This window comes from Pseudorasbora parva, chromosome 21 (assembly GCF_024679245.1).
Source record: "Pseudorasbora parva isolate DD20220531a chromosome 21, ASM2467924v1, whole genome shotgun sequence".
Classification (NCBI taxonomy): Eukaryota; Metazoa; Chordata; class Actinopteri; order Cypriniformes; family Gobionidae; genus Pseudorasbora; species Pseudorasbora parva.
The window spans coordinates 9,621,624-9,765,802 of record NC_090192.1 but is presented as its reverse complement, the minus strand read 5'-3'; the positions used below and the strand labels follow the sequence as shown (position 1 = coordinate 9,765,802).

The 144,179-nt window shown below is 37.7% G+C and overlaps 6 protein-coding genes across 11 annotated transcripts; all 6 read right to left on the bottom strand.

Moving 5' to 3' along the window:
• Nucleotides 1-3,984: 3,984 nt before the first annotated feature.
• On the bottom strand, nucleotides 3,985-6,764 carry LOC137056351 (serine/threonine-protein kinase pim-2-like). 2 transcript variants are annotated; one of them, XM_067430403.1, is made up of 6 exons: nucleotides 6,582-6,764; nucleotides 6,333-6,427; nucleotides 6,200-6,250; nucleotides 5,563-5,944; nucleotides 5,287-5,466; nucleotides 3,985-4,098 (listed from the first exon to the last, which is right to left on the bottom strand). In XM_067430403.1, exons 1-6 carry the CDS (start codon nucleotides 6,700-6,702, stop codon nucleotides 4,049-4,051), a joined length of 879 nt encoding a protein of 292 aa, XP_067286504.1. In that variant the 5' UTR covers nucleotides 6,703-6,764; the 3' UTR covers nucleotides 3,985-4,048. The 2 variants fall into 2 exon arrangements, with proteins under 2 accessions (XP_067286504.1, XP_067286503.1); XM_067430402.1 differs by having other exon boundaries at nucleotides 4,017-4,467.
• A 12,334-nt stretch (nucleotides 6,765-19,098) lies between these two features.
• Nucleotides 19,099-24,266, bottom strand: LOC137055983 (serine/threonine-protein kinase pim-2-like). Of its 2 annotated transcripts, none has more exons than XM_067429911.1 (7): nucleotides 24,018-24,266; nucleotides 23,078-23,263; nucleotides 22,828-22,922; nucleotides 22,695-22,745; nucleotides 22,057-22,438; nucleotides 21,781-21,960; nucleotides 19,099-20,962 (listed from the first exon to the last, which is right to left on the bottom strand). In XM_067429911.1, the coding sequence occupies exons 1-7, from the start codon at nucleotides 24,235-24,237 to the stop codon at nucleotides 20,871-20,873; spliced, it is 1,206 nt and encodes a 401-aa protein (XP_067286012.1). In that variant the 5' UTR covers nucleotides 24,238-24,266; the 3' UTR covers nucleotides 19,099-20,870. The 2 variants fall into 2 exon arrangements, with proteins under 2 accessions (XP_067286012.1, XP_067286013.1); XM_067429912.1 differs by having other exon boundaries at nucleotides 19,099-20,593.
• An 11,397-nt stretch (nucleotides 24,267-35,663) lies between these two features.
• Nucleotides 35,664-40,862, bottom strand: LOC137055985 (serine/threonine-protein kinase pim-2-like). Of its 2 annotated transcripts, none has more exons than XM_067429914.1 (7): nucleotides 40,614-40,862; nucleotides 39,674-39,859; nucleotides 39,424-39,518; nucleotides 39,291-39,341; nucleotides 38,653-39,034; nucleotides 38,378-38,557; nucleotides 35,664-37,536 (listed from the first exon to the last, which is right to left on the bottom strand). In XM_067429914.1, exons 1-7 carry the CDS (start codon nucleotides 40,831-40,833, stop codon nucleotides 37,445-37,447), a joined length of 1,206 nt encoding a protein of 401 aa, XP_067286015.1. In that variant the 5' UTR covers nucleotides 40,834-40,862; the 3' UTR covers nucleotides 35,664-37,444. The 2 variants fall into 2 exon arrangements, with proteins under 2 accessions (XP_067286015.1, XP_067286016.1); XM_067429915.1 differs by having other exon boundaries at nucleotides 35,664-37,167.
• Nucleotides 40,863-57,620: 16,758 nt separating this feature from the next.
• Nucleotides 57,621-62,664, bottom strand: LOC137056033 (serine/threonine-protein kinase pim-2-like). 2 transcript variants are annotated; one of them, XM_067429981.1, is made up of 7 exons: nucleotides 62,581-62,664; nucleotides 61,641-61,826; nucleotides 61,391-61,485; nucleotides 61,258-61,308; nucleotides 60,620-61,001; nucleotides 60,344-60,523; nucleotides 57,621-59,493 (listed from the first exon to the last, which is right to left on the bottom strand). In XM_067429981.1, the coding sequence occupies exons 1-7, from the start codon at nucleotides 62,612-62,614 to the stop codon at nucleotides 59,402-59,404; spliced, it is 1,020 nt and encodes a 339-aa protein (XP_067286082.1). In that variant the 5' UTR covers nucleotides 62,615-62,664; the 3' UTR covers nucleotides 57,621-59,401. The 2 variants fall into 2 exon arrangements, with proteins under 2 accessions (XP_067286082.1, XP_067286083.1); XM_067429982.1 differs by having other exon boundaries at nucleotides 57,977-59,124; nucleotides 62,581-62,663.
• A 23,849-nt stretch (nucleotides 62,665-86,513) lies between these two features.
• On the bottom strand, nucleotides 86,514-123,112 carry myof (myoferlin). The gene is made up of 55 exons (XM_067429631.1): nucleotides 122,947-123,112; nucleotides 122,786-122,841; nucleotides 122,429-122,520; nucleotides 117,189-117,297; nucleotides 115,414-115,507; nucleotides 115,001-115,125; nucleotides 114,771-114,899; nucleotides 112,893-112,955; nucleotides 112,713-112,763; nucleotides 112,598-112,628; nucleotides 112,401-112,516; nucleotides 111,566-111,692; nucleotides 111,038-111,141; nucleotides 110,891-110,959; nucleotides 110,750-110,793; nucleotides 110,353-110,435; nucleotides 110,196-110,231; nucleotides 109,023-109,151; nucleotides 108,812-108,921; nucleotides 108,553-108,730; nucleotides 108,350-108,474; nucleotides 107,116-107,225; nucleotides 106,765-106,957; nucleotides 105,266-105,421; nucleotides 105,029-105,160; nucleotides 104,775-104,938; nucleotides 103,533-103,647; nucleotides 103,292-103,394; nucleotides 102,958-103,103; nucleotides 102,708-102,878; nucleotides 102,513-102,615; nucleotides 102,307-102,384; nucleotides 102,019-102,200; nucleotides 101,592-101,750; nucleotides 101,129-101,230; nucleotides 100,703-100,864; nucleotides 100,357-100,522; nucleotides 99,891-99,967; nucleotides 99,706-99,762; nucleotides 98,582-98,590; nucleotides 98,352-98,450; nucleotides 96,463-96,588; nucleotides 96,051-96,206; nucleotides 95,881-95,972; nucleotides 95,616-95,786; nucleotides 95,366-95,514; nucleotides 95,067-95,206; nucleotides 94,882-94,970; nucleotides 94,715-94,810; nucleotides 93,299-93,440; nucleotides 93,120-93,219; nucleotides 92,832-93,019; nucleotides 87,207-87,316; nucleotides 86,970-87,117; nucleotides 86,514-86,879 (listed from the first exon to the last, which is right to left on the bottom strand). The coding sequence occupies exons 1-55, from the start codon at nucleotides 123,032-123,034 to the stop codon at nucleotides 86,841-86,843; spliced, it is 6,189 nt and encodes a 2,062-aa protein (XP_067285732.1). The 5' UTR covers nucleotides 123,035-123,112; the 3' UTR covers nucleotides 86,514-86,840.
• Nucleotides 123,113-124,094: 982 nt separating this feature from the next.
• Nucleotides 124,095-139,137, bottom strand: tubgcp2 (tubulin gamma complex component 2). 2 transcript variants are annotated; one of them, XM_067430028.1, is made up of 18 exons: nucleotides 139,004-139,137; nucleotides 138,667-138,824; nucleotides 138,469-138,597; nucleotides 137,600-137,776; nucleotides 137,352-137,511; nucleotides 134,831-135,038; nucleotides 134,486-134,685; nucleotides 133,511-133,700; nucleotides 131,119-131,264; nucleotides 130,679-130,859; nucleotides 129,070-129,250; nucleotides 127,953-128,125; nucleotides 127,335-127,463; nucleotides 127,133-127,253; nucleotides 126,181-126,324; nucleotides 125,578-125,661; nucleotides 125,258-125,421; nucleotides 124,095-124,376 (listed from the first exon to the last, which is right to left on the bottom strand). In XM_067430028.1, exons 2-18 carry the CDS (start codon nucleotides 138,814-138,816, stop codon nucleotides 124,301-124,303), a joined length of 2,613 nt encoding a protein of 870 aa, XP_067286129.1. In that variant the 5' UTR covers nucleotides 138,817-138,824; nucleotides 139,004-139,137; the 3' UTR covers nucleotides 124,095-124,300. The 2 variants fall into 2 exon arrangements, with proteins under 2 accessions (XP_067286129.1, XP_067286130.1); XM_067430029.1 differs by having other exon boundaries at nucleotides 139,031-139,123.
• Between the last annotated feature and the right edge of the window lie 5,042 nt (nucleotides 139,138-144,179).

The window sequence follows — 144,179 nt, the reverse complement described above, 5'->3', positions numbered from 1 at the left end:
CTCAACACCCATAATGCACTGGGCATGGTGCAGTCCAAAGCCACTCCCAATGTGCTTCTACTGAGTCAAATACTGTCTTGCTTGAGAAGGAAATACTTTTTAGAAAACTTTTAGTCACAAAAGTGTTCAGTTGTTCACAGTACATGTTTAGCCGGACTGAGTTATTTCTGGTATTCAGTGAAGGATCCAGAGTATTAAAGGCTGCAAAGAATATGGAGAGAAAGCTGCGATGGAAAATCTGAAAAGCATCTGTGTGTGTCTCAATATCAAACAGGATGACTATGAACAGGGTTCTCAATTAACACCCGCCAACCAACCCGCCAAATGCGGGTTCAAATTACCGGAAAGGTAAATACCGGAAAGGTATTTATTTTCAATAAAAAAAATAGAAAATATTAGAAAAGGGGAAATAAAGCGTTTAACATGTGTTTAATAATAAGTTTCTTAATAAGTTTCTCGGTTAAAGGGTAGTCAATGTAAGCAGACATGTGCTGAATTAGAGATGATAAAAGTGAGTGGGTCCAATATCATTGGTCTTAAAAAGTGGGTGGGTCTTGTCCCACCCACACACAATGGTTCCGACGCCCATGTATGTATATATATATATATATATATATATACACACACACACACACACACACACAAACACTACCAACATGACAACAAATCAGGACAGGTTGAAAATTGATTAACACATTTTTATAAGAGAAACATTTTTTATCAGGATTTAAAGGGGTCATATAATTGTACATGGACTTTTAAAAGCTGATTGTATGGAAATGTGTGTTGGCAGTGCATGTACACAACCGTCCTATAATGATGAAAAAATCCATCCAGTGTTTTTTTTAATCTCCTTATATGTGTTCCTGTCTCAAATCAAGCCAACGTCACACAGTCGGACACCCCTCCCATGACTGTTGATTGACAAGCAGCGTTTCATCTAGTGATCGACCAATATTGTTTGTTTTTTTGTTTTTTTACCGATACCGATTATTTGTATGCTTATGTGTCGATAACCGATAATATAGAGCCGATATTTACTTATTGCGCTATTTCTGTTTTTTACAATTACAGCAACAGCACTGAACTGAGCTTTTTTTTTCAGAGTCATTTTTGCAGTTTCACTCGCTTACACAGAACAAGACATTTACATCATTAAATAGTCTGATTTTTTTTAATACAGTGCAAAGTCTTTTTAACATTAATGCTGTTTTACCTTTTTATTTATAAATAAGGCCATATTAACAACAGGCAACAGGCATTTATATAGTCTAATGTTTTCAAATGGAGAACATAAATGAGAGTTGAGTCTATCAACTCCACATAACTATGAGCATAAATATAATAATTCATTTTAAACTACAGTTTTAAAATGTTTATGTGTTTAATAGACTAAAGAGTGAATATTCTCTGGAATATGCAAACATTGTAAAAGCTATGCTGTATTCGCTGGTTTGTTTACTTTTCTTAAAGTGTCAATCTCATCTACGGTATCAAAATGAATGTTTGTGCCAGTCTATGAAATGCTGATGACAGAGCGCTGTTTTCATCTCTGCGTTTAACTTAACGTTACACGTCTTGCGGAGATAGGCATAATAATTAATTTTCAGGGAGCTGTAATTAATTCGATGTTATATAGCAGACGTTTATATAATTTAAGGAGTTTTAAACGAGTCGGTCTTGTTTACATACAGTGACTAGCCTATATGCGGGAGCAATGCGACTGAGAATTAACACAGAGAGAGAAATAAGTTTGGCGCTTTTATTTTCAACATGCTCTCATTCATGGCTGTTTTATTTCATTCATGTGAAGTTACATCTTTATTGTGACATGATGACGGATTATCTGACTGACTCCGTCAGTGAGTTCGCCTCTACCTAGCGCCAACTACATAACTATACCATCATCTCATTACATCCTATTTGAGGTTATCTCAATTGTGCATTACTGTTATGTTAAACAAAGTTGATTAATTGAGGGATTCAGGTTATTTTACCTTTGAACACCGCTGTTGACTCATCATCTCCCTTCACGCTGTCCTTTAATGGCGCGCGTATGGAATTCTCAAAATGTCCACAAGATGGCGCCGATATATCGGTCGATCACTAATTTCATCCAGGTTTCATCTCAGACCAGAATGAACAGAAAAGTCACTTTATTAAAAAGCATTGTTGTTAAATATTGTAGACATCGCTCCGATTAAAATCCACGTGAAAACTGCCGTGAAAGCTTATATTTAACGAAAGAAAATCACGTGTATGGGTAGCGCGGCTAACTTACGGTTCTGTGGACGACGTGGTTCTGAAACTGTTGCGTGCTGCAGCGCGTTCTTCATCGCGTCACTCAGCTCGCTCTAATCCTGTTATCTATATCTCTGTATGTGTATTTTAAACTACAGTATTAAAAAACACCACTCTGCCTCATTTCATTTTCATTTAAAACAATCTTAAACATATTAATAACCACACAAATGTGGTTCAGGTAATGCGTACCTTTATTATCTTCACTGCATGTATATTTATGACAAAACAAAATATAAAAAACAACCCTGCCGCTTTTTGTTTACTTTTTTTTATTAAAAAATATATAAAACAATATGTGGTTCAGACAATAAGTGTGCATATATATTTATCAGTGTAATAAATTAAATATAACAAAAAAGTCTCTTTTTGTTAAATGCCAGTTTATGTAAGATCAAATAGCCATTATAAGGGTATAAGAAGCTATACAAGAAATAAAGCAAACAATCCAGTCAAACATACAAAGTCAGTGCTAGTAGGCTACAACTATTAAACCAGCCTAAAAATACAAAGTTATGAAACTTCACTTTGCTCAAGCTCAGCCAAAATGATTTGCCAGTTAGACAAATTATATCTCATGTTTAACCACTACAGAGACATCAGAGTCAGCGGCAAACATCAGAAGAACCAGCTGAAGAAAGGCTGCTCTCAGCGGGGTTAAAGAGCGCTGAGCGCCCGGTGATCGACTGGATCTCACAACTCTGAAAACGGCAGATCAAATTCAAATAGGCGATCTCTTTATGAATAAACCACAGGTTTGAACTTTAAACAAGTACATTTAGTGAAACATTAACAGTAGTATTTTTAAATGACACTGGGTTTCTCCTCTGCTAATGACACTTGTTGTTTGGCACGAGATGCATTCTGGGATACCTGTCTGTCTCAAGTCGGCTAAAGTCACCTCTTGATGCATCCTTGATAAAAGGACACATCCGGGGATTTAAACTATTCTTGGCTAGATGTAAACTTTGAAATGGAACAGTATTGGGCAGCGACTGATGACGTTTAACAGAAGTAGAAGCGTTCAGAATACTGTACGGTAGTAAAGCAAAAATTAACTATATGAATAAAATAATACTTGGAAAATTTGACTTCACTTTTCCGATGGATTATTTTAAATCAAATAACAGAATAAAAGAAACACATCTGAATTAAACGCCTATATTTTTTTAACTGAAGGGGTGTCAATAAACTGAATGAATTGATTGTAGCTACTCAGTTAGCTTAGGGGCTATGATGAATAATTAAAGCTTTGCAAATTAACAATTCCACGAATTATAAAAACATGAATTTAAAGGTGAAGTATCTAAAAACAATTCCATTAAATTTATGAGAAAAAATTAAATTTTCCCCGCAAAACTGTTCTCAATTTGTTCTCAAAATATCAGTATTGCGTGAGCGTGTTTTAGCGTTTCCTGCAGGTTTCAATTTCTGTACAGACGAATCTTTTGCTTTTGACTACGAGTGAATCTCCAGTTGTCACTGATGATTGTCGTTTGGACCTTTCTGGATTACAATCCGCCATCAAAATGACCAGTTTAAATATTCCAGCTGCTGTGAGTAAAGATCGGTCGTATATAAGGCGCTATATAAATAAAGATGACTTGTCTTGACGTTTAAAATCAAAGCAAATGTGGCTGTGATGACTGATGACGTCTTCCCAGTCTTGCAGTCTCTCGTGTTCTTGCTCAGACGTGGACAGGCTCTGAGTTCTCAGTCAGGTTGGGGTTGGACATCAGGCTTCGGCTCAAGTCTCGAGCTCAAGCCCTCCACCAAGGACAGCAAGTATGTTGTTTCCTATTCAATACAAAGATTATATGAACAAGTCAACTCATGAATCATGATTTTTAGAGTTTATTACACTGTATATTTCCCTGTTTATTACAGTAAAGCCGCTTTGAAATGATCTGTATTGTATGAAGCACTTCATAAATGAAGGTGACTTGACTATAACAAGAACGCAAATTTGAAATAAGACAAATGATAATAATCCTACTCTGTCTGTTACACTTCCTCACACCTGCTGAAATCACTGATCGAGTGAATCTCCTGAACTTCTCCAATCTACAGAAGGTCATCTCATCCATCTATGTCGTGACATCTGCTCTAACGTTGGCCGTTTAGTTGGATCCCGGGCTAGGCACTGGCTAATCAGATCCCTGTATTCTGTACAAATTTTAATAAGGAGTTAGTCATTCATCTATGAAAACAGCATCTAAAACATGATTATTATACTGTAAAATGTTCTTCAGCTTTACTTTAAAAGTGAAGTATGTAGTTTCTGTCACACTAGTGGCACAGGCCGGAATTACAAAATAAATAATATTTTCAAAAAACCTTGCAACGGCCCCTTTTGTTCATTACGTCTTCCCCAACATCACAAACACAGCTCTTGTTTAAGGTTCAACATATTAGGAATACTTTCAGCGGTGTTGCATTTGTCTTTATGAAAATGTATCTTTCTGAACGGGAGCATGACTATGATATATCATTAGCTCTGTTTTCTGTTCACCATCAGCTCTGTTTCTGTTCAGTTTTCTGTGTTGGTTGATTGTTTGTATTGTTCTGTATTTTTACTTGTTATTAATTTTTTGTTATTTTTTCCCTTTGTTGCACTTTGGGATTCTTCGGAATGAAAATTGCATTATAAATGAAATCTATTATTATTATTATTATTATTATTGAAGCGTGCTTTGTATCACAATGCTTTGTTCACTTTGACATGTTCATGACTTGTGTAAGGTATAAATGCAGCGAATTTTGTTTTTCACTTCTTTAGCTAAATTTCTTTTCCCATGGCTCCACCTGCTACAGTAGCCACGCCCCAAACTCTCGCTATACGTTGAGCTATATATAATCTTACATACTTCATCTTTAACTGTTTCTGTTCAGAGCCTTTGCTTTGTGTGTGTGTGTGTGTGTGTGTGTGTGTGTGTGTGTGTGTGTGTGTGTGTGTTATCAATGTTGTCAATATGATTCACTCACTTTTGGATAAGTTGTGGTACATTAATGGAATTTTGGCTTCTCTGATTTGTTTCCAATTGGGAAAGGGATGAAATACGTGCACCATAGTGAACAACAGCACTCCTAGAGCCCACACATTTGCTGGTACGGCGTGGAAACGAGGCTCTGTTAAGACTTCAGGTGGGCAGTAATACGGTAGTCCTGTAAACAAGACATTTGCACATTGATGAGCTTTTTTTTTAAAGCATTTAATAATAAGTCACTACATTCAGGTTTTCACACTCTCAAAATGCTCACCAGCGTATGTTCTGCTCTCGTAGCCATCACTGCTAAATAGCTGACCGCAGCCAAAGTCTATCAGCTTGAGCTCCAACGTCCTTTCATTCAACAGGAAATTCTCCGCATGAATGTCATTATGAAAAACACCATGCTCGATGCAGACCTGTACTGCCAGCAGAGCCTGTCGCATGATGAACCGTGCTGTGGGTTCATACAGGATGGGTTTACGAACGATGTAGTCCCGCAAGCTCATGCAAGGCTCCGGGAACTCCATAACAAGAGTGAATTTTCCAGGATGTTCAAACCACTCGTATAGCTGTATGATGAGCGGGCTTATGGGTTTTCGCCTCATCATCAGCAGCAGCGCCACTTCTGTAACGAGAGGTTTGGGATGCCCAGGCTAGAGAAAAATATTAATCAGAAGGTTAGCTGAGTAAAAATATGAAGAAAATATATCACAGTATCTTTGAAAAAGTCCTTTTTTTTAAAGTATCTTTTTAGATACATTCAAAAGAGCCTTTTCAGCTCAAAGTTATTTGGTGCCTCTAGGCTTATTTGTCAATCACATTTACAGTTAATGCTTTCTACGGGTGTATTAACTACAGTAATCTGCACTGAAACGACTAAATACATATTCAGGTTTTGGCCAACTTACAATATAGAGATAACGATTGTTTTCAGTCTTGCTTAACTGCTTGATGGCAACCTGCAACAAAAAAGAAAGTTAGTTTGAAATATGTTTTGATGCATTCAAGAGCAAAATGTTTGAACAATTCAGTCAGATTTACCTTTTTGCCATCAAATTTGCGTGTTCCCTTGTACACGCTGCCAAATCCTCCGGATCCAAGCATCTCTCCCACATTATAGAGAGACTCAAAAGACTCTGAAAAACAAACAGAAAAATATGAGAAATATATGACCTAAAAATTTTTTTTTCAATATTTCCTCGAAACAAGCCATAAGCATTATTTTCAGTGAAAAACAAGATGACAATACTGTTTAAAACGATGTTGGAGAAATAATGATCAGCGATTTACCATCATTTAGCTTGACGCCGGAGGGATCTGACGCAGATGATGATGGCTCAGGATCAGGGGAAAAAGGCTCCACAACATCCACAGCACTACTGAGACAACAGCAGCAGACAGAACTCTTCATAGCCTTCCATACCCTCTTGAAGAAAGAACGAATTCTTTTCCCTTTCCCACATTCTGTAGGATTTTCTGAAATGAAGATTTTCATTTGAATGACGTCAAATTAAGCAACGATATAATGACATAACTTACATTTAACTTTGACATTTTCATCTGTAATGTTATAAATCCAAAGTAATGGAAATACTTCCAGGCTATCCTCCTGATTTCTAGATAATGCCTGCATAAATGTCCCAAAATCTTATTTTACAAATATTAGTGGTCACAATATAGTTATTTTTCTTGCTTTATCTGATCTTTTTGGCTTCATTTGACCAAATCAGTTCTGGTAATGGCAAATATAATATATTTATGTTATATTAAATACAATATATTTAAATAAACGTTAATTTTTAAATGCATAGCTATGTGTTATTTATGCCATAACCGACTCTGTAATATGACAGCCAGTTTGACAATTTTCTGTGTATTTGACAATTCAAAAGCAAAAAGTCTTGAAATAGAATTCTATTCTGGATTGTTTGCCGTCTGAGAAGCGGCTTTCTGTGCGCAAGTTTCGGGTGTGTGTCAGACAGCACAAGTACCACTGAGTTCATGGCTTATTGAGAATTAGATTTTGAATTCTCTCTGAATGTTCTGAAAATGTTCTGACGAATGTCCAATTAAAATATTTCTAAAACAAAAAAAAATGTCAGCGAAGTTGTGCTGAGCAACAGTAACTGTGAACGGACATTACCATGATAAAAACTTGAAGCAGTTATGCATGAAATAGCAAAATCTCTGTCTGTACACTTTACACTGGCCAGCCTTATTTCAGTCTCACCTGTTGAGATCTTGTTCAGGGGAGAAGCCTCCACGGCACCCTGAACATTTCGGCCATTAGAAGTCCCTGTTGGCTCGACAGGAACTTGACTTGGCAGCGGAGGGCACGACCAATCAGAGCTGTCAGACCTGCCCTGTTCCCTTCGGCTGTCCGATCCATCGCCACTCCACCTCCAAAGGACGTTGAATGAGCCTCTGCTGCTCAGGGACAAGGATGACATGATGCCCAGCGAAGAATCTGTGGAAGCAGTTCTTCTGGATCCGAAATGGCCTGAGTCGGGAAAATTTCAGACATCAAATCAGCCATTGAAAACAGAAATAGAAACGGAGCCATAACTTCTTTATTAAAAGCCTATTCTTACCAATGCAAGAGCATTTAGATGAAGATGAAGATGAAGATGAAGAGAATGGATGTTCATCCTCATCTGAGCTCTGTTGGCTGTCGCTCTGCAGCGTCCTGTCAGCCTGACCTGTGGACACAGAAACAGAAAACTCAGACAGAGACAGAGGTGCTAAATGTCTACAACTGAATTCTCACTGGTAAAAATGCCATTATGACTAGCAACACTGGGAACAATTTAAGATTGCTAATATTAAAATTGCTAATTATTTAAGTTATTAACAGTTTAACTAATCTGTCATGGGCCGATCCGGACTGAAATATTACGGAGGTAGAGGTGTTAGGAATATTGTATGGTAATAAAACAAAATTATCCAAATAAAATTATCTTTAGGCTATATGAATAAAATAAAACTTCAAAACGTTGCCTTCACTTTTCCGATGGATTCTTTTAAAACAAATCTATGAAATACATCTGAATTAAGGACTACGAGTGAATCTCCAGTTGTCACTGATGATTGTCGTTTGGACCTTTCTGGATTACAATCCGCCATCAAAATGACAAGTTTAATTATTTCAGCTGCTGTGAGTAAAGGCTATAAATGATCCGCCACCTGCAGCATCCTCAGATGCGATACTACTACTAGCCGGACTCCTTCTTTATACAGATGTGACGTAAAGACGCAAAGACATGCTCGAATTTCCAGCAGAAACCCACCAGTACCACTCAAATTATAAAACATTATTACAAGCTTACCGCTGTGAATCGGACTAAGGTAAGAAGATCATTTTGAACACTGGCTGGTTATGAACTTGCTCAAAAATTGATTTTGTCTTATTGAGATGTTTTGCTAACATTACCATTAAATTAAGAAAGCGTTATTTCTAAATGTTCCCTGAATGTTCAAAACGTCCAGTTTTTTTCAATGTTTCAAAAATGCTTTTCTCTTGGTTAAAGGAACATTCTATTTTATAATTTTGCATTATGGGAAAAATTACTTTTGAATTTTCTCTGAATGTTCTGACGAATATCCAATAAAAATATTTCACACAAAAAAAAGAGAACATTTCAGCATAGTTGTGCTGAGCAACAGTAAATGTGAACGGACATTACCATGATAAAAACTTGAAGCAGTTATGCATGAAATAGCAAAATCTCTGTCTGTACACTTTACACTGGCCAGCCTTATTTCAGTCTCACCTGTTGAGATCTTGTTCAGGGGAGAAGCCTCCACGGCACCCTGAACATTTCGGCCATTAGAAGTCCCTGTTGGCTCGACAGGAACTTGACCTGGCAGCGGAGGGCACGACCAATCAAAGCTGTCAGACCTGCCCTGTTCGCTTCGGCTGTCCGATTCATCGCCACTCCACCTCCAAAGGACGTTGACTGAGCCTCTGCTGCTCAGGGACAAGGATGACATGATGCCCAGCGAAGATTCTGTGGAAGCAGTTCTTCTGGATCCGAAATGGCCTGAGTCGGGAAAATTTCAGACATCAAATCAGCCATTGAAAACAGAAATAGAAACGGAGCCATAACTTCTTTATTAAAAGCCTATTCTTACCAATGCAAGAGCATTTAGATGAAGTTGAAGATGAAGATGAAGAGAATGGATGTTCATCCTCATCTGAGCTCTGTTGGCTGTCGCTCTGCAGCGTCCTGTCAGCCTGACCTGTGGACACAGAAACAGAAAACTCAGACAGAGACAGAGGTGCTAAATGTCTACAACTGAATTCCCACTGGTAAAAAATGCCATTATGACTAGTAACACTGAGAACAATTTAAGATTGCTAATATTAAAATTGCTAATTTAATCATAAGAAATATTTGTACTCAAAACACATTTAACAGATTATTTAAGTTATTAACAGTTTAACTAATCTGTCATGGGCCGATCCGGACTGAAATATTACAGAGGTAGAGGTGTTAGGAATATTGTATGGTAATAAAACAAAATTATCCAAATAAAATTATCTTTAGGCTATATGAATAAAATAAAACTTCAAAACGTTGTCTTCACTTTTCCGATGGATTCTTTTAAATCAAATCAATGAAACACATCTGAATTAAACGCCTATATTTTTTTAACGGAAGGGGTGTCAATAAACTGAATGAATTGATTGTAGCTACTCAGTTAGCTTAGGGGCTATGATGAATAATTAAGGATTTGCAAATTAACAATTCCACGAATTATAAAAACATGAATTTAAAGGTGAAGTATCTAAAAACAATTCCATTAAATTTATGACAAAAAAAAAATTCCCTGCAAAACTTTGTTCTCAAATTGTTCATGCTAAAAACATCAGTATTGCGTGACTACATGTATTTAGCGTGTTTTAGCGTTTCCTGCAGGTTTCAATTTCTGTACAGACGAATCTTTTGCTTTTGACTACGAGTGAATCTCCAGTTGTCACTGATGATTGTCGTTTGGACCTTTCTGGATTACAATCCGCCATCAAAATGACAAGTTTAATTATTTCAGCTGCTGTGAGTAAAGGCTATAAATGATCCGCCACCTGCAGCATCCTCAGATGCGATACTACTACTAGCCGGACTCCTTCTTTATACAGATGTGACGTAAAGACGCAAAGACATGCTCGAATTTCCAGCAGAAACCCACCAGTACCACTCAAATTACAAAACATTATTACAAGCTTACCGCTGTGAATCGGACTAAGGTAAGAAGATCATTTTGAACACTGGCTGGTTATGAACTTGCTCAAAAATTGATTTTGGCTTATTGAGAACATTTTGCTAATGTTAATATTAAATTAAGAAAGCGTTATTTCTAAATTTTCCCTGAATGTTCAAAACCTCCAGTTTTTTCAGTGTTTCAATTTTTTTTAAAATTTGGTTAAAGGAACATTCTATTTTATAATTTTGCCTTATGGTAACGTTACTTTTGAATGTTCTGAAGAATGTCCAATTAAAGTATTTCTAAACAAAAATAATAATAATAATTTTAGCAAAAAATTTCTGAGCAACAGTAAATGTGAACGGACATTACCATGATAAAAACTTGAAGAAGTTATGCATGAAATAGCAAAATCTCTGTCTGTACACTTTACACTGGCCAGCCTTATTTCAGTCTCACCTGTTGAGATCTTGTTCAGGGGAGAAGCCTCCACGGCACCCTGAACATTTCGGCCATTAGAAGTCCCTGTTGGCTCGACAGGAACTTGACCTGGCAGCGGAGGGCACGACCAATCAAAGCTGTCAGACCTGCCCTGTTCCCTTCGGCTGTCCGATTCATCGCCACTCCACCTCCAAATGACGTTGACTGAGCCTCTGCTGCTCAGGGACAAGGATGACATGATGCCCAGCGAAGAATCTGTGGAAGCAGTTCTTCTGGATCCGAAATGGCCTGAGTCGGGAAAATGTCAGACATCAAATCAGCCATTGAAAACAGAAATAGAAACGGAGCCATAACTTCTTTATTAAAAGCCTATTCTTACCAATGCAAGAGCATTTAGATGAAGTTGAAGATGAAGATGAAGAGAATGGATGTTCATCCTCATCTGAGCTCTGTTGGCTGTCGCTCTGCAGCGTCCTGTCAGCCTGACCTGTGGACACAGAAACAGAAAACTCAGACAGAGACAGAGGTGCTAAATGTCTACAACTGAATTCTCACTGGTAAAAATGCCATTATGACTAGCAACACTGGGAACAATTTAAGATTGCTAATATTAAAATTAAATGTTCCCTAAATGTTTAAAACATATTTTTTCTTGGTTAAAGGAACGTTCTAGTTTATACTTTTTCATTATGGTAACTTTACTTTTGAATGTTCTCTAGATGTTCTGAAAATGTTAGACGAATGTCCAATTCAAATCTTTTCCAAAAAAATTAAGAAACTTTCAGCGAAATTGTTCTGAGCAACAGTAAATGTGAACGGACATTACCATGATAAAAACTTGAAGCAGTTATGCATGAAATAGCAAAATCTCTGTCTGTACACTTTACACTGGCCAGCCTTATTTCAGTCTCACCTGTTGAGATCTTGTTCAGGATAGACGCCTCCACGGCACCCTGAACATTTCGGCCATTATAAGTCCCTGTTGGCTCGACAGGAACTTGACCTGGCAGCGGAGGGCACGACCAATCAAAGCTGTCCGATCCACTCCTGGATCTGGAGTGGCCTGAGTCTGGAAAATTTTAGACATCAAATCAGCCATTGAAATTAGAAATAGAAATGGAGCCATAACTTCTTTATTAAAATACTATTCTGACCCATGCAAGAGCATTTAGATGAAGATGAAGTGAGCGGATGTTCATCATCATCTGAGCTCTGTCGGCTGTCGCTCTGCCGCGTCCTCTTCCTGTCAGCCTGACCTGTGGACACAAAAACAGAAAACTCAGACAGAGACGAAGGTGCTAAATATCTGGGAAGGGCCTGGATCTGGATCGGGTCTGGCAGCGGATCGCGGTCATCAGAACTGGGTCCCCAAATCTCCTGACCAGCCATCTGAGAGAAAGCAGCTCTTCTGGATCTGGAACGCCCTGAGTCTGGAATATTTCACATATCACATAATGTTAGTTGGTCATTTTTCAATAATAATCAATAAACAATGTCAGCGATCAATGTCAGTGAACAAATATTGTTACTATAGTTACGTTACTCAAATTGAAAAGTTTTATTTCATATGCAAGGAATCAAATACATGTGATCACTAAGCAGAGAACATTGGGGAATTTTTAACCTTACACAATTTTCTTCACATTAATGTAGTCAATCATTGTACAACATCAAACCATAAACAAGTGAAAACCAAAAGCACACTCACCTCCTCTTTCACCCATCATGTGAGCCATCGACATCCTTCGAGTGCAAACTGCAATAAAAAACAACACAACACAAAACACAATACAATACAAAATACAATAATCTACAACTCTCCTTAGAAATACTGCCTCCCAAAATAAAAAAATTAAACAAAAAAATTTAATAAAACTCCAAACTCCTTCTAAAATAATAAAAGAATAATAAATTAAAAGTATCTTCAAAGATAAAATGAACAAAAATATAACTTTTTAAAGGATATTATCTTCCGATGTTCTTCAAGAATAAAAGTCTCTCCGAAATTTGCTTCAAAATCGCAAAATCAGCAGCACAGAAAATATTCTGCAAGTGCGTGAATTGGTCAATTGAACCAACAGATAGCGATCGGTTCGCGTGTGTATATTTTTATTCAGAATTCATATCACGCGTCGCTATAGCAACTAAAATGCATGCGCATGTCTATGGTATATGCGTTCAGAATTCATAACACACGTCGCTGTAGCAACAAAAATTGCACGTGCATGAGCAGAGCACGTGATCACACATCCAATCTGAATACTTTATTAAATAGCTACAAACTTAACTTTGACGTTTTTTAAAAATAAGATGTATGGTTTCTGAACAGTCATTATTATTATTATTATTATTAGACTATTATTTTCGGTGGAATTATTTTTCCACCGAAAATAATACAAAAAATGAATCATTGCACAAACGCCTACAGTCTAATGGATTGAGTCGTTGCTTCTGTCCAAAATGCGCAAAACGGCACAAGGGAGGACAAATGTGGACATAATCTTATTATAAAGTCTATTCATTTAATTCGCCCTTTACTTTGGCAAGCCAGTTTATCTTTAATTGTTACATTTTTCCCAGCGCTACTCGTAGGCTAATTGCATTTTTACTGGTAAGAACTGAATTAGAGAGCTCAACAACTGAATTCTTACTAGTAAAAATGCAATTACGACTAACACTGGGAACAATATAAGATTGCTAATATTATATGAGAGAAAAGTTGTTTAATGCAGCTTCCATGACGCTTGAAAGTTTGAAAAATGTAAAAATCACATGAAAGCAAAAAAAAAGTAAGTTCTTAAAAATCAAACTAATAATCCAGAAACAAACAGAATCCCCCTTTAAACTTTTTTCAACCAACTCATTTAAAAAAACAAACAAACGTTAAACCTCCTGTAGAGTATGACTGTATTGAAGATTTCCTGCTGTTCCAATTCTTTTTTCCATATCAATTTAAAATGAAGAGAGTCAATAGATTTAGACTCTTCTATACCTGTGGTTCTTTACAGCTAGCATTCTACATTATGGAAAGTAACCCCATTTTGAGCACTGCAAATCCAGATGAGCAGTGCTCCAGCACAAAGATAAGAAAGATTACCTGATTCTGGATAGCAAAACACGGCTTTTCCAAATCTAGACCAAACTTTTGAACAACTGGGTCCTGGACAGGTTTGAGAAGGATTGTTCTGGGGTACTGTGCTCTGTCAAAAGCTTTTCTTGGTGCATTCAGTTCATTTTTCCTCATTGAAATGCAAGTTTTATACTTTTTAAAGTATACTTTAGACATGTAAAATCATCATGTGCAGTACATGAGATCATGTAAAATATAATGCCTAACATCTATCTAAAATATAAGTCACTTAATATTCACTTTTTTATTGAACAAACTCAACATTACATTTTCAATCATGCAGATGTTCAGAAAGAGCTTGAACAAGGACATAAATAATATAAAACGTATTTGAAATTTTTTTCACTGCTAAAATATACCATGTTTATGTGCCATTTTTTGTATCTGTCTTGCAATAGTTTTACAATAACACGACAGTGGGACAGGTATCTCACAGTAACTGTGACATACAATGGTGAACAATCTGAAGGTATAATGAGCGACAGGACCAGAATGAACAGATATCAAGAGATAAAGGCATTCAACATACATTCCTAAGTTCTAGGAGAACAAATATGCAAGAAAGCATTAGACTTTAGGTGAAAATCATAAACGCAGAGAAATTGCAGCTTGACAGTTCAAAAGATACTCAGAGAAAGGGCAAAAGATTGACCAATAATCTTCTGAATCTCCATCCAGTAAACTCTGATCATATCACAATCCCAGAATACTTGCATTTGTGTGCCATTAGATAATGTAAATTGAACATGGCAGTTTTTATTGTTAAAATGACAAAATGAAATCTAATTCAAGACAAATTGACACAATTAAAACACATATGTCTTTATTTAACAATTTTAAACATTTAACCAAATGTAATAATGGTGCAAAGAGTGATTAATGGTAAAAACCTAAACAACCACAACAAAACAAACACTGCATGAATGGTCTGATTGTCATAAAGAAAATTAACCATTTCCAAAAACACATTACATGGATAAAATGCTGAACTCCTCCAGCACTCAATTGAAGGGTTTGACGATTTTCATGGAGATGTAGTTCTGAAAATACTGAAGTCTAAACATCACCTTTGTGAAAGGATTGATGAAGTGTGTCCTTACTGGTAATGAATACAACAAGATCCCACTGAATGATAGCACTAAAGATGCCTTTACACAGCCGAGTTAAGGCGGCTCTAAAGCGGGTCTGTGTCTGCTCAAAATTCTGTGTAAAGACGCAAAGCCGCATTAAAGCAGACTTAAAACATGCCGTGTCTGACCCACCACGGCCCCTGGTATCAAAGGCGACATATAAACGGTTTTGATTCAGTGTAAATGAACGCGAACTTGTGCCCTCTTAAACTACATTGTTGTCGTGACAACCACCTGTCAGCCAGAGCTGCGTTTCCCAAAAGCATCGTAAGCCTAAGTTGATCATAAAAACAATCGTACGAGTGATCTTAATATTAAGGTCTGTTTCCCAAAAGCATCCTAACTTAAGTAGCACTAGACAAATGATCGAGTGCTCTGGAGTAATTGTGAAGTGTATCGTAAGAAGAGAGAGTTATGAGGTCACCTACAGGACAACCGGCAGATTACACCTTTAACTTTATTCAAGTGCAAGAAAAAAAAAAGAATAAAATAAGTAATGTATAAAACATACTTCAAAGACTGGGAAAAATAGGATAGGATAGAATAGGATATTGATTTCGTCGTGATTGATTTTGTCTTTTTGAAAGGTATCTTTTTTTTTCCAGCCATTTTGTCAGTGCCTCAGCCTTTAGGTAGTTGCTTTATATAGACGTGTTTTGATTGCTAATTCACATCAGATGACAATTATTAGGTGAACCGTTCAGAGGAAACGATTCCATATAAGGTTATATGTATATAATAATAAGGTTATATTATATATAGAGTTTCGGATTCATATTGGGCTCATCTCTGCCTTTTCCAGCAGGTCTCCCATCTGCTTCCTTCTCAATCTCCAAAGTCAGCTCCATCTTTCCCTGAAAAAAATAAAACGATAAAAAAGGCCCCATTAAATAAAGCTCAACATGAAATGACATCCACAACCCATATGATCAAACCAAGTGACGTGTACTCAAAGGGGTAATTCACTGCTGGCAAAATGGGATTTAAATAAAAGTTGGCTGCCTATGCAGTAGAAAGGTAGCCTGACGTGGTCATACTCAATTCTAGTATGAATATGAGTCTGAAACTGCTCCATTGGGCTGTGATTATGAGGCGTGTTTTGTTCGGGGATAATTACTCCTCTATGGAGCAAGGGCAGACCGAACTGCCCAACCTAAAAATATTGTGGGCGGGGCTAAGTTCGGCTGGCATCCAGGCTAGTAGAAAGGCTTTTAGGCAAACAAGTCAGAAAACCTCAACACCCATAATGCACTGGGCATGGTGCAGTCCAAAGCCACTCCCAATGTGCTTCTACTGAGTCAAATACTGTCTTGCTTGAGAAGGAAATACTTTTTAGAAAACTTTTAGTCACAAAAGTGTTCAGTTGTTCACAGTACATGTTTAGCCGGACTGAGTTATTTCTGGTATTCAGTGAAGGATCCAGAGTATTAAAGGCTGCAAAGAATATGGAGAGAAAGCTGCGATGGAAAATCTGAAAAGCATCTGTGTGTGTCTCAATATCAAACAGGATGACTATGAACAGGGTTCTCAATTAACACCCGCCAACCAACCCGCCAAATGCGGGTTCAAATTACCGGAAAGGTAAATACCGGAAAGGTATTTATTTTCAATAAAAAAAATAGAAAATATTAGAAAAGGGGAAATAAAGCGTTTAACATGTGTTTAATAATAAGTTTCTTAATAAGTTTCTCGGTTAAAGGGTAGTCAATGTAAGCAGACATGTGCTGAATTAGAGATGATAAAAGTGAGTGGGTCCAATATCATTGGTCTTAAAAAGTGGGTGGGTCTTGTCCCACCCACACACAATGGTTCCGACGCCCATGTATGTATATATATATATATATATATATATATATATATATATATATATATATATATATATATATATATATATATATATATATATATATACACACACACACACACACACAAACACTACCAACATGACAACAAATCAGGACAGGTTGAAAATTGATTAACACATTTTTATAAGAGAAACATTTTTTATCAGGATTTAAAGGGGTCATATAATTGTACATGGACTTTTAAAAGCTGATTGTATGGAAATGTGTGTTGGCAGTGCATGTACACAACCGTCCTATAATGATGAAAAAATCCATCCAGTGGTTTTTTTAATCTCCTTATATGTGTTCCTGTCTCAAATCAAGCCAACGCCACACAGTCGGACACCCCTCCCATGACTGTTGATTGACAAGCAGCGTTTCATCTAGTGATCGACCAATATTGTTTTTTTTTTTGTTTTTTTACCGATACCGATTATTTGTATGCTTATGTGTCGATAACCGATAATATAGAGCCGATATTTACTTATTGCGCTATTTCTGTTTTTTACAATTACAGCAACAGCACTGAACTGAGCTTTTTTTTTCAGAGTCATTTTTGCAGTTTCACTCGCTTACACAGAACAAGACATTTACATCATTAAATAGTCTGGTTTTTTTTAATACAGTGCAAAGTCTTTTTAACATTAATGCTGTTTTACCTTTTTATTTATAAATAAGGCCATATTAACAACAGGCAACAGGCATTTATATAGTCTAATGTTTTCAAATGGAGAACATAAATGAGAGTTGAGTCTATCAACTCCACATAACTATGAGCATAAATATAATAATTCATTTTAAACTACAGTTTTAAAATGTTTATGTGTTTAATAGACTAAAGAGTGAATATTCTCTGGAATATGCAAACATTGTAAAAGCTATGCTGTATTCGCTGGTTTGTTTACTTTTCTTAAAGTGTCAATCTCATCTACGGTATCAAAATGAATGTTTGTGCCAGTCTATGAAATGCTGATGACAGAGCGCTGTTTTCATCTCTGCGTTTAACTTAACGTTACACGTCTTGCGGAGATAGGCATAATAATTAATTTTCAGGGAGCTGTAATTAATTCGAAGTTATATAGCAGACGTTAATATAATTTAAGGAGTTTTAAACGAGTCGGTCTTGTTTACATACAGTGACTAGCCTATATGCGGGAGCAATGCGACTGAGAATTAACACAGAGAGAGAAATAAGTTTGGCGCTTTTATTTTCAACATGCTCTCATTCATGGCTGTTTTATTTCATTCATGTGAAGTTACATCTTTATTGTGACATGATGACGGATTATCTGACTGACTCCGTCAGTGAGTTCGCCTCTAACGTTACCTAGCGTCAACTACATAACTATACCATCATCTCATTACATCCTATTTGAGGTTATCTCAATTGTGCATTACTGTTATGTTAAACAAAGTTGATTAATTGAGGGATTCAGGTTATTTTACCTTTGAACACCGCTGTTGACTCATCATCTCCCTTCACGCTGTCCTTTAATGGCGCGCGTATGGAATTCTAAAAACGTCCACAAGATGGCGCCGATATATGGGTCGATCACTAGTTTCATCCAGGTTTCATCTCAGACCAGAATGAACAGAAAAGTGACTTTATTAAAAAGTATTGTTGTTAAATATTGTAGACATCGCTCCGATTAAAATCCACGTGAAAACTGCCGTGAAAGCTTATATTTAACGAAAGAAAATCACGTGAATGGGTAGCGCGGCTAACTTACGGTTCTGTGGACGACGTGGTTCTGAAACTGTTGCGTGCTGCAGCGCGTTCTTCATCGCGTCACTCAGCTCGCTCTAATCCTGTTATCTATATCTCTGTATGTGTATTTTAAACTACAGTATTAAAAAACACCACTCTGCCTCATTTCATTTTCATTTAAAACAATCTTAAACATATTAATAACCACACACATGTGGTTCAGGTAATGCGTACCTTTATTATCTTCACTGCATGTAGCTATATTATGACAAAACAAAATATAAAAAACAACCCTGCCGCTTTTTGTTTACTTTTTTTATTAAAAAATATATAAAACAATATGTGGTTCAGACAATAAGTGTGCATATATATTTATCAGTGTAAAAAATTAAATATAACAAAAAAGTCTCTTTTTGTTAAATGCCAGTTTATGTAAGATCAAATAGCCATTATAAGGGTATAAGAAGCTATACAAGAAATAAAGCAAACAATCCAGTCAAACATACAAAGTCAGTGCTAGTAGGCTACAACTATTAAACAAGCCTAAAAATACAAAGTTATGAAACTTCACTTTGCTCAAGCTCAGCCAAAATGATTTGCCAGTTAGACAAATTATATCTCATGTTTAACCACTACAGAGACATCAGAGTCAGCGGCAAACATCAGAAGAACCAGCTGAAGAAAGGCTGCTCTCAGAGGGGTTAAAGAGCGCTGAGCGCCCGGTGATCAACTGGATCTCACAACTCTGAAAACGGCAGATCAAATTCAAATAGGCGATCTCTTTATGAATAAACCACAGGTTTGAACTTTAAACAAGTACATTTAGTGAAACATTAACAGTAGTATTTTTAAATTACACTGGGTTTCTCCTCTGCTAATGACACTTGTTGTTTGGCACGAGATGCATTCTGGGATACCTGTCTGTCTCAAGTCGGCTAAAGTCACCTCTTGATGCATCCTTGATAAAAGGACACATCCGGGGATTTAAACTATTCTTGGCTAGATGTAAACTTTGAAATGGAACAGTATTGGGCAGCGACTGATGACGTTTAACAGAAGTAGAAGCGTTCAGAATACTGTACGGTAGTAAAGCAAAAATTAACTATCTGAATAAAATAATACTTGGAAAATTTGACTTCACTTTTCCGATGGATTATTTTAAATCAAATAACAGAATAAAAGAAACACATCTGAATTAAATGCCTATATTTTTTTAACTGAAGGGGTGTCAATAAACTGAATGAATTGATTGTAGCAACTCAGTTAGCTTAGGGGCTATGATGAATAATTAAAGCTTTGCAAATTAACAATTCCACGAATTATAAAAACATGAATTTAAAGGTGAAGTATCTAAAAACAATTCCATTAAATTTATGAGAAAAAATAAAATTTTCCCCGCAAAACTTTGTTCTCAATTTGTTCATGCTAAAAATATCAGTATTGCGTGAGCGTGTTTTAGCGTTTCCTGCAGGTTTCAATTTCTGTACAGACGAATCTTTTGCTTTTGACTACGAGTGAATCTCCAGTTATCACTGATGATTGTCGTTTGGACCTTTCTGGATTACAATCCGCCATCAAAATGACCAGTTTAAATATTCCAGCTGCTGTGAGTAAAGATCGGTCGTATATAAGGCGCTATATAAATAAAGATGACTTGTCTTGACGTTTAAAATCAAAGCAAATGTGGCTGTGATGACTGATGACTTCTTCCCAGTCTTGCAGTCTCTCGTGTTCTTGCTCAGACGTGGACAGGCTCTGAGTTCTCAGTCAGGTTGGGGTTGGACATCAGGCTTCGGCTCAAGTCTCGAGCTCAAGCCCTCCACCAAGGACAGCAAGTATGTTGTTTCCTATTCAATACAAAGATTATATGAACAAGTCAACTCATGAATCATGATTTTTAGAGTTTATTACACTGTATATTTCCCTGTTTATTACAGTAAAGCCGCTTTGAAATGATCTGTATTGTATGAAGCACTTCATAAATGAAGGTGACTTGACTATAACAAGAACGCAAATTTGAAATAAGACAAATGATAATAATCCTACTCTGTCTGTTACACTTCCTCACACCTGCTGAAATCACTGATCGAGTGAATCTCCTGAACTTCTCCAATCTACAGAAGGTCATCTCATCCATCTATGTCGTGACATCTGCTCTAACGTTGGCCGTTTAGTTGGATCCCGGGCTAGGCACTGGCTAATCAGATCCCTGTATTCTGTACAAATTTTAATAAGGAGTTAGTCATTCATCTATGAAAACAGCATCTAAAACATGATTATTATACTGTAAAATGTTCTTCAGCTTTACTTTAAAAGTGAAGTATGTAGTTTCTGTCACACTAGTGGCACAGGCCGGAATTACAAAATAAATAATATTTTCAAAAAACCTTGCAACGGCCCCTTTTGTGCATTACGTCTTCCCCAACATCACAAACACAGCTCTTGTTTAAGGTTCAACATATTAGGAATACTTTCAGCGGTGTTGCATTTGTCTTTATGAAAATGTATCTTTCTGAACGGGAGCATGACTATGATATATCATTAGCTCTGTTTTCTGTTCACCATCAGCTCAGTTTCTGTTCAGTTTTCTGTGTTGGTTGATTGTTTGTATTGTTCTGTATTTTTACTTGTTATTAATTTTTTGTTATTTTTTCCCTTTGTTGCACTTTGGGATTCTTCGGAATGAAAATTGCATTATAAATGAAATCTATTATTATTATTATTATTATTATTATTATTATTATTATTATTATTATTGAAGCGTGCTTTGTATCACAATGCTTTGTTCACTTTGACATGTTCATGACCTGTGTAAGGTATAAATGCAGCGAATTTTGTTTTTCACTTCTTTAGCTAAATTTCTTTTCCCATTGCTCCGCCTGCTACAGTAGCCACGCCCCAAACTCTCGCTATACGTTGAGCTATATATAAAAAAATCTTACATACTTCATCTTTAACTGTTTCTGTTCAGAGCCTTTGCTTTGTGTGTGTGTGTGTGTGTGTGTTATCAATGTTGTCAATATGATTCACTCACTTTTGGATAAGTTGTGGTACATTAATGGAATTTTGGCTTCTGTGATTTGTTTCCAATTGGGAAAGGGATGAAATACGTGCACCATAGTGAACAACAGCACTCCTAGAGCCCAGACATTTGCTGGTACGGCGTGGAAACGAGGTTCTGTTAAGACTTCAGGTGGGCAGTAATACGGTAGTCCTGTAAACAAGACATTTGCACATTGATGAGCTTTTTTTTTAAAGCATTTAATAATAAGTCACTACATTCAGGTTTTCACACTCTCAAAATGCTCACCAGCGTATGTTCTGCTCTCGTAGCCATCACTGCTAAATAGCTGACCGCAGCCAAAGTCTATCAGCTTGAGCTCCAACGTCCTTTCATTCAACAGGAAATTCTCCGCATGAATGTCATTATGAAAAACACCATGCTCGATGCAGACCTGTACTGCCAGCAGAGCCTGTCGCATGATGAACCGTGCTGTGGGTTCATACAGGATGGGTTTACGAACGATGTAGTCCCGCAAGCTCATGCAAGGCTCCGGGAACTCCATAACAAGAGTGAATTTTCCAGGATGTTCAAACCACTCGTATAGCTGTATGATGAGCGGGCTTATGGGTTTTCGCCTCATCATCAGCAGCAGCGCCACTTCTGTAACGAGAGGTTTGGGATGCCCAGGCTAGAGAAAAATATTAATCAGAAGGTTAGCTGAGTAAAAATATGAAGAAAATATATCACAGTATCTTTGAAAAAGTCCTTTTTTTTTAAAGTATCTTTTTAGATACATTCAAAAGAGCCTTTTCAGCTCAAAGTTATTTGGTGCCTCTAGGCTTATTTGTCAATCACATTTACACTTAATGCTTTCTACGGGTGTATTAACTACAGTAATCTGCACTGAAACGACTAAATACATATTCAGGTTTTGGCCAACTTACAATATAGAGATAACGATTGTTTTCAGTCTTGCTTAACTGCTTGATGGCAACCTGCAACAAAAAAGAAAGTTAGTTTGAAATATGTTTTGATGCATTCAAGAGCAAAATGTTTGAACAATTCAGTCAGATTTACCTTTTTGCCATCAAATTTGCGTGTTCCCTTGTACACGCTGCCAAATCCTCCGGATCCAAGCATCTCTCCCACATTATAGAGAGACTCAAAAGACTCTGAAAAACAAACAGAAAAATATGAGAAATATATGACCTACAAATTTTTTTTTTTAATATTTCCTCAAAACAAGCCATAAGCATTATTTTCAGTGAAAAACAAGATGACAATACTGTTTAAAACGATGTTGGAGAAATAATGATCAGCGATTTACCATCATTTAGCTTGACGCCGGAGGGATCTGACGCAGATGATGATGGCTCAGGATCAGGGGAAAAAGGCTCCACAACATCCACAGCACTACTGAGACAACAGCAGCAGACAGAACTCTTCATAGCCTTCCATACCCTCTTGAAGAAAGAACGAATTCTTTTCCCTTTCCCACATTCTGTAGGATTTTCTGAAATGAAGATTTTCATTTGAATGACGTCAAATTAAGCAACGATATAATGACATAACTTACATTTAACTTTGACATTTTCATCTGTAATGTTATAAATCCAAAGTAATGGAAATACTTCCAGGCTATCCTCCTGATTTCTAGATAATGCCTGCATAAATGTCCCAAAATCTTATTTTACAAATATTAGTGGTCACAATATAGTTATTTTTCTTGCTTTATCTGATCTTTTTGGCTTCATTTGACCAAATCAGTTCTGGTAATGGCAAATATAATATATTTATGTTATATTAAATACAATATATTTAAATAAACGTTAATTTTTAAATGCATAGCTATGTGTTATTTATGCCATAACCGACTCTGTAATATGACAGCCAGTTTGACAATTTTCTGTGTATTTGACAATTCAAAAGCAAAAAGTCTTGAAATAGAATTCTATTCTGGATTGTTTGCCGTCTGAGAAGCGGCTTTCTGTGCGCAAGTTTCGGGTGTGTGTCAGACAGCACAAGTACCACTGAGTTCATGGCTTATTGAGAATTAGATTTTGAATTCTCTCTGAATGTTCTGAAAATGTTCTGACGAATGTCCAATTAAAATATTTCTAAAACAAAAAAAAATGTCAGCGAAGTTGTGCTGAGCAACAGTAAATGTGAACGGACATTACCATGATAAAAACTTGAAGCAGTTATGCATGAAATAGCAAAATCTCTGTCTGTACACTTTACACTGGCCAGCCTTATTTCAGTCTCACCTGTTGAGATCTTGTTCAAGGGAGAAGCCTCCATGGCACCCTGAACATTTCGGCCATTAGAAGTCCCTGTTGGCTCGACAGGAACTTGACTTGGCAGCGGAGGGCACGACCAATCAGAGCTGTCAGACCTGCCCTGTTCCCTTCGGCTGTCCGATCCATCGCCACTCCACCTCCAAAGGACGTTGAATGAGCCTCTGCTGCTCAGGGACAAGGATGACATGATGCCCAGCGAAGAATCTGTGGAAGCAGTTCTTCTGGATCCGAAATGGCCTGAGTCGGGAAAATTTCAGACATCAAATCAGCCATTGAAAACAGAAATAGAAACGGAGCCATAACTTCTTTATTAAAAGCCTATTCTTACCAATGCAAGAGCATTTAGATGAAGATGAAGATGAAGATGAAGAGAATGGATGTTCATCCTCATCTGAGCTCTGTTGGCTGTCGCTCTGCAGCGTCCTGTCAGCCTGACCTGTGGACACAGAAACAGAAAACTCAGACAGAGACAGAGGTGCTAAATGTCTACAACTGAATTCTCACTGGTAAAAATGCCATTATGACTACACTGGGAACAATTTAAGATTGCTAATATTAAAATTGCTAATTATTTAAGTTATTAACAGTTTAACTAATCTGTCATGGGCCGATCCGGACTGAAATATTACGGAGGTAGAGGTGTTAGGAATATTGTATGGTAATAAAACAAAATTATCCAAATAAAATTATCTTTAGGCTATATGAATAAAATAAAACTTAAAAACGTTGCCTTCACTTTTCCGATGGATTCTTTTAAATCAAATCTATGAAATACATCTGAATTAAAGACTACGAGTGAATCTCCAGTTGTCACTGATGATTGTCGTTTGGACCTTTCTGGATTACAATCCGCCATCAAAATGACAAGTTTAATTATTTCAGCTGCTGTGAGTAAAGGCTATAAATGATCCGCCACCTGCAGCATCCTCAGATGCGATACTACTACTAGCCGGACTCCTTCTTTATACAGATGTGACGTAAAGACGCAAAGACATGCTCGAATTTCCAGCAGAAACCCACCAGTACCACTCAAATTATAAAACATTATTACAAGCTTACCGCTGTGAATCGGACTAAGGTAAGAAGATCATTTTGAACACTGGCTGGTTATGAACTTGCTCAAAAATTGATTTTGTCTTATTGAGATGTTTTGCTAACATTACCATTAAATTAAGAAAGCGTTATTTCTAAATGTTCCCTGAATGTTCAAAACGTCCAGTTTTTTTCAATGTTTCAAAAATGCTTTTCTCTTGGTTAAAGAAACATTCTATTTTATAATTTTGCATTATGGGAAAAATTACTTTTGAATTTTCTCTGAATGTTCTGACGAATATCCAATAAAAATATTTCACACACAAAAAAAGAGAAAATTTCAGCATAGTTGTTCTGAGCAACAGTAAATGTGAACGGACATTACCATGATAAAAACTTGAAGCAGTTATGCATGAAATAGCAAAATCTCTGTCTGTACACTTTACACTGGCCAGCCTTATTTCAGTCTCACCTGTTGAGATCTTGTTCAGGGGAGAAGCCTCCACGGCACCCTGAACATTTCGGCCATTAGAAGTCCCTGTTGGCTCGACAGGAACTTGACCTGGCAGCGGAGGGCACGACCAATCAAAGCTGTCAGACCTGCCCTGTTCGCTTCGGCTGTCCGATTCATCGCCACTCCACCTCCAAAGGACGTTGACTGAGCCTCTGCTGCTCTGGGACAAGGATGACATGATGCCCAGCGAAGAATCTGTGGAAGCAGTTCTTCTGGATCCGAAATGGCCTGAGTCGGGAAAATTTCAGACATCAAATCAGCCATTGAAAACAGAAATAGAAACGGAGCCATAACTTCTTTATTAAAAGCCTATTCTTACCAATGCAAGAGCATTTAGATGAAGTTGAAGATGAAGATGAAGAGAATGGATGTTCATCCTCATCTGAGCTCTGTTGGCTGTCGCTCTGCAGCGTCCTGTCAGCCTGACCTGTGGACACAGAAACAGAAAACTCAGACAGAGACAGAGGTGCTAAATGTCTACAACTGAATTCTCACTGGTAAAAAATGCCATTATGACTAGCAACACTGGGAACAATTTAAGATTGCTAATATTAAAATTGCTAATTTAATCATAAGAAATATTTGTACTCAAAACACATTTAACAGATTATTTAAGTTATTAACAGTTTAACTAATCTGTCATGGGCCGATCCGGACTGAAATATTACAGAGGTAGAAGTGTTAGGAATATTGTATGGTAATAAAACAAAATTATCCAAATAAAATTATCTTTAGGCTATATGAATAAAATAAAACTTCAAAACGTTGTCTTCACTTTTCCGATGGATTCTTTTAAATCAAATCAATGAAATAGATCTGAATTAAACGCCTATATTTTTTTAACGGAAGGGGTGTCAATAAACTGAATGAATTGATTGTAGCTACTCAGTTAGCTTAGGGGCTATGATGAATAATTAAGGATTTGCAAATTAACAATTCCACGAATTATAAAAACATGAATTTAAAGGTGAAGTATCTAAAAACAATTCCATTAAATTTATGACAAAAAAAAAAAATTCCCTGCAAAACTTTGTTCTCAAATTGTTCATGCTAAAAACATCAGTATTGCGTGACTACATGTATTTAGCGTGTTTTAGCGTTTCCTGCAGGTTTCAATTTCTGTACAGACGAATCTTTTGCTTTTGACTACGAGTGAATCTCCAGTTGTCACTGGTGATTGTCGTTTGGACCTTTCTGGATTACAATCCGCCATCAAAATGACAAGTTTAATTATTTCAGCTGCTGTGAGTAAAGGCTATAAATGATCCGCCACCTGCAGCATCCTCAGATGCGATACTACTACTAGCCGGACTCCTTCTTTATACAGATGTGACGTAAAGACACAAAGACATCCTCGAATTTCCAGCAGAAACCCACCAGTACCACTCAAATTATAAAACATTATTACAAGCTTACCGCTGTGAATCGGACTAAGGTAAGAAGATCATTTTGAACACTGGCTGGTTATGAACTTGCTCAAAAATTGATTTTGGCTTATTGAGAACATTTTGCTAATGTTAATATTAAATTAAGAAAGCGTTATTTCTAAATTTTCCCTGAATGTTCAAAACGTCCAGTTTTTTCAGTGTTTCAATTTTTTTTTAAATTTGGTTAAAGGAACATTCTATTTTATAATTTTGCCTTATGGTAACGTTACTTTTGAATGTTCTGAAGAATGTCCAATTAAAGTATTTCTAAACAAAAATAATAATAATAATTTTAGCAAAAAATTTCTGAGCAACAGTAAATGTGAACGGACATTACCATGATAAAAACTTGAAGAAGTTATGCATGAAATAGCAAAATCTCTGTCTGTACACTTTACACTGGCCAGCCTTATTTCAGTCTCACCTGTTGAGATCTTGTTCAGGGGAGAAGCCTCCACGGCACCCTGAACATTTCGGCCATTAGAAGTCCCTGTTGGCTCGACAGGAACTTGACCTGGCAGCGGAGGGCACGACCAATCAAAGCTGTCAGACCTGCCCTGTTCCCTTCGGCTGTCCGATTCATCGCCACTCCACCTCCAAATGACGTTGTACGAGCCTCTGCTGCTCAGGGACAAGGATGACATGATGCCCAGCGAAGAATCTGTGGAAGCAGTTCTTCTGGATCCGAAATGGCCTGAGTCGGGAAAATGTCAGACATCAAATCAGCCATTGAAAACAGAAATAGAAACGGAGCCATAACTTCTTTATTAAAAGCCTATTCTTACCAATGCAAGAGCATTTAGATGAAGTTGAAGATGAAGATGAAGAGAATGGATGTTCATCCTCATCTGAGCTCTGTTGGCTGTCGCTCTGCAGCGTCCTGTCAGCCTGACCTGTGGACACAGAAACAGAAAACTCAGACAGAGACAGAGGTGCTAAATGTCTACAACTGAATTCTCACTGGTAAAAATGCCATTATGACTAGCAACACTGGGAACAATTTAAGATTGCTAATATTAAAATTAAATGTTCCCTAAATGTTTAAAACATATTTTTTCTTGGTTAAAGGAACGTTCTAGTTTATACTTTTTCATTATGGTAACTTTACTTTTGAATGTTCTCTAGATGTTCTGAAAATGTTAGACGAATGTCCAATTCAAATCTTTTCCAAAAAAATTAAGAAACTTTCAGCGAAATTGTTCTGAGCAACAGTAAATGTGAACGGACATTACCATGATAAAAACTTGAAGCAGTTATGCATGAAATAGCAAAATCTCTGTCTGTACACTTTACACTGGCCAGCCTTATTTCAGTCTCACCTGTTGAGATCTTGTTCAGGATAGACGCCTCCACGGCACCCTGAACATTTCGGCCATTATAAGTCCCTGTTGGCTCGACAGGAACTTGACCTGGCAGCGGAGGGCACGACCAATCAAAGCTGTCCGATCCACTCCTGGATCTGGAGTGGCCTGAGTCTGGAAAATTTTAGACATCAAATCAGCCATTGAAATTAGAAATAGAAATGGAGCCATAACTTCTTTATTAAAATACTATTCTGACCCATGCAAGAGCATTTAGATGAAGATGAAGTGAGCGGATGTTCATCATCATCTGAGCTCTGTCGGCTGTCGCTCTGCCGCGTCCTCTTCCTGTCAGCCTGACCTGTGGACACAAAAACAGAAAACTCAGACAGAGACGGAGGTGCTAAATTTCTGGGAAGGGCCTGGATCTGGGTCGGGTCTGGCAGCGGATCGCGGTCATCAGAACTGGGTCCCCAAATCTCCTGACCAGCCATCTGAGAGAAAGCAGCTCTTCTGGATCTGGAACGCCCTGAGTCTGGAATATTTCACATATCACATAATGTTAGTTGGTCATTTTTCAATAATAATCAATACACAATGTCAGTGATCAATGTCAGTGAACAAATATTGTTACTATAGTTACGTTACTCAAATTGAAAAGTTTTATTTCATATGCAAGGAATCAAATACATGTGATCACTAAGCAGAGAACATTGGGGAATTTTTAACCTTACACAATTTTCTTCACATTAATGTAGTCAATCATTGTACAACATCAAACCATAAACAAGTGAAAACCAAAAGCACACTCACCTCCTCTTTCACCCATCATGTGAGCCATCGACATCCTTCGAGTGCAAACTGCAATAAAAAACAACACAACACAAAACACAATACAATACAAAATACAATAATCTACAACTCTCCTTAGAAATACTGCCTCCCAAAATAAAAAAATTAAACAAAATTTTTTAATAAAACTCCAAACTCCTTCTAAAATAATAAAAGAATAATAAATTAAAAGTATCTTCAAAGATAAAATGAACAAAAATATAACTTTTTAAAGGATATTATCTTCCGATGTTCTTCAAGAATAAAAGTCTCTCCGAAATTTGCTTCAAAATCACAAAATCAGCAGCACAGAAAATATTCTGCAAGTGCGTGAATTGGTCAATTGAACCAACAGATAGCGATCGGTTCGCGTGTGTATATTTGTATTCAGAATTCATATCACGCGTCGCTATAGCAACTAAAATGCACGCGCATGTCTATGGTATATGCGTTCAGAATTCATAACACACGTCGCTGTAGCAACAAAAATTGCACGTGCATGAGCAGAGCACGTGATCACACATCCAATCTGAATACTTTATTAAATAGCTACAAACTTAACTTTGACGTTTTTTAAAAATAAGATGTATGGTTTCTGAACAGTCATTATTATTATTATTATTATTAGACTATTATTTTCGGTGGAATTATTTTTCCACCGAAAATAATACAAAAAATGAATCATTGCACAAACGCCTACAGTCTAATGGATTGAGTCGTTGCTTCTGTCCAAAATGCGCAAAACGGCACAAGGGAGGACAAATGTGGACATAATCTTATTATAAAGTCTATTCATTTAATTCGCCCTTTACTTTGGCAAGCCAGTTTATCTTTAATTGTTACATTTTTCCCAGCGCTACTCGTAGGCTAATTGCATTTTTACTGGTAAGAACTGAATTAGAGAGCTCAACAACTGAATTCTTACTAGTAAAAATGCAATTACGACTAACACTGGGAACAATATAAGATTGCTAATATTATATGAGAGAAAAGTTGTTTAATGCAGCTTCCATGACGCTTGAAAGTTTGAAAAATGTAAAAATCACATGAAAGCAAAAAAAAAGTAAGTTCTTAAAAATCAAACTAATAATCCAGAAACAAACAGAATTCCCCTTTAAACTTTTTTCAACCAACTCATTTAAAAAAACAAACAAACGTTAAACCTCCTGTAGAGTATGACTGCATTGAAGATTTCCTGCTGTTCCAATTCTTTTTTCCATATCAATTTAAAATGAAGAGAGTCAATAGATTTAGACTCTTCTATACCTGTGGTTCTTTACAGCTAGCATTCTACATTATGGAAAGTAACCCCATTTTGAGCACTGCAAATCCAGATGAGCAGTGCTCCAGCACAAAGATAAGAAAGATTACCTGATTCTGGATAGCAAAACACGGCTTTTCCAAATCTAGACCAAACTTTTGAACAACTGGGTCCTGGACAGGTTTGAGAAGGATTGTTCTGGGGTACTGTGCTCTGTCAAAAGCTTTTCTTGGTGCATTCAGTTCATTTTTCCTCATTGGAATGCAAGTTTTATACTTTTTAAAGTATACTTTAGACATGTAAAATCATCATGTGCAGTACATGAGATCATGTAAAATATAATGCCTAACATCTATCTAAAATATAAGTCACTTAATATTCACTTTTTTATTGAACAAACTCAACATTACATTTTCAATCATGCAGATGTTCAGAAAGAGCTTGAACAAGGACATAAATAATATAAAACGTATTTGAAATTTTTTTCACTGCTAAAATATACCATGTTTATGTGCCATTTTTTGTATCTGTCTTGCAATAGTTTTACAATAACACGACAGTGGGACAGGTATCTCACAGTAACTGTGACATACAATGGTGAACAATCTGAAGGTATAATGAGCGACAGGACCAGAATGAACAGATATCAAGAGATAAAGGCATTCAACATACATTCCTAAGTTCTAGGAGAACAAATATGCAAGAAAGCATTAGACTTTAGGTGAAAATCATAAACGCAGAGAAATTGCAGCTTGACAGTTCAAAAGATACTCAGAGAAAGGGCAAAAGATTGACCAATAATCTTCTGAATCTCCATCCAGTAAACTCTGATCATATCACAATCCCAGAATACTTGCATTTGTGTGCCATTAGATAATGTAAATTGAACATGGCAGTTTTTATTGTTAAAATGACAAAATGAAATCTAATTCAAGACAAATTGACACAATTAAAACACATATGTCTTTATTTAACAATTTTAAACATTTAACCAATAAACTTTAAAATGATCTGAGAATATAACACAATAAAAGACTTTCACAATAGAAAACACTTCATGGTTTGTGTACAAATGTCTCCAAACATCAGTGAAACCTGAACCAAAAAGTGAAAATTCATGATGAAATGTAATAATGGTGCAAAGAGTGATTAATGGTAAAAACCTAAACAACCACAACAAAACAAACACTGCATGAATGGTCTGATTGTCATAAAGAAAATTAACCATTTCCAAAAACACATTACATGGATAAAATGCTGAACTCCTCCAGCACTCAATTGAAGGGTTTGACGATTTTCATGGAGATGTAGTTCTGAAAATACTGAAGTCTAAACATCACCTTTGTGAAAGGATTGATGAAGTGTGTCCTTACTGGTAATGAATACAACAAGATCCCACTGAATGATAGCACTAAAGATGCCTTTACACAGCCGAGTTAAGGCGGCTCTAAAGCGGGTCTGTGTCTGCTCAAAATTCTGTGTAAAGACGCAAAGCCGCATTAAAGCAGACTTAAAACATGCCGTGTCTGACCCACCACGGCCCCTGGTATCAAAGGCGACATAGAAACGGTTTTGATTCAGTGTAAATGAACGCGAACTTGTGCCCTCTTAAACTACATTGTTGTCGTGACAACCACCTGTCAGCCAGAGCTGCGTTTCCCAAAAGCATCGTAAGCCTAAGTTGATCATAAAAACAATCGTACGAGTGATCTTAATATTAAGATCTGTTTCCCAAAAGCATCCTAACTTAAGTAGCACTAGACAAATGATCGAGTGCTCTGGAGTAATTGTGAAGTGTATCGTAAGAAGAGAGAGTTATGAGGTCACCTACAGGACAACCGGCAGATTACACCTTTAACTTTATTCAAGTGCAAGAAAAAAAAAAGAATAAAATAAGTAATGTATAAAACATACTTCAAAGACTGGGAAAAATAGGATAGGATAGAATAGGATATTGATTTCGTCGTGATTGATTTTGTCTTTTTGAAAGGTATCTTTTTTTTTCCAGCCATTTTGTCAGTGCCTCAGCCTTTAGGTAGTTGCTTTATATAGACGTGTTTTGATTGCTAATTCACATCAGATGACAATTATTAGGTGAACCGTTCAGAGGAAACGATTCCATATAAGGTTATATGTATATAATAATAAGGTTATATTATATATAGAGTTTCGGATTCATATTGGGCTCATCTCTGCCTTTTCCAGCAGGTCTCCCATCTGCTTCCTTCTCAATCTCCAAAGTCAGCTCCATCTTTCCCTGAAAAAAATAAAACGATAAAAAAGGCCCCATTAAATAAAGCTCAACATGAAATGACATCCACAACCCATATGATCAAACCAAGTGACGTGTACTCAAAGGGGTAATTCACTGCTGGCAAAATGGGATTTAAATAAAAGTTGGCTGCCTATGCAGTAGAAAGGTAGCCTGACGTGGTCATACTCAATTCTAGTATGAATATGAGTCTGAAACTGCTCCATTGGGCTGTGATTATGAGGCGTGTTTTGTTCGGGGATAATTACTCCTCTATGGAGCAAGGGCAGACCGAACTGCCCAACCTAAAAATATTGTGGGCGGGGCTAAGTTCGGCTGGCATCCAGGCTAGTAGAAAGGCTTTTAGGCAAACAAGTCAGAAAACCTCAACACCCATAATGCACTGGGCATGGTGCAGTCCAAAGCCACTCCCAATGTGCTTCTACTGAGTCAAATACTGTCTTGCTTGAGAAGGAAATACTTTTTAGAAAACTTTTAGTCACAAAAGTGTTCAGTTGTTCACAGTACATGTTTAGCCGGACTGAGTTATTTCTGGTATTCAGTGAAGGATCCAGAGTATTAAAGGCTGCAAAGAATATGGAGAGAAAGCTGCGATGGAAAATCTGAAAAGCATCTGTGTGTGTCTCAATATCAAACAGGATGACTATGAACAGGGTTCTCAATTAACACCCGCCAACCAACCCGCCAAATGCGGGTTCAAATTACCGGAAAGGTAAATACCGGAAAGGTATTTATTTTCAATAAAAAAAATAGAAAATATTAGAAAAGGGGAAATAAAGCGTTTAACATGTGTTTAATAATAAGTTTCTTAATAAGTTTCTCGGTTAAAGGGTAGTCAATGTAAGCAGACATGTGCTGAATTAGAGATGATAAAAGTGAGTGGGTCCAATATCATTGGTCTTAAAAAGTGGGTGGGTCTTGTCCCACCCACACACAATGGTTCCGACGCCCATGTATGTATATATATATATATATATATATATATATATATACACACACACACACACACACAAACACTACCAACATGACAACAAATCAGGACAGGTTGAAAATTGATTAACACATTTTTATAAGAGAAACATTTTTTATCAGGATTTAAAGGGGTCATATAATTGTACATGGACTTTTAAAAGCTGATTGTATGGAAATGTGTGTTGGCAGTGCATGTACACAACCGTCCTATAATGATGAAAAAATCCATCCAGTGTTTTTTTTAATCTCCTTATATGTGTTCCTGTCTCAAATCAAGCCAACGCCACACAGTCGGACACCCCTCCCATGACTGTTGATTGACAAGCAGCGTTTCATCTAGTGATCGACCAATATTGTTTTTTTTTTTGTTTTTTTACCGATACCGATTATTTGTATGCTTATGTGTCGATAACCGATAATATAGAGCCGATATTTACTTATTGCGCTATTTCTGTTTTTTACAATTACAGCAACAGCACTGAACTGAGCTTTTTTTTTCAGAGTCATTTTTGCAGTTTCACTCGCTTACACAGAACAAGACATTTACATCATTAAATAGTCTGATTTTTTTTAATACAGTGCAAAGTCTTTTTAACATTAATGCTGTTTTACCTTTTTATTTATAAATAAGGCCATATTAACAACAGGCAACAGGCATTTATATAGTCTAATGTTTTCAAATGGAGAACATAAATGAGATTTGAGTCTATCAACTCCACATAACTATGAGCATAAATATAATAATTCATTTTAAACTACAGTTTTAAAATGTTTATGTGTTTAATAGACTAAAGAGTGAATATTCTCTGGAATATGCAAACATTGTAAAAGCTATGCTGTATTCGCTGGTTTGTTTACTTTTCTTAAAGTGTCAATCTCATCTACGGTATCAAAATGAATGTTTGTGCCAGTCTATGAAATGCTGATGACAGAGCGCTGTTTTCATCTCTGCGTTTAACTTAACGTTACACGTCTTGCGGAGATAGGCATAATAATTAATTTTCAGGGAGCTGTAATTAATTCGAAGTTATATAGCAGACGTTAATATAATTTAAGGAGTTTTAAACGAGTCGGTCTTGTTTACATACAGTGACTAGCCTATATGCGGGAGCAATGCGACTGAGAATTAACACAGAGAGAGAAATAAGTTTGGCGCTTTTATTTTCAACATGCTCTCATTCATGGCTGTTTTATTTCATTCATGTGAAGTTACATCTTTATTGTGACATGATGACGGATTATCTGACTGACTCCGTCAGTGAGTTCGCCTCTAACGTTACCTAGCGCCAACTACATAACTATACCATCATCTCATTACATCCTATTTGAGGTTATCTCAATTGTGCATTACTGTTATGTTAAACAAAGTTGATTAATTGAGGGATTCAGGTTATTTTACCTTTGAACACCGCTGTTGACTCATCATCTCCCTTCACGCTGTCCTTTAATGGCGCGCGTATGGAATTCTAAAAACGTCCACAAGATGGCGCCGATATATGGGTCGATCACTAGTTTCATCCAGGTTTCATCTCAGACCAGAATGAACAGAAAAGTGACTTTATTAAAAAGTATTGTTGTTAAATATTGTAGACATCGCTCCGATTAAAATCCACGTGAAAACTGCCGTGAAAGCTTATATTTAACGAAAGAAAATCACGTGAATGGGTAGCGCGGCTAACTTACGGTTCTGTGGACGACGTGGTTCTGAAACTGTTGCGTGCTGCAGCGCGTTCTTCATCGCGTCACTCAGCTCGCTCTAATCCTGTTATCTATATCTCTGTATGTGTATTTTAAACTACAGTATTAAAAAACACCACTCTGCCTCATTTCATTTTCATTTAAAACAATCTTAAACATATTAATAACCACACAAATGTGGTTCAGGTAATGCGTACCTTTATTATCTTCACTGCATGTATATTTATGACAAAACAAAATATAAAAAACAACCCTGCCGCTTTTTGTTTACTTTTTTTATTAAAAAATATATAAAACAATATGTGGTTCAGACAATAAGTGTGCATATATATTTATCAGTGTAAAAAATTAAATATAACAAAAAAGTCTCTTTTTGTTAAATGCCAGTTTATGTAAGATCAAATAGCCATTATAAGGGTATAAGAAGCTATACAAGAAATAAAGCAAACAATCCAGTCAAACATACAAAGTCAGTGCTAGTAGGCTACAACTATTAAACCAGCCTAAAAATACAAAGTTATGAAACTTCACTTTGCTCAAGCTCAGCCAAAATGATTTGCCAGTTAGACAAATTATATCTCATGTTTAACCACTACAGAGACATCAGAGTCAGGCGGCAAACATCAGAAGAACTAGCTGAAGAAAGGCTGCTCTCAGAGGGGTTAAAGAGCGCTGAGCGCCCGGTGATCAACTGGATCTCACAACTCTGAAAACGGCAGATCAAATTCAAATAGGCGATCTCTTTATGAATAAACCACAGGTTTGAACTTTAAACAAGTACATTTAGTGAAACATTAACAGTAGTATTTTTAAATTACACTGGGTTTCTCCTCTGCTAATGACACTTGTTGTTTGGCACGAGATGCATTCTGGGATACCTGTCTGTCTCAAGTCGGCTAAAGTCACCTCTTGATGCATCCTTGATAAAAGGACACATCCGGGGATTTAAACTATTCTTGGCTAGATGTAAACTTTGAAATGGAACAGTATTGGGCAGCGACTGATGACGTTTAACAGAAGTAGAAGCGTTCAGAATACTGTACGGTAGTAAAGCAAAAATTAACTATCTGAATAAAATAATACTTGGAAAATTTGACTTCACTTTTCCGATGGATTATTTTAAATCAAATAACAGAATAAAAGAAACACATCTGAATTAAATGCCTATATTTTTTTAACTGAAGGGGTGTCAATAAACTGAATGAATTGATTGTAGCAACTCAGTTAGCTTAGGGGCTATGATGAATAATTAAAGCTTTGCAAATTAACAATTCCACGAATTATAAAAACATGAATTTAAAGGTGAAGTATCTAAAAACAATTCCATTAAATTTATGAGAAAAAAATAAAATTTTCCCCGCAAAACTTTGTTCTCAATTTGTTCATGCTAAAAATATCAGTATTGCGTGAGCGTGTTTTAGCGTTTCCTGCAGGTTTCAATTTCTGTACAGACGAATCTTTTGCTTTTGACTACGAGTGAATCTCCAGTTATCACTGATGATTGTCGTTTGGACCTTTCTGGATTACAATCCGCCATCAAAATGACCAGTTTAAATATTCCAGCTGCTGTGAGTAAAGATCGGTCGTATATAAGGCGCTATATAAATAAAGATGACTTGTCTTGACGTTTAAAATCAAAGCAAATGTGGCTGTGATGACTGATGACTTCTTCCCAGTCTTGCAGTCTCTCGTGTTCTTGCTCAGACGTGGACAGGCTCTGAGTTCTCAGTCAGGTTGGGGTTGGACATCAGGCTTCGGCTCAAGTCTCGAGCTCAAGCCCTCCACCAAGGACAGCAAGTATGTTGTTTCCTATTCAATACAAAGATTATATGAACAAGTCAACTCATGAATCATGATTTTTAGAGTTTATTACACTGTATATTTCCCTGTTTATTACAGTAAAGCCGCTTTGAAATGATCTGTATTGTATGAAGCACTTCATAAATGAAGGTGACTTGACTATAACAAGAACGCAAATTTGAAATAAGACAAATGATAATAATCCTACTCTGTCTGTTACACTTCCTCACACCTGCTGAAATCACTGATCGAGTGAATCTCCTGAACTTCTCCAATCTACAGAAGGTCATCTCATCCATCTATGTCGTGACATCTGCTCTAACGTTGGCCGTTTAGTTGGATCCCGGGCTAGGCACTGGCTAATCAGATCCCTGTATTCTGTACAAATTTTAATAAGGAGTTAGTCATTCATCTATGAAAACAGCATCTAAAACATGATTATTATACTGTAAAATGTTCTTCAGCTTTACTTTAAAAGTGAAGTATGTAGTTTCTGTCACACTAGTGGCACAGGCCGGAATTACAAAATAAATAATATTTTCAAAAAACCTTGCAACGGCCCCTTTTGTGCATTACGTCTTCCCCAACATCACAAACACAGCTCTTGTTTAAGGTTCAACATATTAGGAATACTTTCAGCGGTGTTGCATTTGTCTTTATGAAAATGTATCTTTCTGAACGGGAGCATGACTATGATATATCATTAGCTCTGTTTTCTGTTCACCATCAGCTCAGTTTCTGTTCAGTTTTCTCTGTTGGTTGATTGTTTGTATTGTTCTGTATTTTTACTTGTTATTAATTTTTTGTTATTTTTTCCCTTTGTTGCACTTTGGGATTCTTCGGAATAAAAATTGCATTATAAATGAAATCTATTATTATTATTATTATTATTATTATTATTATTATTATTATTATTATTATTATTATTATTATTATTATTGAAGCGTGCTTTGTATCACAATGCTTTGTTCACTTTGACATGTTCATGACCTGTGTAAGGTATAAATGCAGCGAATTTTGTTTTTCACTTCTTTAGCTAAATTTCTTTTCCCATTGCTCCGCCTGCTACAGTAGCCACGCCCCAAACTCTCGCTATACGTTGAGCTATATATAAAAAAATCTTACATACTTCATCTTTAACTGTTTCTGTTCAGAGCCTTTGCTTTGTGTGTGTGTGTGTGTGTGTGTGTTATCAATGTTGTCAATATGATTCACTCACTTTTGGATAAGTTGTGGTACATTAATGGAATTTTGGCTTCTGTGATTTGTTTCCAATTGGGAAAGGGATGAAATACGTGCACCATAGTGAACAACAGCACTCCTAGAGCCCACACATTTGCTGGTACGGCGTGGAAACGAGGTTCTGTTAAGACTTCAGGTGGGCAGTAATACGGTAGTCCTGTAAACAAGACATTTGCACATTGATGAGCTTTTTTTTAAAGCATTTAATAATAAGTCACTACATTCAGGTTTTCACACTCTCAAAATGCTCACCAGCGTATGTTCTGCTCTCGTAGCCATCACTGCTAAATAGCTGACCGCAGCCAAAGTCTATCAGCTTGAGCTCCAACGTCCTTTCATTCAACAGGAAATTCTCCGCATGAATGTCATTATGAAAAACACCATGCTCGATGCAGACCTGTACTGCCAGCAGAGCCTGTCGCATGATGAACCGTGCTGTGGGTTCATACAGGATGGGTTTACGAACGATGTAGTCCCGCAAGCTCATGCAAGGCTCCGGGAACTCCATAACAAGAGTGAATTTTCCAGGATGTTCAAACCACTCGTATAGCTGTATGATGAGCGGGCTTATGGGTTTTCGCCTCATCATCAGCAGCAGCGCCACTTCTGTAACGAGAGGTTTGGGATGCCCAGGCTAGAGAAAAATATTAATCAGAAGGTTAGCTGAGTAAAAATATGAAGAAAATATATCACAGTATCTTTGAAAAAGTCCTTTTTTTTTAAAGTATCTTTTTAGATACATTCAAAAGAGCCTTTTCAGCTCAAAGTTATTTGGTGCCTCTAGGCTTATTTGTCAATCACATTTACACTTAATGCTTTCTACGGGTGTATTAACTACAGTAATCTGCACAGAAACGACTAAATACATATTCAGGTTTTGGCCAACTTACAATATAGAGATAACGATTGTTTTCAGTCTTGCTTAACTGCTTGATGGCAACCTGCAACAAAAAAGAAAGTTAGTTTGAAATATGTTTTGATGCATTCAAGAGCAAAATGTTTGAACAATTCAGTCAGATTTACCTTTTTGCCATCAAATTTGCGTGTTCCCTTGTACACGCTGCCAAATCCTCCGGATCCAAGCATCTCTCCCACATTATAGAGAGACTCAAAAGACTCTGAAAAACAAACAGAAAAATATGAGAAATATATGACCTACAAATTTTTTTTTTGAATATTTCCTCAAAACAAGCCATAAGCATTATTTTCAGTGAAAAACAAGATGACAATACTGTTTAAAACGATGTTGGAGAAATAATGATCAGCGATTTACCATCATTTAGCTTGACGCCGGAGGGATCTGACGCAGATGATGATGGCTCAGGATCAGGGGAAAAAGGCTCCACAACATCCACAGCACTACTGAGACAACAGCAGCAGACAGAACTCTTCATAGCCTTCCATACCCTCTTGAAGAAAGAACGAATTCTTTTCCCTTTCCCACATTCTGTAGGATTTTCTGAAATGAAGATTTTCATTTGAATGACGTCAAATTAAGCAACGATATAATGACATAACTTACATTTAACTTTGACATTTTCATCTGTAATGTTATAAATCCAAAGTAATGGAAATACTTCCAGGCTATCCTCCTGATTTCTAGATAATGCCTGCATAAATGTCCCAAAATCTTATTTTACAAATATTAGTGGTCACAATATAGTTATTTTTCTTGCTTTATCTGATCTTTTTGGCTTCATTTGACCAAATCAGTTCTGGTAATGGCAAATATAATATATTTATGTTATATTAAATACAATATATTTAAATAAACGTTAATTTTTAAATGCATAGCTATGTGTTATTTATGCCATAACCGACTCTGTAATATGACAGCCAGTTTGACAATTTTCTGTGTATTTGACAATTCAAAAGCAAAAAGTCTTGAAATAGAATTCTATTCTGGATTGTTTGCCGTCTGAGAAGCGGCTTTCTGTGCGCAAGTTTCGGGTGTGTGTCAGACAGCACAAGTACCACTGAGTTCATGGCTTATTGAGAATTAGATTTTGAATTCTCTCTGAATGTTCTGAAAATGTTCTGACGAATGTCCAATTAAAATATTTCTAAAACAAAAAAAAATGTCAGCGAAGTTGTGCTGAGCAACAGTAAATGTGAACGGACATTACCATGATAAAAACTTGAAGCAGTTATGCATGAAATAGCAAAATCTCTGTCTGTACACTTTACACTGGCCAGCCTTATTTCAGTCTCACCTGTTGAGATCTTGTTCAAGGGAGAAGCCTCCATGGCACCCTGAACATTTCGGCCATTAGAAGTCCCTGTTGGCTCGACAGGAACTTGACTTGGCAGCGGAGGGCACGACCAATCAGAGCTGTCAGACCTGCCCTGTTCCCTTCGGCTGTCCGATCCATCGCCACTCCACCTCCAAAGGACGTTGAATGAGCCTCTGCTGCTCAGGGACAAGGATGACATGATGCCCAGCGAAGAATCTGTGGAAGCAGTTCTTCTGGATCCGAAATGGCCTGAGTCGGGAAAATTTCAGACATCAAATCAGCCATTGAAAACAGAAATAGAAACGGAGCCATAACTTCTTTATTAAAAGCCTATTCTTACCAATGCAAGAGCATTTAGATGAAGATGAAGATGAAGAGAATGGATGTTCATCCTCATCTGAGCTCTGTTGGCTGTCGCTCTGCAGCGTCCTGTCAGCCTGACCTGTGGACACAGAAACAGAAAACTCAGACAGAGACAGAGGTGCTAAATGTCTACAACTGAATTCTCACTGGTAAAAATGCCATTATGACTAGCAACACTGGGAACAATTTAAGATTGCTAATATTAAAATTGCTAATTATTTAAGTTATTAACAGTTTAACTAATCTGTCATGGGCCGATCCGGACTGAAATATTACGGAGGTAGAGGTGTTAGGAATATTGTATGGTAATAAAACAAAATTATCCAAATAAAATTATCTTTAGGCTATATGAATAAAATAAAACTTAAAAACGTTGCCTTCACTTTTCCGATGGATTCTTTTAAATCAAATCTATGAAATACATCTGAATTAAAGACTACGAGTGAATCTCCAGTTGTCACTGATGATTGTCGTTTGGACCTTTCTGGATTACAATCCGCCATCAAAATGACAAGTTTAATTATTTCAGCTGCTGTGAGTAAAGGCTATAAATGATCCGCCACCTGCAGCATCCTCAGATGCGATACTACTACTAGCCGGACTCCTTCTTTATACAGATGTGACGTAAAGACGCAAAGACATGCTCGAATTTCCAGCAGAAACCCACCAGTACCACTCAAATTATAAAACATTATTACAAGCTTACCGCTGTGAATCGGACTAAGGTAAGAAGATCATTTTGAACACTGGCTGGTTATGAACTTGCTCAAAAATTTATTTTGTCTTATTGAGATGTTTTGCTAACATTACCATTAAATTAAGAAAGCGTTATTTCTAAATGTTCCCTGAATGTTCAAAACGTCCAGTTTTTTTCAATGTTTCAAAAATGCTTTTCTCTTGGTTAAAGGAACATTCTATTTTATAATTTTGCATTATGGGAAAAATTACTTTTGAATTTTCTCTGAATGTTCTGACGAATATCCAATAAAAATATTTCACACAAAAAAAAAGAGAAAATTTCAGCATAGTTGTTCTGAGCAACAGTAAATGTGAACGGACATTACCATGATAAAAACTTGAAGCAGTTATGCATGAAATAGCAAAATCTCTGTCTGTACACTTTACACTGGCCAGCCTTATTTCAGTCTCACCTGTTGAGATCTTGTTCAGGGGAGAAGCCTCCACGGCACCCTGAACATTTCGGCCATTAGAAGTCCCTGTTGGCTCGACAGGAACTTGACCTGGCAGCGGAGGGCACGACCAATCAAAGCTGTCAGACCTGCCCTGTTCGCTTCGGCTGTCCGATTCATCGCCACTCCACCTCCAAAGGACGTTGACTGAGCCTCTGCTGCTCAGGGACAAGGATGACATGATGCCCAGCGAAGAATCTGTGGAAGCAGTTCTTCTGGATCCGAAATGGCCTGAGTCGGGAAAATGTCAGACATCAAATCAGCCATTGAAAACAGAAATAGAAACGGAGCCATAACTTCTTTATTAAAAGCCTATTCTTACCAATGCAAGAGCATTTAGATGAAGTTGAAGATGAAGATGAAGAGAATGGATGTTCATCCTCATCTGAGCTCTGTTGGCTGTCGCTCTGCAGCGTCCTGTCAGCCTGACCTGTGGACACAGAAACAGAAAACTCAGACAGAGACAGAGGTGCTAAATGTCTACAACTGAATTCTCACTGGTAAAAAATGCCATTATGACTAGCAAAACTGAGAACAATTTAAGATTGCTAATATTAAAATTGCTAATTTAATCATAAGAAATATTTGTACTCAAAACACATTAAAAAGATTATTTAAGTTATTAACAGTTTAACTAATCTGTCATGGGCCGATCCGGACTGAAATATTACAGAGGTAGAAGTGTTAGGAATATTGTATGGTAATAAAACAAAATTATCCAAATAAAATTATCTTTAGGCTATATGAATAAAATAAAACTTCAAAACGTTGTCTTCACTTTTCCGATGGATTCTTTTAAATCAAATCAATGAAATACATCTGAATTAAACGCCTATATTTTTTTAACTGAAGGGGTGTCAATAAACTGAATGAATTGATTGTAGCTACTCAGTTAGCTTAGGGGCTATGATGAATAATTAAGGATTTGCAAATTAACAATTCCACGAATTATAAAAACATGAATTTAAAGGTGAAGTATCTAAAAACAATTCCATTAAATTTATGACAAAAAAAAAAAAATCCCTGCAAAACTTTGTTCTCAATTTGTTCATGCTAAAAACATCAGTATTGCGGTACTACATGTATTTAGCGTGTTTTAGCGTTTCCTGCAGGTTTCAATTTCTGTACAGACGAATCTTTTGCTTTTGACTACGAGTGAATCTCCAGTTGTCACTGATGATTGTCGTTTGGACCTTTCTGGATTACAATCCGCCATCAAAATGACAAGTTTAATTATTTCAGCTGCTGTGAGTAAAGGCTATAAATGATCCGCCACCTGCAGCATCCTCAGATGCGATACTACTACTAGCCGGACTCCTTCTTTATACAGATGTGACGTAAAGACACAAAGACATCCTCGAATTTCCAGCAGAAACCCACCAGTACCACTCAAATTATAAAACATTATTACAAGCTTACCGCTGTGAATCGGACTAAGGTAAGAAGATCATTTTGAACACTGGCTGGTTATGAACTTGCTCAAAAATTGATTTTGGCTTATTGAGAACATTTTGCTAATGTTAATATTAAATTAAGAAAGCGTTATTTCTAAATTTTCCCTGAATGTTCAAAACGTCCAGTTCCCTTATCGAGGGAACTTCCCACTGCGTCGAAACGCTTTGGGGATGCTCCCTAAGCATCAGCGAATCTGAAGCCTGAATAAACACTAGTCCAATCCGATTGGTCGTGCGTGATGACGTCATTGTGACGGCGTACCCGGAAGTATAAAAGGGGAGCCGGCGCATAATGGCGGCAGTTATTGCTCTTCAGCATAGCGCTCTCTGTTTGGTCTGTCTATTTACTGTTGTCTGTCCAGTTGCGAGTGTGTGTGTGAGTGAAAACTTTATAGTAAAAGTATGGAAGGAAAGAGCGGATTTAGACAGTGTGTGCATCCGTGTCCCCGCTTCATCTCGGGATCGGATACACACCTGTTATGTGTGCAGTGTCTGGGTGTGCAGCACGCTCGGGCGGCTCTCGAGGGAGCCGCCTGTGAGCACTGTGAGCGGCTGACACTCAGGCTGCTCCGCTCTAGGCTGGCCGTGTTCGATGAGACCGGCCAGCCTCGTGAGCCCCAGGGTTCTGGACCCGCGGTCGCTGAGGCGTCGCGGCGTCGCAGATCATGGGGCTCACAGCGGGATCTGTCCGAGGGCTTTGGGACTGCTGCGGCACTTTCCCAATCCTCCTCGGACAGTTCCGATGATCTTCCTCCCCGTGTGGAAGCCCGCTTTGCGGCTTCTTCCCCCGGGGCGGAGGGTCCGATGCTCGTTCTCTCCGGTTCTGAGGAGCCGGAGGGCGCGGGCATCGGGGCGGGGGATGAGGTTTTTCCATCGCCTCATCCGCCCGCCCAGGAGGAATTGGTCGAGGTGTTGACCCGGGCTGTGGCTAAACTCAACATTGAGTGGCCACAGGAGGAACAGGAAGTTCGGCCACCCAGTAGGCTGGATGACCGGTTCCTCGCACACCGGGTCCAAACACCGCGCCGGGGTTTGCCTTTTTTCCCCGATCTGCACACCGAGGTGTGTAGATCGTGGAGGAAGCCCTATTCCTCGCGTGTCTCTAATCCCCCACTGTTGGACTATTCCAACGTTCTGGGGGCACGCGAGGCGGGCTATGGGGCGATGCCGCGGGTGGAGGATGCTCTCGCGAGCTATCTTTCGCCCGAATCGGCATCGTCCCTTAAAACCCCGGTGCTGCCCACCAAACCCTGTCGGGACACCTCAGGGCTGGTGGGCAAGGCTTATATGGCGGCTGGGCGGGCTGGTAGTGCGCTGCACACTCTGTCGATCTTGCAGGCCTACCAGGCTGACCTTCTAAAAGAGCTGGATGAGGGCGAGGGTCCCTCTCCGGAGGACGTACTGGAACTCAGGAAGGTCGCGGATTTGTCTCTCCGTGTTACCAAGGAGACGGCCCGTGCCATCGGCCGCTCCATGGCAGCTATGGTGACAACGGAGAGACATCTCTGGCTGAATCTGTCGGGGATAAAGGAGAAGGACAGATCCTTCCTCCTGGACTCCCCGATCTCGCCTTCTGGTCTGTTTGGGGACGCGGTTAACTCCGTCGTCTCCAGACACCAGGAGGCGAAGAGACAGTCAGCGGCCTTCCAGCAGTACCTCCCTCGCCGCTCTAAGCCCGGGAAGGCTGGCCCTAGCGGGCAGCCTCAGCCGCCGACCAGCTCCTCCTCGCATCGTCAGATGCAAAAAGAGAGCGTCGCCTCTAGAGCCCCTCCTCCGGGAGCTTGGCAACAGAGGCGGCGCGCTCAACAGCAGCCTTCCGCTCCGAAGGGCGATCTGAGGAACGTCCTTCAGGCGCGAAAGGCTGCCGCAAAGAAGTCCTAGCCTCGGCAGGACTTCTCAGGGCGGTCCCTCCCGCGAGGGGGCAACCGAGGTTGCTTCCTTCGCGGCGCCCTGGGGAAATCGATGTGGTAATCCCGCCGTCTACGACGCTTCGGGCCACATCGATTTCCCGCGAACGCACGCTGCTCCAGCCGCCTCTGGAAAGACCTGCGGCTGGGCAGCTGGCGCGTCCGCACACAGAGACTCGTCCCCAACCACTTCCTGCCGGGCAACCGCTTCAGGGGGTCGGGGACGAGGCTCGTGTAACACCCGACGCCAGCCTCGAGAGGCTGGTTCCCTTAGTAGATTATCTCGGCGCATGGAAATGCCTTCCGAGTGTATCCACATGGGTCCTGCGCATTGTAGAAAATGGGTACAGACTGCAGTTCGGTCGGCCTCCCCCTGGGTTCAGGGGGGTGACCTGGACTACAGTGGTACCAGAGCGGGGTCGGGTAATGGAACTAGAAGTAAAGACCTTACTGGCAAAGGGGGCCATAGAACATGTTCCTCCGCCAGAGAGGGAGTCCGGCTTCTACAGCCGGTACTTTATAGTTCCCAAAAAGGATGGAGGGTTGCGTCCGATTATAGATCTAAGGGATTTGAATCGGTCTCTAAGGAGGTTCAGATTCAAAATGCTCACTATCCCCATGATCGTGAGTCAGATCCAGTCCCAGGACTGGTTCGTCACGATAGATCTGAAGGACGCATACTTTCATATCTCCATCCTTCCATGTCACAGGAAGTTCCTGAGGTTCGCTTTCGGGGGCGAAGCGTACCAATATCGAGTTCTTCCCTTCGGCCTAGCCCTCTCCCCACGCACATTCACAAAGTGCATGGATGCAGCCCTGGCTCCTATGAGGCTTCAGGGCATCCGTGTACTGAATTATATCGACGACTGGCTCATACTGGCCCAGTCGTACGATATGGCGGTTCGGCATCGAGATGTCGTTCTAGCCCACATAAAGTGCTTGGGGCTGAGACTCAACACGAACAAGAGTGTGTTGACGCCGTCCCAGAGGACTACGTTCCTAGGGGTAGTATGGGATTCGACGACGATGCGGGCACAATTGTCTCCCGCGCGCGTCGAGACCATACTGGCGATGGTCTCAGGAATAAGGCTAGGCCACACCATCACTGTGAAGCACTTTCAGAGAGTGCTGGGGCACATGGCAGCAGCGTCCAACGTGATACCGTTCGGCCTGCTACACATGAGACCCCTCCAGTGGTGGTTGAAAACCAAGGGGTTTTCCCCCAGAGGGAATCCTTTTCGTATGATCAGGGTAACGCGCAGATGCCTTCGTTCCCTAGTCATATGGAAGAAACCTTGGTTTCTGTCCCAGGGACCAGTGTTGGGAGCGTCCTGTTGCCGGAAATCCGTTTCAACAGACGCCTCCCTCACTGGTTGGGGCGCGGTCATGGACGGCCGCTTTGCGAGGGGCCCATGGGAGGGCCGTCATTCCTCCTGGCACATAAATTGCCTGGAGATGATGGCGGTCTACAAAGCTCTCAGGAGTTTTTTCCCGGACCTCCGCGGCCAACATGTCCTGGTGCGGACAGACAATACGGCTGTCGTAGCGTACCTCAATCGCCAGGGAGGGGTAAGATCGCGCCCTCTGTGCAGATTGGCGCATCTAATCCTCCTGTGGTCCCAGGGGAAACTGTTGTCCATCAGGGCAATGTATGTCCCGGGGGTTCAAAATCAGGGAGCAGACATCCTGTCGAGGCAGGGGCTGAGGCCCGGGGAGTGGCGGCTCCACCCCGAAGTGGTGGAGGCCATATGCGAGAGGTTCGGCCCAGTGGAAGTGGATCTGTTTGCGTCTCAAGAGACGTCCCACTGTCCACTGTGGTTCTCCCTCACGCATCCAGCCCCGTTGGGGTTGGATGCCATGGTGCAGACGTGGCCGAGGCTGCGTCTGTACGCATTTCCCCCGATTGCTCTGCTCCCGGGAGTCCTGGAGAGGGTCCGTCGGCAGGGGGTCAGTCTACTTCTGGTAGCACCCCGTTGGCCGACGCGAGTTTGGTTCTCGGATATCATAGCCCTGCTGGCAGGTCATCCATGGCAGATTCCTCTGAGGAGGGATCTCCTGTCTCAGGCGGCGGGGTCGATTTTCCACCCCCGGCCGGAGATATGGAACCTTTGGGTTTGGCCCCTGAGGGGGCCAGGTACCTAGAGGCTGGCCTGTCGGCAGAGGTGGTAGAGACCTTACTCAGCTCCAGGGCTCCGTCCACAAGGAGACTGTACAGCCTCAAGTGGAATGTATTTTCCACTTGGTGCAGGAGGCGTGAGGAGGACCCAGTTAACTGCCCAGTGGCTTCAGTGCTGGAGTTCCTCCAAGATCGCTTCTCTGCGGGCCTAACCCCGTCCACACTCAAGGTGTACGTGGCTGCCATTGCGGCTTTCCACACTCCTCTGGGTGATGGGCCTTTGGGTAGGCACCAGCTGGTTGTACAGTTCCTCCGTGGGGCTCGGAGGATGAGGCCTGTGGCTCAGTCCAGAGTTCCAACCTGGGACCTGGCAGTGGTTCTCGAGGGATTGGCTGAGGCCCCCTTCGAGCCACTAGAGTCAGCAGAACCTAAGAATCTGACCCTTAAGGTGGCCTTTCTACTCGCCATTACCTCTCTAAGGAGAGTAGGGGATCTCCAGGCCTTGGCAGTAACGCCGACTTGCCTGGAGTTTGCCCCGGGTGGAGTAAAGGCCATCTTGCACCCTAGGCCGGGCTATGTGCCCAAGGTCCCATCAAGGGTGGTCAGGTCTTTGGTTCTGCAGGCATTTCATCCTCCGCCTCACGTGACGGCGGAAGAGGGGAGGCTTCACCTACTCTGCCCGGTCAGGGCACTCAGGGTGTATCTGGCGAAGTCCGCACAGTGGAGGAGATCGCAACAATTGTTGGTGTGTTTTGGCTCACCCAAGAAGGGGTTGCCTGCGTCTACCCAGACTATCAGTAACTGGATAGTCCAGGCAATAACCATGGCTTACCAGGTGCGCAGTTTGCCTTCACCTGTAGCCGTGAGGGCACATTCCACCAGAGGCATGGCCTCTTCGGTGGCCCTCCTTTCTGGGGTCCCCCTGCAGGATATCTGCGAGGCGGCGGGGTGGGCTACTCCACACACTTTTATCAGGTTTTATAGCCTGGATCTCCCTGCGACGCCTGGCGCGAGGGTGCTCCAACCCTAGTTGTGCCCGGTTTCCGGCTTCACACTAGGACAGGCGCTACCCTCGGTGTGGCCTAGTGGGTACTCGTTCCCCAAAGCGTTTCGACGCAGTGGGAAGTTCCCTCGATAAGGGAACGGCTCGGGTTATGTATATAACCCTTGTTCCCTGAGAGGGAACGAGCACTGCGTCGTACCGCCACACCTCGGCACGCCTGGAGCGCATGCTTCAGAGCAAGAACTGCCGCCATTATGCGCCGGCTCCCCTTTTATACTTCCGGGTACGCCGTCACAATGACGTCATCACGCACGACCAATCGGATTGGACTAGTGTTTATTCAGGCTTCAGATTCGCTGATGCTTAGGGAGCATCCCCAAAGCGTTTCGACGCAGTGCTCGTTCCCTCTCAGGGAACAAGGGTTATATACATAACCCGAGCCGGTTTTTCAGTGTTTCAATTTTTTTTAAAATTTGGTTAAAGGAACATTCTATTTTATAATTTTGCCTTATGGTAACGTTACTTTTGAATGTTCTGAAGAATGTCCAATTAAAGTATTTCTAAACAAAAATAATAATAATAATTTTAGCAAAAAATTTCTAAGCAACAGTAAATGTGAACGGACATTACCATGATAAAAACTTGAAGAAGTTATGCATGAAATAGCAAAATCTCTGTCTGTACACTTTACACTGGCCAGCCTTATTTCAGTCTCACCTGTTGAGATCTTGTTCAGGGGAGAAGCCTCCACGGCACCCTGAACATTTCGGCCATTAGAAGTCCCTGTTGGCTCGACAGGAACTTGACCTGGCAGCGGAGGGCACGACCAATCAAAGCTGTCAGACCTGCCCTGTTCCCTTCGGCTGTCCGATTCATCGCCACTCCACCTCCAAATGACGTTGTACGAGCCTCTGCTGCTCAGGGACAAGGATGACATGATGCCCAGCGAAGAATCTGTGGAAGCAGTTCTTCTGGATCCGAAATGGCCTGAGTCGGGAAAATGTCAGACATCAAATCAGCCATTGAAAACAGAAATAGAAACGGAGCCATAACTTCTTTATTAAAAGCCTATTCTTACCAATGCAAGAGCATTTAGATGAAGTTGAAGATGAAGATGAAGAGAATGGATGTTCATCCTCATCTGAGCTCTGTTGGCTGTCGCTCTGCAGCGTCCTGTCAGCCTGACCTGTGGACACAGAAACAGAAAACTCAGACAGAGACAGAGGTGCTAAATGTCTACAACTGAATTCTCACTGGTAAAAATGCCATTATGACTAGCAACACTGGGAACAATTTAAGATTGCTAATATTAAAATTAAATGTTCCCTAAATGTTTAAAACATATTTTTTCTTGGTTAAAGGAACGTTCTAGTTTATACTTTTTCATTATGGTAACTTTACTTTTGAATGTTCTCTAGATGTTCTGAAAATGTTAGACGAATGTCCAATTCAAATCTTTTCCAAAAAAATTAAGAAACTTTCAGCGAAATTGTTCTGAGCAACAGTAAATGTGAACGGACATTACCATGATAAAAACTTGAAGCAGTTATGCATGAAATAGCAAAATCTCTGTCTGTACACTTTACACTGGCCAGCCTTATTTCAGTCTCACCTGTTGAGATCTTGTTCAGGATAGACGCCTCCACGGCACCCTGAACATTTCGGCCATTATAAGTCCCTGTTGGCTCGACAGGAACTTGACCTGGCAGCGGAGGGCACGACCAATCAAAGCTGTCCGATCCACTCCTGGATCTGGAGTGGCCTGAGTCTGGAAAATTTTAGACATCAAATCAGCCATTGAAATTAGAAATAGAAATGGAGCCATAACTTCTTTATTAAAATACTATTCTGACCCATGCAAGAGCATTTAGATGAAGATGAAGTGAGCGGATGTTCATCATCATCTGAGCTCTGTCGGCTGTCGCTCTGCCGCGTCCTCTTCCTGTCAGCCTGACCTGTGGACACAAAAACAGAAAACTCAGACAGAGACGAAGGTGCTAAATATCTGGGAAGGGCCTGGATCTGGATCGGGTCTGGCAGCGGATCGCGGTCATCAGAACTGGGTCCCCAAATCTCCTGACCAGCCATCTGAGAGAAAGCAGCTCTTCTGGATCTGGAACGCCCTGAGTCTGGAATATTTCACATATCACATAATGTTAGTTGGTCATTTTTCAATAATAATCAATAAACAATGTCAGCGATCAATGTCAGTGAACAAATATTGTTACTATAGTTACGTTACTCAAATTGAAAAGTTTTATTTCATATGCAAGGAATCAAATACATGTGATCACTAAGCAGAGAACATTGGGGAATTTTTAAACTTACACAATTTTCTTCACATTAATGTAGTCAATCATTGTACAACATCAAACCATAAACAAGTGAAAACCAAAAGCACACTCACCTCCTCTTTCACCCATCATGTGAGCCATCGACATCCTTCGAGTGCAAACTGCAATAAAAAACAACACAACACAAAACACAATACAATACAAAATACAATAATCTACAACTCTCCTTAGAAATACTGCCTCCCAAAATAAAAAAAATAAACAAAAAAATTTAATAAAACTCCAAACTCCTTCTAAAATAATAAAAGAATAATAAATTAAAAGTATCTTCAAAGATAAAATGAACAAAAATATAACTTTTTAAAGGATATTATCTTCCGATGTTCTTCAAGAATAAAAGTCTCTCCGAAATTTGCTTCAAAATCACAAAATCAGCAGCACAGAAAATATTCTGCAAGTGCGTGAATTGGTCAATTGAACCAACAGATAGCGATCGGTTCGCGTGTGTATATTTGTATTCAGAATTCATATCACGCGTCGCTATAGCAACTAAAATGCACGCGCATGTCTATGGTATATGCGTTCAGAATTCATAACAGACGTCGCTGTAGCAACAAAAATTGCACGTGCATGAGCAGAGCACGTGATCACACATCCAATCTGAATACTTTATTAAATAGCTACAAACTTAACTTTGACGTTTTTTAAAAATAAGATGTATGGTTTCTGAACAGTCATTATTATTATTATTATTATTAGACTATTATTTTCGGTGGAATTATTTTTCCACCGAAAATAATACAAAAAATGAATCATTGCACAAACGCCTACAGTCTAATGGATTGAGTCGTTGCTTCTGTCCAAAATGCGCAAAACGGCACAAGGGAGGACAAATGTGGACATAATCTTATTATAAAGTCTATTCATTTAATTCGCCCTTTACTTTGGCAAGCCAGTTTATCTTTAATTGTTACATTTTTCCCAGCGCTACTCGTAGGCTAATTGCATTTTTACTGGTAAGAACTGAATTAGAGAGCTCAACAACTGAATTCTTACTAGTAAAAATGCAATTACGACTAACACTGGGAACAATATAAGATTGCTAATATTATATGAGAGAAAAGTTGTTTAATGCAGCTTCCATGACGCTTGAAAGTTTGAAAAATGTAAAAATCACATGAAAGCAAAAAAAAAGTAAGTTCTTAAAAATCAAACTAATAATCCAGAAACAAACAGAATCCCCCTTTAAACTTTTTTCAACCAACTCATTTAAAAAAACAAACAAACGTTAAACCTCCTGTAGAGTATGACTGTATTGAAGATTTCCTGCTGTTCCAATTCTTTTTTCCATATCAATTTAAAATGAAGAGAGCCAATAGATTTAGACTCTTCTATACCTGTGGTTCTTTACAGCTAGCATTCTACATTATGGAAAGTAACCCCATTTTGAGCACTGCAAATCCAGATGAGCAGTGCTCCAGCACAAAGATAAGAAAGATTACCTGATTCTGGATAGCAAAACACGGCTTTTCCAAATCTAGACCAAACTTTTGAACAACTGGGTCCTGGACAGGTTTGAGAAGGATTGTTCTGGGGTACTGTGCTCTGTCAAAAGCTTTTCTTGGTGCATTCAGTTCATTTTTCCTCATTGAAATGCAAGTTTTATACTTTTTAAAGTATACTTTAGACATGTAAAATCATCATGTGCAGTACATGAGATCATGTAAAATATAATGCCTAACATCTATCTAAAATATAAGTCACTTAATATTCACTTTTTTATTGAACAAACTCAACATTACATTTTCAATCATGCAGATGTTCAGAAAGAGCTTGAACAAGGACATAAATAATATAAAACGTATTTGAAATTTTTTTCACTGCTAAAATATACCATGTTTATGTGCCATTTTTTGTATCTGTCTTGCAATAGTTTTACAATAACACGACAGTGGGACAGGTATCTCACAGTAACTGTGACATACAATGGTGAACAATCTGAAGGTATAATGAGCGACAGGACCAGAATGAACAGATATCAAGAGATAAAGGCATTCAACATACATTCCTAAGTTCTAGGAGAACAAATATGCAAGAAAGCATTAGACTTTAGGTGAAAATCATAAACGCAGAGAAATTGCAGCTTGACAGTTCAAAAGATACTCAGAGAAAGGGCAAAAGATTGACCAATAATCTTCTGAATCTCCATCCAGTAAACTCTGATCATATCACAATCCCAGAATACTTGCATTTGTGTGCCATTAGATAATGTAAATTGAACATGGCAGTTTTTATTGTTAAAATGACAAAATGAAATCTAATTCAAGACAAATTGACACAATTAAAACACATATGTCTTTATTTAACAATTTTAAACATTTAACCAATAAACTTTAAAATGATCTGAGAATATAACACAATAAAAGACTTTCACAATAGAAAACACTTCATGGTTTGTGTACAAATGTCTCCAAACATCAGTGAAACCTGAACCAAAAAGTGAAAATTCATGATGAAATGTAATAATGGTGCAAAGAGTGATTAATGGTAAAAACCTAAACAACCACAACAAAACAAACACTGCATGAATGGTCTGATTGTCATAAAGAAAATTAACCATTTCCAAAAACACATTACATGGATAAAATGCTGAACTCCTCCAGCACTCAATTGAAGGGTTTGACGATTTTCATGGAGATGTAGTTCTGAAAATACTGAAGTCTAAACATCACCTTTGTGAAAGGATTGATGAAGTGTGTCCTTACTGGTAATGAATACAACAAGATCCCACTGAATGATAGCACTAAAGATGCCTTTACACAGCCGAGTTAAGGCGGCTCTAAAGCGGGTCTGTGTCTGCTCAAAATTCTGTGTAAAGACGCAAAGCCGCATTAAAGCAGACTTAAAACATGCCGTGTCTGACCCACCACGGCCCCTGGTATCAAAGGCGACATAGAAACGGTTTTGATTCAGTGTAAATGAACGCGAACTTGTGCCCTCTTAAACTACATTGTTGTCGTGACAACCACCTGTCAGCCAGAGCTGCGTTTCCCAAAAGCATCGTAAGCCTAAGTTGATCATAAAAACAATCGTACGAGTGATCTTAATATTAAGATCTGTTTCCCAAAAGCATCCTAACTTAAGTAGCACTAGACAAATGATCGAGTGCTCTGGAGTAATTGTGAAGTGTATCGTAAGAAGAGAGAGTTATGAGGTCACCTACAGGACAACCGGCAGATTACACCTTTAACTTTATTCAAGTGCAAGAAAAAAAAAAGAATAAAATAAGTAATGTATAAAACATACTTCAAAGACTGGGAAAAATAGGATAGGATAGAATAGGATATTGATTTCGTCGTGATTGATTTTGTCTTTTTGAAAGGTATCTTTTTTTTTCCAGCCATTTTGTCAGTGCCTCAGCCTTTAGGTAGTTGCTTTATATAGACGTGTTTTGATTGCTAATTCACATCAGATGACAATTATTAGGTGAACCGTTCAGAGGAAACGATTCCATATAAGGTTATATGTATATAATAATAAGGTTATATTATATATAGAGTTTCGGATTCATATTGGGCTCATCTCTGCCTTTTCCAGCAGGTCTCCCATCTGCTTCCTTCTCAATCTCCAAAGTCAGCTCCATCTTTCCCTGAAAAAAATAAAACGATAAAAAAGGCCCCATTAAATAAAGCTCAACATGAAATGACATCCACAACCCATATGATCAAACCAAGTGACGTGTACTCAAAGGGGTAATTCACTGCTGGCAAAATGGGATTTAAATAAAAGTTGGCTGCCTATGCAGTAGAAAGGTAGCCTGACGTGGTCATACTCAATTCTAGTATGAATATGAGTCTGAAACTGCTCCATTGGGCTGTGATTATGAGGCGTGTTTTGTTCGGGGATAATTACTCCTCTATGGAGCAAGGGCAGACCGAACTGCCCAACCTAAAAATATTGTGGGCGGGGCTAAGTTCGGCTGGCATCCAGGCTAGTAGAAAGGCTTTTAGGCAAACAAGTCAGAAAACCTCAACACCCATAATGCACTGGGCATGGTGCAGTCCAAAGCCACTCCCAATGTGCTTCTACTGAGTCAAATACTGTCTTGCTTGAGAAGGAAATACTTTTTAGAAAACTTTTAGTCACAAAAGTGTTCAGTTGTTCACAGTACATGTTTAGCCGGACTGAGTTATTTCTGGTATTCAGTGAAGGATCCAGAGTATTAAAGGCTGCAAAGAATATGGAGAGAAAGCTGCGATGGAAAATCTGAAAAGCATCTGTGTGTGTCTCAATATCAAACAGGATGACTATGAACAGGGTTCTCAATTAACACCCGCCAACCAACCCGCCAAATGCGGGTTCAAATTACCGGAAAGGTAAATACCGGAAAGGTATTTATTTTCAATAAAAAAAATAGAAAATATTAGAAAAGGGGAAATAAAGCGTTTAACATGTGTTTAATAATAAGTTTCTTAATAAGTTTCTCGGTTAAAGGGTAGTCAATGTAAGCAGACATGTGCTGAATTAGAGATGATAAAAGTGAGTGGGTCCAATATCATTGGTCTTAAAAAGTGGGTGGGTCTTGTCCCACCCACACACAATGGTTCCGACGCCCATGTATGTATATATATATATATATATATATATATATATATATATATATATATATATATATACACACACACACACACACACAAACACTACCAACATGACAACAAATCAGGACAGGTTGAAAATTGATTAACACATTTTTATAAGAGAAACATTTTTTATCAGGATTTAAAGGGGTCATATAATTGTACATGGACTTTTAAAAGCTGATTGTATGGAAATGTGTGTTGGCAGTGCATGTACACAACCGTCCTATAATGATGAAAAAATCCATCCAGTGTTTTTTTTAATCTCCTTATATGTGTTCCTGTCTCAAATCAAGCCAACGCCACACAGTCGGACACCCCTCCCATGACTGTTGATTGACAAGCAGCGTTTCATCTAGTGATCGACCAATATTGTTTTTTTTTTTGTTTTTTTACCGATACCGATTATTTGTATGCTTATGTGTCGATAACCGATAATATAGAGCCGATATTTACTTATTGCGCTATTTCTGTTTTTTACAATTACAGCAACAGCACTGAACTGAGCTTTTTTTTTCAGAGTCATTTTTGCAGTTTCACTCGCTTACACAGAACAAGACATTTACATCATTAAATAGTCTGATTTTTTTTAATACAGTGCAAAGTCTTTTTAACATTAATGCTGTTTTACCTTTTTATTTATAAATAAGGCCATATTAACAACAGGCAACAGGCATTTATATAGTCTAATGTTTTCAAATGGAGAACATAAATGAGAGTTGAGTCTATCAACTCCACATAACTATGAGCATAAATATAATAATTCATTTTAAACTACAGTTTTAAAATGTTTATGTGTTTAATAGACTAAAGAGTGAATATTCTCTGGAATATGCAAACATTGTAAAAGCTATGCTGTATTCGCTGGTTTGTTTACTTTTCTTAAAGTGTCAATCTCATCTACGGTATCAAAATGAATGTTTGTGCCAGTCTATGAAATGCTGATGACAGAGCGCTGTTTTCATCTCTGCGTTTAACTTAACGTTACACGTCTTGCGGAGATAGGCATAATAATTAATTTTCAGGGAGCTGTAATTAATTCGAAGTTATATAGCAGACGTTAATATAATTTAAGGAGTTTTAAACGAGTCGGTCTTGTTTACATACAGTGACTAGCCTATATGCGGGAGCAATGCGACTGAGAATTAACACAGAGAGAGAAATAAGTTTGGCGCTTTTATTTTCAACATGCTCTCATTCATGGCTGTTTTATTTCATTCATGTGAAGTTACATCTTTATTGTGACATGATGACGGATTATCTGACTGACTCCGTCAGTGAGTTCGCCTCTAACGTTACCTAGCGCCAACTACATAACTATACCATCATCTCATTACATCCTATTTGAGGTTATCTCAATTGTGCATTACTGTTATGTTAAACAAAGTTGATTAATTGAGGGATTCAGGTTATTTTACCTTTGAACACCGCTGTTGACTCATCATCTCCCTTCACGCTGTCCTTTAATGGCGCGCGTATGGAATTCTAAAAACGTCCACAAGATGGCGCCGATATATGGGTCGATCACTAGTTTCATCCAGGTTTCATCTCAGACCAGAATGAACAGAAAAGTGACTTTATTAAAAAGTATTGTTGTTAAATATTGTAGACATCGCTCCGATTAAAATCCACGTGAAAACTGCCGTGAAAGCTTATATTTAACGAAAGAAAATCACGTGAATGGGTAGCGCGGCTAACTTACGGTTCTGTGGACGACGTGGTTCTGAAACTGTTGCGTGCTGCAGCGCGTTCTTCATCGCGTCACTCAGCTCGCTCTAATCCTGTTATCTATATCTCTGTATGTGTATTTTAAACTACAGTATTAAAAAACACCACTCTGCCTCATTTCATTTTCATTTAAAACAATCTTAAACATATTAATAACCACACAAATGTGGTTCAGGTAATGCGTACCTTTATTATCTTCACTGCATGTATATTTATGACAAAACAAAATATAAAAAACAACCCTGCCGCTTTTTGTTTACTTTTTTTATTAAAAAATATATAAAACAATATGTGGTTCAGACAATAAGTGTGCATATATATTTATCAGTGTAAAAAATTAAATATAACAAAAAAGTCTCTTTTTGTTAAATGCCAGTTTATGTAAGATCAAATAGCCATTATAAGGGTATAAGAAGCTATACAAGAAATAAAGCAAACAATCCAGTCAAACATACAAAGTCAGTGCTAGTAGGCTACAACTATTAAACAAGCCTAAAAATACAAAGTTATGAAACTTCACTTTGCTCAAGCTCAGCCAAAATGATTTGCCAGTTAGACAAATTATATCTCATGTTTAACCACTACAGAGACATCAGAGTCAGGCGGCAAACATCAGAAGAACTAGCTGAAGAAAGGCTGCTCTCAGAGGGATTAAAGAGCGCTGAGCGCCCGGTGATCAACTGGATCTCACAACTCTGAAAACGGCAGATCAAATTCAAATAGGCGATCTCTTTATGAATAAACCACAGGTTTGAACTTTAAACAAGTACATTTAGTGAAACATTAACAGTAGTATTTTTAAATTACACTGGGTTTCTCCTCTGCTAATGACACTTGTTGTTTGGCACGAGATGCATTCTGGGATACCTGTCTGTCTCAAGTCGGCTAAAGTCACCTCTTGATGCATCCTTGATAAAAGGACACATCCGGGGATTTAAACTATTCTTGGCTAGATGTAAACTTTGAAATGGAACAGTATTGGGCAGCGACTGATGACGTTTAACAGAAGTAGAAGCGTTCAGAATACTGTACGGTAGTAAAGCAAAAATTAACTATCTGAATAAAATAATACTTGGAAAATTTGACTTCACTTTTCCGATGGATTATTTTAAATCAAATAACAGAATAAAAGAAACACATCTGAATTAAATGCCTATATTTTTTTAACTGAAGGGGTGTCAATAAACTGAATGAATTGATTGTAGCAACTCAGTTAGCTTAGGGGCTATGATGAATAATTAAAGCTTTGCAAATTAACAATTCCACGAATTATAAAAACATGAATTTAAAGGTGAAGTATCTAAAAACAATTCCATTAAATTTATGAGAAAAAAATAAAATTTTCCCCGCAAAACTTTGTTCTCAATTTGTTCATGCTAAAAATATCAGTATTGCGTGAGCGTGTTTTAGCGTTTCCTGCAGGTTTCAATTTCTGTACAGACGAATCTTTTGCTTTTGACTACGAGTGAATCTCCAGTTATCACTGATGATTGTCGTTTGGACCTTTCTGGATTACAATCCGCCATCAAAATGACCAGTTTAAATATTCCAGCTGCTGTGAGTAAAGATCGGTCGTATATAAGGCGCTATATAAATAAAGATGACTTGTCTTGACGTTTAAAATCAAAGCAAATGTGGCTGTGATGACTGATGACTTCTTCCCAGTCTTGCAGTCTCTCGTGTTCTTGCTCAGACGTGGACAGGCTCTGAGTTCTCAGTCAGGTTGGGGTTGGACATCAGGCTTCGGCTCAAGTCTCGAGCTCAAGCCCTCCACCAAGGACAGCAAGTATGTTGTTTCCTATTCAATACAAAGATTATATGAACAAGTCAACTCATGAATCATGATTTTTAGAGTTTATTACACTGTATATTTCCCTGTTTATTACAGTAAAGCCGCTTTGAAATGATCTGTATTGTATGAAGCACTTCATAAATGAAGGTGACTTGACTATAACAAGAACGCAAATTTGAAATAAGACAAATGATAATAATCCTACTCTGTCTGTTACACTTCCTCACACCTGCTGAAATCACTGATCGAGTGAATCTCCTGAACTTCTCCAATCTACAGAAGGTCATCTCATCCATCTATGTCGTGACATCTGCTCTAACGTTGGCCGTTTAGTTGGATCCCGGGCTAGGCACTGGCTAATCAGATCCCTGTATTCTGTACAAATTTTAATAAGGAGTTAGTCATTCATCTATGAAAACAGCATCTAAAACATGATTATTATACTGTAAAATGTTCTTCAGCTTTACTTTAAAAGTGAAGTATGTAGTTTCTGTCACACTAGTGGCACAGGCCGGAATTACAAAATAAATAATATTTTCAAAAAACCTTGCAACGGCCCCTTTTGTGCATTACGTCTTCCCCAACATCACAAACACAGCTCTTGTTTAAGGTTCAACATATTAGGAATACTTTCAGCGGTGTTGCATTTGTCTTTATGAAAATGTATCTTTCTGAACGGGAGCATGACTATGATATATCATTAGCTCTGTTTTCTGTTCACCATCAGCTCAGTTTCTGTTCAGTTTTCTCTGTTGGTTGATTGTTTGTATTGTTCTGTATTTTTACTTGTTATTAATTTTTTGTTATTTTTTCCCTTTGTTGCACTTTGGGATTCTTCGGAATAAAAATTGCATTATAAATGAAATCTATTATTATTATTATTATTATTATTATTATTATTATTATTATTATTATTATTATTATTATTATTATTATTATTATTATTGAAGCGTGCTTTGTATCACAATGCTTTGTTCACTTTGACATGTTCATGACCTGTGTAAGGTATAAATGCAGCGAATTTTGTTTTTCACTTCTTTAGCTAAATTTCTTTTCCCATTGCTCCGCCTGCTACAGTAGCCACGCCCCAAACTCTCGCTATACGTTGAGCTATATATAAAAAAATCTTACATACTTCATCTTTAACTGTTTCTGTTCAGAGCCTTTGCTTTGTGTGTGTGTGTGTGTGTGTGTGTTATCAATGTTGTCAATATGATTCACTCACTTTTGGATAAGTTGTGGTACATTAATGGAATTTTGGCTTCTGTGATTTGTTTCCAATTGGGAAAGGGATGAAATACGTGCACCATAGTGAACAACAGCACTCCTAGAGCCCACACATTTGCTGGTACGGCGTGGAAACGAGGTTCTGTTAAGACTTCAGGTGGGCAGTAATACGGTAGTCCTGTAAACAAGACATTTGCACATTGATGAGCTTTTTTTTTAAAGCATTTAATAATAAGTCACTACATTCAGGTTTTCACACTCTCAAAATGCTCACCAGCGTATGTTCTGCTCTCGTAGCCATCACTGCTAAATAGCTGACCGCAGCCAAAGTCTATCAGCTTGAGCTCCAACGTCCTTTCATTCAACAGGAAATTCTCCGCATGAATGTCATTATGAAAAACACCATGCTCGATGCAGACCTGTACTGCCAGCAGAGCCTGTCGCATGATGAACCGTGCTGTGGGTTCATACAGGATGGGTTTACGAACGATGTAGTCCCGCAAGCTCATGCAAGGCTCCGGGAACTCCATAACAAGAGTGAATTTTCCAGGATGTTCAAACCACTCGTATAGCTGTATGATGAGCGGGCTTATGGGTTTTCGCCTCATCATCAGCAGCAGCGCCACTTCTGTAACGAGAGGTTTGGGATGCCCAGGCTAGAGAAAAATATTAATCAGAAGGTTAGCTGAGTAAAAATATGAAGAAAATATATCACAGTATCTTTGAAAAAGTCCTTTTTTTTTAAAGTATCTTTTTAGATACATTCAAAAGAGCCTTTTCAGCTCAAAGTTATTTGGTGCCTCTAGGCTTATTTGTCAATCACATTTACACTTAATGCTTTCTACGGGTGTATTAACTACAGTAATCTGCACTGAAACGACTAAATACATATTCAGGTTTTGGCCAACTTACAATATAGAGATAACGATTGTTTTCAGTCTTGCTTAACTGCTTGATGGCAACCTGCAACAAAAAAGAAAGTTAGTTTGAAATATGTTTTGATGCATTCAAGAGCAAAATGTTTGAACAATTCAGTCAGATTTACCTTTTTGCCATCAAATTTGCGTGTTCCCTTGTACACGCTGCCAAATCCTCCGGATCCAAGCATCTCTCCCACATTATAGAGAGACTCAAAAGACTCTGAAAAACAAACAGAAAAATATGAGAAATATATGACCTACAAATTTTTTTTTTGAATATTTCCTCAAAACAAGCCATAAGCATTATTTTCAGTGAAAAACAAGATGACAATACTGTTTAAAACGATGTTGGAGAAATAATGATCAGCGATTTACCATCATTTAGCTTGACGCCGGAGGGATCTGACGCAGATGATGATGGCTCAGGATCAGGGGAAAAAGGCTCCACAACATCCACAGCACTACTGAGACAACAGCAGCAGACAGAACTCTTCATAGCCTTCCATACCCTCTTGAAGAAAGAACGAATTCTTTTCCCTTTCCCACATTCTGTAGGATTTTCTGAAATGAAGATTTTCATTTGAATGACGTCAAATTAAGCAACGATATAATGACATAACTTACATTTAACTTTGACATTTTCATCTGTAATGTTATAAATCCAAAGTAATGGAAATACTTCCAGGCTATCCTCCTGATTTCTAGATAATGCCTGCATAAATGTCCCAAAATCTTATTTTACAAATATTAGTGGTCACAATATAGTTATTTTTCTTGCTTTATCTGATCTTTTTGGCTTCATTTGACCAAATCAGTTCTGGTAATGGCAAATATAATATATTTATGTTATATTAAATACAATATATTTAAATAAACGTTAATTTTTAAATGCATAGCTATGTGTTATTTATGCCATAACCGACTCTGTAATATGACAGCCAGTTTGACAATTTTCTGTGTATTTGACAATTCAAAAGCAAAAAGTCTTGAAATAGAATTCTATTCTGGATTGTTTGCCGTCTGAGAAGCGGCTTTCTGTGCGCAAGTTTCGGGTGTGTGTCAGACAGCACAAGTACCACTGAGTTCATGGCTTATTGAGAATTAGATTTTGAATTCTCTCTGAATGTTCTGAAAATGTTCTGACGAATGTCCAATTAAAATATTTCTAAAACAAAAAAAAATGTCAGCGAAGTTGTGCTGAGCAACAGTAAATGTGAACGGACATTACCATGATAAAAACTTGAAGCAGTTATGCATGAAATAGCAAAATCTCTGTCTGTACACTTTACACTGGCCAGCCTTATTTCAGTCTCACCTGTTGAGATCTTGTTCAAGGGAGAAGCCTCCATGGCACCCTGAACATTTCGGCCATTAGAAGTCCCTGTTGGCTCGACAGGAACTTGACTTGGCAGCGGAGGGCACGACCAATCAGAGCTGTCAGACCTGCCCTGTTCCCTTCGGCTGTCCGATTCATCGCCACTCCACCTCCAAAGGACGTTGAATGAGCCTCTGCTGCTCAGGGACAAGGATGACATGATGCCCAGCGAAGAATCTGTGGAAGCAGTTCTTCTGGATCCGAAATGGCCTGAGTCGGGAAAATTTCAGACATCAAATCAGCCATTGAAAACAGAAATAGAAACGGAGCCATAACTTCTTTATTAAAAGCCTATTCTTACCAATGCAAGAGCATTTAGATGAAGATGAAGATGAAGAGAATGGATGTTCATCCTCATCTGAGCTCTGTTGGCTGTCGCTCTGCAGCGTCCTGTCAGCCTGACCTGTGGACACAGAAACAGAAAACTCAGACAGAGACAGAGGTGCTAAATGTCTACAACTGAATTCTCACTGGTAAAAATGCCATTATGACTAGCAACACTGGGAACAATTTAAGATTGCTAATATTAAAATTGCTAATTATTTAAGTTATTAACAGTTTAACTAATCTGTCATGGGCCGATCCGGACTGAAATATTACGGAGGTAGAGGTGTTAGGAATATTGTATGGTAATAAAACAAAATTATCCAAATAAAATTATCTTTAGGCTATATGAATAAAATAAAACTTAAAAACGTTGCCTTCACTTTTCCGATGGATTCTTTTAAATCAAATCTATGAAATACATCTGAATTAAAGACTACGAGTGAATCTCCAGTTGTCACTGATGATTGTCGTTTGGACCTTTCTGGATTACAATCCGCCATCAAAATGACAAGTTTAATTATTTCAGCTGCTGTGAGTAAAGGCTATAAATGATCCGCCACCTGCAGCATCCTCAGATGCGATACTACTACTAGCCGGACTCCTTCTTTATACAGATGTGACGTAAAGACACAAAGACATGCTCGAATTTCCAGCAGAAACCCACCAGTACCACTCAAATTATAAAACATTATTACAAGCTTACCGCTGTGAATCGGACTAAGGTAAGAAGATCATTTTGAACACTGGCTGGTTATGAACTTGCTCAAAAATTGATTTTGTCTTATTGAGATGTTTTGCTAACATTACCATTAAATTAAGAAAGCGTTATTTCTAAATGTTCCCTGAATGTTCAAAACGTCCAGTTTTTTTCAATGTTTCAAAAATGCTTTTCTCTTGGTTAAAGAAACATTCTATTTTATAATTTTGCATTATGGGAAAAATTACTTTTGAATTTTCTCTGAATGTTCTGACGAATATCCAATAAAAATATTTCACACACAAAAAAAGAGAAAATTTCAGCATAGTTGTTCTGAGCAACAGTAAATGTGAACGGACATTACCATGATAAAAACTTGAAGCAGTTATGCATGAAATAGCAAAATCTCTGTCTGTACACTTTACACTGGCCAGCCTTATTTCAGTCTCACCTGTTGAGATCTTGTTCAGGGGAGAAGCCTCCACGGCACCCTGAACATTTCGGCCATTAGAAGTCCCTGTTGGCTCGACAGGAACTTGACCTGGCAGCGGAGGGCACGACCAATCAAAGCTGTCAGACCTGCCCTGTTCGCTTCGGCTGTCCGATTCATCGCCACTCCACCTCCAAAGGACGTTGACTGAGCCTCTGCTGCTCTGGGACAAGGATGACATGATGCCCAGCGAAGAATCTGTGGAAGCAGTTCTTCTGGATCCGAAATGGCCTGAGTCGGGAAAATTTCAGACATCAAATCAGCCATTGAAAACAGAAATAGAAACGGAGCCATAACTTCTTTATTAAAAGCCTATTCTTACCAATGCAAGAGCATTTAGATGAAGTTGAAGATGAAGATGAAGAGAATGGATGTTCATCCTCATCTGAGCTCTGTTGGCTGTCGCTCTGCAGCGTCCTGTCAGCCTGACCTGTGGACACAGAAACAGAAAACTCAGACAGAGACAGAGGTGCTAAATGTCTACAACTGAATTCTCACTGGTAAAAATGCCATTATGACTAGCAACACTGGGAACAATTTAAGATTGCTAATATTAAAATTGCTAATTTAATCATAAGAAATATTTGTACTCAAAACACATTTAACAGATTATTTAAGTTATTAACAGTTTAACTAATCTGTCATGGGCCGATCCGGACTGAAATATTACAGAGGTAGAAGTGTTAGGAATATTGTATGGTAATAAAACAAAATTATCCAAATAAAATTATCTTTAGGCTATATGAATAAAATAAAACTTCAAAACGTTGTCTTCACTTTTCCGATGGATTCTTTTAAATCAAATCAATGAAATAGATCTGAATTAAACGCCTATATTTTTTTAACGGAAGGGGTGTCAATAAACTGAATGAATTGATTGTAGCTACTCAGTTAGCTTAGGGGCTATGATGAATAATTAAGGATTTGCAAATTAACAATTCCACGAATTATAAAAACATGAATTTAAAGGTGAAGTATCTAAAAACAATTCCATTAAATTTATGACAAAAAAAAAAAATTCCCTGCAAAACTTTGTTCTCAAATTGTTCATGCTAAAAACATCAGTATTGCGTGACTACATGTATTTAGCGTGTTTTAGCGTTTCCTGCAGGTTTCAATTTCTGTACAGACGAATCTTTTGCTTTTGACTACGAGTGAATCTCCAGTTGTCACTGGTGATTGTCGTTTGGACCTTTCTGGATTACAATCCGCCATCAAAATGACAAGTTTAATTATTTCAGCTGCTGTGAGTAAAGGCTATAAATGATCCGCCACCTGCAGCATCCTCAGATGCGATACTACTACTAGCCGGACTCCTTCTTTATACAGATGTGACGTAAAGACACAAAGACATCCTCGAATTTCCAGCAGAAACCCACCAGTACCACTCAAATTATAAAACATTATTACAAGCTTACCGCTGTGAATCGGACTAAGGTAAGAAGATCATTTTGAACACTGGCTGGTTATGAACTTGCTCAAAAATTGATTTTGGCTTATTGAGAACATTTTGCTAATGTTAATATTAAATTAAGAAAGCGTTATTTCTAAATTTTCCCTGAATGTTCAAAACGTCCAGTTTTTTCAGTGTTTCAATTTTTTTTTAAATTTGGTTAAAGGAACATTCTATTTTATAATTTTGCCTTATGGTAACGTTACTTTTGAATGTTCTGAAGAATGTCCAATTAAAGTATTTCTAAACAAAAATAATAATAATAATTTTAGCAAAAAATTTCTGAGCAACAGTAAATGTGAACGGACATTACCATGATAAAAACTTGAAGAAGTTATGCATGAAATAGCAAAATCTCTGTCTGTACACTTTACACTGGCCAGCCTTATTTCAGTCTCACCTGTTGAGATCTTGTTCAGGGGAGAAGCCTCCACGGCACCCTGAACATTTCGGCCATTAGAAGTCCCTGTTGGCTCGACAGGAACTTGACCTGGCAGCGGAGGGCACGACCAATCAAAGCTGTCAGACCTGCCCTGTTCCCTTCGGCTGTCCGATTCATCGCCACTCCACCTCCAAATGACGTTGACTGAGCCTCTGCTGCTCAGGGACAAGGATGACATGATGCCCAGCGAAGAATCTGTGGAAGCAGTTCTTCTGGATCCGAAATGGCCTGAGTCGGGAAAATGTCAGACATCAAATCAGCCATTGAAAACAGAAATAGAAACGGAGCCATAACTTCTTTATTAAAAGCCTATTCTTACCAATGCAAGAGCATTTAGATGAAGTTGAAGATGAAGATGAAGAGAATGGATGTTCATCCTCATCTGAGCTCTGTTGGCTGTCGCTCTGCAGCGTCCTGTCAGCCTGACCTGTGGACACAGAAACAGAAAACTCAGACAGAGACAGAGGTGCTAAATGTCTACAACTGAATTCTCACTGGTAAAAATGCCATTATGACTAGCAACACTGGGAACAATTTAAGATTGCTAATATTAAAATTAAATGTTCCCTAAATGTTTAAAACATATTTTTTCTTGGTTAAAGGAACGTTCTAGTTTATACTTTTTCATTATGGTAACTTTACTTTTGAATGTTCTCTAGATGTTCTGAAAATGTTAGACGAATGTCCAATTCAAATCTTTTCCAAAAAAATTAAGAAACTTTCAGCGAAATTGTTCTGAGCAACAGTAAATGTGAACGGACATTACCATGATAAAAACTTGAAGCAGTTATGCATGAAATAGCAAAATCTCTGTCTGTACACTTTACACTGGCCAGCCTTATTTCAGTCTCACCTGTTGAGATCTTGTTCAGGATAGACGCCTCCACGGCACCCTGAACATTTCGGCCATTATAAGTCCCTGTTGGCTCGACAGGAACTTGACCTGGCAGCGGAGGGCACGACCAATCAAAGCTGTCCGATCCACTCCTGGATCTGGAGTGGCCTGAGTCTGGAAAATTTTAGACATCAAATCAGCCATTGAAATTAGAAATAGAAATGGAGCCATAACTTCTTTATTAAAATACTATTCTGACCCATGCAAGAGCATTTAGATGAAGATGAAGTGAGCGGATGTTCATCATCATCTGAGCTCTGTCGGCTGTCGCTCTGCCGCGTCCTCTTCCTGTCAGCCTGACCTGTGGACACAAAAACAGAAAACTCAGACAGAGACGGAGGTGCTAAATTTCTGGGAAGGGCCTGGATCTGGGTCGGGTCTGGCAGCGGATCGCGGTCATCAGAACTGGGTCCCCAAATCTCCTGACCAGCCATCTGAGAGAAAGCAGCTCTTCTGGATCTGGAACGCCCTGAGTCTGGAATATTTCACATATCACATAATGTTAGTTGGTCATTTTTCAATAATAATCAATACACAATGTCAGTGATCAATGTCAGTGAACAAATATTGTTACTATAGTTACGTTACTCAAATTGAAAAGTTTTATTTCATATGCAAGGAATCAAATACATGTGATCACTAAGCAGAGAACATTGGGGAATTTTTAACCTTACACAATTTTCTTCACATTAATGTAGTCAATCATTGTACAACATCAAACCATAAACAAGTGAAAACCAAAAGCACACTCACCTCCTCTTTCACCCATCATGTGAGCCATCGACATCCTTCGAGTGCAAACTGCAATAAAAAACAACACAACACAAAACACAATACAATACAAAATACAATAATCTACAACTCTCCTTAGAAATACTGCCTCCCAAAATAAAAAAATTAAACAAAATTTTTTAATAAAACTCCAAACTCCTTCTAAAATAATAAAAGAATAATAAATTAAAAGTATCTTCAAAGATAAAATGAACAAAAATATAACTTTTTAAAGGATATTATCTTCCGATGTTCTTCAAGAATAAAAGTCTCTCCGAAATTTGCTTCAAAATCACAAAATCAGCAGCACAGAAAATATTCTGCAAGTGCGTGAATTGGTCAATTGAACCAACAGATAGCGATCGGTTCGCGTGTGTATATTTGTATTCAGAATTCATATCACGCGTCGCTATAGCAACTAAAATGCACGCGCATGTCTATGGTATATGCGTTCAGAATTCATAACACACGTCGCTGTAGCAACAAAAATTGCACGTGCATGAGCAGAGCACGTGATCACACATCCAATCTGAATACTTTATTAAATAGCTACAAACTTAACTTTGACGTTTTTTAAAAATAAGATGTATGGTTTCTGAACAGTCATTATTATTATTATTATTATTAGACTATTATTTTCGGTGGAATTATTTTTCCACCGAAAATAATACAAAAAATGAATCATTGCACAAACGCCTACAGTCTAATGGATTGAGTCGTTGCTTCTGTCCAAAATGCGCAAAACGGCACAAGGGAGGACAAATGTGGACATAATCTTATTATAAAGTCTATTCATTTAATTCGCCCTTTACTTTGGCAAGCCAGTTTATCTTTAATTGTTAAATTTTTCCCAGCGCTACTCGTAGGCTAATTGCATTTTTACTGGTAAGAACTGAATTAGAGAGCTCAACAACTGAATTCTTACTAGTAAAAATGCAATTACGACTAACACTGGGAACAATATAAGATTGCTAATATTATATGAGAGAAAAGTTGTTTAATGCAGCTTCCATGACGCTTGAAAGTTTGAAAAATGTAAAAATCACATGAAAGCAAAAAAAAAGTAAGTTCTTAAAAATCAAACTAATAATCCAGAAACAAACAGAATTCCCCTTTAAACTTTTTTCAACCAACTCATTTAAAAAAACAAACAAACGTTAAACCTCCTGTAGAGTATGACTGCATTGAAGATTTCCTGCTGTTCCAATTCTTTTTTCCATATCAATTTAAAATGAAGAGAGTCAATAGATTTAGACTCTTCTATACCTGTGGTTCTTTACAGCTAGCATTCTACATTATGGAAAGTAACCCCATTTTGAGCACTGCAAATCCAGATGAGCAGTGCTCCAGCACAAAGATAAGAAAGATTACCTGATTCTGGATAGCAAAACACGGCTTTTCCAAATCTAGACCAAACTTTTGAACAACTGGGTCCTGGACAGGTTTGAGAAGGATTGTTCTGGGGTACTGTGCTCTGTCAAAAGCTTTTCTTGGTGCATTCAGTTCATTTTTCCTCATTGAAATGCAAGTTTTATACTTTTTAAAGTATACTTTAGACATGTAAAATCATCATGTGCAGTACATGAGATCATGTAAAATATAATGCCTAACATCTATCTAAAATATAAGTCACTTAATATTCACTTTTTTATTGAACAAACTCAACATTACATTTTCAATCATGCAGATGTTCAGAAAGAGCTTGAACAAGGACATAAATAATATAAAACGTATTTGAAATTTTTTTCACTGCTAAAATATACCATGTTTATGTGCCATTTTTTGTATCTGTCTTGCAATAGTTTTACAATAACACGACAGTGGGACAGGTATCTCACAGTAACTGTGACATACAATGGTGAACAATCTGAAGGTATAATGAGCGACAGGACCAGAATGAACAGAAATCAAGAGATAAAGGCATTCAACATACATTCCTAAGTTCTAGGAGAACAAATATGCAAGAAAGCATTAGACTTTAGGTGAAAATCATAAACGCAGAGAAATTGCAGCTTGACAGTTCAAAAGATACTCAGAGAAAGGGCAAAAGATTGACCAATAATCTTCTGAATCTCCATCCAGTAAACTCTGATCATATCACAATCCCAGAATACTTGCATTTGTGTGCCATTAGATAATGTAAATTGAACATGGCAGTTTTTATTGTTAAAATGACAAAATGAAATCTAATTCAAGACAAATTGACACAATTAAAACACATATGTCTTTATTTAACAATTTTAAACATTTAACCAATAAACTTTAAAATGATCTGAGAATATAACACAATAAAAGACTTTCACAATAGAAAACACTTCATGGTTTGTGTACAAATGTCTCCAAACATCAGTGAAACCTGAACCAAAAAGTGAAAATTCATGATGAAATGTAATAATGGTGCAAAGAGTGATTAATGGTAAAAACCTAAACAACCACAACAAAACAAACACTGCATGAATGGTCTGATTGTCATAAAGAAAATTAACCATTTCCAAAAACACATTACATGGATAAAATGCTGAACTCCTCCAGCACTCAATTGAAGGGTTTGACGATTTTCATGGAGATGTAGTTCTGAAAATACTGAAGTCTAAACATCACCTTTGTGAAAGGATTGATGAAGTGTGTCCTTACTGGTAATGAATACAACAAGATCCCACTGAATGATAGCACTAAAGATGCCTTTACACAGCCGAGTTAAGGCGGCTCTAAAGCGGGTCTGTGTCTGCTCAAAATTCTGTGTAAAGACGCAAAGCCGCATTAAAGCAGACTTAAAACATGCCGTGTCTGACCCACCACGGCCCCTGGTATCAAAGGCGACATAGAAACGGTTTTGATTCAGTGTAAATGAACGCGAACTTGTGCCCTCTTAAACTACATTGTTGTCGTGACAACCACCTGTCAGCCAGAGCTGCGTTTCCCAAAAGCATCGTAAGCCTAAGTTGATCATAAAAACAATCGTACGAGTGATCTTAATATTAAGGTCTGTTTCCCAAAAGCATCCTAACTTAAGTAGCACTAGACAAATGATCGAGTGCTCTGGAGTAATTGTGAAGTGTATCGTAAGAAGAGAGAGTTATGAGGTCACCTACAGGACAACCGGCAGATTACACCTTTAACTTTATTCAAGTGCAAGAAAAAAAAAAGAATAAAATAAGTAATGTATAAAACATACTTCAAAGACTGGGAAAAATAGGATAGGATAGAATAGGATATTGATTTCGTCGTGATTGATTTTGTCTTTTTGAAAGGTATCTTTTTTTTTCCAGCCATTTTGTCAGTGCCTCAGCCTTTAGGTAGTTGCTTTATATAGACGTGTTTTGATTGCTAATTCACATCAGATGACAATTATTAGGTGAACCGTTCAGAGGAAACGATTCCATATAAGGTTATATGTATATAATAATAAGGTTATATTATATATAGAGTTTCGGATTCATATTGGGCTCATCTCTGCCTTTTCCAGCAGGTCTCCCATCTGCTTCCTTCTCAATCTCCAAAGTCAGCTCCATCTTTCCCTGAAAAAAATAAAACGATAAAAAAGGCCCCATTAAATAAAGCTCAACATGAAATGACATCCACAACCCATATGATCAAACCAAGTGACGTGTACTCAAAGGGGTAATTCACTGCTGGCAAAATGGGATTTAAATAAAAGTTGGCTGCCTATGCAGTAGAAAGGTAGCCTGACGTGGTCATACTCAATTCTAGTATGAATATGAGTCTGAAACTGCTCCATTGGGCTGTGATTATGAGGCGTGTTTTGTTCGGGGATAATTACTCCTCTATGGAGCAAGGGCAGACCGAACTGCCCAACCTAAAAATATTGTGGGCGGGGCTAAGTTCGGCTGGCATCCAGGCTAGTAGAAAGGCTTTTAGGCAAACAAGTCAGAAAACCTCAACACCCATAATGCACTGGGCATGGTGCAGTCCAAAGCCACTCCCAATGTGCTTCTACTGAGTCAAATACTGTCTTGCTTGAGAAGGAAATACTTTTTAGAAAACTTTTAGTCACAAAAGTGTTCAGTTGTTCACAGTACATGTTTAGCCGGACTGAGTTATTTCTGGTATTCAGTGAAGGATCCAGAGTATTAAAGGCTGCAAAGAATATGGAGAGAAAGCTGCGATGGAAAATCTGAAAAGCATCTGTGTGTGTCTCAATATCAAACAGGATGACTATGAACAGGGTTCTCAATTAACACCCGCCAACCAACCCGCCAAATGCGGGTTCAAATTACCGGAAAGGTAAATACCGGAAAGGTATTTATTTTCAATAAAAAAAATAGAAAATATTAGAAAAGGGGAAATAAAGCGTTTAACATGTGTTTAATAATAAGTTTCTTAATAAGTTTCTCGGTTAAAGGGTAGTCAATGTAAGCAGACATGTGCTGAATTAGAGATGATAAAAGTGAGTGGGTCCAATATCATTGGTCTTAAAAAGTGGGTGGGTCTTGTCCCACCCACACACAATGGTTCCGACGCCCATGTATGTATATATATATATATATATATATATATATATATATATATATATATATATATATATATATATACACACACACACACACACACAAACACTACCAACATGACAACAAATCAGGACAGGTTGAAAATTGATTAACACATTTTTATAAGAGAAACATTTTTTATCAGGATTTAAAGGGGTCATATAATTGTACATGGACTTTTAAAAGCTGATTGTATGGAAATGTGTGTTGGCAGTGCATGTACACAACCGTCCTATAATGATGAAAAAATCCATCCAGTGTTTTTTTTAATCTCCTTATATGTGTTCCTGTCTCAAATCAAGCCAACGCCACACAGTCGGACACCCCTCCCATGACTGTTGATTGACAAGCAGCGTTTCATCTAGTGATCGACCAATATTGTTTTTTTTTTTGTTTTTTTACCGATACCGATTATTTGTATGCTTATGTGTCGATAACCGATAATATAGAGCCGATATTTACTTATTGCGCTATTTCTGTTTTTTACAATTACAGCAACAGCACTGAACTGAGCTTTTTTTTTCAGAGTCATTTTTGCAGTTTCACTCGCTTACACAGAACAAGACATTTACATCATTAAATAGTCTGATTTTTTTTAATACAGTGCAAAGTCTTTTTAACATTAATGCTGTTTTACCTTTTTATTTATAAATAAGGCCATATTAACAACAGGCAACAGGCATTTATATAGTCTAATGTTTTCAAATGGAGAACATAAATGAGAGTTGAGTCTATCAACTCCACATAACTATGAGCATAAATATAATAATTCATTTTAAACTACAGTTTTAAAATGTTTATGTGTTTAATAGACTAAAGAGTGAATATTCTCTGGAATATGCAAACATTGTAAAAGCTATGCTGTATTCGCTGGTTTGTTTACTTTTCTTAAAGTGTCAATCTCATCTACGGTATCAAAATGAATGTTTGTGCCAGTCTATGAAATGCTGATGACAGAGCGCTGTTTTCATCTCTGCGTTTAACTTAACGTTACACGTCTTGCGGAGATAGGCATAATAATTAATTTTCAGGGAGCTGTAATTAATTCGATGTTATATAGCAGACGTTAATATAATTTAAGGAGTTTTAAACGAGTCGGTCTTGTTTACATACAGTGACTAGCCTATATGCGGGAGCAATGCGACTGAGAATTAACACAGAGAGAGAAATAAGTTTGGCGCTTTTATTTTCAACATGCTCTCATTCATGGCTGTTTTATTTCATTCATGTGAAGTTACATCTTTATTGTGACATGATGACGGATTATCTGACTGACTCCGTCAGTGAGTTCGCCTCTACCTAGCGCCAACTACATAACTATACCATCATCTCATTACATCCTATTTGAGGTTATCTCAATTGTGCATTACTGTTATGTTAAACAAAGTTGATTAATTGAGGGATTCAGGTTATTTTACCTTTGAACACCGCTGTTGACTCATCATCTCCCTTCACGCTGTCCTTTAATGGCGCGCGTATGGAATTCTCAAAATGTCCACAAGATGGCGCCGATATATCGGTCGATCACTAGTTTCATCCAGGTTTCATCTCAGACCAGAATGAACAGAAAAGTGACTTTATTAAAAAGCATTGTTGTTAAATATTGTAGACATCGCTCCGATTAAAATCCACGTGAAAACTGCCGTGAAAGCTTATATTTAACGAAAGAAAATCACGTGTATGGGTAGCGCGGCTAACTTACGGTTCTGTGGACGACGTGGTTCTGAAACTGTTGCGTGCTGCAGCGCGTTCTTCATCGCGTCACTCAGCTCGCTCTAATCCTGTTATCTCTGTATGTGTATTTTAAACTACAGTATTAAAAAACACCACTCTGCCTCATTTCATTTTCATTTAAAACAATCTTAAACATATTAATAACCACACAAATGTGGTTCAGGTAATGCGTACCTTTATTATCTTCACTGCATGTATATTTATGACAAAACAAAATATAAAAAACAACCCTGCCGCTTTTTGTTTACTTTTTTTATTAAAAAATATATAAAACAATATGTGGTTCAGACAATAAGTGTGCATATATATTTATCAGTGTAATAAATTAAATATAACAAAAAAGTCTCTTTTTGTTAAATGCCAGTTTATGTAAGATCAAATAGCCATTATAAGGGTATAAGAAGCTATACAAGAAATAAAGCAAACAATCCAGTCAAACATACAAAGTCAGTGCTAGTAGGCTACAACTATTAAACCAGCCTAAAAATACAAAGTTATGAAACTTCACTTTGCTCAAGCTCAGCCAAAATGATTTGCCAGTTAGACAAATTATATCTCATGTTTAACCACTACAGAGACATCAGAGTCAGCGGCAAACATCAGAAGAACCAGCTGAAGAAAGGCTGCTCTCAGCGGGGTTAAAGAGCGCTGAGCGCCCGGTGATCAACTGGATCTCACAACTCTGAAAACGGCAGATCAAATTCAAATAGGCGATCTCTTTATGAATAAACCACAGGTTTGAACTTTAAACAAGTACATTTAGTGAAACATTAACAGTAGTATTTTTAAATTACACTGGGTTTCTCCTCTGCTAATGACACTTGTTGTTTGGCACGAGATGCATTCTGGGATACCTGTCTGTCTCAAGTCGGCTAAAGTCACCTCTTGATGCATCCTTGATAAAAGGACACATCCGGGGATTTAAACTATTCTTGGCTAGATGTAAACTTTGAAATGGAACAGTATTGGGCAGCGACTGATGACGTTTAACAGAAGTAGAAGCGTTCAGAATACTGTACGGTAGTAAAGCAAAAATTAACTATATGAATAAAATAATACTTGGAAAATTTGACTTCACTTTTCCGATGGATTATTTTAAATCAAATAACAGAATAAAAGAAACACATCTGAATTAAACGCCTATATTTTTTTAACTGAAGGGGTGTCAATAAACTGAATGAATTGATTGTAGCTACTCAGTTAGCTTAGGGGCTATGATGAATAATTAAAGCTTTGCAAATTAACAATTCCACGAATTATAAAAACATGAATTTAAAGGTGAAGTATCTAAAAACAATTCCATTAAATTTATGAGAAAAAATTAAATTTTCCCCGCAAAACTTTGTTCTCAATTTGTTCATGCTAAAAATATCAGTATTGCGTGAGCGTGTTTTAGCGTTTCCTGCAGGTTTCAATTTCTGTACAGACGAATCTTTTGCTTTTGACTACGAGTGAATCTCCAGTTGTCACTGATGATTGTCGTTTGGACCTTTCTGGATTACAATCCGCCATCAAAATGACCAGTTTAAATATTCCAGCTGCTGTGAGTAAAGATCGGTCTTATATAAGGCGCTATATAAATAAAGATGACTTGTCTTGACGTTTAAAATCAAAGCAAATGTGGCTGTGATGACTGATGACTTCTTCCCAGTCTTGCAGTCTCTCGTGTTCTTGCTCAGACGTGGACAGGCTCTGAGTTCTCAGTCAGGTTGGGGTTGGACATCAGGCTTCGGCTCAAGTCTCGAGCTCAAGCCCTCCACCAAGGACAGCAAGTATGTTGTTTCCTATTCAATACAAAGATTATATGAACAAGTCAACTCATGAATCATGATTTTTAGAGTTTATTACACTGTATATTTCCCTGTTTATTACAGTAAAGCCGCTTTGAAATGATCTGTATTGTATGAAGCACTTCATAAATGAAGGTGACTTGACTATAACAAGAACGCAAATTTGAAATAAGACAAATGATAATAATCCTACTCTGTCTGTTACACTTCCTCACACCTGCTGAAATCACTGATCGAGTGAATCTCCTGAACTTCTCCAATCTACAGAAGGTCATCTCATCCATCTATGTCGTGACATCTGCTCTAACGTTGGCCGTTTAGTTGGATCCCGGGCTAGGCACTGGCTAATCAGATCCCTGTATTCTGTACAAATTTTAATAAGGAGTTAGTCATTCATCTATGAAAACAGCATCTAAAACATGATTATTATACTGTAAAATGTTCTTCAGCTTTACTTTAAAAGTGAAGTATGTAGTTTCTGTCACACTAGTGGCACAGGCCGGAATTACAAAATAAATAATATTTTCAAAAAACCTTGCAACGGCCCCTTTTGTGCATTACGTCTTCCCCAACATCACAAACACAGCTCTTGTTTAAGGTTCAACATATTAGGAATACTTTCAGCGGTGTTGCATTTGTCTTTATGAAAATGTATCTTTCTGAACGGGAGCATGACTATGATATATCATTAGCTCTGTTTTCTGTTCACCATCAGCTCTGTTTCTGTTCAGTTTTCTGTGTTGGTTGATTGTTTGTATTGTTCTGTATTTTTACTTGTTATTAATTTTTTTTTATTTTTTCCCTTTGTTGCAGTTTGGGATTCTTCGGAATGAAAATTGCATTATAAATGAAATCTATTATTATTATTATTATTATTATTATTGAAGCGTGCTTTGTATCACAATGCTTTGTTCACTTTGACATGTTCATGACCTGTGTAAGGTATAAATGCAGCGAATTTTGTTTTTCACTTCTTTAGCTAAACTTCTTTTCCCATGGCTCTGCCTGCTACAGTAGCCACGCCCCAAACTCTCGCTATACGTTGAGCTATATATAAAAAAATCTTACATACTTCATCTTTAACTGTTTCTGTTCAGAGCCTTTGCTTTGTGTGTGTGTGTGTGTGTGTGTGTGTGTTATCAATGTTGTCAATATGATTCACTCACTTTTGGATAAGTTGTGGTACATTAATGGAATTTTGGCTTCTCTGATTTGTTTCCAATTGGGAAAGGGATGAAATACGTGCACCATAGTGAACAACAGCACTCCTAGAGCCCAGACATTTGCTGGTACGGCGTGGAAACGAGGTTCTGTTAAGACTTCAGGTGGGCAGTAATACGGCAGTCCTGTAAACAAGACATTTGCACATTGATGAGCTTTTTTTTTAAAGCATTTAATAATAAGTCACTACATTCAGGTTTTCACACTCTCAAAATGCTCACCAGCGTATGTTCTGCTCTCGTAGCCATCACTGCTAAATAGCTGACCGCAGCCAAAGTCTATCAGCTTGAGCTCCAACGTCCTTTCATTCAACAGGAAATTCTCCGCATGAATGTCATTATGAAAAACACCATGCTCGATGCAGACCTGTACTGCCAGCAGAGCCTGTCGCATGATGAACCGTGCTGTGGGTTCATACAGGATGGGTTTACGAACGATGTAGTCCCGCAAGCTCATGCAAGGCTCCGGGAACTCCATAACAAGAGTGAATTTTCCAGGATGTTCAAACCACTCGTATAGCTGTATGATGAGCGGGCTTATGGGTTTTCGCCTCATCATCAGCAGCAGCGCCACTTCTGTAACGAGAGGTTTGGGATGCCCAGGCTAGAGAAAAATATTAATCAGAAGGTTAGCTGAGTAAAAATATGAAGAAAATATATCACAGTATCTTTGAAAAAGTCCTTTTTTTTAAAGTATCTTTTTAGATACATTCAAAAGAGCCTTTTCAGCTCAAAGTTATTTGGTGCCTCTAGGCTTATTTGTCAATCACATTTACACTTAATGCTTTCTACGGGTGTATTAACTACAGTAATCTGCACAGAAACGACTAAATACATATTCAGGTTTTGGCCAACTTACAATATAGAGATAACGATTGTTTTCAGTCTTGCTTAACTGCTTGATGGCAACCTGCAACAAAAAAGAAAGTTAGTTTGAAATATGTTTTGATGCATTCAAGAGCAAAATGTTTGAACAATTCAGTCAGATTTACCTTTTTGCCATCAAATTTGCGTGTTCCCTTGTACACGCTGCCAAATCCTCCGGATCCAAGCATCTCTCCCACATTATAGAGAGACTCAAAAGACTCTGAAAAACAAACAGAAAAATATGAGAAATATATGACCTAAAATTTTTTTTTTTAATATTTCCTCAAAACAAGCCATAAGCATTATTTTCAGTGAAAAACAAGATGACAATACTGTTTAAAACGATGTTGGAGAAATAATGATCAGCGATTTACCATCATTTAGCTTGACGCCGGAGGGATCTGACGCAGATGATGATGGCTCAGGATCAGGGGAAAAAGGCTCCACAACATCCACAGCACTACTGAGACAACAGCAGCAGACAGAACTCTTCATAGCCTTCCATACCCTCTTGAAGAAAGAACGAATTCTTTTCCCTTTCCCACATTCTGTAGGATTTTCTGAAATGAAGATTTTCATTTGAATGACGTCAAATTAAGCAACGATATAATGACATAACTTACATTTAACTTTGACATTTTCATCTGTAATGTTATAAATCCAAAGTAATGGAAATACTTCCAGGCTATCCTCCTGATTTCTAGATAATGCCTGCATAAATGTCCCAAAATCTTATTTTACAAATATTAGTGGTCACAATATAGTTATTTTTCTTGCTTTATCTGATCTTTTTGGCTTCATTTGACCAAATCAGTTCTGGTAATGGCAAATATAATATATTTATGTTATATTAAATACAATATATTTAAATAAACGTTAATTTTTAAATGCATAGCTATGTGTTATTTATGCCATAACCGACTCTGTAATATGACAGCCAGTTTGACAATTTTCTGTGTATTTGACAATTCAAAAGCAAAAAGTCTTGAAATAGAATTCTATTCTGGATTGTTTGCCGTCTGAGAAGCGGCTTTCTGTGCGCAAGTTTCGGGTGTGTGTCAGACAGCACAAGTACCACTGAGTTCATGGCTTATTGAGAATTAGATTTTGAATTCTCTCTGAATGTTCTGAAAATGTTCTGACGAATGTCCAATTAAAATATTTCTAAAACAAAAAAAAATGTCAGCGAAGTTGTGCTGAGCAACAGTAAATGTGAACGGACATTACCATGATAAAAACTTGAAGCAGTTATGCATGAAATAGCAAAATCTCTGTCTGTACACTTTACACTGGCCAGCCTTATTTCAGTCTCACCTGTTGAGATCTTGTTCAGGGGAGAAGCCTCCACGGCACCCTGAACATTTCGGCCATTAGAAGTCCCTGTTGGCTCGACAGGAACTTGACTTGGCAGCGGAGGGCACGACCAATCAGAGCTGTCAGACCTGCCCTGTTCCCTTCGGCTGTCCGATCCATCGCCACTCCACCTCCAAAGGACGTTGAATGAGCCTCTGCTGCTCAGGGACAAGGATGACATGATGCCCAGCGAAGAATCTGTGGAAGCAGTTCTTCTGGATCCGAAATGGCCTGAGTCGGGAAAATTTCAGACATCAAATCAGCCATTGAAAACAGAAATAGAAACGGAGCCATAACTTCTTTATTAAAAGCCTATTCTTACCAATGCAAGAGCATTTAGATGAAGATGAAGATGAAGATGAAGAGAATGGATGTTCATCCTCATCTGAGCTCTGTTGGCTGTCGCTCTGCAGCGTCCTGTCAGCCTGACCTGTGGACACAGAAACAGAAAACTCAGACAGAGACAGAGGTGCTAAATGTCTACAACTGAATTCTCACTGGTAAAAATGCCATTATGACTAGCAACACTGGGAACAATTTAAGATTGCTAATATTAAAATTGCTAATTATTTAAGTTATTAACAGTTTAACTAATCTGTCATGGGCCGATCCGGACTGAAATATTACGGAGGTAGAGGTGTTAGGAATATTGTATGGTAATAAAACAAAATTATCCAAATAAAATTATCTTTAGGCTATATGAATAAAATAAAACTTCAAAACGTTGCCTTCACTTTTCCGATGGATTCTTTTAAAACAAATCTATGAAATACATCTGAATTAAGGACTACGAGTGAATCTCCAGTTGTCACTGATGATTGTCGTTTGGACCTTTCTGGATTACAATCCGCCATCAAAATGACAAGTTTAATTATTTCAGCTGCTGTGAGTAAAGGCTATAAATGATCCGCCACCTGCAGCATCCTCAGATGCGATACTACTACTAGCCGGACTCCTTCTTTATACAGATGTGACGTAAAGACGCAAAGACATGCTCGAATTTCCAGCAGAAACCCACCAGTACCACTCAAATTATAAAACATTATTACAAGCTTACCGCTGTGAATCGGACTAAGGTAAGAAGATCATTTTGAACACTGGCTGGTTATGAACTTGCTCAAAAATTGATTTTGTCTTATTGAGATGTTTTGCTAACATTACCATTAAATTAAGAAAGCGTTATTTCTAAATGTTCCCTGAATGTTCAAAACGTCCAGTTTTTTTCAATGTTTCAAAAATGCTTTTCTCTTGGTTAAAGGAACATTCTATTTTATAATTTTGCATTATGGGAAAAATTACTTTTGAATTTTCTCTGAATGTTCTGACGAATATCCAATAAAAATATTTCACACAAAAAAAAGAGAACATTTCAGCATAGTTGTGCTGAGCAACAGTAAATGTGAACGGACATTACCATGATAAAAACTTGAAGCAGTTATGCATGAAATAGCAAAATCTCTGTCTGTACACTTTACACTGGCCAGCCTTATTTCAGTCTCACCTGTTGAGATCTTGTTCAGGGGAGAAGCCTCCACGGCACCCTGAACATTTCGGCCATTAGAAGTCCCTGTTGGCTCGACAGGAACTTGACCTGGCAGCGGAGGGCACGACCAATCAGAGCTGTCAGACCTGCCCTGTTCCCTTCGGCTGTCCGATTCATCGCCACTCCACCTCCAAAGGACGTTGACTGAGCCTCTGCTGCTCAGGGACAAGGATGACATGATGCCCAGCGAAGAATCTGTGGAAGCAGTTCTTCTGGATCCGAAATGGCCTGAGTCGGGAAAATTTCAGACATCAAATCAGCCATTGAAAACAGAAATAGAAACGGAGCCATAACTTCTTTATTAAAAGCCTATTCTTACCAATGCAAGAGCATTTAGATGAAGTTGAAGATGAAGATGAAGAGAATGGATGTTCATCCTCATCTGAGCTCTGTTGGCTGTCGCTCTGCAGCGTCCTGTCAGCCTGACCTGTGGACACAGAAACAGAAAACTCAGACAGAGACAGAGGTGCTAAATGTCTACAACTGAATTCTCACTGGTAAAAAATGCCATTATGACTAGTAACACTGAGAACAATTTAAGATTGCTAATATTAAAATTGCTAATTTAATCATAAGAAATATTTGTACTCAAAACACATTTAACAGATTATTTAAGTTATTAACAGTTTAACTAATCTGTCATGGGCCGATCCGGACTGAAATATTACAGAGGTAGAGGTGTTAGGAATATTGTATGGTAATAAAACAAAATTATCCAAATAAAATTATCTTTAGGCTATATGAATAAAATAAAACTTCAAAACGTTGTCTTCACTTTTCCGATGGATTCTTTTAAATCAAATCAATGAAATAGATCTGAATTAAACGCCTATATTTTTTTAACGGAAGGGGTGTCAATAAACTGAATGAATTGATTGTAGCTACTCAGTTAGCTTAGGGGCTATGATGAATAATTAAGGATTTGCAAATTAACAATTCCACGAATTATAAAAACATGAATTTAAAGGTGAAGTATCTAAAAACAATTCCATTAAATTTATGACAAAAAAAAAAATTCCCTGCAAAACTTTGTTCTCAAATTGTTCATGCTAAAAACATCAGTATTGCGGTACTACATGTATTTAGCGTGTTTTAGCGTTTCCTGCAGGTTTCAATTTCTGTACAGACGAATCTTTTGCTTTTGACTACGAGTGAATCTCCAGTTGTCACTGATGATTGTCGTTTGGACCTTTCTGGATTACAATCCGCCATCAAAATGACAAGTTTAATTATTTCAGCTGCTGTGAGTAAAGGCTATAAATGATCCGCCACCTGCAGCATCCTCAGATGCGATACTACTACTAGCCGGACTCCTTCTTTATACAGATGTGACGTAAAGACGCAAAGACATGCTCGAATTTCCAGCAGAAACCCACCAGTACCACTCAAATTACAAAACATTATTACAAGCTTACCGCTGTGAATCGGACTAAGGTAAGAAGATCATTTTGAACACTGGCTGGTTATGAACTTGCTCAAAAATTGATTTTGGCTTATTGAGAACATTTTGCTAATGTTAATATTAAATTAAGAAAGCGTTATTTCTAAATTTTCCCTGAATGTTCAAAACCTCCAGTTTTTTCAGTGTTTCAATTTTTTTTAAAAATTTGGTTAAAGGAACATTCTATTTTATAATTTTGCCTTATGGTAACGTTACTTTTGAATGTTCTGAAGAATGTCCAATTAAAGTATTTCTAAACAAAAATAATAATAATAATTTTAGCAAAAAATTTCTGAGCAACAGTAAATGTGAACGGACATTACCATGATAAAAACTTGAAGAAGTTATGCATGAAATAGCAAAATCTCTGTCTGTACACTTTACACTGGCCAGCCTTATTTCAGTCTCACCTGTTGAGATCTTGTTCAGGGGAGAAGCCTCCACGGCACCCTGAACATTTCGGCCATTAGAAGTCCCTGTTGGCTCGACAGGAACTTGACCTGGCAGCGGAGGGCACGACCAATCAAAGCTGTCAGACCTGCCCTGTTCCCTTCGGCTGTCCGATTCATCGCCACTCCACCTCCAAAGGACGTTGTACGAGCCTCTGCTGCTCAGGGACAAGGATGACACGATGCCCAGCGAAGAATCTGTGGAAGCAGTTCTTCTGGATCCGAAATGGCCTGAGTCGGGAAAATGTCAGACATCAAATCAGCCATTGAAAACAGAAATAGAAACGGAGCCATAACTTCTTTATTAAAAGCCTATTCTTACCAATGCAAGAGCATTTAGATGAAGTTGAAGATGAAGATGAAGATGAAGAGAATGGATGTTCATCCTCATCTGAGCTCTGTTGGCTGTCGCTCTGCAGCGTCCTGTCAGCCTGACCTGTGGACACAGAAACAGAAAACTCAGACAGAGACAGAGGTGCTAAATGTCTACAACTGAATTCTCACTGGTAAAAATGCCATTATGACTAGCAACACTGAGAACAATTTAAGATTGCTAATATTAAAATTAAATGTTCCCTAAATGTTTAAAACATATTTTTTCTTGGTTAAAGGAACGTTCTAGTTTATACTTTTTCATTATGGTAACTTTACTTTTGAATGTTCTCTAGATGTTCTGAAAATGTTAGACGAATGTCCAATTCAAATCTTTTCCAAAAAAATTAAGAAACTTTCAGCGAAATTGTTCTGAGCAACAGTAAATGTGAACGGACATTACCATGATAAAAACTTGAAGCAGTTATCCATGAAATAGCAAAATCTCTGTCTGTACACTTTACACTGGCCAGCCTTATTTCAGTCTCACCTGTTGAGATCTTGTTCAGGATAGACGCCTCCACGGCACCCTGAACATTTCGGCCATTATAAGTCCCTGTTGGCTCGACAGGAACTTGACCTGGCAGCGGAGGGCACGACCAATCAAAGCTGTCCGATCCACTCCTGGATCTGGAGTGGCCTGAGTCTGGAAAATTTTAGACATCAAATCAGCCATTGAAATTAGAAATAGAGCCATAACTTCTTTATTAAAATACTATTCTGACCCATGCAAGAGCATTTAGATGAAGATGAAGTGAGCGGATGTTCATCATCATCTGAGCTCTGTCGGCTGTCGCTCTGCCGCGTCCTCTTCCTGTCAGCCTGACCTGTGGACACAAAAACAGAAAACTCAGACAGAGACGGAGGTGCTAAATATCTGGGAAGGGCCTGGATCTGGGTCGGGTCTGGCAGCGGATCGCGGTCATCAGAACTGGGTCCCCAAATCTCCTGACCAGCCATCTGAGAGAAAGCAGCTCTTCTGGATCTGGAACGCCCTGAGTCTGGAATATTTCACATATCACATAATGTTAGTTGGTCATTTTTCAATAATAATCAATAAACAATGTCAGTGATCAATGTCAGTGAACAAATATTGTTACTATAGTTCCGTTACTCAAATTGAAAAGTTTTATTTCATATGCAAGGAATCAAATACATGTGATCACTAAGCAGAGAACATTGGGGAATTTTTAACCTTACACAATTTTCTTCACATTAATGTAGTCAATCATTGTACAACATCAAACCATAAACAAGTGAAAACCAAAAGCACACTCACCTCCTCTTTCACCCATTATGTGAGCCATCGACATCCTTCGAGTGCAAACTGCAATAAAAAAACAACACAACACAAAACACAATACAATACAAAATACAATAATCTACAACTCTCCTTAGAAATACTGCCTCCCAAAATAAAAAAATTAAACAAAAAATTTTAATAAAACTCCAAACTCCTTCTAAAATAATAAAAGAATAATAAATTAAAAGTATCTTCAAAGATAAAATGAACAAAAATATAACTTTTTAAAGGATATTATCTTCCGATGTTCTTCAAGAATAAAAGTCTTTAAGAAATTTGCTTCAAAATCGCAAAATCAGCAGCACAGAAAATATTCTGCAAGTGAATTGGTCAATTGAACCAACAGATAGCGATCGGTTCGCGTGTGTATATTTGTATTCAGAATTCATATCACGCGTCGCTATAGCAACTAAAATGCACGCGCATGTCTATGGTATATGCGTTCAGAATTCATAACACACGTCGCTGTAGCAACAAAAATTGCACGTGCATGAGCAGAGCACGTGATCACACATCCAATCTGAATACTTTATTAAATAGCTACAAACTTAACTTTGACGTTTTTAAAAAATAAGATGTATGGTTTCTGAACAGTCATTATTATTATTATTATTATTAGACTATTATTTTCGGTGGAATTATTTTTCCACCGAAAATAATACAAAAAATGATTCATTGCACAAACGCCTACAGTCTAATGGATTGAGTCGTTGCTTCTGTCCAAAATGCGCAAAACGGCACAAGGGAGGACAAATGTGGACATAATCTTATTATAAAGTCTATTCATTTAATTCGCCCTTTACTTTGGCAAGCCAGTTTATCTTCAATTGTTAAATTGTTCCCAGCGCTACTCGTAGGCTAATTGCATTTTTACTGGTAAGAACTGAATTAGAGAGCTCAACAACTGAATTCTTACTAGTAAAAATGCAATTACGACTAACACTAGGAACAATATAAGATTGCTAATATTATATGAGAGAAAAGTTGTTTAATGCAGCTTCCATGACGCTTGAAAGTTTGAAAAATGTAAAAATCACATGAAAGCAAAAAAAATGTAAGTTCTTAAAAATCAAACTAATAATCCAGAAACAAACAGAATCCCCCTTTAAACTTTTTTCAACCAACTCATTTAAAAAAACAAACAAACGTTAAACCTCCTGTAGAGTATGACTGTATTGAAGATTTCCTGCTGTTCCAATTCTTTTTTCCATATCAATTTAAAATGAAGAGAGTCAATAGATTTAGACTCTTCTATACCTGTGGTTCTTTACAGCTAGCATTCTACATTATGGAAAGTAACCCCATTTTGAGCACTGCAAATCCAGATGAGCAGTGCTCCAGCACAAAGATAAGAAAGATTACCTGATTCTGGATAGCAAAACACGGCTTTTCCAAATCTAGACCAAACTTTTGAACAACTGGGTCCTGGACAGGTTTGAGAAGGATTGTTCTGGGGTACTGTGCTCTGTCAAAAGCTTTTCTTGGTGCATTCAGTTCATTTTTCCTCATTGAAATGCAAGTTTTATACTTTTTAAAGTATACTTTAGACATGTAAAATCATCATGTGCAGTACATGAGATCATGTAAAATATAATGCCTAACATCTATCTAAAATATAAGTCACTTAATATTCACTTTTTTATTGAACAAACTCAACATTACATTTTCAATCATGCAGATGTTCAGAAAGAGCTTGAACAAGGACATAAATAATATAAAACGTATTTGAAATTTTTTTCACTGCTAAAATATACCATGTTTATGTGCCATTTTTTGTATCTGTCTTGCAATAGTTTTACAATAACACGACAGTGGGACAGGTATCTCACAGTAACTGTGACATACAATGGTGAACAATCTGAAGGTATAATGAGCGACAGGACCAGAATGAACAGAAATCAAGAGATAAAGGCATTCAACATACATTCCTAAGTTCTAGGAGAACAAATATGCAAGAAAGCATTAGACTTTGGGTGAAAATCATAAACGCATAGAAATTGCAGCTTGACAGTTCAAAAGATACTCAGAGAAAGGGCAAAAGATTGACCAATAATCTTCTGAATCTCCATCCAGTAAACTCTGATCATATCACAATCCCAGAATACTTGCATTTGTGTGCCATTAGATAATGTAAATTGAACATGGCAGTTTTTATTGTTAAAATGACTAAATGAAATCTAATTCAAGACAAATTGACACAATTAAAACACATATGTCTTTATTTAACAATTTTAAACATTTAACCAATAAACTTTAAAATGATCTGAGAATATAACACAATAAAAGACTTTCACAATAGAAAACACTTCATGGTTTGTGTACAAATGTCTCCAAACATCAGTGAAACCTGAACCAAAAAGTGAAAATTCATGACGAAATGTAATAATGGTGCAAAGAGTGATTAATGGTGCAAAGAGTGATTAATGGTAAAAACCTAAACAACCACAACAAAACAAACACTGCATGAATGGTCTGATTGTCATAAAGAAAATTAACCATTTCCAAAAACACATTACATGGATAAAATGCTGACCTCCTCCTGCACTCAATTGAAGGGTTTGACGATTTTCATGGAGATGTAGTTCTGAAAATAAATAAATACAAAATAATTAGCATTGTTCATCTTAAGTCTAAACATCACCTTTGTGAAAGGATTGATGAAGTGTGTCCTTACTGGTAATGAATACAACAAGATCCCAATGAATAATAGCACTAAGACTAGCACAACCAGGCCGATGAACAGCCACTTAAATTTGCGCCACACTATGAACTTGCACGTCTTGCATGGACTTGTGAACCAAAAGAACGAGGTTTCAGGTCGCCTGAGAGGTTTAAAAGAGAAACACATCTTGTAATCATCTTCTGTTAACACACAGAACAATAAACTTATTTAAAGCGAGAGTTCGATTACTTGGGAGGATCGAGTTTCGGATTCATATTGGGCTCATCTCTGCCTTTTCCAGCAGGTCTCTCATCCGCTTCCTTCTCATTCACAATCTCCAAAGTCAGCTCCACCTTTCCCTGAAAAAAAAAAAAAGATAAAAAAGGCCCCATTAAATAAAGCTCAACATGAAATAACATCCACAACCCATATGATCAAACCAAGTGACGTGTACTCAAAGGGGTAATTCACTGCTGGCAAAATGGGATTTAAATAAAAGTTGGCTGCCTATGCAGTAGAACAGGTTTTACCTTTTAGGCAAACAGGTAAGAAAACTTCAACACTTCTAACACACTGGGCATGTTGCAGTCCAAAGCCACTCCCAATGTGCTCCTACTGAGTCAAATACTGCCTTGCTTGAGAAGGAAATACTTTTTAGCAAACTTTTAGTCACAATGGTGTTCACTTAGCCTAGGAAAACCCAGACAATTTCCGGCAAATTTAGATTTGCTCTGCAAGTAGTCTGGCAAAGAGCTCATTCAAACCCATTTCTAATCCGTTGAAATCGCAGCACCATTAAGAAACGTTGGGGCGGGCTTTACACGATGACGACAGCGCAGCGACGGTGAAGCAGGATGAATTCGAATCAGCTGTCGCATCTGTTTTAAGGTATTTACACTTTTCCTTTTTGTTAAAGGGGGGTGAAACACTCAGTCAATCTCATGTCAATCTTGAGTACTACTACTACTCGAGAGTAGTATTGCATCCTTCATATCTCCGAAAAGTATTTAGTTTTATTATATTTGTAAAATAAATATGGGCTGTACCGAGTCTTTCCGGAAAAAAACGAGCGCCTGGAGGAGTATCGTGTGGGCGGAGCTAAAGAATGACGAATGCGCAAAGCGGTGACGTCCTCAAGCGTGGAGAAACCCTTGCTATAGATCTTGGCTAATAGATATGATCCAGAATCTTATTCGAAGGCTGCAATAGAAACAGCAACAGCAGGACGTCCGTATGTACTGTATTTAGTGGCCTGTCAACATTTGTCTTTACTCTCAGTTTATGAGGACATGATTCGGTTTATGGACTATTGTATGCGACCAAACCTTAGTACGTTTTTTGTCAGACTAGTGTAACGTTATACAGAGAACAGCAATGAAGTCCGTTAGTGCATTTGAATGACGAAGCACGCGATCGTGTTGTTTACTGATATTTACTCACGCGACGATAAGCAACAGCACAGACATTTGAAGCAGTTTTACTCACCGGCTGCTTTCAAAGCAGGACCGAACCTTTATCGCTGGGACGGCTCCGTCAAAAACACACTTCTTGGAGTGAGGAGATCCACTTTGCGATGCGACAAGCATTTCTGCGTTCAAATCGGTTCAAATGCAGCGCTGCCTTCCCGGAATGCTGTGCTGAAGCGTTGAAGTCGCTTAATGTCAAAGTGGAGGAATGAAGTGGAGCGCAGCGCGGACTATAACCGACATTAGTGTTAACGGACGACTGGATCTGCAGCTGAATGAGTGTTTATGGGCGTGCATTTCCTCTCTCGCTCTAGTGACACGTGCGCACCCTACCGGGAGAAGAGCCCGTACGGCCCATACAAGGACCTTCCGCTCTTATTAACGTTAAGTCGACCCATACTCGAAAAAAACTCTCCGACACTTGTGAGAAACCGGAAGGAGTATTTTTAACAGAAATACTCCATCAAACGTCCAACATTAGTTTTTGAAACTTTGTCTATGTTTAGGATGGGAATCCAAGTCTTTAACAGTGTAAAAAGCTCAGTATGCATGAAACAGCATTTCACCCCCCCTTTAAAACTAGAGCAAAGAACAACATTCGGCTACCAAATGTGGATTACACTGGCTACTTTGATGAGGAGGATGGTGAGTGTGATCATGTGCTAACACCACACAGCAGCTCCGGATCGGAAAGAAACTTCCTTTCCATGAGTTAATTTGGAACAATAGGAACAGGGAGCACCTTCTGCCCAACTCCCTAAAGCAAAACAGTGCGTACAGTTAAGAAAGCTGTTGCCATAGTATTCCATTTTATCATAATGCTGTGTAAAGAGTAGACAAAGTATGACAACATATTTCAGTGATAAGCCTATAGAGTGATGCAGGTATGACATCACCTTGTAAGCAAAAAATGTATGCATGCAAGTTAGCATTTTAGCACTTCCGGTTCCATCGTCCCAAAGTCAATAGGCTTTTTGAATGGGATTTTGTTTAAATGGCTGCACAAGCTCAATACACTTTCAAGATTTACTCTACAACATAAAATACATTAGTATTACCCTGCTCGGGATTTTCTTAAGCTGTTACGTGTCTGACGGTTGCTAACAGGTGGCTAAATGGGACTACAGAAGCTGTCGAGGAGATTAAACGTTATCACGCCAAAAAGGTAAGATCAGTTTACAGCCTCATTATTCTCATAATTGTGCTCTAACAAACTATTCTAACTCAAACAATCTTTTTTCAAGAAGTCAAGTCACCTTCATTTATACAGTGCTCTTTGCAACACACATTGCTTCAAAGCAGCTTTACAGTGATGATAGGAAATTTCATTTTTGAAGAAAAGTTTGATTAATTTCTGTTGTAAATCCCCATCTCTACTGAAACAGCATTTGGTGGCCAGAGAACGCAACCCATGAAATAAGTTTGAAATAATTTTGAAACTATACCATCATCATCAGAAGCTTAGTGATAATGATGTTGAAGTTGAGCGACCGCGGTGTAGTCCGTTTATAGCCTACTTTTAGCTTTTTACTTCTGGCGACTGCATTTAGGCTTCAAAATTGTAAGGCAAATGCCAAGATGTCTGGCCTGAGAAACAAAGGACTTTTCTAAGGATTAACATTTGAACACTCTTCCACGAGTCACGAAACCATACCGATACACTCACACCTTACACTCTGCGTATCACCCTCTGTACTAGCATTTTCTCCCTCTCCAGGAAAACCTATATAACATTGAGTGTGTACAATGAAAAACTGTGAGTTTACTCATTAGTATCATTTGAAATGTCAAATGATGAAATTAATGCTTTTCAATGTAAATGGTCTCATTCTCCCAGCCATAATACAAACCTCTAAGAAGTTCTATAAGTTGAGAAAATATATTGTATGACATTGAAAAGGTGACCTCCCACAGATCTAGAATTCAGGATGCCTCTTGTGTGTAAATAATGGACCCCCTGAATAAGGGGCCAAAATCTAATTATAGTTACAGGGTGCCTTCATATCTCTAGTTCGGTTCATTTGGTCCGAACCAAGGGCAAACAATTATACATTGTTGCATTTTTGGTTCCTTTTCACACCACACTGATTGCTTTGGTCCGAACCAGTTGAAACGAACCAAAACGCAGGCACGTGACAACATCCACATCACTCATTGGCCATGGCGCATTTTCTAAACTGCTTTTCGATTGGTCAGAATTTACGTGTGGGAAAATTCCAACAGAAGAGGAAAAGCCAGCAAACTACACAACTATGGAGAGACGACTACGCGGGCTGGTTTTGTCCCTGGCCATAATTTACTACATTGTGTGTATTTACCACAGTATGGAAACAATACTTTTTTATAATGAAGCGTGGATGCGACTTGTAAACAACGTTCTAATGCACTGCAAACGGCGAGCGTGCGTCGCTCGTCTCTTCAAGCGGAGGCTCTAGTACGATTCATCCGAACTAAATGAGGCAGGTGTGAAAGCACCCACAGTGACAACCATTTGGTGAGTCGGGTGAATTATCTGGGTATTTAAGGAGATGTTTCAGAAGGATCAGGGCCGAATCTTTATTCGGGTCAGCCCGTAACATTGGGCATTTCCAGACACTCAGCATTATGTAATTTTCAGAAGTCAGGTATCCATTCTTTATTTGTACTTCAGAGTACTGGATGATACGTATAGATTATCTTTGAATTGATTATGTAATTGGCAATATAGATTTACCTGGCTGTTAATAATTTGTTACATTTTGATTTATTCTGACATACTCTGGAATTATTAACTATTTCTAGTTGATTATGAACGGGTATAATTACAACAAAGGGTAAAACAGAATAATTAAATGTGTAGTTAAACTATTAAATATAAGTGACCAAATAACCAATTGGCATTCTAACCTAAATTTGTTATATTTAAAATAACTAAATACATCATAAAATGTCATACTTTAGAAATAAAAGGCATTTTTCTTTCCTGATATTAGCCTCTGGCTGGAATGCTCCATTTCAAGGGGCCTGTCTGCTGTGAGACTTCAGTGAAAACACCCACTGTTGTGATTGGCTGACATCTTTGTATTTGAAATGAGCATTAGTTTACCGTATGTGGTGGAGGGGGAGTGGTTTAGAGAGGTCGTCTGCATGCAAGCGCTGCTAGCCAGAGAGGCGGACAGTGAGGACTCGTGGACCAGAGAGGCGAAAAAGATTACTGAGAAAGTTATATTCTACCGAGTTATTGAGAGCGCAAGTTTATTTTGCTCGTCTCGGAGTGTTCTGAATAAATACGAGTCCCAATCACGCCAACCCAGTCATCTTTCACCTTTGAGCATTGAGTAAACAGGCAGTCTGTTGATCGCGTGAATGCAGGGATATCATCGCAACGCTATTTCTCTCACAAAACGCTTTGAACACAAATAACAGCAAACACGACAGAGATGATATGAATACAGTAAGAGCTTCTGTTGAGCATAACGTCAGTCATTATTACTATGGCAGTTTGGACAAGTGTGCATATACACTCGTGATGTGTGATTGATCGCTCTCTGTAGATTAATCATTTAAATAACATTTCATGCTAATAAGAGAAACAATTTGAAGTTGTTCGTTTAGTCACTGGCTTGATTCACTGATGGATAAACAGCATTAAACGATTTAGAAAAAGTCTGTGTGAACTTGAATGATTAGCTACACATCAGAAATCACTGATCACAGATCAGAACATTTCCAGAGAAAATAAAATTAACCCACTGGTTCTTCTGAGGCTCAGATGAAGGAACTGAAAAAAGACTTCAGTTATGATCTGTACATCTAAACACTGAGCAACTGCAATGCTCTCTCTCTCTCTCGAACAAACAAATATAGAGCTGGCATGGGCTAGCCAAATTCTCTGGAAGCAGAAGAGGGAGGTATCCGTTCCTGTATGATGTCATAACTCAAGATCGGCCCGTCTGAGCGCTCATTTTCTCAAAGGCAGAGAAAGAAAGCCAGAACTCGGTTTACACCGATCAAATTTCTAGCCTCTTGGGGACAATATTCAGGCTAGGGGAACTCATATTAAATGTTGAAAAACCTCAAAATTAAAATTTCATGCCATGGGACTTTTAATCAATTGACAGAACAATAGACGGATTTAATTGTTCCGTCTCTGTCGATCTGTCATTGGCAGGGATACAAAAATAAAAAATATGGGGTTTCACGAAAGCCCTGGCGCTGTCAAACGTAAAAACTGTGCTTGCCAGGACCTAGAAATTCATGTGCATTTGTAACATGGTGAAAGAGTAAATGTGCATTTACATATACTACCAACCAAATCAAGGCGGGTTGAAAATTAATAAACACTTTAATAAGGAAAATAAAATGTGATTAAAAAAATAAAAGAAGTCACACTGCACCATACAGGATTATTTGCATTAGGTGTACTTACACCAAGTTCCCTCTTCCCATCTTTCTCCATGAAGCATGGCCACCATCCTCTAACTGACTTCTGGTCAAACAGAGACTTTAATTGGCCTGATTTTGGATGTGTAGTTCCATCCGGAATCATGTTAAGGTTACATTTCTCAGGTGTTTTGGAAGGGTTGATGAGGTGATGCAAATCAAGTTCAATAGCACCTGTAACACAAGTGAGATCATGCACAAGATGACCCAAAAAATGTAAAAGGAAAAATAAAATTCCAAAAACTCATAAAAGAGCTGCATATAGACATCTCACCTAGGTAATCATCCAGCGAGAATTTGTCATTATCCCATATTTGAAGAATCAGCTTGGGTGGGATTCTAAACTCTGATTTGTCAAGGCTCCAGAAATGCTCCTTTTTAATGTAAAAGAAAATAATACTTTAATACTTCAAAGTGCTCCTCATAACACATTAAACAGTCAATCTATATTACCTTTTTAGATACAAGACATAGCTGCTCTGCGGGTAGGTAATCAAATCCAAAGACAAATCTCCAGTTGAAATTTCCATCACCATCCAAAGAGCGATAATGGACGTCTGTTTTTTGCTTATCTTCTTCCATACCTGGCATCCAACTAATTAAGATACAAATGCATGCATTATGACAAACGCAAAAAAATGTATTAGTAAAACATTCATCTGCCCCAGTGTGCTTAGTGTTAATTTATTAAAGTAGATAGACTTAGATTGTTATCTTCTCAAAAAAAAGAAAGTGTTTAAATTTTAGCAGCATCTAGTGGAGAGGATGCGAATTTCAACCGCTCACCCTTCCCTTTAGAAAGAACGAAGCTATGGTGGCCGACACAGGACAAAAAGATGTCGTCTGAGAAAGCAGAAAGTAGCTTGCGTTCTGTTAAGCAGTTTGTCCGTTTAGGGCTAATGTAAAAACACGACGCACAAAATGACTTCTCTGTAAGGGGACCCGCGGTGTGTGTAGATAAAAATGGCTCATTCTAAGCCTAAGGTAATAAAAACATAATTCATTATACAAGGCCTTTATACATCACTGCAAACATTTATTTATACTATATTGCATTCCTGTCAATAGATCCTCATAAATATTCCACACTGCACCTTTAAATCTTCATAGGTTTGCAACATATTGGCATAATGCCAGCTTAAGGTCCTCATTGGCTGCCTGCAGACAATGTCTACTTTGATTCGCCCTCAAACACTGTAGTAGGCTTTCCTGTAGCTCAGCCAGTAGAGCGTGACGCTAGCAACGCCAATGCCATGGGTTCGATTCCCAGGGAAAGCAAGAATTGTAAGTGTACCTTAAAATGCAATACAAGTCGCTTTGGATAAAAGCGTCTGCAACATGCATAAATATACACTGCAAAATGTAAGTGTAGTATCTGAGGACTGGAGGAGTTTCTTGTTACAGACATGTTGAGAAGACTGTTCTGTGCTATAGAAGCAAATCCACTTTGAAAGAGAAGTAAATCCACTCCAGAGCTGAAATGCAGAATTGGTAATGGCTGTTTCCGAAACACGCTGTAAGCGATAGACCAATCACAACAGACTGTGCCAATCAGAGCAGAATATGCTCTCAGAAAGGATGGGGTTTTAGTACAGTTTTTTTGTATGTTTGGTGTAAGTAAGTGCTACTGAAGTGGAGAATTCTGGCCTATTGCCTTTTCTTTTGTTGAGAAACCGATAAGGTATGATTAAAAGAAAGTATGGTTATTGGAATCTAGTCAAAACTATATAAAGAAAATGAATAAAAAAATAAATAAATTGATGTGTATTTTGGATGTTTATATAAGACATCTTATGAAAGCAAAATAGGCTAATCATCAACAAAATAGTTTTGCCTATAGTGTCTTGCCTTAATATATATTTTACGTACCCCTTTACATAGACATCACTCATATTCTCGCCAGTAATGCTGGTTTCATCCAAAATTACATCAGTCGTGTTCCAAACAATGGCACGCAGAAAGTATCTAATAAAAAGAATCAACATGAGTATCGTCGATCAACATAGAAGCATAAATGTGAGAATCAATTTCTTCACTTTTTTGCTTTTCGTGGAGATATGTCAAAAGGAGGTCCAGGAGGCCCAAGGCTTTTGGGGAAAATGTCAACCCACATCTGGAGTTTTCCCTTTAAAACAGATAAAAGCAGTGTTTTGAGCTTGCTTTCAGATAAATAAATAAAAAGGGTATATAAAAGTATACCACAGGAAAACCAGCCTCACACCTGCGGGAGAGTCGGTTGGAAGCTACTGTAAAGAGTTCTGGTTTCAACATGCTCTGGAACTAGGCCTTGAGTTCTGAGGACGTGCAGAGCGATCCGTTCCCTTGGCGGACCCAGGTGTTCGTGAATCTCCTTGTTCGCTTCTAAAATGCATACATACAAGATATAACTAGACAACTTTGAATGTTGGCTTGACAAAGCACTGACTAGAAGTTTCAAACAGCTTTTAAGGTACAAACACATCAACAGTTTGTCAAGCCACCATGATGGTGTTCAAAAGAACAAATAGCTCTTAAAATCACCAAAGTCAGAGAGGCAATACAATCGACCACCAAAGGATAAAGTATTTCCATTGTCTTCACTCCTGGGTGGACTCAACCCTTTGCAACGGGCATGATGTTCAAGAATCTGAGATGGCTTGAGCTGATCGCGCCACTGGTTTGGTCCAGAACTGTTTAATGAATAATACATTAGTTAACTCATGTCTTTACGGTTGTCCTTGATAAAAATACTAAGTTTGCATGACAATACAGTATATTGTATGGGTCTCACATGCAGTATGTCTGGGGTAAACCACAGTAGGAACCGAAGTGAGAAAGGAAGCGGTTTTCCAAGTCAATCACAGTCTCCCCGACTTTCTCATCACGGCTTAGCAAATCGAAGTCATAGACGGCAATTTTCAGGTCTTTGTCTTGTGGGAGGAAGCATGTGATTTCAAACATTCTGATGAGAGAATAGAAAACGTTTATCGGTCAATCCTCTTCAACAGCTTGACAGATTTATTGAGGTTTATCATGCATTCAGACAATGGCATTACCTGCCCATCACTGGGTTGAGTGTATATGGTACATAATTGTCTCTGTCATCAACAGTCTTTTTCCCCAAGGAGATTTTGATGTATGGGTCACACTGAAAAAGAAAAAGGAGCTTTGCTTTTTCTTCTCACTTCTTAAAAGGAAGTCAACAAATGATAAACGATAAAAGTACTTTGCCATTGTTGTCTTTGGGTTGCAGGTCAATGGCTTGAACCACATAGATTCTGACCACACACTCCTGAGACACGCTGTCGGGCAGCTCTCTAAACTGACGTGGCGGAGGAGCCACCCCTGGATCATCTGGCAATGGGTAGACCTTAAAGGAGCCCTGAAAACAATTAATTGAAATTATTAGAATTAGAATCAGCATGTTAGAAGGATTTATGCTAATGCTGCTGAAATGTGGCATTACCTTCCAATTATGTAAAAAAAAAAAATACATGTCAACATGAAAAGCTGTTTTCAACCATTTTACTTTGATTTTATAATATGACATCCAATTGATACAGAATATTCAACAAAAAAGTAGGGTTTAGTAGCATCAAATCCATCCAATTTTAGACCAAATTAATAAAACATCTCGCCTTGAATTCTCCAACTACAGCGGGATCATCATCACTTTCCTTCTTCCCACGCTGCAATTTGAAGGTTTTGCAGAAATCAGTAAGACCCATGAATTCCTTTACGCTTTCAAGCTCCTGGTCATACACCTATGAAAACCGACAGAAAAGAACATCGTAACGATTACTAAATACAAGAACTCAAAATTGAACGTTTGTGGATTCAAGTATTCTCAAGTCAAATACAAAAATTGTGGTGTGTTCCTCACACATATCTAAAGATGTTATTCACTGAAAGTCTTTATCTCCAGTGAGTTGTTAACCACTTATTCAGATCATTAAATCAATGAACTTAAGGCTGGAATACACTACACAACTTCATCCCAGGTTTACAATCTGGACAAGTTGGCGCTACTTGCCAAAGTCAGGGTCAGTCTGCATGTGTGTGTTGACAGATTTTAACAGAAAAATTGTGTAGTGTGTGATGGTCATAGATGGTCAAGATTTCTCTTCAAAGTTTAATTTCATCCAGTTGGAGGATATCGTTGATATATAGAGCGTATTTTTTTTCCAGCTGTCTTCTAGCATCAAGGCAGGTGTTTTTGCACAAGTATGCGGTTTTGAAATTGAAAGTCTGGTAGTGTGCGATGCCCAATTTTTTCTCTGTAACTATTTACAAAGTCAGCATATGTATGATACCTAGTGTTTTAAAATATGTTCAGATTTTAAAAGTTGTTCAGTGTATTCTAGTGTTTAATCAGTCCAGGTTTTGAGAGTTGGACCAACTAATTAATTGAAAAGATCAGGTTTAAAAGATCAAATTGGTTCACAAATCAGACATCTGTACTTCTCATGAACACACTGAGGAAAGCTAGGGCAGGACGTCATGATTTCCAATGAATAACACCTTAAGATATCTAACATAACCCTATAATAACGAAAATGTGTTCCTTACAAAGCAAATGTACATGTTGAGAAGAACAACACAAGTTGTGGAGACTACTTGTTTTGAAAGCCCTATGCAGAATTCACACTTCCCAATTTTAGCCCAGATTTTCACTCGCTGACAGGTTGTGAGAAATCACAGACAAATGCCCGAAATCATAGGCAAATCGGTGCTTGTGCATGTGAGTGACAATCACGCAGTGCGAGTTATCAAAAGACGCGATCAGGCGAGTTGCCGACATTCGGCGATTCAAAATCCTGCTGTGTGAAATGTGTCCTGACTGAAAATTACATCTGCGATGACCTACAGCCAATCAGAGAGCAAGATACAGGGCAGCAGGAGGTTCAGGGAGGAGTTATAGACCAGAATATCAGTATTTTAATAGATATAGTTACAATTAAATCAAACAGAAACAAAGCACAAACATTTGCTTGACCAGCCGCAACAGCAGCGCATTGCAAAATTCTCTCTCCTTGCGGAACACAATCCTTGATCCCTGCATCTCCCCAACTATTTCCTCCTTCTTAATAATTTTTATTATGCTGCAAATCAGCACACATACAATTTGGATCTCAAACTTTCTGCAGTTTGTATTTTGAATAAAAATTCCAGTCTCAAGGGAGAACACCGGTCTGATGTATGCATGATCTTGGGTTGTTTCCTTGTCACTTCTTGCGCGTTTGGTTTTGAAACGTAGTTTGCGCACCGGACTGAGTCATCTGTGATTCTTCCTTATGTTCAGTCATGCAGTGTGAAATCTGTTGCCGATCCATCGTGCAGTGTGAAGCAACTGAATACTACTCCAGATAGTCAAGCAGTGTGAAAAGAACAGTGATCCGACGAGTTTGAAAATCGTGCAGTCTGAACTCGGCATTAGTCTACCCAGTAACATTACTAACATATCTAAGGTATTTATTAAACACAATTAAATAGTCATATCTACACTGCTGCGTTAGACAGAACTTACTTCCAATGTGTCATAACCGTTCTCAAGATATGGGCGGCATTTCTCACTCTGTCCAACCGAAGCATAAAACTTACTCCACCAATCAACAGTCTCTTTCTCCTGTAAGGTTAACAAAATGGACAGTTTGATATGATAGAGTTAATATAGCGTTACGATAAATCATTTAAGAGCATTATCTAAGACCAAATTTAAAGTAGAAAGTGTGTAAACTTAAAAATCACAGAACTCACCTTCTCACGCTGTTGAAACACCAGAAATTGCGCACATACACACGGACACAGAAAAGAAGAAAAAGTTACTATTTGTTAAAATGGAATATTATTTACATGTAATGTTTCAGTCTAATCTCAACTGTATTAACATAACATGCAACAGGTTTTAAAATAAATTGTTTTATCTAGAATATATGTAAAAATCTAACATGAAATGTAAAGTAGCATTTCAAGTGCTGAATGTAAACATTTCAAATAGCAAATTGACAAAGGTATATATTGTACATGTTTATGTCATTTTTTACTTCATTATTAAATGCCTATAGCACACACAAGGGAGTTCATTTTAAATTAATAATTAGGATAACGTTAGTAAGTTAAAGGTACAGTTGATTTGCTCATGAACGCAGACACTCGAATGCTGAATTCAGAAAGGAAGCAGAGAAACTGAATGTGTAAATGGCACACTTCAATGTAATTTAGAAGGATCATCGTGAACTTGCCAAGCAAGACATGATCCTGGATCAACATATTTTGTTGGAAGAAGTGCATTCCTGCCACCAAATCCCTATCCCTACCCATAACTTATCCCTAAAATCAGAGGGAAATGATAGATGAATAACACTGATGTTGAAGCACCAAATCCTGTTTGTGAGCCTAAATTTGACATAAACAAATTGTAAACTGCATCTGACTGGTTGATTGGAATGTTTTTCCAGGATTAACAACAGATGCTGATCCAGGAACATGTTGTACTTGGTGAAATCATGTTCACTAGAAGATCAGCTGTACAAAAAAATAGCCTGAAAGGGAAATGAGATTGATAATTCGGAGCACAACATATTGATTAGATAATCCCTCAATTTAACCCATTTCTAACTATAGAAGTAGAAGATTCACACAATCAGCCTGAGCGCAGGTATAAGGTAAACTTTAGAGTTAAAGTGTGTAATTTCCTCTATTTGTACCAAACAGAACTGCGATCTGTTTTCTGATCAGATGGACATAACCACACTGGCTCAACCAGAATGGCATCAGTTTGATACCGTTAGTGCTAATACAGAAATTACACACTAACTCTGAATTACATTTAATTGCAAAATTCAGGCATTTTGATTTAAGTGCCTTTTTACTGTACATACTTGAAGTTGACTAGGAGTGCCCATTTTGTCAACAGCAGCTGAGATGCCATACATATACTGAAATTCACAAAGTTAAAAATAGATTCATACAGATGTGTGTACCACTATTATATCGTTTTTCCCTCACAAGGTGGTAAGACTAAAGTTCCTAAACCTAGAAAAGCCAAGTGACATTGTAACAGTACCTGAGCTTCTAGAAGATGCTGTCTGCCGTCGTCAATGTTTACATGGAGGTCTCTTGAAACAGCTGACATCAAAGACACTGCAGAAAAAATTATGCTGATAAATTTTCCAAAGGCTGCACACAAAAATCAGCCGTGTTAAGGCGAATTAGAGACTTAAATCTATTCAATTCAATATGCAATTACAAAAACGTGAATGCGTGTCTTTAGCTCCGCCCACTTCACGCTTGCACAAGCTCAGCTGTTTTCAGAAAGAATCAGTACAGCGTATCTGTCTTTTATGAATATGATAACTAAAGACTCTTTGGAGATATGAAGGATGCACTTCTACACAATAGCTACTTAACATGAGACTGGCAGAAATTGTTATGTACCCTTTAAAGAATATTATTATATCTCACCTTATACACTGTAATTACCTCACCCTTACAATAAATCAGTAAACATAAATGTGTAAAAAGTGATGTACCTTTTGAAGACATGGCAACTTCAGCCTCTATGGCATAAGGGTCACACCGAAACTCTTCAAGAGAACTTATAGTGCACTGACCCACCACAGGTTTCCGTCCAAAGGGTCTGTGGTCGATGACTTTCAGCACTATAGGGGGAGCATACATCTCTTCTTTGGGTAGAAGCTAAAGATACAAAACAAGATGTTGATGGCAAATGGTCTATGGCCATAGAAAAGCATTTGGAAAAAGCACATTCAAACATTATTGAATGTTATTGATATTTTGCCGTCTAATGCAAAGCAAGGAGCATTTATTTTAAAGAATTACTATGCCTTTTCCAAGTGAGTAGGGATGGATGCTCACCACTTTTAAGAAGAGGACATTTCCTTGGAAATTAGGGCACTTCTTCATGTTTTTGATGACCGCTGTCAGAACTCTCTCTCCTCCACACTCCACCACCAGACTGGGCGATGTAACTGGAGCCAGTTGATATGTCTTCATGTTACGCAATCCCCATGCTAGAACCTGCCAATACCAAGTCAAGGCACCCTCATTTTATATAGTGCTTTTCACAATATAGATTGTTTTAAAGCAGCTTTACAGTGATATTAGAAAATTAACGGAAGAGATATTGTTTAAGTTTTTATTCAATAAATGGCCTTTTATTTACACAGGAGAGGAAGTTAATAATTTCCTTAATCTCTCTAGAGATAATGTACTGATTCGGCATGATATGACCCCTTTAAAACAACTCCCAAAAAGGACATAACACATGGAGATGAAACTGACCTCTATAGCTGTGAGCTGCACCACCGGACGCACTCCTTGAGGAACCATATAGAGCTTTTCTCCTCGTTTAGGAGGAGCAAGGGGAAGTTCAGTGTCATTTCCCTAGAGTAACAACAAAGAATTAAGCAGAATATTATTTGAACAACAGAGAAGCCAACAAAGGGATAATTAAACCCAAAATGAAAATTGTCACCATTTACTCACCCTCAAGGTCACAAGTAATCACAAAAGGAGATATATTTTGAAGAAAGTAAGTTTTTTTTGTTTTTTTAAATAAATGTGTCAATGGCTAACGTCAACTGTCTGGTTACCAACTTTCTTAAAAATATATATATAATCTTTTGTGTTCGGCAGAAGAACCCCATACAGGTTTGGAACAACTTGAGGGTGAGTGATGACCATTAAAAAAAAAAATCATATTAAAGGGATAGTTCACCTAAATAATTAAAATGAAGAGCCATACCTTGGTCTTCAATATAAGCTCTGCAGCCACTAGAACCTCCCCAGCAGGAGTATTTTTGTAAATTACAGGTTCCCAGAGGAGTTTAGGTGATCCATCCACACCTGGAGTCAACCTCACCAAAGGTACACATGTACTTCTGCCAAGCATTTCATCTTTACCCTAACAGGATGGACAAATTGCAAATCATTCACACTGTGTCTGTAGGGGCAATTGCATACTAAAAGTCAAATATACAGAATAGCTAATATTTGTCTGGTTTAACAATAATCTACAAATTCCGTTTATATGTTATACATAAAAAAATAATAATAATAATAATCCTGTGTTGTAAATAGGAAACTATTATTAAAAATGCAATAGGCATCCTGAGAAGCTGATATTGTCAAATCAGAAGAGTAAAGTCAGACCATAAATTTATCAGACTCACCACTTGATCACGGTCAAAGATTTCCATAGCCACTCTGGGTGGATTCTGGGCGAGAGACTGGGGATCACCATAGATTTCCACATTTTTAAATATAAGAGTCTGATCCCATGTCGGGTTCAAGGTGCTTTGAATTGTCTCTGTTGTTTGGCTGTGATGCAAGAACGACACATGGACATATGGATCTGCAATTTAAACCAATATGATTTTAGTTTTTAAAAAAATTCAGGGCATTTTTTCAGGTAATTCTAATTTACAAACAAATCAGCAATATCAAAACTGCTATAAAACCTGAGAAGCTGTCATTGTCCAGAGCAGAAAGGTTTCTGGCCTGGTAAACATAGACTCTCAAGTGGTATGCGTTGGGTTCTGCAAAAAGGAAAGAAAAAACAAGTCAATATGCATGTTAACTTGTATGTTATTAACTTAAATATTAATAAAATGGATATTTGGTGGGTAGGGGGTATTTCTGGAATCTCAGTCCTTAATGAACTTACGGTCAAATGTGCATGATACAGTTGGCCTGTTTGCACCAAACTGCTGAACTGAAGTTTCTGCTTTGGTGTCTTTTTCATCAACTTTAGATTCCATGTCAACTCCCTGTCGAACAAATCAACGATGAAAATCTCATTATGCGGGTAATAAAAAGTAGGATAGTATTAGCATAAGAAATGGGAAGCTTTGATGCTGACCAGAGCCCCCTCCAGTTTGAAAATGGCTGAGGCTCCAACCCGATCAGCAGGTGCCATCTTCCTTCTCCAGCGCCGTCGGCGGAAAGTGTCAGAGGATCGCTGCTGCCTGTGGAACTTCCAGCCAATGAGTGAGGAGTATTCCCAACCTTCCCCATCTCCTGTATCCTTTTTCTGCATGTCAGGCAATTAGAAAATGCATTTTATAAAGGCACAATGTGAGAAAATATTTTTAAAAATGGACAATATATACATTTGCATCACTGGCTGTTTTGAAACCAGGTATCTTTTTGCGTGGTCGGATCATTCTTCTGCGACGATGAACATGGTACATCTTCTCAGCTGCCACCCAAGATTTAGGCTTATCATCAGGTGGAATGGTGACACCATATTCCCAACCTAAACTCACAAATAAACATCATATAACTGCCTGACAAAGATTTAATTTGGATGACCTGAGAATAAAAATTCTGTCATTTTCATTTTTAAACCCATATGACATTATATACTGTGTGCCATGTTTGACATCACATTTTTCACAATGAAAGAAAACCAGGGGGTGCAAGGATCCAGAAAAGGTGACACACCTTTTTCATCTACGGCCCGATTGCCATCAAAAGACCAATTATCCTCCCACTTCCAGCCAGGTGGGCATTCAATCTCTGAAGGGCCCTGAAGTTTTTCTCCATTCTGTAAATAAAGGATAAAAATGAGGAACAGAAGGCATTTTGAGAGACATTACAAACTTTTCTGTACGAGTACTAGTGCCATTCTGTTCAAATAGAAATCACGATTACACATGAAGCTAAAGTTTGTCAGATGTTTTACCACATCAGTGTAAGGCTCCGCTGCAAGCTTCCATTCTCCTCCTGGGAATCGAGTCTCATTCTCATAGACCTCGTCCACAAACTCTGTGTGTCCAGCATCAGCCTCAGTCAGCAGACTACCCATCCACACAATACAAATACAATTTAATGACTACACTTATAACCATTTCTGAAGGAAATGAGTGGTGGTTGTCCATGCAAATTATGAAATTTAAATTTACATTAACTAAGATTAATAAATGCTTTAGAAGTATTTTTCATTGACTTGCCAAATAATGACATTGTTTAAAGTCAATTGAATGTTAGCAAAAGAAACCTTATTATGAAAAGTTATCAACTTAAAAAGGCCTTTAGTTTAGAACACTGTGTTACTAGCAGTGTTGTCACAATATTGCAATTTCTAACTTTGATGATACAGACAAATATTGATATTCAATATTTTATCATCTCGTAATTTTGTTGCAATAGCTTACACGTAGCACAAGTTATCTTTGACTTTTTACTTGTCATTTTTTGGTACATTTAGTTCAGTGATAAAATAAGAACAAAAAAACAAATTGCAAACCACCGCAAAAATAAAATAAAAAGGTTTGTAAAATATTTTTAATAGTTTTTTTATTTGTACAAATATCTTTTTTGTAAAAATCAAATACAGATTAATGCTTACAATTAGTAATTCAGTTAAGAGCAGCGAGTGATTGTCTTTGTCTTTTGATTAACATGATTTTATTTTTTTGTCATCCTTTTGACATGCCTGACAGGTATATAGACTGCTGCCACTAAGAGTTCATGCACGGATCCAATATACTATTACACAACACGCTTTTTCTCTCAACTAATTTTGTTCCAAAACTCACTGCGTTTACCTGAAAACTCGCCAAGATGGCCATTTTGACAAAATTTGGTGTGTATTTGATCATTTAAGCACACTAAGCCACTGATTTTGGTACTTGTGACTCATAAGTTGCTTTTGAGGTGGCTTTATGTAAAATTATGCTCAATACAAGCACTATTGAACAGGAAGAGAAGAGAGTGAGAAGATGCAGCTGGTATCATGGTTACACCTTTTCTGCAGTATTTTAACAATTTCAGAATCGATATGTATCAAAATAAAGATTTTTGACAACACTAGTTACTAGTCTGTTTAAATGTCTACCCCTAATTATAGTTACAGTACTTGGAAACATCAAATTATAATTTTCCCATTTCCTAATGTTTGTACTGAGGGTTGGGGACAACTCACGTTTTCTCTGGATCAACCCGCCAATCACCTTCCCACTCCCAGCCAACAGGGGGCATAAAGTACTCTTGCTTCAGCTTAACTTTGCCTGTGACATCAGAGAACTTGCTGCGATTTAGTAGACCGGTGGTGCCCCATTTGCCCAAAACCTGAGCCTGGTTCTCATACTGTAAATGAAACAATTGACATTATTAGCCCCAAACACTTAACTGCATCTCTCCAGACCCGAAAGCATTATATAAAGAAAAATTCAGTACCAGTTCTGCGAATACATTGAACACCCCCTCTGCATAATTATTGAACTTCTTTTCTTCTGTTGCCAGCCCAAGCCACATGTTCACACGAATCTGGACGGGAATCTTCAAACCTTTTTTGTCGTCCATGGGATACTATCAGGAAACAGTCACCATGAGGTGCAGTACATTTCATAGAGGAAAGCTTAACATGTTTTATGCCTTATGTTTGAACAGCAGCATGGTACAAACTCTCAATACCTGCATAAAGACAGTCTGAGTTTTCCCGCAGTATTGACCACATGCCTGCTCACAGTAGGATGAATAGAGTACTTGATAGGCTGGGATGCGGGTGTACGCGATCCTCTTCTCTCCTCTCAACATCCAGATAATCACATCAGGCATGCTGTTCTGAGGCTTTGGTAAAAGATACAAAATTATGTTTAATTGTGATTTCATTTAAGTTCTATTATATTAGTCTGAATAACAATAATTAGCACCTAAATTACAAATCTTATCGAGCACTAGTCTCTAATGTCTAAAGCAGGGGTGTTCAAAGTCGGTCCTGGAGGGCCACTGTCCTGGAGAGTTTAGCTCCAGCTTGCCTCAACATACCTGCTAAAGTTTATAGTATTGCTGCGTCCCAATTCGCCTACATCCTAAAAGTATGTACTCTTTTTGTGAAGAAAAGGTATATACTTTTGAGTGTGTAGCAGAAAAGTATGCAAGCTTCGGGACATACTACTTCGCCATCTTTAATGGACTCTGTCGCTTAGTTACGTGCATCCCGTCACCGTTTATCTGCCCTGTCAATCATCGTCACATTCGTCACAGCTCAAATCCTCCACATTCAGTTTAATCTCCTACCGTATCGGAGAGAAATGTAGCCGCTCGTTGATCTGTCATGTGTGGGTCTTTGTGGGTCAGAGACTCTCCTCATGTGTTTGCAGTTTAAATATAATGATGCATTTAAAAGTTAATGGCCAAACGTGTCATTAAAAAAAGTTCACAATGCTGCTGCAGGTGAAATATAATGTGGACAACACTGAATTTTTTTTTTTTCAGGTTAAATATTGATAATTGGTCACTCAAACCTCTTTATCTAAACTTTTCCACTTAACCGTCTGACTCGCACATCCGTCATGTTTGTAGTTTTTTAACCGCGTTTGTAGTTCTAATCGAATCCTTGTCCAACTCAAATGGGTTGTGGGCAATATCAGCTGTTAGAGTGCCCATCGATCCATACTTCAAATTTGGACCGGAAATGGTAAACCATCTGGGTATCTTTGGAATAGTAGCATTTTAACCTGATATCCACAAACAAAATGTATTCCACATTGTTTTCTAAGTTATAGCTGTGAAATAATCAGTAGGTTTTGCTTTTAGATGGATAGAAAGTCTACACACATCCTGCTCAGTCTGATACTGCTATGCAATTATTTGAGCATTTTCTTTTTTGCTTATAATGTCATATAATCTTGGTTCTTAAGTTAAAAAAATAAATTTAAAAAAGGTCTGGCAATGAGAGAATAACCAAGCACTGGAAAAATTGATTTAGCCATTTTAAATGTACAGCATGAATAATGAATACAAAGTTATTTGTGTCTAGAGATTAACTAAGTGAGATCACAGCAAATGAGCATGCAAAAACGGATTATCTAATATTGGTATATTCATAATTGACTAATTAGTATAGATTAGTTTAAAAAACAAAACAAAAAACTGTAAACATAATGATAGCTCACAAAATAAAAACATACCTCCTCAGCAAGTTGCTGGAGTTTGTCGAGCCAGCTCTCAATGATGCTCAAGCACTTCTGAACATCTGTGGCCTCCTCAAACAAATGCTTGGCCCCCTCCATGATGCTCTCAAAAGCACTGTCCCGTAACTTCTTTATCTGAATATCCAGGGCTGTGAGATTGGGCTTCCCCTCCAGGTCAGGAATTTTGAAACTGAGGCCACAGTAGTATGTATTAGTTAAGACATGCATGACAAATAAAACCCTTTCTCTTTACCCTACATATAAGAATATCGCCCACATTTCAACAAACAACATATAGCAATACATGTAGTGACATCTTGATGACTGCTGAACTAAAGTGGACATTACCTGCTGATATCTTCCATTAACTGATTGATGAGCTTCAGCCAGATTTCTACAAGTCTTGCATCTGTAGCTTTGGACAGTACTGCATACTTTAACATATTGAGGTTTGTTTGCTGCAAAATGAGGAATTTTATTAAACCAGTTTGATGCACAAAAAAAGAAATATACTCTCACACACACCAAATGCTTGGGGTCAACCAGATGTTTTGTTAATGTTTTTGAATTAAGTCTTATGCGCACCAAGGCTGCATTTATTGGATTTTAAAAAATACAGTAAAAAAAACAATTTTTTTTATAGTATGTGCACTTACCTAACCCAGTACTGTGTAATATAAGGTAACTACATAGGTTAAGGCTAGGTTTAAGGGTAGGTTCAGGGTTATTGTAATTTTAAGTTATTATAATATGTACATATCATGCACATGGGAAACAGGATTGTAAAACAAACTGTCACCAAAATAACTTATTTTAAAAATTTACATTTCATTTATTTGATAAATAGAGTTCAAAAGAACAGCATTAATTTTCAGTCTTTTGTAACATTATAATTGCTGTCTTTACGGTCACTTTTTGACTTTAAGACCAAATGCATGGATCTAAAACAGACACGCATTCAAGATGCAAAAGATGCAAAAGAGAACTTACTTTAGTAGTTATGTGCTGTGACATTTTTAGCAGACTTTTAATGCATGAAAAGTGCATGTCAGAACAGTGTGCAAATGTTTACCTGGCAAGTGGCCTGTAAATGCATGTCACATTGTAGCTGCAACTGATAAGGCCAATTCACACCACATAGACAGATTCTTATGAACACTGACAATCAAGTTGGCCGTTGAATTTAACATTTTATGAAAAATAAGTGTCATGTTCACACTTCTCCAACAGACACCAACACTGAGTCTGAAGGTCTTGGTGTGTAGGTTCGCCGAAGCTAATAAACACACAATAGTATATGATTTATACCTTTTTTATGAGGTATTTTCAGATTAATAAAGGATGTTTACATTAGAGTATGTCAGAGTTTGTTGCAAAAATTATACCACAGACATCGGTTGAATTCAAACCTTGACCACCGCCAACAAAGGTAACACACTGATCAGACAAATCCAGACTAATGTATCTGTCAGTGCAATGAGCTCTTCAATAGCAGATTGTGGAGTCATTTTAAACATTCACAATCTAAAAACAGTGATAACTCAGACTTCTAAATTCAATGTCATACAAAACATTCACTTACCAAGCGGTTAGATATATATAGAATGATGTTCAGTGAGTCTAACCGATGACTGAGATCCTCCCAAAAGGATGTGATGGAAATCACAGGCTTAGTATTGCCCCATGGCAGGTAGTAGTAATTATTACCTGGAAGGACCAAAGAAAAAAACTCAATACCACACATCCTTTTTTCAAAAACACCAAATACTTCAAACGGTGCATCACCATCAAAAACAGCACAGCTGTACTGTGTAGTCGAAGCCAGAGGTTTGCACGTTTGGTCCATCTTGTTGCCATAATTCCCAATGCTAACTTCAAACTGAATGGGCTCCCCAGGTTCTTGGATCATAGTCGCACTATGAAACACTGCACATAGACAATACTTCCTTCTGCGCTGGTATTTCTATTCAAAGAAAAGAACACAAAGCTGTAAATAAATACTTGATTGAAAAACTACACTGTATGGAAACTCAAAGAGCCACACCTGAACAACCAAGACGTCGTCGCTTGATATTTCTTCCACAGACTTGTCAGCCTTTCCATCAAGTTGAGTAGAGAGTTCAACAAGAAGTCTCCCTCGATAAGCTGCCCCTTCTCCCTGCAAATATTCACATACCATGAAGCGTATTTGAAAATAATTTTGTACAATTTTTTTTGTTATTATTAATTGGGAATGGAAACAAAATCATCTGCACTTGCCTTTCCTAAATTAAGGTCATCATATGGGTCAGGTAATCCTGAGAACTCCCTCTGACTGCCATACAGACATATATAGCAAGGCCCAAAAGTAGGCAGGAAACCCATTTCAGATTCCCCAGTCTCTCCTGTGGAATAACACATTACATTAAAAGTTCCCAGTGACATGATTTTTATTAGACAGACATTAGAGTGATGTTTGTTAATTCAACCCAAAAGCAGTACTCTTTAAATTAGTATTATGAATTATTACGAATCATTTTAAAATGTACAGAAATCCACAATTTTATTAAATGCATGCTGTGATTTCAACTACATAGTGTTTCACAATATGATTATTCACAACTGAAATATTTTCACAATAACAGACGTACACTACCGGTCAAGTTTGGAATAAGAGTCTATGCTTTGAAAAAAAAAAAAAAAGCAAAGCAGCAGTATTGAGAAATATTATTAACATTTAAAATAAATGTTCAAGTCATTTTTCTAACACATTTCAAAATGTAATTTATTCCTTTGAAAGAAATGCTAAATACTTGATGATTAAAAATATATTAAATAAAAATATTACCTTTTGAATGGTAGTGTATCAGTTTCCACAAAAAAGCAGCAAAACTAATGATGAAAAGACTAGTAATGCTTTACATTCATTTGTCATAGGAATAAACTAAACATTTTAAAACAGTAAAGTTATTTTAAATGTAATAATATTCCACACATTTTTAATAAAATAAATGCAGCCTTGGTAAGCACAAGTCATTTTTCAAAAACATAAAAAAATAAATAAAAAGTAATATTTATTCCAAGCGTATGGAAGTCAGATGCTTAATTATGCCATGCCATGCCATTTTATTTAGGTGATTAAGGTTATCATAAATTGCATTGTTTAACTTTTGTTAAATTGCACAACATGACAAAAATAGCATAAACTATGTTAATTCTAATGCTTATGTTAATTCGAAAGCATGCGTAGGCATTTATCAAGTCCAAATTAACTGCAACCCCTTGGGTACCAGATCCATTCAGACCAATATGAATATAGTTGTTTGAGAGAATAACCCGTTTAATAAAACTTAAAAGAATTGCATGTTAACTAAAAATTGTCTTTAAAGCTGATATTGTGTGTTTGGACACAAGGGATTGCAGATCTGGAATCAGCGCGGATATTCAACCTTTATTTGCTGAATATTCATCTCCTGGATAATCCTCTATCACAAAGAAAACAAACAAAGATGAATCAAAGATGTTTTGAATTTTATAGTAAAATTTCAGGACACGACCCCATTATTTAAAAAAAAAAAAAGTGAAAGTGTATTTTGTATTTTATACCTTCAACTGCACCACCAGAGGATGCTATTTTGGACAGATCCAAATACGTGGTGCCTATGGCATCATTCCCAGTGAGGCGATCCCTGTGAAAGAGGGGGAGTCAGCTTAAATGTTCCAGTGTGTCATTGAATCAGTCCAGCTAGGGGAGTTCTCAGTTTTTCCACTGTTCCCCAAGCAGCTGTAGTCTGGTTTATGGGGAGGAATGCATTGTGGGAGAGGGTGGGACAGTGCTGCTATGACTCACACTGCCTGCCTGTGTCCTCCCTGCTCAAAACACTGACCAAACTTTGACTCCCAGCTCACATTCCAAGACTAACACAGGGGATTCTCTCAACACAGATTTAATATGTTCCTATCCGCTGTGGCCATACACCTTTACCACCACGCTTATGCTCACCAGTCAAATACAGTCAGCTTGATTCTTTCACACATGGATGGGAACTGTAAAACAAGTCAAAAGTGTTTCTAATTACAAACTTCAGGGAACTAACAAATTAATAAAGTTCAAAAACAAATCTTTCCCAATCCAGCCAATTACCTTGACCTGCAGATTGAGCTGCTGGTTCCACTCTGGGTTTGCATTCTTCTCAATTATTTGTGTGCAGAGCTGTAATGTATGCAAATTTAGTTCAGAAAAAAGGCAGAACAAATGTGTGTGTGTGCAGCATGTCTGGGTGGACTGTACCTTTTTGCCAGCAAACCAGGCCTCAACAAATGGATCCACTAGATTTTTTTTGTTTTCTTGACCCCCAAATGCAGCTTTTAAAGTCTGGGTTATAGAGTCATCCACTGAAAAGAAACCATTTGGTAAAACTTATTAAATACACTTTATTTTATTTACAGCTAAATATTTTCAAATACATCTACTGGTCAAGTCATACTTAACCTTTTTTTAAACTCACAAACATTATGTATGGTCATGAACAAAAATACCAATTTCAAATACCCATTTCTTTTTCCCCAGTCATTAGCTTAATTAGTCATTAGAATCAGGGAACTAAGTCCCAGTGACTCAACAGTTAATAGCAGAGAACGGTTTTGTGTAAGCTAGTGTGATACCACATTGAGAGATCAGGAAGTGACTCAATGTGCTAGCTCAACAAATAAAGTATCCCCAGTGTGGCACTTTCCTGGACTAACAAAAGAATCCAAATCATATCAACCAAAGATTGACTGATGTGCTACTTTAATGCATAAGCAATAACAGTCATACTCTGTGGGACGTCCTCAGCCCGATACACTTTGAGTTTAAGAGTAACCCATCGGAGAGCGACGCCAGCGGGCAGCAGCAAGTTACTCTCCACGTCATCTTTATCACTGTCCTGCTCCTTCCTTTCCACCTGCCAAACAGACATAAACCAATACGGCCAGTTTATACAGCTTGTATAAAATGAGGTTACAAATTAAGGAGTTTTTATATTTATTGAATTAAAAACAGATAGAAAACTTTTAGAAGATATGCAAGGAGAGTATTGGTGGATGTGTCTTGAACTCAGAGGCCTTAATTTGATCAAAAAAAGTGTGCGAATGTGTGTGTATCGTTTTCCTTTCTGTTGATTATCTATATGTGAATGTGAGTGTTTATGTCATTATAAAATGTTTTTGTTTTGCAATCTAAAAAGCACTAAAATAAAGGGGAAAAAACACGACAGCATTCTCTTTTTTTTGCATATTTTAAAAACTAAAAAATTAAAAAATTATTAAAACACAGTGTAGCAGTGTGGAACATCCTGATATTGCCAAGTTAGACTTGTTCCTGGGTCAACAGATTTTGTCTGAATTGTATCCTAACCATATCCCTACCCCTCAACATAAAACCACTAAGTTGTCCAATAAATCAGAGGGAAATGACAGGTAAAAAAAAACAAAAACAAACAACCTAATATTAAATAAATTTATTCACACTGATGTAGAAGTCCCTAAACCTGACTGTGAGCCTAAACTGTAAACTCGTGGTAAAGATGTTGGAACATGTTGTACTTGGAAAAATCATGTTCTGCAATAGTGTATCTACAGTGCAAAAATGCTATAAACTTCAGGGGACATACCGGCGGTTCATCTCCTGTTCCCACCACAAACATGCTGACTTTGATATAACCCTTCGCTCCTGAGCTCGAGTCATCTGGGTCACTCAGGAGAACCCATTTCTTCATGATACAGTGAGCTGGGGTTTAAAAAAAAACAAAAAAATTAATGATAATTTCAACTACAGATGTAAAAATTGTTGTTTTCTGAGTATAATTACCTGGTTCATCATAGATATAGCCAATATCAAGCTATAAAAAAATAATAATAATTACACTGTGTATCTAGTATAATAAAAGCACACTTTGGATTTTACTAAGATTTTACTAAATTACCTTGAATTCCCCCATGAGACAGTCTGATCTAAAAGAAGAGGAGTTATACACCTGCAGAAAAGAAGAAAAACATCATCACGATAATAACATCCAATACATCAGATGCCTTTATTTTGTAAGATTATAAATATGAAAAAAAGAAGAAAGAAAAACTGGTCACAAAAATAGCTTTTGTCTTACCCGGAAGCTTACAACTTCATCAAAAAGTTCAGAGGGCAACATGTTGACATTAAAAAAGAACATCTGCAAAGAGTGACACATACAGTATTCAGTAACAGAAAAAAATTAATTCAGTAATAGATGCTAAGGCTACAGTTAGACTGCAGGCAAAAGTGGCTCAAATCAGACTTTTTCGCCCAAGAATTTATTCGATTTTGATTTAGGCTACTTTTATATGTAGTACTAAATCCAATACAGTTCAGATAATTTGCAGTGCAACCACAGTCAGAGCAGTCATTGTGGAATTCTTGCGACTTTTACGGCACACAACAAACCCTAACACTCAAAATAATGAATTGGTTTGTGTAGGGCAAGTTTAAATTAAACTAATCAGTTCAATCAAATGTATTTAAAGCTTTAAAGACTATCTAAAGCTTTTTTTCCTTTTGAGTTCACAAAACTGACACATTTTAAGTAATCTAAATTGTTTCGTTGTTTTGAGTTATGAACTTGTTTCTCTTAATTTAGACAAACTTAAATGTAACTAAAACTGGACTGGGATTTCTCTTACCCAGCATGCTTTGCCATGACATTTAAAAGGGAGAGTAAGTTTTATGTTTTTTTGTGCATTAAGATTAATGTTAAGCAGGAAATGGGGTATTGTTTAATGTTTAGCTATGCTAATTTAGAAGCATTTCTTTTAGGGTTTTGTGGGTTATCATGATGGTGATGAGTGGAGCATGAGAACAGGTACACATATTTAAGTTGAGATCACATGATAATTTTAAGTTAAATAAATGTGTGTAACTGATCATCTCAGTTTTTGAGTTTTGCCAACTTATTCGGGTTTACAGTGCACTCTAGATCGACATTTGTCACAATTCTCCACTGACGGGGGTCACTCCAATGATTCTACTGTAGTTCTCTGGTCACTCGGTTAATATAGAAGACAGCTGTGACAGTAGTCAGTGGAGGGACAGTATACTCTATACAAGCAAAACATGAAACCTTAAAAAAAAAAAAAAAAAACAATAACCTAGGAACACTTTGTTCTCTTTCTTATTCTGGTCTTCATCCTCTTTGTCGCCTGTACATGAATTCATGGGGCTCCGCAGCACATCAGCTTATAAATGAATGCATAAACACTAATTTCAGTGTCCTCCATGTTTACGTCCATGACAGTGTGCTGTGCGCCATCTTGTTATTGTTCTTTTGCGCATACGGCTCAGTTCAGAGCTGTGATCAGTTCACATTTAAATCTTATATTGGGAACATTTTAATAAAAGTGAGCGGTCAAACACGCACATTAATGACCACTGACGCAGCCGGATCATTTTCATAATGACCAACGCTATTTACCAGTTAGTGCTTTTTTGGGTGGTAAATAATGGCGCAAACACCAATAAAACCTTAGTAACATTCACCTCCCAGGATTCATTTAAATACTCTTCTCCCATAAATTTTGCGTCTGAAAGGGAAACTCCTACAAACGCATCTATGCAGTAAGATCAGCCAAAAAAATAACTGTGTCCACACCTTTTCAGCGTTAATTTTTCAGTGCATCTTTAGTAAATCCTGACAGTAGTCTAACGCCAAAAGAGGGTTTGCGCTGGTGCAAGCTGTTAGTAAATCTGGCCCTAAGGCTTGCAGTGTCAATGTAGCCAAACATTTCTAAAAGAACAGTTCACCTAAACATGAAGTATATCAAATATTTTATTCCATTGAACATTAGTAATGAATATGATCACAAAAATGACAACTTTGACTTCAGAAGGCTATATAAGAATATAGTACATTAATTGAATTGTATAATTAAGGATAGAAAATGTGTTAAAATAACTAAAATAATAGTAAATAAATTAAAATAAAATAAAAAAATTGTAATAATTAATTGTGTACCTCATCAAAGTAGGGGTTATTTCCTTTCCTGATCCTAGTTCTGTGTGTTTCTCCACACACATGGACTTTAACCACAGGTTTGATGTTATTTCCAGGCAGCTGACGTCCCTCTATCACCCGCACACGGATCTTTGACAAAAATAACATTTTTAAATGAATAATAAGCAGCTGCAGTCAGCATTTAAAATGGAAGAGACATTTGTAAAGATGACTACAGGACACTGCTGTACCTGAAAATCTTGAGGTTTGTTGGCCAAATTATGACGTTTCCTTGTCCTAGACCGAAGTTTCTGGCCAGGCTCACCCGGGGATGTAGCGCCCGGTAACCCAGTATCAGTTACGTCACCCTCTTCAGCTGATCAGTGCACATCCACAAAGAAAAAATATATATAAGTGCACCACATCATGGGTCAGATCAGACATACACGCATGCAACACGGCAATACACATTCAAAGCTGAAGTCTTTCTCAAAATTATCGTCACAGATTCCTGAAATCAACATAGAACCATAAAGTATCTGAAAAATATATTTCTTTACACCTCATTTTTAAACTTAATTTCACACACCATCAAGCATGTCATCTGGATAACACTCCATTACAAGATCAAACAGAAAAGCACTGAGCCACACACTCAGCTAACCTGTGTTTCCGCCCAGGCTGCCATCTTGTTGATCTTGTGGATTTGTCATAGCACCAGCAGGTGGCTCGTAGCCAATCGTCATGCTGATGGTCCCCTACAAAAGGATGCAGCTAATTATCTCATAATAATGTGTCAAATAGAGTACTCAAATACTGAGAGTGCCTCCAGTGCGTAAATATCGACAGTGATGATATTATCACTAATTTCATCACAAAACCTACAATCGATTTTTATTTTAAGGGCTGTTTAATATGCCTCTCAGGTTTAATACAACCTAATTAAAATTAACCAGTCAATTAAGGACCAAATGTTTTAAATTGAGCTCACAAGGAGTCTCATTTCACTAACCATGGTCCATGGGTATGCATGAATTTGTGTGGGAAATCTGAGCACTAACTTTTTCATGAACAAATTATCAACTTTCATACTGAATTTTATTCTAAATTTAAGAAAAAACAAACGATGGGAGATGTGAAATTTTATACATAAATACAGATTAAATATTTCATCATATATAGGCTACTTGCATACAATAAAAGTAAGAAAAGGTGCGTTACAGTTCAAGCGGCCTCTGCATAAAAATGCAGATAAAGGTATATAGAGCTGGCCAATCAGAAGTCTGCAATCTGGCTGTGTATAAAGGAATTTATTGCGTTTGAACTTGTTTTGTAGGATGGCACAATTGTCATAGCTCGAGGATCTTGCTGCGCATGCTCTCAGGCAAAAGAGTGCGTCTTTACAGAGCATTGTGTTTGCTGAGAGCGATGAAAGGAAATTCAGTGTGGAAAGTCCTTATATGGACATGGTTTAGGTGTGTTTTATGCAAATAGATAATTTTCTTTGGGCATAGTCACTCATTTAGAATAATCCAAATTCATTAAAGCTTTAGTTCACCCAAAACTGAAAATTCTGTCATTAATTACGCTAATTAAATAAAAATTAATGTCATTAAATACATTAATTAATTACCCTCATGCTGTTCCAGACCCGTAAGACCTCCGTTCATCTTTGGAACACAAATGAAGATATTTTTGTTGAAATCCAATGTCCAACTTCTTCCTGAAGCCACGGAGCCTAATCCGAATCATGAAAAGATTGCTGATTCATTGCGTCAAACCTCCAAACTGCTGAAATCGTGTGACTTTGGCGATCTGAAATGTTGATTGAATACACTGATTCATAAAGCTCCGAAGTAGTGTCTTGAAATCGGCCATCGCTATACAAGTCGTTATTTAGTTGTTGTTTTTTTGCACACAAAAAACTATTCTCAACGCTTCATAAAATTATTGCAGAACCACTGTAGTGAGATGGGCTTTGTAACAACGTCTTTAATGCCTTTAAAAAATCTTAATTTATGTTCTGAAGATGAACGGAGGTCTTACAGGTGTCACCTCATTAGGGTAAGTAATTAATGACAATTTTCATTGGGTGAACGAACTCTTTAATGTTATATCAAGATTAAGAACAAATTCACATATGCTTGTGAGTTAGGCGGAAATCTTTCTTGAGAAGTTCTCCTGTGTGTATAAATACGAGTAATCCATGCATTTATTATTGAATGAGAACCAACATTGTGTATCTGGTAGCTGAAAGTATTTAAGTATTTAATTTAATAAATAAATAAAAATAAAAAGAGCAAAAGTTGTAAATGATGGATGTAATTCAGGTACAGATTACATTACCTATTTATAAGATTATGCATTTAAAATATAACAAAAATACACATTAAAACTGTTATTTGATTTAGGAGATGCACAGAGAAGAAGAACACTCACTCCTATGTTCTTGCCATTTTCATCCACCAGAGCTAAGTTTTTCACCGGGAGAGATTTAACTTGGCTACTGGCAAGGTCTTTTAAAGAGACTTTTGCAGAGCCAATTAACCTAAAACAAACAAAACAGGATAATTAAAATAAAGCCTGTGGAATATCAAGCAGGTTAAATGACATCCCATTTTTCTTTAGAACATAATATCTGTCTCATATATTGCTGTGTAAATTGTGTAAGCTTTCATTTGCATTTGAAAAACAGCCGAAAGAAATGTGCAGTGCACCATGAAATTAAAACTTATTTTCATAATTCATGTTCCAAGTCTTAGTGTGAATTATTCATCAGTTAATATTATTCAAAAAGAAACAAACAAAAAAGATTTGTCTTTATAATCTTAAGCTCCACCTGTAAAACTTTTTTTTTTAGCTGCCATCATGAATTTATTCTTATCATTTTTAAATATAAATAAAATAATAATAAATTATTTTATTTTCCATAATATAAAAAAGGGAAGTGTATCTGATTACGGAAGCAAAATCAAATTCTTTCAGTCCATTATACTACATCATAAACAGAGGTGGCAGACAGCACAATGCACAAATATTAAACACTGGAGAAAATGTCTTTGTGTGCTCTAACGCTGACATCACAAAAAAGATCTCCAAAAGTAAATAATGCCACCCAGATTAACACACTGTGAATGGGACACTTAGTATGTCAGCATCCAGGAACACACTCAAAGACCATTTTCCATCTAAGAATTTCCCTGGCCAAGTTAAATATTTGCTATAAAAATATTGATTGTTAATTTTGTAGCCACAAACAACAGCATATTCAGCATTTACCTTCTGAAAACACTGACATGCTACCTCTATACATTTGATTAGTGGGCTGATGTATCATTTCACAATAATAACAAGAGACCCTCCACAAACATTAGACCTGAGGACTTTGCTATGAAGCCGATTTAGGTGGCTAGTCAGATATGTTTCAGTTTAGTATGTGCCAACCCTGGGTTTTAGGCACCATGAAAGTGGTTGGCTTTTAGTTCATCGCCATAGTAACTTACCCAAGGTTTAACCTGGGTCAGGTTATGTTTTGGGTACGAGATCTCAAACCAAAATTGGACCAATTAGCTGTGAGCAAAGTGACACGTCTGACGCAATAATCTCTCCCCTAGTTTCTCTTGCTACAAATTAAAGGTCACTAAACATTGAAAGATTTTTTTAGGGTGCATTTACATGATAATGATGTACGGAAAAGATGAACATTGTCAAAATGATCCGTTCACCAATAAAAACGCTGTATTATGCATGTCAGTAATGCACGTAATACACATGCGCATTATGTCAACGTTTCAACAAATTTGTGTTTTGTAGTTTACACAGACAATAATATTATCATTTTTTCAGTGCACTTCTTTTTTGCCTGTAGCGTCATGCCTTAAATTAAAATTGACAATCATTTTTTATAAATAATTTGCATCTAAATTAATTTAGCCTAGTCCTATCATACAATGTGATGCCAGACGCAACGCCACTGTTTTTTGGTAGTTTCAGCCCGACGCAGTTTGCAGTTCATTTTCACACCCAGCTGATTAAATAAGTGTGTTCAGGCGCATTGTTGGCACTATTTTGAGTCAACTGAAAATGACTGCGCCATTAACCAACAAAAACCTGCTCTAAAGTCAATAGCACAGTATTGTGTTTGTGTTATTCAAAGGGCGGCAATAGACGGGTGCACAACGTGCATACACTCTGCTTATTTCACACAGGGATGCGCAGCAACACACAAATATGTTTAAATATTAAAAATAAAATAATTCCCTTATTTTATTTTTAAAAATAAAAGAAGAAGCGGTCAGTCTTTCCGCTCACATATTCTGCCATTTAAAAAGAGAATCTGCATGGTGTAAGCACAGCTGGCTTTTAAAGTCCACATGAAATCAAAATGGCCCCCATTTACTTTGTTAGCACATATTAAAGATCTTAGGGTGAACAATTAATCTGGGCAATTCAAAGTTAATACATAGAATTTCTTTTTTGTTGCGGCAATCTTTAAACAAAATCTGAAAAGTAATTTGACGGCTTATGTTTGAAAATGCTGCCCTCTATTGAATATTCCATTTCACTGGGACTTTAAAAGGAATGGAATATGAGACACTGATTGGTTTATTGCACGTTATGCCTAAAACACATGACACACAAGAGACTAGGGTGCTTTGCAATTCTTATTTGTGCATCCTCGTTTCCTTTCCTAGCTTCCTTTCCTCGCGCCTTAGCTCCACCCCTTCAGGATGCGAGTGAAGGACGCGAGGACGGAGGAATTGAATCAAGTGAAATAATATATCCTTGCTCTCTTTAACGTCACTTCAAAGCGTTGTCAATTAATGATGACTCTGTACCGCTGGATTTAGTCGGGATTCTTGAACATTAGAAATAACGATTTATATTGTAAGCTTCAGCCTCCACAAAATACCACATTTGTCCATATTTTAATTAATATTACCAGTTATTATTAACAACAAATTCCAGTTATTAATTGCTTTTTATTCGTTATATAGTATAAGTTTCTATTTGTTTCTTTCATTTTCTTGTGCTTTGATATAATTCTGCAACTGTCAGGTGTTGCTATTTGACAAACATTTGTGTCTTGTACATGTAAACATAATAATAATAATGATGATTAATAAACTGTGGCACAATAAACTAATTCTGAGGAGAATTAATGATTGCGTCTCGTTTATTCGATAAAACACTTCCGCAAAGGATACACCTGTGTATCCTCGCTCACGACTCCTCAGGAAGCCTCCTCACTCCTCCATCCTCGCCTCCTCACGGTACATTTAGAGAATTGAGATCTCCTACAAGATGGCTGAGCTCTATTGGTTTCCGGGTCATAGGATGGAGGACGAAGGAGCGAGGAAACGAGGAGGGATATTGAAAGCACCTTAAGTACAACCCATTTGGACCATGTGCCTGGTGCACAGACTTTTTAAAATGTTTTTAATCTAGCAAAAGTGGATTCGGACATGTCCTAAAGGCGCTCAGATAATTAAAATGGGTTGTATAATCTTTGATTATGAAACTTAGGCTTTATTTCATTTGTATTGCCTTAATTCTATTCAACATTCATGCAATTGTTTTCAAACTATTTACAAAGACCTCAGCTCCGCTTGGGTATCTTGAATGATGCCAATGTTAATTCCATTATAAAAGCGCTTACATAAGCTTAGTTTTGCCTCATATATTCTTATGAACAAGATTCTCAGGTAAAATATCACAACATCTAATGACAATAAATACAATATTTGCATTGAGCAAAATTCTCAACAGACTCCAATCTATTATTCAAAACCTGATCTTAAGTTTCAAACAAACATGGCAAAGCAAACATATAAAGCAAAGGTAACCACACCCTCCAACATTTTGCCTCATTCCATTTCCTTTATGGAATGTTATTTCTTAGATCCTTGACCTGAGGTGCTTCCAAGTACGTTTAATATTTACTAACCTCTGAATTACAATGATCATACACACTCCCCTGTACCTTAGCACACACATGAAAGTATTTCATTGGAAATTAAACTCTAAATGCAATGTTCACTATACAACTCAGGCCATGTAGGAAGCAGACTAGATCAGTGCCGTGGTGCTCTTCATTTGCCAGACTCTCAAACAGAATTGATTTAAATGCTACAATGCAGCTTTTGTTCCAAAGAAGAAAATACATGTGTCCCACTAGATTTTTCCAAATACGTTGCTGGATCAACATCTCTAACATTCTGGAACAAAATTCTCAGTCCAAATTATAATTTGATACGCCTGCCCTATCTCTAAACTCTGATGAATTGATAAGAATATTGTTGATCCAGGAGCATGTACTACAGGAAAGTGCCCAAAAAATCTATTAAAGATCCCATTAAATTTAAAATGTTGAGTTTTTGGAGCATGTGGTTCATGTTTAGGTTTTTAATGCAAGGTAAAGACTATTAGATATGTTCTGCTCCAAATTCCTCTTTCAATAGGCATTACATCAAACACAGAAAAGAAAACTGCTAGTCTAGCCCTTGCATAGTCATTTAACACAATACATTACCACTGTGTTGGAGACACATTAAATCCCACTGATATTAGAGGGAAATTGAGCAATGGTGTTTTACTCTGATTAGTCCACATTAACTACTTATGTGCAATCCCACAACTAGTGCTCTTTCAACACAGCAACAGGTAAACAAAGAAATGCATCAGTATAATGGTGTTCTTATAAGATCAAGAACATAAGCTACATGACAAGACCCAAAATATTAGCTTCTTCATCCTATATAGATAGGTGCAGGAGAAAAGACTAAAAAAAATAAAAAGTCAAAAATAAAAAAATCCTGCACACTATCAGTACTTGCGCAAAGATCAAACTAAATCAGATCCATTCTACTACTAATAATAATAATTATATATAACTGATGTTAGAAAACAATTTGTTCATAAAAGACAAAGAATGTCTATGGAAATTAAATGGAATAAATGAAAAAGTTATGGAATAAATGACAGACCCACGTGACATCAACAAAACAATTTGCATGAATTTGCATAATTGTAAATTTCAGTGGGAGTTATGTTCCTCTGTGTTCACCATTGGATTTACTCCAATGCCATTCTCATAGAAACATCTAGAATAACTGGAAATGCATGACATTTATAGCCCGACATGGCGATAAAGAGCTCTAAGACCCTTCTATTTACATCTATTTACTTCTAGTCATGTTTTTATACGAGAACTGCATTTCAGACCAGGAACTAACAATTACTTATTCATCCAGTACTGCGAACAAAACGCCTCCGTTCCACCCCTCATGGCATTGTAGAGCAGGTCTGAACACGGCCGTGAGGGTGTGTATATGTGAGGTGCTGGGTATTACAGAGCCAAACTGAGAAAACCCAGATTAACATGGTTCACCATTACCCTGAAATGCAGCGACTGTTTTAAACTCTGACATCAATACAGGAGTGACAGGCAATGTAAATCTAACCAAGATAATCAACTCTTGCTGCATTTTACTGAATTGCAAGACATTGCAGAGTCCATTCCAGAAGGTCAAAACTTTTGTATCCAATATGCTTAAACTTTTGTAGTCACACAACTTGTATTTGATTAAGGTGGGAGCAAGAGTTCATCACCACACTGTTTGTATTACACTGGTTAATATTGAGTGTATGACTCAATTGAGCAGTTGAAAAACACTCACTTGTCCTTGCCAATAGTCTCGTAGTCTTTCACAAGCACATCAATGTAGGAGGAAGAATCAAGAGGAACACCTTTTAAATCAAACTCAAGTGTCTAAAAGGGAAAAGAGCATTGAAAACTTCACACACACACAAAAAAAATTTTTGACAAATGTCATGCAAAAGTTTAATATGCAAGCAGTCATAGCCTCAGGTCATTTAAATCTCTCTTTTTTTTAAAGTATGTATATGTGTATATGTATGTATGTATGTATGTATGTATGTATGTATATATATTATACACACACACACACATACATACATATACACACACAAATAATAATCACATTAATTTGTGTATAAACAAAAGCTGAACAGACCTCATTCCATACTGGGTTTACTTCATTGTTAATGGACTTGGTTTTCTTCTTTTCGTCTAGAATTATACAGCCAGCAGGTCAAACCCGGTCAAAACTAACAGTCGGTGCCGTTATTTTTTGCAGTTTAATGGCTACATGTAAAAGAAAATAGGATTTCTTACCTTTAAACACCACAGATGTGACGGGGTCTGGGCTGCCCAGTTTCTTCTTGGGCAAACCCGCCGCAGACTCCACTGCCACGCGCAACATGACAGTAAACACAACAGATTTTCATTCAATGCACTTTCATAATGATGTCTCTCTCTGTATGTGAGCATGTGCGCTCATTGCAGTTTGTAAAGGGTGTGGACTTTCACTGACACGATGTGAAAGACTGCCTACCTGTTCAAGTTCACTTAGTTCGCGGAAGTGATGTTCAAATATTGGTTTTAAATTATGCAATATTTTTGATACATCATTAATAAATGTCAACTGCATGGTCGCCCAAATACCCCAAAATTACGAATCTTACTCATTTTGAAGTTTAAAAGACGAATCACAAGCGCCACCTAGCGGTGCATTGCACGAATCACAGATCAACATAGTTTGTGCTCGTCAAAAGAATATTAGTATAGTGTTTGGGGGGTGTTGTATGTCATGAGGGTTAAATAATTTGACATTATTCATTCTCCTATTACCTTCAGGGCATTTGGGTTCAGAATCTGCAGACTTGAGGAGATTTCTGTGCGGCATGTTGGCATCCCCTCGTCAAACAGTAGCTTTTAATTCCGGTCCTCGATTTTGATTGGCCAAGGTGCGTCCTAAATAGGCGGAGCACTTCTTAAATTTCTGTATCACTCCGCTTGTGGCTGTGAGCGCGTTCAGATTGGCTGAATATCCGTGCATTAGTAGCAGTGATTGTTTTCTGCAGTTTAAATGACATCATAATGCCAGTAATTGGCATTTTCATGTGTGTTATAATAACTGAATAATCCACTCAACCAATTTGTTCAAAACAAATTTATCTCGATATGTTCATTGGTTGTTTAGAAATCGAAATGGATCACATAATCCAGACTTGGATCTGGATCAAGCCTTCAGCATGTCTTGCTGTTCAAAACTTTTTAGTAGAATAAACTTTTCTTTCAACATTATACTGATCCAAGGGTAGATTTCAGGAACAAAATGTATAACACTTATACATTTTTACATTGGGGGGTGTCCCCATAATCAAACCTGTCACATTAGTTATGCTGTTCTTTACATTGTAGCCAAAATATATCTGGATGTAGAATGAGAGGCAGAGAAAGACAGATAAAGAACAGAAGAGAAAGCTACATTTTTACTTTATTATATTGGGTTTTCAGTTGGGGGAAATTTGTACAAGACCATTAAATACATTTTCAATAGAGAGGCAAAATGTTTAAAATGCTTTGTTACAGCACCACTTAATAGTACTACATATATTTAAGTGTAAAAAGAGGCAACATCAGCACACTGAACACTGAAAACAGCTGATTTTTATAATGGGCAATGCTATGCAGCAGTCTTCTGGCTCCTTTCAATGGCCATTCGCTCTAGTCTCTCTGTGTAAAAGCCATTGAAGTCCAGCCTATAAAAAAAAAAATTCACATTATTCATAGCACCTATAAAACTGAATTTAAATGAGGATTATATAAGCTCTTCAAAAGTAAGACATTTCAAACGCTTGTGATGCACATTTATATTGTCATTATAAAGGGATAGTTCACCTAAAAATGCTGTCATTATTTACTCTACCCTCACACCGTTTCAAACCCGTAAGACTTTCGTTAATCCTCAGAACACGAATGAAGTTCTTTTTGATGAAATAAAAAAGGTTTCTGTCCCTCTATTGACTATTCACTTAACTACCACTTTGACGCTTCAAAAGTTCATAAAAAATTCATAAAGAAGAAAATTAATTCATATTAATTGAACGGTTTAGTCCAAATTTTCTGACTTAAACATAAACAAAAGCTCAACCCGAACCTGCTTGACGTGTGAGAACAAACCTCATTGGTTATTGCAGAAGCTTAAACGTGCTGCATAACAGGAGAATGAACCTCATTTGTTCTTGCAGAAGCTCAAATGTGCTGCGTAACACGAGAATGAACCTCATTGGTTCTTGCAGAAGCTCAAACGTGCTGCATAACAAGAATAAACTTCATTGGTTCATGAGAATGAACCGCATTGGTTCTTGCAGAAGCTCAAATGTGCTGCATAGCACAAAAATAAACCTCAGTGATTCTTGAAGAAGCCTCAATGTGCTGTGTAACAAGAGAATGAACCTCATTGGTTCTCGACATCAAGCGAACATGTTTGAGCTTCCGATTACCACATCTTTGAGCTTCCGATTACCACAAGATCTTTACTTGGAATGATAATGACAGAATTTTCTTTCTTTTTGAAATCAGTACGCACTGATACATGTACTGAGGGAAGATTTACTGTAAGGTTCCTTCCACAACCCACCTGTAGATGATATTGATCATGCTGTGTTCACAGTCATTGGTGCTGTAAATGCTGAGCTTATCCAAAAGATCCAGCAATAATGTGCTGAAGTTACTGTCAAACTTGCTGATTGTCCCCTCAAACCCTGAGTCAGACTGGAGGGCATCCACATGCTCAGCTAAGAACTGAGATAAAGAAAAATAGATTCCATGAAATAGAAGAATTTGCTTGTAGTTCATTATCTTTTGGCAGATTATAGTGTGTGAGTGATGACACAGTTTTTAAAAAGCCTTTTTATTTTCGGTATCGGTAGAATAACTGATTTAATGCCAGTGACTCACTTTAGAGGCCAGTCTTTTTTTCTCTGCCTCGTCTGTCTGTTCAGCCTTCATCTCGCTGTCTATTCTCATGCTCTGAGTGAACCTCTGCAAAACAATCAACATAAAATCTCCAGCATTATCCTGACATTAAAGAAAACTGTCATAATGAAAATAACAGTACATTTAATTAATAAATTACATAATTAAATATACAAATATTTAAACTAAATGTTATGTACATTATCATTCAAAAGTTTGGTGTCAGTAAGATGATTATTATTTTTATTTATTTATACTTTTTTTAATAAGCAAGAACATATGAGAATATGATTTCTGAACAATCATGTGACCATGAAGACTGGATAAATGATGCTGAAAACTCAGCTTAGCCATCACAGGAATAAAATACATTTATTAAAATAGAAAACTGTTATTTTAAATTGTAATAATAGGTCACAATATTTACTGTATTTTTACTGGATCAATAGAGCCATGGAAGGCATAAGAGAATTTCAAAAACATTTAAAAAAAAATCTTACTGACTGTAAACATTTGAATGGCAGTATATTTGCTAACAGGTTTTTAGTACTTTTAGTTCTCTCTCCATAATGTCTGTATTTTTACCTGCATGCAGTTGGTGAACATGACACAGACAGACATGAGCTTGGAGAAGATCCGAAGCAGCTCAGGATTGGTGAGCATACAGTCCTTCAGACAGTTATCCAGGAAACTGGTGTGATGACACAGCACGTCATCAATGTTGGAGGCCTAAAAAGACAAGTGATTTAAGCACACACTGTGAATTAATTTAAACTTCTGTGCTCTGCCAGACCTATCACGATGATTACATAACAGCCTGATTACCATTATTTGAGAGAACCATGATTGTAGTGCTCTTTAAATTCTAACCTAAAGGATTATTAGGAACACCATACTAATACTGTGTTTGACCCCCCTTTCGCCTTCAGAACTGCCTTAATTCTACGTGGCACTGATTCAACAAGGTGCTGAAAGCATTCTTTAGAAATGTTGGCCAATATTGATAGGATGGCATCTTGCAGTTGATGGAGATTTGTGGGATGCTCATCCAGGGAACGAAGCTCCCATTCCACCACATCCCAAAGATGCTCTATTGGGTTGAGATCTGGTGACTGTGGGGGCAATTTTAGTACAGTGAACTCATTGTCATGTTCAAGAAACCAATTTGAAATGATTCAAGCTTTGTGACATGGTGCATTATCCTGCTGGAAGTAGCCATCAGAGGATGAGTACATGGTGGTCATAAAGGGATGGACATGGTCAGAAACAATGCTCAGGTAGGCCGTGGCATTTAAACAATGCCCAATTGGCACTAAGGGACCTAAAGTGTGCCAAGAAAACATTCCCCACACCATTACACCACCACCACCAGCCTGCACAATGGTAACAAGGCATGGCCTGTAAGGACCACACCCCTAAATGCATTGAAGCAAATGCCATGTGATTGGTTGATTAGATAATTGCATTAATGAGAAATTGAACAGGTGTTCCTTTTAATCCCTTTAGGTGAGAGCTGGTTTTTATTTCAGTGACTCACAGACTTCAGGTTGTTCTCCATGATGTGCCACGTGGGCTCCATAACCTCAAACATCATGTAGTACTGAATGTTCTGAACAAAGTTGAGCATCCGTTGTCTTAATGCAAAGGCAGCAGCAAACCTACCATCAACAAGAGCAACTTAATAAGATGCTCACTTGAACTCACAGTTCAAATTCAAAAATAAGTACATGTAGTCTCACCACTTAGCAGAGTGAAGTGAATATTGCTTAGCTGTTTTATTGCTGATCCACACATTACAGAGCAACCTTTCCACATGCTTGCAGTAGAACATGTGCCTGAAGAGCATCTGGTATCTTGTCAGGGCTTTCCTGTACAACAGAGCATTGTTAAAGGAGTAGTTAATTGTAAATGTGCAGTCACATTAGTGATTTTTTTGGAGAAATTTTGCACAAAAATTATCCATTATTTATCGTCATTAGTGTTGCGATGTATGACGTACAGATCACAAGTCATTTTCAAACCAAGCAGCTTTATGTTGGTCAACACAGCAAATTTACCTTACTTTAACCTATTGCAACATCCATGTGGAGAAATATTTCACCCCACTGGTTAAATGCACATGGGAATTAAACATTTCCGATCGCATAGTGTAATGTGCAACATTTCCAAGAATCCATAAATTGCACATGCACCTAACAACGGTAATTGTGACCACAATTTTATACATGCTTAGAACAACACATGAAGGGTAAATGATGACAAACCAGTTCCTTTAAAAGGCACAGGTATAATCACAAACTTAAGTTGCTTGAAATGAAAGCTATACAGCCACATATGAAGTCAGAGTAGGCCCCTACCTGTTGATTATAAGTGAAAGTGGCCACTTGACGATGTAGTCAAAGGAAAAAGCCTCCAGGCCACTAAGTGACACCTCTGTAGGCTCTGCATTAATGATTGCTTTCTCTTGCTTGGTATCTATAGCAAGAACACGCAACAGCTGGGTGATGACATCATGGGGCATTAGGTCAATCTGAAAGAGAACAATTGTGTTAAATAATGCAATGTAAACTATGCCCTGTTGCCTATTTTTGGCCACTTGCATGTCATTTACTAAGAAGAAACTCAACCATCCATCCAAATAATACAACCATGGGTGATGACAACCACTTTTATACAAGAAATGTCTTAAATTGCCAGACGTCATTTGCTTTTCTATTTGGATTTTTCTTCTGTGGTTTCCTGTAGGGCTGATACATTTTATTACCACTAAGTAAAAATTGAAATAAAAACTATTGAAATAAAAACATTATTACTATTGTAATATTTCACTCACAGTAAAATAAAAACAATTATTTAATATAAATAATATACTAATAATGTTATTTGGCATTACAACTGTAAAATTATGACACCATTATCTATGGCTGTCTTAATTTCTTAATTTTCATTTTCAGATGGATGGTGCATGTTGCCTTCCCAAATGGAGCCGCTCTGAGAAGCTTCAAACACCAGTGGATAATGAGCTGCTCACATTTAAGAACACAGTGCCACGCGTCACTCTGAAATATGAAATGCATATATATTTTTTTAATTAAATAACATCCTTGGCAATTTGACAACTAAAAGCTAAGCCATATCATGATTTCTGTGTTATTTTGATTACTTGTGCAGCTAGTTTTTTTTTTTTTTTTTGTCGGGCTATGCCCCTTTTTCACATTCAATGTTGACAGACAAATTGTTTGTGAATGGAATCTTGTTGCATCACATCTGAGTGTGATTTAAGGATATTTGCCACATTAGTCAGCATAACATAAAAAAAGTAACAAACACATCTTGCAAAGTAAATAAACACATACATGCGGAAAAAAATTACCTGATTGTAGCACACTGTTATGTAGAATGCACAAACTGACAAATATATGTATTACAAAGTGCTACTTATGAAGTAATTGAGAACATGGAGAAGCGTTCAACCTTTAAATCGTCTTTGAAGGGGTCTGTGTTGGCAGTGCTCATCCTCAGCGCCAGCTCCAAAAGAGCCTCCAAACGTGGAGGAATAATGTCATCAACCTGCTTCTTCAGTTCCTCCTCCGTCAGGTCCATAAAATGCACGAAAAAGTCTCCTTTATCCATTAAGAAGTAATGCTTGATTGACCTGCACCACAAATTTAAGAAATAAGGTGATATTGAGATATTCAGTTCACAACTATTAAACAATACCAAATCATCTGTTTCTCGTATTACGCTTAAAGTATACTCCGGTTTTTGCTTGTAAACATGTTTCTCAACCGGTGGGTCCTGACCCAAAAGTGAGACGCAAGAGCATTTTGAGTGCGTTGCAGTGTGTATTCAAAATTGTATTTCTTAATGTTTTACTAAAGTGAGGCTTTTATTTTTAAATCCAATCGTGAAAGTTGTTGACACTTTTGTCAGATGCAGTTTAACTAAACAGAGCCTGTGAACTCTTAAATTCAGTATCTGCTGTCAGAAGAGGCTGTATGTCAGTTTTCTAACCGCTCTATACACGTAGCTTGCATGTTTACCTTTATTTTTGTTTCAAAGTAACAAAAGAAAGGGAGCAGACAACAACATACCACTGGAGATGGCAACAACAATCGATGCCCACATTGACAACATTTTGTGTGAAGGATTTCAGATATACCTACAACTCTAGTTTAAATGATTTAAAAGACATTTTTAGCACTCATAACTTTTGGAGAGAAATAGCACTGACAATGTACAAGAAAATATTGTATTGCATACATGTCCACTGCGTGTGTTGTGTGCGTGTAAGTGAAAATAATAGTAGTATACTTTGGGCTTTAGAAAAAGATTAAGACTACAGACATATTGAGCACGGCTCGACATTAAGGATGTTCATGTGCTTGTCCTTCGGACAAGTAAATCGAAAGGACAAGCACATGAATGAGTGTTCATTCCACTTTGACATATTTAAAATCTGCATATTTGTGATATGTTTACCTTTTATAAAGGGAATTTTCCCCCTAATCTTATTAAAAATAGGCTGTGCTTCAGGTTTCACATTATATTCTTAAATTTGAACTTTACGTACAATTAATATAAGACACTATAGGGCTGTTACAAATAAAATAAAATAATTTACACAGAGATAAGATTAAGATATTAATTAATGTTTATTTTTTATGAAGCGATGCGTTCACTTGCGCGCCGCACCGACAGGACCAAACCTCCAATGTACGTGATTTTAAAATGTAAGACAGTAACTAGATTTCAAAAATACTATTAGACTTCACATCTACTGTTAATTCAATTTTGGTTGACAACATAATTTTCACTATAAAACGGATAGCTATTAGCTATATATATATGTTATATAATTTAGATGGGCTACAGGTTATTTTTATTGTACCGGTATGTCAAAAAGTGTTTATTTTTACCATTATTTTAAATTATTTTGCAATAAAAGCATTTTATTTATCAAAAAAGCTTTTTTTCCTGCAAATGGTACATCTTGAAATGATATGTGTACTGTTAAAAGTGAAATACTGTACACATACAGTTGACCTGATTTGACATGACCGTAGGAAACTTCAAGTTTTACCTCAGGCGTGAAACAAGCTCCTTTTCCTCCATCAGGAAGTCAAGCAGAACCTTGCTGGCATAGTAATATGCTTTTTCGATCTGCTCCACATATGCTCTCTCTTTAAGTGTGTAGAGAACCTCTTTGGCATCTGGACAGGTAACGTCACGGCCGCACTCTCGGACAACATTCAGATACTTGCCTGAAAATAGAAAGAAGTTAGGACTGTTTATGAAAAAAATGTATTTAGTCACTCTATTCTTTTCAGCTGGGCATTGTAACCATTAGAAAATGTTAGAATGTTTTTGACATTTATACCGTGTTCCAGAATTGCTTTCTAGTAGACATAAATCTAATGCTGTATACTATCTACATAGGCACCTGCCTTCTATCACTACTTAAAATGCTGTCGAGTTAAGTTTTGGAACTGAGATAATGGTTTGTGTATAAAAATGCCTCACCTGTGTTTAATATCTTATCTGCCATTTTCTGAAGGAATGATGGGATCCTGTGCTGGACGATAGTGTATCTCTGATCCCAGTATTTGTCATTATAATCCTCCTGAATCTTCTCTTTTTGCAGCTCATGCTCCTCAACCATGAATTCACTATAAAAATAAATAAATAAAAAACATAGTATGTGATGAGGTTTATTTTATTCAATTTAATGTGGTATGATGTGCTCCACTCAAATGTTTATTCATTCATGGTCAGCAAAATTTAACAACTGGCTGCCTTTAAAGCAATCACTGTCAATCTGACTTGAATTGCCCAAGAACTATGCTGAAGTGGAATTTGAAAAAAAGGGATGACAGGAAGTAAAAGCATTAAAAATGATCTCAAATTTGCCTTTAATCTAATTATTATAATATTATATAAACTGGACTATTCTCAAGTTACATGATAAAGTACAAGTATTTTACACACACACACACACACATACATATATAGTGTATATATGTGTTGGTGTGTGTGTGTGTAGGTAGCATTTCTTAGAATATATTACTAATGTCCTCTAATGTTTCTGGAAAGACTCAATTGACTCTTTCACAGATGGATGAAGTGTTTTCACAGTTATTAACATCGTAATTCTACCAAAGTTTTGTATATACATTTTTTATAAAAAAATACAAATAATAATATACATTTATAACACTATACTTGTGTTACCTTATATAAATGTCAGAAAATGCTGTTGACCCCAACAGCTGAGAGAGTAACAGTTTGACATCCTTCTCTCTTCTGACCAACATAATCAATCTTTCTACATATTTTTAACCTATATTGGAAAGTCACAGAATATGTGCGAATGTAAATAAAGTTTACCGATAGATAGATAGATAGATAGATATATAGATAGATAGACAGATGGATAGATGGATAGATGGATAGATGGATAGATAGATGGATGGATGGATGGATGTTTCTGCTTCTGAACGCCCCAGAAATGTGAAAAGGGCCCATATGTTGTATTTAACACGTTTATTAGTAAAATGTATTAATATGATAATTCTGTATCCTTTGCTGCCTCAATTTAAATTCAGAAACTGTAATTTAAAGCTACACTGTGTAACTTTTTTAGTTTATTCTTAGCTAAAATCACTTAGTTCTTTCAAAAATATATGTGCTCATTAATGTATATTTACTTCTTTCAAGTAATAATGCATTCTCATAATTTTATAATATACCATTGAAAATACATAGATGTTGAGGGTTCGGATGGCGGTCGCCATGTTGCTCCTCCATCTTGAAAGTACATTTGCCAAAGAGGGACATACCCGTAAATTCAAGCTTCGCTTTTCGCGTTTTTACACTCGATGGCACTGCGTCGAATGTGAAGAGGAGGATTGCTTGAGGCTGCTTTATGATGATGGAGGATCATCACTCTTAAGCCCCTTTCACACTGCACGTCGGACCCGCAATATTCCCGGAACATTGCCGGGTCGCCTTCTGTGTGAAAGCAACCACGTCCCGGAATTGATTACCGAATTCGACCCCGGTCGGGGACCTAGTAACATTGCGGGATATGTATCAGAGTCGCCAAGGAAGCGGAAAAGAGAATTAAGACGGCAACGCGACAGGCAAATCAACAAGACAAAAGTAAATATTGGAGTGGCCTTTCCAAGATGGAAAGAGCTCATGAGGAGCAACGATTTTAAAAAGAACGCCGACATTGCCTGCTTTCTTCTCGACAGGTAATATTAATTCAGCCTATTTGTGTATATTGGAGGTTTTATTGTTGCTTGGCTAATTATATCATGGTGTGCTGTGCATAACACTAGAACGACGTCTAGGATAGTTTTCCTCACGTCAATGATGAAAAAGTATTGTTTACCTTATAACATAAATCCGTGTTCTATGACGGATAACATGAGATTAATATTTTAATTGCATTATAATTTGTTTGCCTTACGCTAGTGGTGTTGTACAATATACAGAATAATGATAATACTGATAAAAGTTACTTTACTAAGAGCTTGCATTCGTCTGGGAACCTGATAGCTGATGTTAGCAATGAACTGGTTATTATTCAGTTCTATTATTCATTTTACATAGATTAACTTGATCATAGATCATTTGGTAAATTAAATAACTGCAAATTATAATAGTTTTCAAAAATTACCTCATCACTTGAGTTGACGCAACACTCACCGAAGAGGTCGAACTGAAAGCCATGACTAAATCGGCCACCGTAGGAGTTGAAACGAAATCGAAATTGAGAGGAGCAGAAACAATTATTCACTGGATGGTCATATACCTTTTCACCACTAGATGGGAGAAAATATCACACAGTGTAGCTTTAAAAGGAGTTCTGAATATCTCACAGCCCTGTTGGTCAGGGATCACATTATACCTGTATGGGTCTTTAATGATGCCTCTATAAATCCACTTCTCAAGTATTTCAAAGTAGGGGACACTGGCTGCTTTGGTCAGATAGAGGCAGAGCTCTTGAGCCTGGCTGTCTCCGGTGTAGTTGAATGTACGATCGTGAAGCAGGCTGAGGGTCGAGCCACCCATACATTCACCCTTGTCAACAGAGGTGGCTGCATGAAAGAGACCAGGGAGAAAGTGCATTAGCATGAGCACGTCAACAATGCTATTCATTTACTTATGTAATCTGTCTGTAATATGTATTACTGTCTATCTATCTATCTATCTATCTATCTATCTATCTATCTATCTATCTATCTATCTATCTATCCATCCATCCATCCATCCATCCATCCATCCATCCATCCATCCATCCATCCATCCATCCATCCATCCATCCATCCATCCGAAACATGCTAGAACATGGTAAAACATGCTAACAACATGGTATCGATGTGCTGAACATGCTAAGATTTGCTAGCAACATGCAAGAAAAATGTTCAATCCTTCTAGCATTGTGCTAAAACCGGTTAAAACATGCTAGCAATGTTCTAAAACATACTAGTAACATACTAGCAACATCCTAAAACAAGTTACCGTGCTAAAAATATTTTAGGAGCATATTAAATCATGCTAACAGTGTGTTAAAACATGCTAGCACAACGTAAAAGCATGCTAGAAACATGCTAACAATATTGTAAAACATGGTACCACCATGCTAATTCATGTTATATTTAGAATGTCTAACCATCAAACTTTAAACTTGATTTTAAACTTTCAGATAAGACCTTTGTCAAGACTAAATCAAAGTTTTTCCTGACCAGAATTTATTTTAATCCTGTGCAAATTACATGAGCAAGAAAAAGCTCAAAAAGTAAAAAATTAACTCATTACTCCAGTAGACGTGTCCAAAATGTGCTGCGCTTTTAAGAGTAACCACACATGTTGAACGTTTTACCAATGGAGGCCAGGATTTCCAAGGTGCGCATGGTGGGCTGTATGTAGAACCAGAGCTTCTGCAGGGAGAGCGTGCCCTGTCTGTGGAGATGCTCCAGCTGTGTCACCAGGATGAGGTATTCCTTCATCAAAGTCCTCATGGCTGCAGTCAGAGCGTGATTCACCTGTCCGTACTCAAACGATGACTTCTCCTCTGTGAAGCTGGACATTGATTATGCAAATGAATAGTGTGAATTCATATAGTGTGAAGGCCAATACAATCCTCTGACATTACTAACAAAACTAGGTTAATATTAATGTAAACACATGACTAATATAACTATTAACCATACTATAGTTCACCAACCGTGTGATAGTGGAGTAGCAGGATGCGACCGGCAATATCCGGTTGACCAGCTCTTTGACGGACATGTCGAGGGAAGGATCTACTATGAAGGAGCGGCTCTGTCTGCCAAGCACAGGCTGAGCTGTGACGTCTCTCCCATCCACACCAATCAGCACAAAAAGCAGGTCCTCAACCAGAGCTTGTTCCTGTGCAGCCAGTGGCATTGTACCTGTAATTAAACTTGTTGAAGTCACTATGAAATCGACTCAAATTGACTAATCTTATTTTTTATGGAATTGAACAATATTTATTATAATTTTATTTGTTTATTAAATATTAATCTGGTCCCATCTTTATTCCTTTTTTTTTCATCAACTTCTCCTCGTGCAACAATATCTCTTCTCTGCTGACACGTGCATTGCCGCAAAGGCAGGACAATAAACCCATCTTTACAATATACTACCCTCTATATTTTTTCTTAGATTACGTAACTGTATAGTTACAGTGCCTTGCGAAAGTATTCGCCCCCCTTGAACTTTGCGACCTTTTGCCACATTTCATTTCATATAACATAATGATATGAAACTGTAATTTTTTGTGAACAATCAACAACAAGTGGGACACAATCATGAAGTGGAACGAAATGTATTGGATATTTCAAACTTTTTTAACAAATCAAAAACTGAAAAATTGGGCGTCAAAATGGACATGTTGACATACTTTCTGTGTGAGTTTGTCCGTTCAAGCGCAAGACTTGAAAGATAACTCAATATTTGCGCGCTGTGAGACGTTTGGGAGCTTTGGGACAAGAGCACAGAGTCAAATCTACTCACAGCGTCTTCTGGCTTACACGCGGGTGATGACGGTGAAAATAACTGGTCATATTTGAACATACGGCAGCACTCGCATGCATTGAACAGTTTACAAAGAGAGGCCATTTTGCCCATGTTTTTCTTTTATTATCGCTGTTGTAATGTATCACTGAGGAGCCAGCACATGTATCCAGTGACAGAAACATACATAAAGCATTATTTTCAAGTAACAACCCATATTAAATATGCGTCATTGGATGAGAGATAAACCGCGGTGCAAGTGCACCTTTTGCACGGCACCACTGCTCTCGTCAGACGGCACCCCGGTTGGGAAATGCTATAGACCCAGCTCCCAACCCAACTTTGAAAATAGATTAACAGCGTCATTTTTTTTTATTGCCCAATAATATAATAACGCAGCATGTTAACGCCGATAACGGCCCACCACTAAATTATACACAGTACACACACATATATATAATGTAAACACAAACGTTTTATTTGAGATGCGATTAATCACGATTAATCATTTGCAAAGCATTAGCCCAGCACACAGCATTGTTCTGGATATTCGGTAAGTTTAGTTTCAAAATATTAGGCAATACGTCATAAAAGCCGACCAATCACGTTGTGAACATGTCCCTGTGCCTTTAGGTTCGGTATTTTTAGTTTCGGTGAATGTTAAACCGATCAGGCCAAACAAACCAAACTACAAGTGTGAACACAACATTAAAAACGATTTAATTGAGAAGTCCTCATACGCACATGTCGGTGTCACAAGTGTGGTTATGTACTTATGTTATATCCTAATAATAATTTGATAGTAATATTAGCCTGAATATAATAATAATAATTTAATACATTAATGGAAAAACTAGCCAATTATCGCCTTAATATCATCAAAGGCTTCAGCAATCGAAGATATGTCAACATCAGCACATCTATCGGCACAACCCTAGTCACAATCAAAATGTGCAGCAAGATAGTGGGGACTGATAGCCTGGATGCCAGCCGAATTCAGCCCCGCCCACAAATTTTTAGGTCGGGTGGTTCGGTCTGGCCTCGATCCATAGAGGTGTAATTATCCCCGAAAAGAAACTGTTCGGACCAATGAAATCATCAGGGCGGGCTTTAGATGGTGACGGACAGATGATAAACAGTAACGTAATCATGCACGTCATCAAAGGGGCTTGGATTATATTTGTTTGAATCCTAAACGGAGAGCTTGCTTGTGTATGCATTCACCATCACAATTTCTCTCAGAAATCATGATCATGTTGGGTAAGTACTCTGTGTATCATTCAATTATTTTACAACACCAGCAAAGATCGTTTATTCCAGCCTGATTTCAGCGTGCGTGCAGACAGGGTTGCCAAGTTTTTACAACAAAACGCCTCATAATCACAGCCCAATGGAGCAGTTTCAGACTCATATTCTGACTAGAATTGAGTATGACCACGTCAGGCTAGGGGACTGATTTAATATGGCAAAAAATCTGATTATAATGTGTGTTATTGTGCGTTTTATGTTGCCGTATATGGATTTACACCATCTACAAAACAAATTGCCCTCAAGAACAAGAGCACAGAAACCATAGCAATTAGCAAACGAAAACGATCCAATTAATTACTTAAATACTTAAAGTATATGTAAAATTAAAAGTGTACATAAGTTCCACCTCTGTTCCCTATTCATCTAGTGCTCCAATTTCAGAAAGGCCTGTCACATACCAATAGCCACCACGGGATCTCCCACAGGGGTGGGGCTAGTGATGAAATCCCCAATCAGTGCAGGCCGGTCATACACCCAGTTTGGAAACACAGGGTTCGGCTGGGTAGGGTTCTTCTTATTATGTCTGTCTCTTAGCATTTTTCGGATGACTTCAGAAGACTGTGCAGGAAAACAAAACGATCGTTAACTGATGCAATGTACAGAATTAACTGGCATTAATATCACCTTTCCAGGTTCCTCATACTACCTGCGGCACACTGGAGCTGGCTGTGACATTTCCCAGCTTTTTCCGCAATTCCTCCAGTTCTTGCATGGACATTTTGCTGCTGGTTGCAGGAATGCTGTACGACGCAGTGGTGCTGGATGCCGCGTTTGCAGACATTTCTGATCTTTCCTTGGCGTTCTGCTGCAGGAACTTCAAAGTCTAAAGAATACAAGCAGTCATGAAAAATGTCTAGGTCACAATTCCACAACACCCCAATATCAAAAGAAAAAAGCCTGGGTTTAGGTCCTAACTTACAGTAAGACTAGCCAGACCGCCTTATGTATTCAACTTATGAAAAAAGCGCAACTGTAAAGTAAGCGTATGACAGCGGACACAGCGTAAGCATTTTGAACTGCGTGAGGCGTTACACTTTCTGCGCAAGTTGAATATTGAAGGTGATCTTTTACTTTATAAGGTTTTAAATATTGATATTTTTCTCACACAAACCCATCGATTCACTTCATAAGGACTTTATTAACACCCTGGGGCTGTATGGATTTCTTTAATAATGGATGGATGGAATTTTTTGGGCTTCAAAATTGGTTGCCATTCACTGCCATTATAAAGCTTGGATTATCCAGGACATTAGTTTATTTACAAATCCAATTGTATTCGTCTGAAAGAAGAATGTCATATACACATAGGATGGCTTGAGTGTGAGTTTATCATGGGCTAATCTCATTTTTGGGTGAACTATCCCTTTAATGGTCATAAATAGGAATTATCTTCTTGCAGAATATTTCTTATCTTGCTTTTGGGGTGAAATGATGTGACCCAGACATATTCTTGACAGGTTTTTGGAAGATTCAGATATTCTTGTTTAGAATTTAACAATGAGTTTCATTACATACCTCTTTATCCTCGGAGAGTTTGGAGAGCAGATACACCAGTGGATCGAGGTTGCGTGCATTCTTTGACTTCAATTCATCATATTTCCTCAAGAAGTCTTCAGGTGTTTTGGAGTGTTCTGCCATTTTGACCTGTAAGACAAAATGTAAATTAGTCTAGTGCATTCAGAAAACGTGTAACAGGAGATGAAACACATTCACCTTAGCACTGTGTGCAGATACTGTAGTGGTAACATATGCAGTCCTGTTCTTCTGCAGTAAATCAATGTAGACCTCAGCACCATCTCCTCCGCGGACATTAAGGAGCCCGAGGAGTTCATTAACATCATGATGAATTCTGAATTCACTCATGACTTAAGCTGAAATCAGAAACAGACACAACTGAGAAACGAGAGCAAGCTCAATGAATGAATGAATACATCAGTTACGTTACCCAAACACTAACGTTAGATCTAACGTAGATAACCAAATTTGCTGATGCTATTTATTTACAGCAAGCCATCTATATATACATTTATAATTAAAACGTTTTGTTTACCTATAATAACACCCTTTGTTGTTTTACCTAGTAGTATAATTGGTCCTTTTGAACAATAAGTAACGCATCTGTTGATAAAACAGCAGCGTAACTGACAACACCATAATAATAGGAAGTCAGAAACTGTGAATTTGTAAAATTCCGCCAAAATACTTTTTTTCAAACTAAAAGTCCTTTCGTTGTAATCTTTTTTTTTTTTTTTTTTACAATAGGGGAACACAATCACACTTTAATCTATAAGACAATAATAATAAATTAAAAAAAGTGTACTGTGCTAATTAACTGAGACGTCTTACAGCTCTTACAGGTTGTTGGCCTTGTTTTATTCGTTGCTTCTATTGCTCTCCCCTTTTTTGTAAGTCGCTTTGGATAAAAGCGTCTGCTAAATGATTAAATGTAGGCCTAAATGTAATATATATATATAAATATATGTAGAATTGCAAAACTATATTTACAAATTTTTACAACATGTTGGCTTACATGTGTAATATTTACAGCATTAATCTAATAATACACTAAACATAATAAAACATTTCAGATGATGATGATGATATAATAACAATTATTATTATTGCTTTATAGAATAGAAATAAAATCATATTATTATTATTATTATTATTATTATTATTATTATTATTATTATTATTATTATTATTATTATTATTATTATTATTATTATTATTATTATTATTATTTTATGCCTCCATAGTGTCTGCTATTATCAGAGATGTATTGATTTGCCACAGTCACACACACTTCCAGTACTGAGAAATATGGAACACCTAGATGGCAGTGATATTTCATTTTAGTTTCATTATTTTTATTTATTTAGCTTTATTGCTATTTTGAATTATTACATTATTTGAATTTACATAACTACGAATTATTTCATCAATAAATGTTCATTCAATCATTGCATTCGGTCCGATTGAAATGCATGTTCCCTGTCAGTCAACGTGTTTGCATACCACAACAACACGAGCCCTTGATACACCCGGCGCAATGCGATGCCAGGCACGACGCAAGTGTTTTTTTGCTAGTTTCAGCTCGACGCAGTTAAAAATTTCACATCCAGCTCCACTTTGTTTCAATAGCAAATGCACTCACATCCATCTCTTCACCCTTGGGCGCAAACCCTGCATTTCTAGGACCACAGTTCTAGGACCCTATATTTACTTGTTTAATGTATTTAGTTTAATATATATTGTCCTAACCAACCCATAATGTAATAACCCGAAAACATTATCTCTGGTGGTCTAGCTTCTTATCTGTGTGCGTTCATGTGTTTTGGAGGAGGCATGGCTTTGGACGGCGATTTGCAGGGAGGATGGGATCGTATGCCTTCAATGCTAGTAGGCTAAAGTTAGATCATCTATTGCACCTTTGAAAAACTGTTGTTTCTTTTGTTTAATTAATACAATTTAATTTAAAAACAACAACAAGGAAACAAGACATTCTAGAGTTCCTATGTTAATTTTAAACCTCCAATTTCACCCGAGCACACCAGAGCCTGTTAACTCCATCAATCACAGTATTGATTCTGGAAACATGTCTTACATCTGAACAATTTGAGTTTGCTGTCAATAGAACCCTAGAGTGATTATCGGGAGACATAAGTGAGGACTATTCTGTCTAAACGAGAAATGTATAACCATCCAAAACAGATCCAGAAGGCCTCCCAGTCAACGCCAGTCAGTTCTCATTTTGCACTCTGGTGTTAATCTAAAGAATGCAGATATTTTAGGCCAGAAGATTACTCATGTCAATGATTTTCTTCTAACATACAGAGCACAGCTTGCCAAAATAATAAAAACAATAATTGACTCACCACTAAAGGCATTGCCTTGTGGAAAAAAGTGCCCTCTCACAATCTAATCCAAATGGCACTTTCAAATGGATCCTTTGAAGAATAATGTGTGAAAGAAGCAGGTGGTGAATGAAAAATAGAGATGGTGGCATTCTAAAGCCACAAATAATCTCAAAACTGTCAGTGGATGGTGAAAGAACTGAAGTGCTGCTGTTGGTTTATAGTTTGAGGTCACTATAGTCTGGAGAATGAGACAATCTGCAGAGATGAAACATGAGCACTCAAGATTTATAAAACAATTGATGCATTTTAATTTGACATGACCCTTTTGACTGCTGCCGATTGTGCTGCTCTAGAGTACTGGATTAAAGGAATGACACTCTTACGCTACTTGACATTTAATTAGGTTTTTGACATTGTGAAGCATAAAGATCATGACAAGATCTATGCCTATCCCTTTTATGTCATACTCATCTGCATCCCAATTCGCCTACTTATACAGGTCCTTCTAAAACAATTAGCATATTGTGATAAAGTTCATTATTTTCCATAATGTAATGATAAAAATTCAACTTTCATATATTTTAGATTCATTGCACACCAACTGAAATATTTAAGGTCTTTTATTGTTTTAATACTGATGATTTTGGCATACAGCTCATGAAAACCCAGAATTCCTCAAAAATCTAACAAAAATTAGCATATCATGAAAAGGTTCTCTAAACGAGCTATTAACCTAATCATCTGAATCAACTAATTAACTCTAAACACCTGCAAAAGATTCCTGAGGCTTTTAAAAACTCCCAGTCTGGTTCATTACTCAAAACCGCAAACATGGGTAAGACTGCCGACCCGACCCTGTCCAGAACCATTGACATGACATCCATTGACACCCTCAAGCGAGAGGGTAAGACACAGAAAGAAATTTCTGAACGAATAGGCTGTTCCCAGAGTGCTGTATCAAGGCACCTCAGTGGGAAGTCTGTGGGAAGGAAAAAGAGTGGCAAAAAACGCTGCACAATGAGAAGAGGTGACCGGACCCTGAGGAAGATTGTGGAGAAGGACCGATTCCAGACCTTGGGGGACCTGCGGAAGCAGTGGACTGAGTCTGGAGTAGAAACATCCAGAGCCACCGTGCACAGGCGTGTGCAGGAAATGGGCTACAGGTGCCGCATTCCCCAGGTCAAGCCACTTTGGGCTAGAGAGAAGCAGCACTGGACTGTTGCTCAGTGGTCCAAAGTACTTTTTTCGGATGAAAGCAAATTTTGCATGTCATTCGGAAATCAAGTTGCCAGAGTCTGGAGGAAGACTGGGGAGAAGGAAATGTCAAAATGCCTGAAGTCCAGTGTCAAGTACCCACAGTTAGTGATTGTCTGGGGTTTCATGTCAGCTGCTGGTGTTGGTCCACTGTGTTTTATCAAGGGCAGGGTCAATGCAGCTAGCTATCAGGAGATTTTGGAGCACTTCATGCTTCCATCTGCTGAAAAGCTTTATGGAGATGAACATTTCGTTTTTCAACACGACCTGGCACCTTCTCACAGTGCCAAAACCACTGGTAAATGGTTTACTGACCATGGTATTACTGTGCTCAATTGGCCTGCCAACTCTCCTGACCTGAACCCCATAGAGAATCTGTGGGATATTGTGAAGAGAAAGTTGAGAGACGCAAGACCCAACACTCTGGATGAGCTTAAGGCCGGGGACACACTGCAAGCGTGTCGTGAGCGTCTCGGGTGCGTGGCGTGTCCGTTTTTATTTCGGCTCCCATGTTAACTGGTTAGCGCTTGCATACTGCCTGCGTCAGCCGCGCGGCTCATGTTTATATGCCATTTTGACACGAATACATATTAATAAATGACATTTTCATGTTTGAAAGTCTTTAGGTTAACATAAATGCAGATATAGGCCTACTTGTAATAAAAAACAACATAATTATCGATTTTGAAATATTAAACCTGTCAATACAGAACGTAATATTCTGTAGCCTATTTTGCCCTCAATACCATATATATGTATGGTCAATAGGCTACTGCCGTTGTCTTTGCTGTATCAATAGGCAATCTATTTATATTTAACATGAAGTATAGGGCTTCCCAGCAGCAGCAGCGCCGCGTCAGACACGCTTCTGGTGTGCAAAGACAGAGAAAACCCTGCGCAGCCGCCCAGCGGCTGACACGCAGCAGAAACGCCACGCTTGCAAGCGAAATAGGCTACAGATTATTTCGTTGACAGGTTTAATATTTCAAAATCGATAATTATGTTGTTTTTTATTATTACAAAGGTCTATCTACATTTATGTTAACCTAAAGACTTTCAAACATGAAAATGTCATTTATTATCGTCGTTTAATATCGTTTATTATTGTCGTTTCCTATGCTGTTTTGCCTAGAAACGCTTCCAACACGCTCGCGTGTCGCGTGAAAAATAGGCGTCTCTTCTATTTGAAGCATGCACGCGTTTTCCGCGCGGCTGACGCAGGCAGTATGCAAGCGCTAACCGGTTAACATGGGAGCCGAAATAAAAACGGACACGCCACGCAGCCGAGACGCTCACGGCACGCTTGCAGTGTGTCCCCGGCCTAAGGCCGCTATCGAAGCATCCTGGGCCTCCATAACCCCTCAGCAGTGCCACAGGCAATTTTTTGAGAAAGACCTGTACTACGTCCTAAAAGTATGTACTCTTTTTGTACATACTTTTGAATATGTAGCAAAAGAGTATGCAAGCTTTGGGACACACTAATTCGACATCTTTAACAGACTCTGTCGCTTAGTTACGTGCATCCCATCACCGTTTAAACTGCCGTCAATTATCGTCACAGTTCAAATCCTCCACATTCAGTTTCATTTACTGCCGTATCAGAGAGAAATATAGCCGCACGTTGATCCGTGGGTCTTTAATTCAGAAACTCTCCTCGTGTCTTAGCGATGCTTTAAATAGTTAATGGCCAAACGTGTCATTGCAAAAGTTCACATTGCTGCTGCAGGTGAGATATAATGTGGAAAACACTGAATAATAAATATATTTTAGTCAGGTTAAATAGTGATAGTTGGTCACTCAAACCCCTTTATCTAAACCTCTCTACTTAACCGTTGGACTCGCACATCTGTCAAGTTTGTAGTTTTTTAACACTTTTTATCCGCGTTTGTAGTTCTAATCAAATCCTCGACCTACTCGCGATGGGTTGTGGGCAATATCAGCTGTTAAAGTGCCCATTGAACCACACTACAAATTCTGATCGGAAATAGTAAACCATCCGGCAATCTTTGGAATACTCTTTTCAGCATACTACGATTTGGGACATACTAATTCTATTTTCAAATACTATTTATTATGGATAGTATGCAAATTGGGATGAAGGAATACACCATA

Bases quoted from the DNA above. Each gene is read 5' to 3' on its own strand.
- LOC137055985 (XM_067429914.1), bottom strand. From the start codon at position 40,833: ATGTCATCCTTGTCCCTGAGCAGCAGAGGCTCATTCAACGTCCTTTGG. The intron at 39,860-40,613 runs GTGAGACTGAAA...TCTTCATTTCAG, and splicing joins CTTGAACAAGATCTCAACAG to AAAATCCTACAGAATGTGGG. The intron at 39,519-39,673 runs GTAAATCGCTGA...TTTGTTTTTCAG, and splicing joins CGGCGTCAAGCTAAATGATG to AGTCTTTTGAGTCTCTCTAT.
- tubgcp2 (XM_067430028.1), bottom strand. From the start codon at position 138,816: ATGAGTGAATTCAGAATTCATCATGATGTTAATGAACTCCTCGGGCTC. The intron at 137,512-137,599 runs GTAGTATGAGGA...TTTCCTGCACAG, and splicing joins CCAGCTCCAGTGTGCCGCAG to TCTTCTGAAGTCATCCGAAA. The intron at 129,251-130,678 runs GTAAAACTTGAA...TTTGTGGTGCAG, and splicing joins GAGCTTGTTTCACGCCTGAG to GTCAATCAAGCATTACTTCT.
- myof (XM_067429631.1), bottom strand. From the start codon at position 123,034: ATGTTGCGCGTGGCAGTGGAGTCTGCGGCGGGTTTGCCCAAGAAGAAA. The intron at 122,842-122,946 runs GTAAGAAATCCT...GTATAATTCTAG, and splicing joins CACATCTGTGGTGTTTAAAG to ACGAAAAGAAGAAAACCAAG. The intron at 94,811-94,881 runs GTGAAGAAATTG...TCTTTTTATTAG, and splicing joins TCTCCACGAAAAGCAAAAAA to ATACTTTCTGCGTGCCATTG.
- LOC137056033 (XM_067429981.1), bottom strand. From the start codon at position 62,614: ATGGAGGCTTCTCCCTTGAACAAGATCTCAACAG. The intron at 60,524-60,619 runs GTGAGCATTTTG...TCTTGTTTACAG, and splicing joins CGAGAGCAGAACATACGCTG to GACTACCGTATTACTGCCCA. The intron at 59,494-60,343 runs GTGAGTGAATCA...AAATTTGTACAG, and splicing joins GTACCACAACTTATCCAAAA to AATACAGGGATCTGATTAGC.
- LOC137056351 (XM_067430402.1), bottom strand. From the start codon at position 6,702: ATGAAGAGTTCTGTCTGCTGCTGTTGTCTCAGTAGTGCTGTGGATGTT. The intron at 5,467-5,562 runs GTGAGCATTTTG...TCTTGTTTACAG, and splicing joins CGAGAGCAGAACATACGCTG to GACTACCGTATTACTGCCCA. The intron at 4,468-5,286 runs GTGAGTGAATCA...AAATTTGTACAG, and splicing joins GTACCACAACTTATCCAAAA to AATACAGGGATCTGATTAGC.
- LOC137055983 (XM_067429911.1), bottom strand. From the start codon at position 24,237: ATGTCATCCTTGTCCCTGAGCAGCAGAGGCTCATTCAACGTCCTTTGG. The intron at 22,923-23,077 runs GTAAATCGCTGA...TTTGTTTTTCAG, and splicing joins CGGCGTCAAGCTAAATGATG to AGTCTTTTGAGTCTCTCTAT. The intron at 22,439-22,694 runs GTAAGTTGGCCA...ATTTTTCTCTAG, and splicing joins ACAATCGTTATCTCTATATT to CCTGGGCATCCCAAACCTCT.